The sequence below is a fragment of the Parasteatoda tepidariorum genome, chromosome 1 (assembly GCF_982258835.1).
Source record: "Parasteatoda tepidariorum strain Cologne lab strain chromosome 1, Ptep-v5.0, whole genome shotgun sequence".
In the NCBI taxonomy this organism is placed as follows: domain Eukaryota; kingdom Metazoa; phylum Arthropoda; class Arachnida; order Araneae; family Theridiidae; genus Parasteatoda; species Parasteatoda tepidariorum.
The window spans coordinates 117,107,723-117,229,618 of NC_141755.1; the positions used below are offsets into that span (position 1 = coordinate 117,107,723).

At 28.8% G+C, this 121,896-nt stretch overlaps 1 protein-coding gene and 1 long non-coding RNA gene across 14 annotated transcripts; both read left to right on the forward strand.

Moving 5' to 3' along the window:
* The first annotated feature begins 20,151 nt into the window (after nucleotides 1-20,151).
* On the forward strand, nucleotides 20,152-27,233 carry LOC147816767 (uncharacterized). The gene is made up of 2 exons (XR_015429060.1): nucleotides 20,152-20,375; nucleotides 25,466-27,233. It is a non-coding gene; the product is annotated as an uncharacterized LOC147816767 (long non-coding RNA).
* Nucleotides 27,234-58,132: 30,899 nt separating this feature from the next.
* LOC122272719 (dual specificity testis-specific protein kinase 2) lies at nucleotides 58,133-119,216 on the forward strand. Of its 13 annotated transcripts, XM_087151069.1 has the most exons (8): nucleotides 96,064-96,168; nucleotides 97,517-97,599; nucleotides 99,486-99,570; nucleotides 104,635-104,745; nucleotides 108,781-108,919; nucleotides 111,211-111,271; nucleotides 114,694-114,857; nucleotides 118,663-119,216. In XM_087151069.1, exons 1-4 carry the CDS (start codon nucleotides 96,160-96,162, stop codon nucleotides 104,677-104,679), a joined length of 222 nt encoding a protein of 73 aa, XP_087007195.1. In that variant the 5' UTR covers nucleotides 96,064-96,159; the 3' UTR covers nucleotides 104,680-104,745; nucleotides 108,781-108,919; nucleotides 111,211-111,271; nucleotides 114,694-114,857; nucleotides 118,663-119,216. The 13 variants fall into 13 exon arrangements, with proteins under 13 accessions (XP_087007174.1, XP_087007176.1, XP_087007173.1 ...); XM_087151050.1 differs by lacking the exons at nucleotides 96,064-96,168; nucleotides 99,486-99,570; nucleotides 111,211-111,271; nucleotides 114,694-114,857; nucleotides 118,663-119,216 and adding exons at nucleotides 58,578-58,915; nucleotides 72,395-72,605; nucleotides 82,930-83,038; nucleotides 95,814-95,963 and having other exon boundaries at nucleotides 108,781-108,808; XM_087151047.1 differs by lacking the exons at nucleotides 96,064-96,168; nucleotides 99,486-99,570; nucleotides 111,211-111,271; nucleotides 114,694-114,857; nucleotides 118,663-119,216 and adding exons at nucleotides 58,578-58,915; nucleotides 72,395-72,605; nucleotides 82,930-83,038; nucleotides 102,311-102,394 and having other exon boundaries at nucleotides 108,781-108,808.
* Nucleotides 119,217-121,896: the final 2,680 nt, after the last annotated feature.

The window sequence follows — 121,896 nt, forward strand, 5'->3', positions numbered from 1 at the left end:
AAATTCAACGATGCGCGTAGAAAAAAATTGCACCTTGAGAGGGTTACGATGTATTTGCATTGGGGAAAAGGTCGCTAATTCAATGATTGATGATCGTAGTATCTTTTTAAAAATTCGAGTTAACGACTTTGTTGCTGTTGTTGTTAATTTACGTCGCACTGGAGCTGCACAATGGGCTATTCGCGACGGTCTGGGAAACATCCCGGAGGATGATCCGAAGACATGCCATCACAATTTTGATCCTCTGCGGAGGGGATGGCACCCCCGCTTCGGTAGCCCGACGACCTGCGCGCGAAGTCGAGCACTTTACGGTAGCACAGTTTAACGAGGACCAATACCGCGCACCCTCGGTCCCTACGCAGACTGATCCAAGTGGTCACCCACCCGCACACTAACCGCAGCCAGTGATGCTTGACTTCGGTGATCTGCTAGGAACCGTGTCTTAGCGATCAGTCCACTGCGGGGCTAACGACTTTGATTTTAATCTTATTGTTTTGAAAACCCATCCTTCAAGATATGATTATGTTGTTGTTGTTAATTTACGTCGCACTAGAGCTGCACAATGGGCTATTATCGACGGTATGGGAAACATCCCTGAGGATGATCCGAAGACAAGAAATCACAATTTTGATTGTCTGCAGAGGGGATGGCACCCCTGCTTCGGTAGCCCAACGACCTGCGCGAGAAGTCGAGCACTTCACGGTAGAACAGTTTAACGAGGACCCATACCGCACACCCTCGGTCCCTACGCAGACGGATCCAAGTGGTCACCCACCAGCACACTGACCGCAGTCAGTGATGCTTGACTTCGGTGATCTGCTGGGAACCGTGTCTTAATGATCAGTCCACTGCGGTACAGATATGATTATGATGGGATTTATTCTTCTTTTGAAATAAAGAGAAATACTTGGAAAAAAAAAATTTTTTTTATGGTAGTGGGGGGGGGAAGTGTTTGTATGCTGGTTTTAATGAATTAAATTTCATTTTACCTTATCGCATAAAAACGAATTAAAAAAAACAGACTAAAATACGTTAATTTTTTGAGTTGAAAATATTTCTCATATGATTAAAAATAACTTTAAAAATTTTATTTATTAATATTCAAGGATTCTATTTTTTAATTTTTCCTTGAGTGAAATACGAAGAGGTCGAGCTAGATTTATAATTATTATTTTAAGTTTGTTATGAATTCGAAATCCGAGGATTTAAAACATCCAGAACATGCAGTTTGTTTGTAAAAAAGTTTTTATTATGAACTTTCAGAATCCTTTAAAAAAAATGACCATTAGAAATCTCAAATCGATATTTCAGCGATAGAGAGAAAAATAATTTTTTTTTTTTTTTTTTTTGTCAGAATCGAACCATTATAAGAATGAAGTTGGTAGAGAAAATATTAAAACCACTTTGAATACGGTTTAAACTTGGTGTTTTTAATAATTGCTTTATAACTCTCCATATTTCCTCTATCAGTGAACCAAGTTTTGATGTTTTCAGATCGAAACCCTCAGGCGGCGATTGATAGCGTTTTCTTTCTTTTTTCCTCTCTATTAAATTCACGACTCCCACTATGCAGACTTTTATGACTTATATTTTTTAAAAGGGTACTAAAAATATACATCGAGGCAGTTTTTACGGAACAACCTATATTTTGTAGCATTAAATTCACGATTTGTTTAGGTTAATGCGATAAAATAAAAAGATATGCTCGTTTATTTTTCTATCCAGCTAATTGACTATAACAATAAGTTGAATTATTTTATTTTATTTTTATATTATAACCGTCGTTGAACAGTCGACCCAATTTTTGGGTTTACGTTTACTAATGTTCAACTACGTAGCGTTGTAATTTTGAACCCAATCCAGAAGACAAGGAAACTCATGGATCAAATATTGGGAGAAATTTGCCTTTGTGAGGACTTTTTGATGGAACCAACCCGCATTTGCGTTACATGGAGAGGAAGACACCTCCCACGGTTAGCCTGACGGCTGGGGGATCCGTCTACCACTGAGGATATCTCATATCAGCACAGTGGTCAGTGCAAGCCGGATGCGGAATTCGTATCGACCAGCCATCGCCAGGATTGAACCCCGGTTCACCTCATTGGAAGGTGCCAAATAGATAGATTCGTTTTATTTAGAATTTTTACACTAAATAAAACGAATAGTTTGGGGGGGGGGATTTAGAATTTGCCCAAGAATGCGCCCAAGAGCTTGGAGGGAGGGGGGCCACTGCTCTAGGGGTACTGATCCAAGAGTTACCTTCTTCTGGATTGGTTCAAAAGTACAAGTCTACGGAGTTGAACATTAGTAGTCGTAAACACAAAACAAAAGTGGGTCGGCTGTTCAACGACGGTTATAACATATAAAAATCACTACCGTAACTTTAAAACTACTCAAACATACACATTGTTCTACTAACTGGTCATGCGTTTCTACTATTTATATCCTAAAGGCAAGGGGTATATACATACCTACTTATCGTAAGTGTGATTAGTTTCTTCAAAAAGTCCTGCACGAAGGCTAGATTTTCGCAATGCTTGTCCCAGGAATTTCCTTGTTTTCTGGGTTGGGTTCAAATTTTAAGGCTACAGAATTGAACATTGATATGCGTTAACTCAGAAATGTGTTACCCGTTCAACGGTGGTTATGAAAAAAAATAACATTCAATTAATCAATGTCTTTTCATCTGCTTTCTTTAAAAAAAATTTATAAGAAATTCTAATGACACATTATAAGATAAACTTTTCAACAAAATGATCATAATATCAGGAAAATTGTGAGACACTCAACTCGATTCTTACAAGTTATACCTAATCTTTATTTTTTGTTCAACGCGATAAAAAAGCTTTTTTCTTAATAATTTTTTTACAGTAGTTTATCTAATTCAACATTATATGATATTTATTATTTATATTCAAAATAAAAATACTATTTATATGCGGAAATACACCTTGGAAGGATAATATTTTAAAACAATACACTTATCATTGGAAAACCAATTACATTTAAATATAGAAAAAGAAAAACAATTATCATGTTATTTTTTGACTAGCTGATTGCTATTTATCACATGTTATTTGTTAAGAGAAAAAAACAAAACATGCATGTTAGTTAGCATTGTGTGCAAGCATTTTTAGTTAGGAAATGAGTTATTTTAATCACTTCGTTAAAACTTTATGTGTTGAAAAAGGCATTCACGCTACAATACATAAACAATATAACAATTTCAGAAACAAAAAGGCGTATTATAGATCGTATTTCACATTGTATTTTTAAAATTTAACTGCATGTTTCTAATGACATTTGTAAGCATAATAACAATATTGTTTACATGTGTACGTATTTTGATGAAAAATATATAAACAGTACAAAAACTAGTTATATAAATTATTTAATCTACTGATTTTAAAAGTTTTGATTTTAATCGAAATGTGCGTTTTGCAGAACTCCCTCCCTGCCCTTTGTAACAAACTGTTGCAGTTTTAAGAACTCCCACCCTCCCCTCCAGGCGTGATGTCATTATTTTATGTGCTATTATTAATTTAATACGTATCTTACACTAAAAATTCCCATTTAGTGAATTTGCAAGTTTGAAAGGAAACTATGAAAAAGATAATGGGTTAAATATGGGAATCATGCAAAAAAAGGAAAAAAAAAATTGAATTCCTCTCTGAAAAGGAGACCTTATCTCTTAAAAAGAAAAGATTGAAAAACACAAATGGATGACAAGGGAAAGGAAGTGGGGAGGGCGGAAGTAACTTTGAGCGGTTTTTAAATAATTAATATGTTGGCAAGTAATCAGAAAAATTTGCAGCCGTAATTTAAATCTTTAACTTAGTTTCTCATTTTATTCATTTTTTTTTCTATCCTCCTCAGTTTTTATTTCTTTATACTTTTCACACTTTTTAAGAAATATAACTCAACTAAACTCAAACACAAACCCGTATTTTCCTTGCATTAAATGTAACTTTTTTTTCGAAGGATTTCGATTCATTATTATCAAAACATGGAGGGTTGTTGCCCGTAGTCTATAAAATACGGGTTCCAAATGATAAAGCTGGTGAGCGATTGAAAGTTCGGTACCCTAATTGTTAATGTCACTTTGTGCGTATTTCACTGTTACTTAAAAACTTTTAAAGCAAATCGTAAAATTTATGCACACGATTATAAAATTCCTTTATCCGATGATAATTCAACATAAAAAATAATTTTTAATAATTATTTAAACTAATTCAATAATATCCTCCTTAGTTTCGCGTGTGAATTGTGTTTAATAGATGAAAGGACCTCGAGTGCAAAGGGTTAAATTTATTCGCTTTTCTTTTTAAAACGTTACTTTTAAAAATAGCCGTCATTCAGGTGATTTGCAACGTCCGCCCTTAACCGCTTCCCTGATTATCCCGAGTTAACTCGGGTACGTATATATTGCAAATATTTATTATCCCGAGAAAACTCGGGCATAGCAGAATTTGTCGGTGCGCTTTGTTTTCCAAAAGCAAAAAAAAAAAAAAAAAAAAAAAAAAAAAAAAAAAAAAAATCTGCTGCGATCAGAAGTTTGTTAGGAAGTTATGCTGTTAGATTGTGGGACAGCAAAAGTGTTTTGTGCAATTGTTTATACAATGGTTGATGACATTACATAGAAGAAAAAGGGTAAAACAAATGGGACATCACTTCACTGGCAGTTGTAAAGTATCAATTTGTGCTGTCACTTTTAAAAACTATTATACAAAGACTACTACTTAATTTTCTTCACTTTCCCGAGATAACTCGGGATAGTAAACAAATAGTGAATTAAATATTTTTTTACAAATAAAAAAAAATTAAATTTTAACTTAAAACTTGTTTATTATGTTTTGTTTCAGTTCCTTGTATTTATTAATGAAATAAAAAAAATATGTCGATTTTATGCATTTGTTTCAACAAATATTGGTAAGGGAGGCGGTTAATATATATATTTTTAGAATTCTTGTCAGAAATGAAGACAAAAAAAGTCCTAAATTAGTGTTAAACACAGTCAGAAATATAACGATAATTATTGAAGAAGCTGGGACTAAAATCTTCTTAGCGTGTATAACATAGCTTTCCAACTTATTTTGGGTCACCGTCCTCTTCACAAGTGAAAACCCTTTCAGCTCCCGCGTATAGAAAAATAAAAATATTTGAATATGAAGTTAAAAAGAATTTTAGTCCCATATTAAGTCGTTTAACATTTTTGTTTTGATACTCTTCTGAAACCTTTCTTTCAAATAATTGAAAATATATTTTATAGCTAATGCATTTAAACTATAAACGTTTTTTTTTTGTTACTAATTTTAGTAAAAATAACTCATATGCAGGTAGGTAGGTACTTTATTGACGTTGCATTAGAGCTACATAATGGGCTATTGGCGACGGTGTGGGAAACATACCTGAGGATGATCCGAAGACATACCATCGCAATTTCGATCCTCTGCAGAGGGGATGGCTCCCCTGCTTTGGTAGGCCGACGACCTGCGCACGAAGTCGAGCACTATATGGTAGAATAGTTTAACGCGGACCGATACGGCGCATCCTCGGTCCCTACGCAGGCTGATCAAAGTGGTTACCCACTCGCACACTGACAACCGCCAGTGATGCTTAACATCGGAGTTCCATCATGAGTAAATAATTTAAGTGTTTTTGCGTAAAAATAAATTCAGCGGAATAATTTTGAAATTTAAATTAAATACTTAATTAAATATATTTCTTATATTTTATTGAAAATTTTTTTCGACAAATTTTATCAGAGCTGCGGTAGATAAAGCGTTCACCTCTCAATGAGATGCCCTAGTTTGGAAACCCAGAGGTGCTGGTTGATTCGAATTCCGGTCCCGACTCACACCGAACACAGTTTCACTCGCAGGATATCCTCAGTGTTAGATGGATCAAGGGTTAGTGTACCTTAGCATACGGGCGAACGGTGAGATGTTTTCGTGGTTTTCCTCTCACTATAACGCAAATGCGAATTAGTTTCATCAAAAAGACCTCCGCGAAAGCTAGTTTGTCCCAATGCTTGATCTATGAGTTCTCTTGTCTTCCGGGCAGGGTTCAAAATTACAAGGCTACGTAGTTGAACATAGATAGTCGTAAACTCAGAATTGCGTCTACTGCTCAATGCCGGCAATATAATAAAAATGCTATTAGATAGACCTGCAATCCACCGCCTGATTTTTTTTTTGTTAGTACTACTATGAGCGAAATATTTTTAAAAATCTAATCACATATACTTTATGAGTTAACAAAAAATGTGAGGTAAAGTAGATTCGAGAACAACCCTTTGAATTATCACACAAAGAGAGAAAAAAACACATAAATTATACAAATAAACTATCTTACCAATACATTCAAGAATTATTTATAAAAGGTGTTAAAAACAAACAAATATTTGCATACTTCATAGTTTTCTAGTAACAAATTTCTAAATTTGAAAAATAGTATATTTAATTAAGTTTAAAAATAGATCGATCTTCAAAATTTTCCGAAAATCCATAACATCTCTTAATCAACCACAATCTTGTTAGGTCCCTGCAGAAGGGCTGCACCGCCTACTGCGATACTCCCCCCCCCTGTCGGGAAACTATGACACAGAAAAAAGGAGGAATTGAAAGGCCATTATAAAAAGAAACAATATAATTTTTTCAATGGTTTGGATGTTTTTCTTCTCACCTTCCAATATCCATTTAAAGAACTTTTCCGTTTTTCAGCTATTAATCCCTCTTTCCCTAAGAAAAATAATTATTTTTGTATATATAACACTTAATTCACGTTGAAATATCGAAAAATAAATTTTAAAAAATAAAATAAAGTAAATAGAAAAAAAATTACAAATTAATCCGTGACCAGGACCAAAGCCCTGACCACCGAGTCTACAAACTTCTTTACCCATGGCGCAAACAACCACACCACGACTCACACGATGCCTTCACGAATATATAGCTTAAAGAACTTCCTTCCAGTTAATTAACAAACTCTATTTTGGCCCTTTATGACTCCCCTAATTAGTGTATAAAAATTCCTTTCGGTACTATGTTTTGGTATATAAAACTCTATTTTCTGGCAGAGTTTGAAAATTATAAGTTAATATTAAAGAGAGTTACGGAGTGAGTGGTGTGCGTAGCTCTGGAGTCGAAATTTATCCGTTTTTCTGGTATTAATCGCTGTTTCCCAAAGAAAAATAATAACTTTTATATATATATAACACTTTATTCACGTTGAAATATCGAAAAATAAGTTTTATTAGAAATTTTTCCGTTTGTAGCTATTATTCTCTTTTTCCCCAAAAAAGAATAGTTATTTTTATATATAGAACACTTTATTCATGCTGAAATGTCGAAAAATAAGTTTCAGAAAAATAAAATAAAGTAAATAGAAAGAAAAATTAAAAATTACTCCGTGACTAGGACCGAACCCCTGACCACCGAGTCTACAAACTTCTTTACCCATGGAGCTAACAACCACACCACGACTCACACGTTGCTTCCCCGAATATATAGTTTAAAAAGTGCTTATTTTTACTTGAAAAATCTGGCTACGCGCTCGGGTAACACGGCGACTATTGCGAATAAAAATAAAAGTTTACAACGAGTATTTCCATGTTAGTAGTACAAAAAATAGTGGATTTTGTTCTAAATAAAATTATGGATACGCGTGTGCGAATTCCAGAGTCATTTAATCTTGCGGATCCTAATTTCAATATCCCAGGAACAGTCGCTATATTCTTTTCATCAGAATATTTTAATGACGTGATAAAACCGGCGAAAATATAAGCTAAAAGTGAAAAAAAAAAAACTATTACAAACTCAGTGTTAGTTTACATATATAGTGTCTCCAGATTCGATTCACTTAATTCTAGTTAATAGCGTTTTAATATGAGGGTCAGATGAATTAAATTTGAATTTGAGAAAATTTTGGAAGATCGATGAGATGGGAAATGAATTACCTAAAAGTAAGGAAAATTCTATGCGAAGAACATTATCAGGGTGGCCACCCACCTGGAAAACCTTGAAAACCTGGAATTATCAGGGAATTTTTTTTATACTGGAAAAAACCTGGAAAAATCAGGGAAATATGGATAAAAACCTGGAAAACCTGGAAATTTTAAAGAAAAGCTGGAAATTTTTTCTTATATATATTTTTTAATTTCACTAATTTAAATTATTTGCTAATTTTCTTAATTTAAATTGTTTCATCCATTATACCCACATTTTTTAGACGGAAATGTATCTCCAAGCAGTTAAAATATCATCAACTTACTTTGCTTTCATCAAAATTTGCTCCATTATAACCCTGTTAAACTAGAATACAACATAAAATTCTCCCATGGTTGCTAAGCAAATGTCTTTGATCTCTATGCAGACTATGGGACTGTGCAATTTAGGAAAGGCAAAGATTATGGTGGATGTGGAAGACGGGGTTAGGATTCGGTTTTTAAATTCTGTCCGTGTTCACACAATGATTCAAGTTTGTTCGCAATTGAGAGTGGTAATTTTTTTCTATTTTGAGAAAATGTTTTTGTATTTTTAACTTTATTAAATTGTCTAAAAATTAGTTGGTTATAATTTAATAATAATGGATTTTATATTGCACTCTTTTTCTGAAAGCTTTTGAACTCCCATTCAAAGAAATCTGTAAATTTTTTCTTCTCAGCAAACCAACCAATCACTCATTTCATTTTAACCTTTTATAGTATATTTTTATTTTGAAAAAAGTTTTTTTTCGAACTAACTATATATTAATATCAAGTTTTACGATTTTGTTGGTAAATATTAGTTTTTTGATACAAAATTCGAATTGTATAGTTATCACAATATCGAAAGTTCGTAAATGTTGCTTGCATTCCAGAGGTGATATTTCAAAGCTATTCCTCTTTTTACCTAAAAAAGCTGACAATGACTTAGGAATATATAGGAAACATATTAAATGATGTATATACATTAAATATAACTTTTTTATTCATATGTGTTTAGTCAGAAGAAGAAAAACGAAACTTAGTGTTTTAGTTCTGCTCTGTACAAGATTCCAGTTGTTCAAACAAAAACAATTAACTATGCTAAACTAAAAAACTGTGTGTTTAGATTGGAATTCTTTAAATGTTTTAATTTCAAGTAAGAAAAAATATCAAAAAAGTATAAATTTTAAGGAATTTTATCTATTTTTTTTTCTTCTATTGAGTATAGAACTAAAAATTAGACAATTTTACATTTCTGACATTTATTTTTTTATACTGAATGTCTTAAAATAAAAATTCTATTTCAAAATACCATTGTTTAAAAATTTGACTTGAGATATTGGTTTAAGGAAAATATGATCTGTGAATTTCATAAAAAGCACTGGTAAGATGAAATACAGTATAATGCAGTATACAGTACAGCTTTATATTGAAATGTAATTACAGTGATTCACGAAAGTGTTGATACACTTATGACTTTCAATAAAATAAGACTATCCATTAATTAAAATGAATGTTTCAGAATGTATATTTAATGATAAAAAAATATGTTCTAATCTTAACAAAACTGAAATATTTTAAAGGACAATATGAAATATTTTAAAAACGAAGGAAAAATTTATTTTTAAGGAATCAATCATCAAATAGTGACAAAAACTTTATCCCACAAAAGTCATTATACACTTTTAAAGAAAAAACTCAGTCTATTAGTAAATCTAATTTTTCGTTAAATTAACATTTAGTGGAGTTTCCTTTAGCATCTACAATAGCTTTTAAAGGTTGAAAATACGTGTAACTAGTTTTTTTTTTTTTTTTTGTCAGGTGAAATTCGTGTAGAATATTTTTTTCAAATTTTTACAGAAACTTTTACAACACTCAATTGCAAATGTATGAATTTTTCCACAAAATTTATAATTTTAATCTCTGATATGAAGTCCTTCTTTTAAGCATTTTATCACATATTGCACAGTTCAATTGAATAGAGTAAACTAATTTAACATATTCATTGCTGATTTACCTCTTATGAAGACAAATAATCAAATTTGGTCTATTTTATTACGACCGCAAGTCATTTTTAAAAGATAAAATAAAATATTACGGAGTTCGCAAACAAAAATTAAAATATAATCTTGCTATTGTAGGTTTGCTAATAAAGAAATAAAAGATTAAATGAAAAATAATTAAATAAAAAAAAGCAATTGACGATAATTTTAATTCTGAGATCCAAAACATTTAAATGTACAATGACTTTCGTGGGGTAACATTTTTGTTACTACTTGATTAAAAAATTAACTTTTGCTCTATTTTTAAAATATTCTGTGCAATTTTACTAGGAATAGATTATACATCTTATTATCAAATACCCATTGTGAAATATTCATTTTAATTTAATTTTTATTTACTATTTCAATATAAGTTATAAGTGAGTGAGCACTTTTGGGATCCACTGTAATTATTGATAAATAATCACCTGAAACGGTTTTCTTTTCCTTAATGAAAATATATTAAACAGTACTTATCCAAGGTTTTATTGGTTATTCTGATTTTGTCAATTTGTTGGTACACTTTGATCAAAAACTACTTAAAGTAACACATTAAATTCAATAAAAACAATTAAAATTATTCAATAAAAACAATATATTCTGCAAGCTAAACATATTTTCTCTACGTCTTAATTTTTTAAAAATTAATGTTGTACCAGAACATTGAAAAATAATAAAAAAATATCTTGTTAAAAAAAATTGTTTTTTCAAGATATGTTTAAAAAAAATGACATTTTGAATAAGATATTTTATAATACAGACGCTTTTCTTGTACACATCCTACACTTTATAAGAAAGAAGGAAAAAAACACAAACCTGGAAATTTTAAGATTTTTACCTGGAAAACCTGGAAAAATCAGGGAAATTTGAAATCTGTTTTGAGTGGCCACCCTGATTATGTTTATGCGAAGATTATAAGCTTATGCGAAGAACATTACGAGGGTTGCTATTTATATTTCTGGCCTTGGCAACAGTAAGTGTTGCTAGGCGACCGCAGACGATTTTAATCGAAAGTTTGATATTTTTAAACATAAATTCAGCAGACGACTTACCATTATAGCTTCATTTGTGTTGTTGGCAGTAAATTGAAAAGTTCTTCTCTTTCAAAAAATGGAATTGAATCGTGAACATTTTCGTGCCATTATTTTTCATAACTTTCGACGTGGATTGTCAAGACAAGAGTGCTTCGATGATCTTTATTCAGCGATAAAGCGCCTTCCTACAGCACTGTAAAAAATTGGTATAACGAATTTAATCGTGGTCGATGTTCGATCCGGGACGAATCCCGTGCAGGTCGTCCAAAATCCGCTGTTCTGCCAGAAAGGATCGATGCTGTGCGTGAACTGATAAAGCAAGATCGTCATGTGACATACCATGAGATAGAGGCGTCTTTGGACATTAGTATGACTAGCATCAATAAAATATTGCATGAACATTTGAGCGTACAAAAAATTTGTTCGCGTTGGATCCCGCATAATCTGACAAACGCTCAAAAAAAGGCTCGTGTCGATTGGTGCAAGGAAATGTTGGAAAAATACGTTCAAGGTACATCAAAGGCTGTGTATAACATCTACACAGGTGACGAATCATGGATCTATGCATATGAGCCGGAAACAAAACAGCAATCAACTGTATGGGTCTTCCAAGACGAGGCAAAACCAACAAAAGTTGTTCGAGGAAGAAGCACATCGAAACAAATGATTGCATGTTTCTTCTTCATTAACGGTCATGCGGCAACAGTGGCGTTAGAGCAACGCAGGACGTTCAATTCTGAATGGTACACGACCATTTGTTTGCCAGAAGTCATCAGAGAAATTCGAAAAAAGCAGAAGAACAGGCGAATCATTCTTCATCATGACAATGCGAGCTCTCACACATCGACTCAAACAAAGGCATTTCTGACGGAGCGAAATGTCGAACTGATGGGTCATCTGCCGTACAGCCCTGATTTGGCACCCAATGACTTCTTCTTACTCCCACACATCAAAAATAAATTACGTGGACAACGATTTTCGACCCCCGAAGAAGCATTTGATGCATTCAAAACGCATGTTTTGGAGTTACCTCAATCGGCCTGGAAAAAGTGCTTTGAAAATTGGTTCAAACGCATGCAAAAGTGTATTGATCATCATGGAGAATATTTTGAAAAACAATAAAACCAGTTTCGATCCTACATATTTGTTTTTTCATTATTAGGCCAGAAATATAAATAGCAACCATCGTACGTGTTAACGCGTAAGAGAGATAAGACGAAAAAATATATAGTTTCCATACCATTTCGGAAGCATTGGTCTGTTTTTGTGAGATTCGAGGTACATAGCTCTTAAGAGACTTGAATCGCTGTGGATTCGTTTGTCTCGTGACCAAAACTACCTAAAATTGCATTGAGACTTTTTGAATGAATATGAAGAATGAGGACATATGACTGAAGTAAGCCAGAGTAATGAACCCGAAGTTTCGTATTATATGCCCCATTATGACATTTATAAGGCTCAGAAGAGCACAACAAAACTACGAATAGTATTCAATGCATCGACCTTAACTACCTGATTCTCTCAGCCCCATTCGATACAATAGTGGAGTCATTCAGGATGATATTTTTCGTTGCTAGTGATATTTAGAAAGCACAGCTGTTCGTTCACGGGCAGACATTCGTCGTATGCACCGCCTTATTGACATTGAAGAGAATCACAGAAAATTAAAAAGAAATTTGTGGAAAGAGGAGATTGACAAACCCGTTAAGGTGTAGCAGCTAAACACCGTCACATACGGAACTGTTAGTGCCCCATATTTAGCAATGAGAACTATTAAACGAATTTCCATCCACGAGGGTAAAAATTTTCCATTGGCCGAATCAGTTTTGTGTAATGACCTATGCATGGATGACATATTGACTGGAGCTCCAACATTCGAGACTTAGCAACACCAACTTACAGAGATTCTTAAGACTGCTCAGATGTATTGCACAAGTGGTGTCTGACCACGGTTTGCCTGACAGCAAGGGAACTCAAACCTATGATACGTCTACCACTAAAGATATTTCACATCAGCATTGTTGTCGGTGCGAACCGGGTGCGGTATTCGTATCCACCAGCCATCTCTGGGATTCGCACCCAGTTCACCCTCATTGGAAGGCGAATACTCTATCCCTTGAGCTCCCAAAGCTCATTGCAGGTTATTTTATACTTTATAGCCGTCGTTGAACAGCCGACCCAAATTTGAGTTTACGGCTACCAATGTTCAACTCCTTAGCCTTGTAATTTAGAACTCAATCCAGAAGACAAGGGAACTCCTGAATACAGTAGTGGGAGAAATTTGCTTTCGAGGAGAACTTTTTGATAGAACTACCCCGCGTCTGCGTTACATGGGGAGGAAAACCACGAAAACGTCCCATGGTTAGCCTGACTCCAACCCATGATCCATCTACCACTGAGGATAAATTACGTAACATTACAGGTTATTAGGGAGAACACAATTACCATTTTAAAATCGGGAGGGGAAAAAACTATATAACTATAAAGAACCTTACTATATACATATTTTCATAGTAGTTTATTGACGTCACGCTTTAGATGAAATAAGCTTTCGAAAAGATTAAACGTGGTTTGATTTACAGATAAATTCATGAAAGTTAAAAAATTAACTGAATGTTTAACTTATGCATGTTTCTAATGTAGCGTACTTTTTTTGTTTATTGCATTTTAAAGTTTTTCTTATTTTTTTATATATATTTGGCAAAATGATTTTAATAGAAATTCAGCATTCTTTTTTTTCACCCATGAGTATTTTGACAGTTAAATTAAAATGACAATAGAATTATTTCCCTAAAAGACAAAATAAATTTTCGCTTTTTTCCCCCTTATGCAACAGATTGCCAAACTAAGTTTGGTTCATCCTTTGATTCTTCTCCTTAGTTTAACCTTCAGTTTAAAATTTAGTGATATTGAGTGAAATTTAAAACTGAGTTAAAATTGATATATTTTTAAGATTGCCACATTATAAATTTAATCTTTTGAGTGTACTTTGTAATTCTAAGCTCATAAATTTTAAATAGCATGTGTTGGAATTTTAAATCGGTCAACAAGTTTAACAAAATAGCGACTTTGTAAAGAAGAGTTTTTCAAATATATTTATAATTTCAAGATATAACTGTAACAAAATATGAATAATTCTGTTTTTTTTTCTTCTTAAAAACGCTGTCCATAAGAATTTCAAATACGCTTGACAAGTTAAGAAAGCTGCCATTTAAAAATCGTGGCTTTCTGTTCTGAATAACCTTCAATATTTGAAAAATTTAATCTGTGAATTAAAAGCTACAAAGTTTAAATAATTTCATTCTTAAATGAAGTTTCAGACTTTGTTAATGCAGTAAATAAATTAGATAGTGTGGGAAAAAAATGGCCTTTTCAATGAATTTTTTTCTTCCTATAATCCTAGAATAATCCTTTCCTGTAACTCAAATTTTTTTCCTCGATAATTCTAAAATGTGTGCTCAATTTTAGAATTTTTGTTAAATATGATGTAAAAAAATATGCATCTTGTGGGTCACAAATTGATATTTAGGTTAGGAGATGATTCATAAATGATGTCTCACACATTTTTTCCCAAGTATTTTTCATCCATCCTTTTATCACAAAATGTCACACTCACCCCAACCTCCTCTCGTCACTTACTACATAAAAACATATTTGTAGCTCTCAAAATATAAAGCATTATTTTATAGATTGTGTTTCCTATTTTATTTTTAAACAACTATGTGTAACAACAACGTTTGTGAGTGCAACAATAATATATATTATTTATAAACTTATTTTGATAAAAAATAAAGTGCTAAAATTTACTGCTTTCATCTTTTTTTTTATTTTTTAAAGCAAACTTTATTATGCTACCCTTCCTTTTTGTTAGAAACTGTCACAATTTCACGAACCCTCTTCCTCCCCTCCACGTGTGACATCATTTAGAGGCACCCCCCATAGTTAGAAACAAAACAATATCGAAATGTTAAATCAATGTTCAATCGCTACGTTTTCTCCAGGGTGCGTAGAGTGTTTTTAAAAAGTGCTTATTTTTTATTTACGTTATTTAAAAGCCCTTAAAGGTGCTTTTTTTATCCGGGGTTTGTAAAAAGTGCTTGATTTTCTATCTTTTAAAAGGATATTTTTTCTTTGCCGTCTCGATTGTTGTTCTAAATTACAAAAAATGCATGATTTTCATAATTTTCTCTGCAGAATTTATCAGAAACTAGTTACTTTATCACGCTTATGTAAAGTCTTATTTTATTAAGCTTATTTTTGTTTTATATGTTTTTAATGTGATTTCTCGTATTTTTACCATTTGTTGTTTTACCTGACCTTACTTTTTATATGTTTTTACCTGTATATTTGACACTTTTATTGTTGGTTAATTTTACTCATTTAGGTGTTTTAAGCGCTTTTAACTTTTTTTTGAGGATTCTCTTTCATTTTTATCTGTTTGATCTTTTCGAATTAGTGATTTTTTCCTATGAGAATCAATCATTTAGGTTTTGATTTTACTTTACTGTAATTTGTAGAGTTTAGTTCACGGGACAACGGGTGAAACCCTTATCCGAAAACTCCTTCGGGGGTGGGTCGGTTACTATTAGTCTTGTGTAGAGTCCTTGAAAATGATGTTTTTGAATTTTGTTGGTTTTATGTTTATAAATAAAGAATTTTAAAAGATATAAAGAAATAATTTTTATTACTCCACAGATCCTAATTATGATTTTTTTTTATGGAAAGTGAGTAAAAATATCTGTTGAGTGCGAGAAAAATACTTAAACGGTGCTTATTTTTTGCTGAAAAAACTGGCTACTCACCCCTCAATGGAAAATCGCAATATAATAATGTTAAATGGATATTGGAAGGTAAGATGAAAAACATCCAAACCAGTCAGATTGTTGAAAAAATTTTATTGATTCTTTTTATAATGGCCTTTCAATTCCTCTCTTTTTTTCTATATCATAGTTTCCCGACAGGGGGGGGGGGATTATCGCAGTAGGTGGTGAAGCCCTTCTGCAGGGACCTAATAAGATTGTGGGTGATTAAGAGATGTTATGGATTTTCGGAAAATTTGGAAGATCGATCTATTCTTTATCTTAAATATACTATTCAAATTTAGACTATATTTAATTATACTATTAAATATAATATTCAAATTTAGAAATTTGTTACTAGAAAACTATAAAGTATGCAAATATTTGTTTGTTTTTAACACTTTTTATAAAGAATTCTTGAATGTATTGGTAAGATAGTTTATTTGTATAATTTATGTGTTTTTTTCTTTCTTTGTATGATAATTCAAAGGGTAGTTCTCAAATATACTTTACCTCACATTTTTTGTTAACTCATAAAGTATATGTGATTAGATTTTTAAAAATATTTCACTCATAGTATTACTAATAAAAAAAAAATTAAGCGATGGATTGCAGGTCTACCTAATAACATTTTTATTATATTGCCGGCATTGAGCAGTAGACGCAATTCTGAGTTTACGACTATCTATGTTCAACTACGTAGCCTTGTAATTTTGAACCTAGCCCAGAAGACAAGAGAACTCATAGATCAAGCATTGGGACAAACTAGCTTTCGCGGAAGTTTTTTTGATGAAACTAATTGGCATTTACATTATAATGAGAGGAAAACCACGAAAACATCACGCCGTTAGCCCGAAGGCTGAGGTACACTAACCACTGATCCATCTACCACTGAGGATATCCTACGAGTGCACTGTGTTCGGTGCGAGTCGGGATCGGAATTCGAATCAACCAGCACCTCTGGGTTTCCAAACTAGGGCATCTTATTGAGAGGTGAACGCTGTACCTACCGCAGCTCTGATAAAATTTGTCGAAAAAAATTTTCAATAAAATATACGAAAAATATTTAATTAAGTATTTAATTTAAATTTCAAAATGATTCCGCTGAATTTATTTTTACGCAAAAACACTTAAATTATTTACTTATGATAGAACTCCGATGTTAAGCATTAATGGCTGCTGTCAGTGTGCGAGTGGGTAACCACTTTGATCAGCCTGCGTAGGGACCGAGAATGCGCCGTATCGCTCCGCGTTAAGTTATTCTACCATATAGTGCTCGACTTCGACAAGGGGGCCATCCCCTCTGCTGAGGATCAAAATTGCGATGGTATGTCTTCGGATCATCCTCAGGGATGTTTCCCAGACAGTCGCCAATAGCCCATAGAGTAGCTCTAATGCGACGTCAATAAAGTACCTACCTAGCTGCATAGTAGATATTTTTACAAAAATTAGGAGCAAAAAAAACGTTTATAGTTTAAATGCATTAGCTATGAAATATATTTTCAATTATTTGAAAGAAAGGTTTCAGAAGCGTATCAAAACAAAAATGTTAAACGACTTAATATGGGACTAAAATTCTTTTTAACTTCATATTCAAATATTTTTATTTTTCTATACGCGGGAGCTGAAAGGTTTTTCACTTGTGAAGAGGACGGTGACCCAAAATAAGTTGGGAAGCTATGTTATACACGCTAAGAAGATTTTAGTCCCAGCTTCTTCAATAATTATCGTTATATTTTTGACGGTGTTAAACATTAATTTAGGACTTTTTTTGTCTTCATTTCTGACAAGGATTCTAAATATATATATATTAACCGTCTCCCTTACCAATATTTGTTGAAACAAATGCATAAAATCGACATATTTTTTTATTTCATTTATAAATACAAGGAGCAGAAACAAAACATAATAAACAAGTTTTAAGTTAAAATATTATTATTTTTATTTTTTAAAAAAACTATTTAATTTACTATTAGTTTGCCATCCGGAGTTATCTCGGGAAAAGAAACGTTAATAAGAAATAAGAAACTTTAAGCACTTTTTAAAAACGCTACGCACCTTGTCTACGATTAGCTATTAACGAGGTATCATAAATGCAAAATAAAGACTGGTTTATTTTTTCTATTTTCAATTGTTATCGCTTTAAACACTCATGACTCATTATTCAAATTTCAGAACCAGAATCAATTCGAATTCGAGAGCTTTCTGCCATTGCGAATATTTATCTTTTATTAAACCTATTACAGTAGGTAAAATAACACTCTTAGTGTTTTGACTTAGATTTGTGGCGACGAAAGGGTGATGACACCATTAGCGTGGGGGGAGCAACGTTGGCCCATATAATATGGTGCCCCTGAAAGAGTGGCCAACAAATCTGCCCTTCAGGTGCCTGTATGACCTAGGTCATCGTCCAGGTGGGCAATGGGGAAAAAATGAATTGCTTTAAAATTTCAAATACGTACGCTGGCTTGTTTACTCATTAGAAAATACGGTTATTCGACATAAAAACATTATATACTGGTCCTTTTGTCGTAGTGGTCTTTCAGAGATTTCGGGGAACGAATCTGTTCATATCACTAAGCGGAATTTTTGTTTCTTGGCTACCCTGCTAGATTCTCTTGTAAAAACTTCATCAAGTTGAATGGTACTAGAGGAGTGATTTGATTTGATTACTTTATTCACATGAATAAAATGAAAATTCAATAAAAATCTTCACTTTATTCCAACTGACCCTTGTCAATCGAAGAACAGATGGCACAAATTTGATAAAGTTACATTCAGGGGGAGAATGGAATTCGAACCCGATTCCTCGGAGCTTCAAAATATTCGGCAGGAGGACCATGTATCTTGACTAAAATGATTAGAGAAAAGAAGCATAGACTTAAAGGGAAGGTAACTGAGTATCTAATGTGTAAAGAGAAGCTGAGAGTTTAATGTCTCGGACGGCAAAAGAGAAGGTTTCAGGTTCGTGTCTGAAGTCACTAAAGAACCTCAACGCTGTAACGGAGTGGAACAAACACCAACTGCATGAAGATAATAACTAAGATATAAGTCTGTTATACCACAGAAATCAAAATCATCACCTTATTCACACCATAAGCATTTAATGAATGGTTAACAGAAGTGAACTAACAACAGCAATATATTTTATTTATCAGGCTGATCAAAGTGGTCACCCACCCGCTAACTGACCACAGCCAGTAATACTTGACTTATTCTACTGGAAACCGTGTCTTTAAAATCAGCCCAATGCGGGACTCAAGCTTGAGAAGAACATCACAATGATGTATTCAGGATGGCAGTGGAATCCTTACCCGTTACTTCCAAGCTAGAGAGCGTTTGGTGGAATGGTGAGACCACTTGTCCTTGGAGGCCCTTTTTATCGTTCTGTAAAAATGTAATTACCCTACAACCTCTTATTTCCTCAGCAACTTTTGCTAGAATTTTTCCCAACCATGAAAAGTAAACTCAGCCCACTCAAGGAACAGAGGATATATTACATACGAGTATTTTATTCATTGGTACTTGCATGCTTGTGTGCTCAATTACACGCAAGTGCTCAATTACGTTACATGCATTCAATTATACAAGTACGGCTTTTAAATCTTTATCAAGTAGAAAGACAGACAGTACAATTTAAATAAGAACAATACGAATATACATTCGGGGTAGGGTGGGATTCAAATCCTCGACCACCACGCTACAGAACGTTTTGGCTTGTGGTTGTGGTTTATTTACGTCACACTAGAGCTGCACAATGGGCTATTGGCGAAGGTTTGGGATGCACCCCTGAGGATGATCCGAAGATATACCATCACAATTTTGATCCTCTGCAGAGGGGATGGCACACCCGATTCGGTAGCCCAACGACCTGCTCGCGAAGTCTACTTTACGGTAGAACAATTTAACGAGGACCAATACCGCACAACATCAGTTCCTTCGTAGACTGTTCCAAGTGGTCACCCACCGGCACACTAACAGCAGTCAGTGATGCTTGACTGCGGTGTTCTACTGGGAACCGTGCCTTAACCATCAGTCCACTGCGGGACCTCTTTCAAGCAGAAAGACAGATAGTACAATTCAAGTAAGGACAATATGAAGATACATCCAGGGTAGGGCGGGATTCGAACCCGTTACCTCCACGCTACAGAAAGTTTGGCCGGCGATAACGCTCGGCACAGGGTGGCCCCAAAAACGCGAATAGCATAGATCCACTTCATCATCAACTCAACTCAACTTTGACAGACAATAATTGCCAATCGTTATCGATATGAAGTGATATAAAATACGGAGCAAGACTGGTACCCAACGAGTTCTTTATATCTCTGCTTTGTCGTTCCTTTTTTTATGAGTTGGTAGATAGTGTAGTTAGTCAAGTTTTACATATCAAGATGGATATAGTATGTGATTTGAAGTCTCGTGTTCTGTTTTGGCTCAAAGAAATTCTAAAGATTTTAAATTAAGAAAAGTTCGCCAGCTATTTCGAAATTCTTGAAGATAGTTTATCGATGTCTCATCTGACGAGAACTTTAAGGTAAGTCTTTTTCTATTCTTTGCTACTTTTACATACTTAAAATTTTTCTTGATGATTGATGATATGATTGTAATTCTCCAAAATTCGGAATGAATAATATACCTCTAATAAAGAATAATTAATATACCTCTTTAATTAGCTTTCTCTACTGTGAAATTTAAAAAGTTTTTTTATGAGATATTGGCTTGCTGAAAGTATTTTTATAAAACTGACTTTCAATAATATTGCGATTGAATGTTAATGAAAAACAGTAAAACGAGAGTTTTATGCAAAAATAGTTTTAAAATTTTAAATTCTTTTTTTTTAAATATATTTTTTAACAGGATTTCATATATCTAATAGTCTACTCTTTAAAACTCTGTCCTTTTTTTCTTCTCCGATATTTATTTGATTTATAAAGTTTTGTGATTGTTTCAAACTTACAGAATTCCCACTCAATTCTAAAATCCTGTATATTGAAGATTAATATTTTAATAGAGATTAGTGTAAGACATTTTTTTTTAAATATTTGGGTTGCACAGACTATTAATTTTGATTAAACAAAATCAATATCTTCTATATTGGCGATTTAGCTATAGTTTGTCTAAATGAAGAAATTCCCTAGCCATTTGTCTGGATCCATGGCGGTAACTATGGTAACGAAGTTAGTGGGTTAAGTAAAAACTACTTCTAAAATACAAAACGATGTAAGTTTTAAAATATTTGAGATGAATAAAATTACGATTTAATTTTTAAAAATTACTTATATTAGTTCTTACGGTAGGGGGTAGTTCTTACCATAGACAAACTCTAGGTTTACAAGTCCGATTCATTTTTATTCGGTTTCGCAACACCATATATGTATCTAGGATCTTTCCTCTCCTATTCTGTTCTTTCCTTAGACCAGGGAAGTTAAATTTCGTTAGACCGTTAATTAGTTTGCATGTAGTTAAGCAAATGTTTCAACCTTTAGCCAGTGCGATTAAGGCAAATGAAATTTTTTTTTTCGAATTTAAAGTAAATCAATACTTAACTATTGTGAAATAATTTCTCCTTTGAAATGTGATTATTTTGTCTGCAAATTTTGCTCATATTTCTTGGGATGAATAATGGTAACTAACTGGCTTGCAGGGAAATTTTAATCGTAATGACTTTCTTCAAAACCTATGAAAATTAAAGGATGGGAAATTTCGTTTAATCGAAAATTTAGTTTCGAAACTTTCAGATTAAGAATTTCGTTTTATGGAGATTCTACTTTATTTTGATAAATCTACTATGGTATTGAAATCTGCAAATCGTTTGCTAATTTTATTTAGATTGGTTAAATAATTTCCTAATGAAACACAATTGTTATATAGAATTTACTGGTTGTGTATACTAAATATTTTGCACGAATTGTTGGCTTATTTTAATTTTATATATAATCTATTTGATTTTTACTATGTAAAGGAATGAACCAACTTCCTACAAGGAGGTTGGGAAGTTTGCTGCCTACTTTAAATTCCTTCGTAGGTAAACCATGACTAGCTGCTAGCATAAATTTATAATTGTGTAGGGCTCCATGGCAGATACGCAGCGACATTGTCGCAGAGCGTTGGAGTTCTTCTAGAAAGATTTTTTCTTTTGAAAAGTAAAAAACTTTACTTTTCATTTCTGCAAAAACTTTCACGTAATATTTGAATCTTGCATTTAAATCACTTTTTGGCGAGCTCAATTTACGCCATTTGTATCGTAAATCCATACAATGTTTAGATTTTATTTCAGCAGTTATTGATGTTGATTTTCAAGCGGATTTTAGATATTCCGATATATTTCAAACATTGGGGAACAATCGAATCGCTCATTTGAGCATTTACTTCTTGGGGGTTATTGCTATTGATTTCTCTAGTTTTTAAATCCGTTTTTTTATACGATATAATTAACCACTACCTAATCTCTAAACTAAACACGTATTTGAGGATTCTGATTCTCGTGATTTCGTTGTCTATCCCTTTTTGGCAATCGCTACTACGGATTTCACGATTTTCAATAATTATCTTTTGTGATAATTGCTTACAATATGCGAAGAAGGAAATAATTTCTGCGCCCCCAACAACATACGAGAATATCACCCAAAATTACAGAATAAAAATTATTACACGCTCAATTTAAAATTTATATATTGTAAACAAAGCACTTTTGTTATTTTAAATTAGTAACATATATGTTTGTTTAAAAGTATCTTGCAGTAAGATATTAGTGCTAGAAAGTTTTGTCACAGATAGCTCGAATAAAAGTTTGCCACAGGGTGGGTTCTTCGGTGATTTTTCTGTAACTAGTAATTTTCCTGACTTTTAAAGTAAACAGATTTTAAAAATTCGAAAACAGTTGAAATGTCATTCAGACTAGAAAAGAAGTGTGTCAAAACTGTAAAATGAACAAAAATTTTAAGTCTTTACTATCTCTAATTCCTTTCAGAATTGGAGATTTTAATTCAACCGCATGAATATTTAGCACCGAACTCGAGTATTGTCGCTTTAGTCTACATGGTGCGTATCGTATTTAAAAAGTGTTTAAAGGTGCTTATTTTCGATTTTCGTTATTTAAAACCCCTTAAACATGCTTTTTTCATTTTTTTTTTGTAAAAGTGCTCAATTTTTCCCTTTTCAAAAAGTAGTTTTTTTTCGTTACCATGTCTATTTTCGCCACATATTATGTAAAAGCATGCTTTTCACATTGTTCTATTCAACTTCTTCACTATTCACTTCGGCGTACCCTCGGTCCATAGCGTATGAAAGGGCCAATCATTTTATATGTTTGAAATACTTGCGAGTTCGTATGTGCGTCTACTGAGCTGGGTTCGGTGAGATTATTGCCTTCTCATGTGCAACTCTGCTGCATTTTGCAAGATATTCTCAATTTCAGTTTTCATTTTCCACCCTTTTGATATCGAACCGAAACATCTCTCTATCATTTTATAACGGCTAATATAATCAAGAAAAGAGTTCTTTGTCAGAAACTAGTTATTTTATCTTGATCATGTAACGTCTTTGAAAATTATTGCGTTTTGTTAATGTATGTAGTGCTTAAAATATTTTTGGGTGCTTAAAAAGTACTTAAAAGATGCTTATTTTTTGTTGAAAGATTTGGCTACGCCCCCTGGATTAATATTATCGATTTATTAGTCGTAAGTATAAAACGTTCATCAGCCAACTTAAATTATATTACGCAAAAGTATAAAAAATATGCCACTATATCTGCATCAAATTTTATATTTTTAATGACATTTCCTATTTTCTTGCAGGATCCAAATTTTCAATATTTTTATATATTTGCAGTTATATAACGAGTTATTAGTAAATAGTAACAATAAAAAAAATTACGTGTTGTACAAAGTCGCAACATTCTAAGAAGTTGTGTCATCATATACATTATTGTTTTTCTAATTGAAATTAAAAAGCAGTCAAAATGACTTCCTTAGGCATTCTAGTGTTAATGTATCTATTCTATTTTAGCACTTTATAATATATTTAATTATAAAACACTTCACACATTGAACTATTCCATAAATAAAAGTAAATATTTAAAGTATTAGATTAGGAAAAAAATAGGTTATTTTGACGAAATTTTAGATTCTTATTAACCTCGTATGAACGTTAAGTAATTGGATTTTCAAAACCCTTCAAATTTTTGATCTCCGACTTTTAGAAATGATAGTAATTTTTCCATACTGATAAATGAAAATGAAAGTACGTCCTTGGCCATATTATTAGATGTACAGTATGTTTACGTGGAATCTTATAGTGCAACTTTATTGTTTTTAAGCGACTGAAACCGGTTTGCACTTGTTTACGTTCGTGCATTAATTGGTTAACATTGTAATGCAATACGTTAAAAATAATTACAAACAGGAAGTATATAAAAATCTCTTCCATTCAAACTAATTACATGTGTGTTTAAATAAAAAAGTATTGCCTATAAACTTTTGATTTGACAATATTTTATACATTTTTAAACAGGGTATCTGCTGTATTTTAGATTTTCAAATTCATGATTTTTCATGACTTATTGAAGTTACTATTTTCTCAGACAAAAACCGTAATAAATTAAAAAAAGCATTATAATAACATTAATTGAAATGATAGGTATAACCAAAACTGTTATACTCTGCATCTTGATTAGATTTAAAATTTAAAAAGAAAAAGTTCAATTGTGAGTGACAAATTTTTTTCAATACCGAAATTCATGACTTTCCAGGTGAGCAGATTTTGTTTAAACTTTACATTAAATTTAATTTTAAAGCCCTGCTTACAAAATTTAGCCTTAAAAATTGTGTAAATCCTTCCATGAACTCTGATGGTAAGGAGCTTCTAACTCATGAACCGATAGAGGATATTTTACGTAAGCACTGTGTTGTCGGTGCGAGTGAAGAGCAGAATGCGAGTGAAGCAGTGGTGGCTCCCCCACCACTGCTTTTAATTGGTTTTAAAGCTCACCAAATTTTTGTCTCACTGAAAATGTTTGGACAAAGCATTGTAACACTAGTATTGCGTCCTATGTAACTTTCTTCATAACTAAAACTTATGTTTAATTTAGTTTCTTGGTTGGAGATGTTGAACTTCTGCTGATAAAATCTCCAACTGATCAGGATGCTAATAAATTTAGTCATTTGGCATAAAGCTCTAAAATAAGAACTTTCACGAATATCGGACTGTAATGTTCCCTCACGGTCTAAGGATAAATCTGTCAATTCCGTGGTTACTTAAAGTTTTGAGTAATTGGAATTTAGACAAGGCCATTAAGTTTTCATTCGAACTTCGTCTGCATTAGGATATATAGATTTCTGTGTTACTCCAGCGTTTTGAAAAGTAAGCACATAGCTCAGAGGTCCTACGAGCAGGAATTAAATGTTCGGATTAATATGATCACCGTTATAAGATTTATGAATTTTGTAAAATGCAGACTCTGGATATGCATTTAAAGGGCCTACCTACAAAGGGGTTGACTGAGATATTGCATAACTAATATTTATAAAACTTTACTCTACTCAATATCAAACACTGCCTCTGATTAGAGTGAAATTATGTTAATATAACCATAAGAATAAAGACATTTTGCATTTTTATCACTAGGCGTTGCATTGAGTACTTCATCCTCAGATTCCTTGAAGACCATATTTTCAATGATCTCCATGACTGACCTAGTTACCATGAGGCCTGTTGTCTGCCAAAAGCTCCATGACTGACTTAGTTACCATGAGGCCTGTTGTCTGCCAAGAGCTCCATGACTGACCTAGTTACCATGAGGCCTGTTGTCTGCCAAGAGCTCCATGACTGACCTAGTTACCATGAGGCCTGTTGGCTGCCAAGAGCTCCATGACTGACCTAGTTACCATGAGGCCTGTTGTCTGCCAAGAGCTCCATGACTGACCTAGTTACCATGAGGCCTGTTGTCTGCCAAGAGCTCCATGACTGACCTAGTTACCATGAGGCCTGTTGTCTGCCAAGATCTCCATGACTGACCTAGTTACCATGAGGCCTGTTGTCTGCCAAGAGCTCCATGACTGACCTAGTTACCATGAGGCCTGTTGTCTGCCAAGAGCTCCATGACTGACCTAGTTACCATGAGGCCTGTTGGCTGCCAAGATCTCCATGACTGACCTAGTTACCATGAGGCCTGTTGACTGCCAAGATCTCCATGACTGACCTAGTTACCATGAGGCCTGTTGTCTGCCAAGATCTCCATGACTGACCTAGTTACCATGAGGCCTGTTGTCTGCCAAGATCTCCATGACTGACCTAGTTACCACGAGGCCTGTTGTCTGCCAAGATCTCCATGACTGACCTAGTTACCACGAGGCCTGTAGTCTGCCAAGATCTCCATGACTGACCTAGTTACCACGAGGCCTGTTGTCTGCCAAGATCTCCATGACTGACCTAGTTACCACGAGGCCTGTTGTCTGCCAAGATCTCCATGACTGACCTAGTTACCACGAGGCCTGTTGTCTGCCAAGATCTCCATGACTGACCTAGTTACCACGAGGCCTGTTGTCTGCCAAGATCTCCATGACTGACCTAGTTACCATGAGGCTTGTTGTCTGCCAAGATCTCCATGACTGACCTAGTTACCATGAGGCCTGTTGTCTGCCAAGATCTCCATGACTGACCTAGTTACCATGAGGCCTGTTGTCTGCCTAGATCTCCATGACTGACCTAGTTACCACGAGGCCTGTTGTCTGCCAAGATCTCCATGACTGACCTAGTTACCATGAGGATCGTAGTTTGCTAAGATGACCTACTTCAGTTACCTAATCGACATAACAGAACAAGAGGTTTATTTTTATATTCTCCTTAAGTAATATGAAAATTCCATTTTCGGTATTTTGGTTATTGAAATTTAAATTTTTCTCTTATAAGAATTAAGTTCCATAAATATTTTTAATTAAATCTAAATCCATATTTATAATATAAATGCAATTTTTAGTTTACATCGTTTAAAAGATTATTTCAAATATTTTTATTAATCGTAAAGAATATTTAAGTCTTTTTACCTAAACATACCTTTTTCTATTTATCATATCTAAAAATTATTATTCATAAATTTTTTTGAGTCTTATTTACCCAATTAATATCTTAAATTAAATTTAAAATCTAAGTCTCTAAAAATTGGCTGCACCTTTAATCTATCAGCTATGTATTATATATACGTAGTGTTAATAGTCTTAACATTTATAATACAAGCTTATTGTTAGCTATTCCTCGCAATCAGCTGTGTGCATAATATTTGAGAAAAATGAAACCTTAGCGCAAAATAACTAATTTCGATTTATTTGTGCTTTTTTTCCCCTTCAAACTATTGTCCAGTACACCAACTAAAATCTAAGATTTGCATTATTCAAAAGAATTGTTTTAGTGTTTAAATTCAAATCATTAACTTCAGAGAATTATTTAAAAATTAATACTTCCGTTAGATTCTCAGACGAAACATATTTAGATGAATAAAACTTTGATTTTATTTTGGCATTAAAATTTTTTAAATATTCCTCTTCCATGTATTTCCTCCAAATAGGTTACTTTCACATTTTAGAATCCGTTTAAGTAAATGTGGGTTAATTTCAAAATCTACCATTTAAAATACACTTAATCTGTAATTTAAGCAAAGTTTGTGTGTAAAAACAGATCTGAGGAATTTATATCTAATAGACAAAATCTGATCTCAGATTTGTAAGCTTCTGTTAAAATAAACAATTTCTTAAACTTGTTTTAATCTTCAAAAAAAAATTCCAGCGTGCAGGTAAAAACCGGTATTTATTAAACGAGATACTTGGATGGCGGAAACATACAATATCGCAAATTTAGTGTCACCTTAATAAATCACACGGTATAAAATTGATAGTTATGAATTAATCTCTCCTCATCAGCACATATTAAATACCAGTTTACGTATTTAAGGCAACCCGTACTGTTCAAAATAGAAATCTTATCTTAATATTCCGGATATGTCTGTTTGTGTACCTGTTACTTAAATTATTTAAAACCCTTATTCATGCTAACGACTCACTGTAGCGTCTCACATATTTCAAATTTTATTTTTGTCCTAATCTTAGTTAGCTTTGATGGAAAACAATGCTGTATAGTTAGCACTTCACACATTAGGTCTTATTCTTATTTACGTAACTGCATTAAGGTAAATTTCCCCAAACAAATCTAAATTTATAATTTGTCGATCATTTATGTAGTATCTATCGCAATAACAATTCTACGTATTTAGTCTAAATTTTAAAAGCATTCATGTGCTTTGTATGAAGTTTGAGAACGAAACTATTAAAAGAATATTAAGGAAAAATCGTGTCTAATAATTAAGTTAGTGTTTTGTGTAAAAATAAAACTGGTAGTTTTTATCACGCTTTGTCGTAACAAACTTTTATCTGTAGTTAGTACTAATTATACACATTATTGCATGCATTGAAAATGTTAGATTAGTTAGAAGTTTGGTAAATAAAACATTTCAAAGTGTCAGTTGATTTTTCTTAAGATAAACGAAAATTATATTTCTTATAAAAAATATCTGATACATTCATAAATGGGCTTCTACAAAACTAGTCTTGTTTTTTAATCTTATTTCTCTGCCGAGTCTATTTGCATAACGAAAATCTTTAAATGAATATGCCTGAATTTGCTTCATCTTCCCTCTTAAATATTAATAGCAGTTTTGATACATATTCAGTGCTTAAAAGTATACGTTCAACGCTGAATAATATTTATTACGGATGATTCGGCTCGTTTAGTTATGCGAAACTGGCTGTGGGCATAGCACGTGATAAAAGGATATTTTAAAAGAATCTGACACTGTTTAGCCATAGTTTCAAAAAGTAAATTTGGAAAATTTTTGAATTTTCCCTTTTTTAAATGTAAACATACCTGGATGAGCAAATTTAAAGCAATTCATGTTTAATCAATTTCGTTATGCATTCATATTATTCATTCATCATGCTATTTCTGGCTAACTACTAACATGAGACTAACTATAACATATATTTTAACCATAAGCTAACATCAATTCATTGACTCGGCGGCTAAATAAGTTTAAATAATGGGACATAGCTACGCGGTAGAAGCTATTTTATTTAGAGTATACTTAAAATTTACATTTTAAAATTATATAAAATTTTTATAAATTATTAGATAGTAAAAATTTTTAAGGTTATGCAGTTTCGATCATTTTCAGTTATTTTTCCAAGTTTAGTGAAAATAACGTGGAAAAAACGTTTAGAAATACTTACTAAAATTCAGCTTTGTTCGAATTTTGAAATTTCTAATTAAGATAAAATAAAAATTTTGTAACAGGTGCATTAAAGATACGCACAAATTTTTAAAAACATGAGTCTATTTTAATAACTATAAAAGATAAAAATTAATTTCTGACTTTGTATAAACTGAAACAAATTCTTAACTTGGAAGAAATTTTGAAACTAGTGATTTTTACTAAGACTAGATGTCTTATTACTTAGACCAAAAATCTAAAATTAATAAAATACGAAACAAATTAAACTTTTCAGCTTTAATTTTGAAGATCTCTATTAAACAACATAGACAATAAATACCCTGAAACAATCTTATATCATAGTACATGCACCTTTTTTAAATGCGTAGTCTTGTAATTGTCCGTTTTGTACATTTCTGAATTGTGTTTTCTTATCTAGAGATTCCTGAACAATAAAATATAAAGGGAAGCTTTTAAAATTTTACCTATTTTTTCATTAAACATAAAAACGTGTTGAAAAGGCGTATGGTTGAAATTTTTCCCAGATTAACTCTTTTGCACAGTTAATTTTATCACAAACTGTTCTTATATTGCGTATCAAGCATAAGTCTCTGCCTACTGAGGTTCTATTAGTGATTTTACTGTTCGGCTACCGTTGTTGAACTAAACTATTTGTTTATGTAAATTAGATCAACTTTAATTCGGGATAGTCCATGACGAACATAATATGTTTTGAGAAATGACAACTCTGGTATTAATTCTCGTTATGACAGCCACTTCATATGCTGTTTTTGTCGCCAATGCTAATATAAAATAATTAATATGTTAATATAAAATCCAATGTTAATATAAAATCCAAAGTTTCCTTAAGGCTGTCCAGCTAACTATTGTGACTTAAATCCCGCTGTAATACGGGTAGACTTCAAAAACGTTCTTTCTTGTATATTAAATTAGTTTCATTGTAAATTGTTTTCGATTAAGTATGAATCGATTATTGGTTAACAACGTTTCACATATAGAGGCGTTCATCCACAGCATTAATCTCTTTTCGACCCAAGTTTTAAACATCCTGGAAAGTACTCAGCGAGCTTTGAAACTTGCATAGCTATTAAAAAGAAAAACGCATGACAGCTGCTAGGCATTACGATATGAGAAACTTTATTTAACTATACTGGATCCTTAACTAGACATAAGCTAATCTAAAACTAGAAAAGTGGGGTCTAGACTAATTAGTTTTCAAAGCATAAATGGTAAAGCTCAGTTAAATAAGTTTCGTACTCGTATTAATCATTACAGAATATTCCATAATCTGATAAATAATTGTTTTAATAATTTGATAATTTCGAAAATGGGTACATGAATTCAATCGCCCTTCAAGGTCTAAATTAAATTATAGAATTTAATTCAAAACGAAGATTAAATTTCAGTTAGATGACAAAATTGAAATGGGAATTTAATACTACATAGAAAGTCTTTAAATGGAATCAAAAATTTAAAAACATTTGAGTTGTGAATGTTTTAACTTAGCATTTATTACAACCAAATTGATTCGTCCTATTGAAATTCAAGATAATTTAACACAATTTTAAAATATTTTAAGGAAATTTAAATCTTTTAATTTGCAAATGTATCTAATAAAATAAAACAGGTATTTGTAATAGTTTACGTGTTTTGAAGAAAAATAAATAATTCAACGTATTAACGCATAAATTAAATGTTACCAATTTAAGATTTTCAAATCTGATTTTGGTGCTACGTAAAGTAAATGTATAGATTTCCACTCAAATGAGTGATTAAAGAGTTCTCGAACGCATACTTTTAAACTGAACTATTTCTTTTAATATACCGATCCTGTGTAAAAGTGCTACAAATATAGATTATTGTTCAGAGAAGGCAAAATTTCGGATAGAAAATTGAATCAACTATTTAAACAGAAGCCGAAACAATCCACGAGGTAAAGTATAAACATACTATCTTAATGTGTTCCGTTTTAAATCTAACAGTAAAATTTAGATTTTTTTCTTCCGATTCTCATAATATGTTGCGATTGCGTTTAATACTTAAGAATTAATGACATAGATAACAACAAGCTTGTAATGATTAAAACTTGTATGCAAAAGTATTTTAAAAGCAGATTTGCAAATTCCGAGAAATTTTTTTTTTAGTCTTCAAATTCATTGATTTGAGTTTTATCCAAAGCGGATCATTGTTAAAACGAGCGAGAAATCTTCTATGCAATTATAAATAAAATAAAATGTTATAGATAACTCTAAATCGGGAACATATAATACTAATTTTGGAATCTCTAACAGTTTTGAGCTGGCTTAAGTTAAATTGTCTATGAAGTAAATTGTGAGATACTACATCAAAATTGCAACTGTATGATTTTATAGTTGTCGAGAACCAAATTTAAACCTGATAGCACGTATAGATTAATAGACTTTGATTGAAAAACAGTCAGTACTACCGAATTTATAATCCATGATATAGCAGATCTACACAATTTGGGGATATCGATCTGCTGCATGAGTGTGCAAGTGTGAATCGGAAGTTTCGGAATGTTCTAGACTAGTGTGGATAATGACGTGGAGGTGGTAGTCGGCCGTTCTGCTTTCTCGTCATGTTTCACACTCGTCCAGCCGTTTCGGAACTTCTCGATTCACACATGTGCGCTTCTGTAGTGGATCAGTATCCTTGTGCTGTGTAGAAATCTTTAACGGCAGTCTTTCTTTAAGAACTTGAAACTAGTTATTCTTTTTTGATATGTACTCGTGCAGCTTTGACTCTTAACAGAATAAGTAGGATACAACAATGAATTTTCGAGCGAAAGAGTTCCTTGATATCTTCAGACTCTATACTGATTGTGTTTCAAAAAATCATACATTATCTATTTTCTGCTCAAAACACTAAGTAGTAGTAAATCTTTAGGATTTTAATATACACCAGCAGGGGAAAAAATCCGTTCTTAGAAAAAGATGTAGCTAATTTTTTAAATTACTTTTTTTAACTGCCCTCTTCTGAAAGTTATCAATTAACAGTTTAAATTTTTTACAGCCTTATAACTTGAATTGAAAGTAAAAGGTAGCGCCAATTTTATGTAAAATTGCAGGCTAAAATTTAATATAGAGAGAAACTCAATGCGCAAATCTGCCTTTCATATAAATTAGTTTGAAAAATTACATTTTCAAAATATAACTTAAATTTTTCGGAAATTAAGTTTCAGGTGCAAGAGACTTTTCAATTTTAAAATGAAATCTTAAAGATAATTTTTAAAAGTTTTTTTAGACACTATTTAAAGTGACAAAATTGAGAATTAAATTTTAATGCATTCAGGTTCATTATTTTTGTTCTGATACATATTTTTACAAGGAGAATTTTCAATAGATTATAAGTTTTCATGACTCTCGCATTGTATAATTAAATATCAAAGTTGCCGTTTGATAGCTTATTGTGTACTTTAAGAAATCCATGTTAATATTTCGTTACAAGTACAAGTTTAATGTGAAATGTTGGTAAAAAAAACTCCATTGTAAATGTTAGAGCTCCATGTAAAATAAGGAAGATATTGTTCAAAACTAATTTGTAAATTAGACGCATGTAATGCCTAGATGCAGTTTGAAATATTTGTAATTGTGAAATGTTTCAATAAAAATATTTGATCGACAAATTGGTTAGTTTTACTTTTGTTATACATAGGAATTTCTTTTTATTCAAGACTAAGTTGTTCAGTTTTAAATTACTATTTTACAGATTAATGATATTCAAATTTATCTTGATTTTACTTGAAATTTGCATTAGGGAAATATTACGCTGTTAGTTGAACTCTTCTCTAAATACTTTACGGATAGTTATCAAAGAACAGAATTTAGTTCTGTGTTGAGACACTAGACAAATATTTAGAAGCATTCTATGCCTGTCAACACTTTTTAAAGAACTTTTCTTAGTGAAAAATCAAATTCAAACAAGTAGACATCGACAGTAAAATTCTCTTAACTGACAAGAATAAGTGCTTTTATCTGATACACATTTGTTTTTCTTCATTACTCTCGAGAATTGAGACCCAGATTATGTTCTTTGACGCACAATTTTTATTAAACAAAAGGGGCTGACCCCCCTGTTCACTACCGCTCAAAAACCTCTATGATTTCATCGCAATAAATGCTGTTTATTGCCAGAAAACGGCTTTTCTTTAGTTAAAATTATTCACTTAACATATATGTACTAAAAGTAATTGTGTTTACGCTTGTGCCTCCACGTCCCCACGTCCAAATATTAGCTATTGGTATTATAAATATTTTGATTTAGAGTTGAACAAAAGTAATTTTTCTAAGTAATCTTTTTTTATAACGTTTATATTGTTCAAACAAATTTGAGTTCACGACCGTAATTTAATATTTTCGCTTATCAATCTGGCAGATATGTTAAATACCATTTTTGCTTGCATCACATTTTGCATGAAGCTGATCATTAAGTCTTATAACAATATATTAATGTTTGCACCAAATAATTATAAAACGCTTAATAAGATTAGAGACCTTTTTAAATAACTTTATTTTTAAATGTAGCCCAGAATTACGCTATTATAATAAAATAAAAAAGCAATTCTCTTAGTTTTAAACTCTTAAACTAAAAGTGTAATAATAGCAGTAGAGAAAAATACCTTTAAATTAGGGATACAGACATATTTATAGAAAAACAATACCATTTTTTTTTAATGCTGATAACAAGATGGAAATGAGTGAGGAAAAAGTGGATGCTACCACTTGATTTTTGCAGTCGATTAAGTGCGCTGACAACAGGGAAAAAAATGTCAGAAAATTGTGTTTTTATGTTATATCTATTTCGTACAATTTAATTGTATTGTAAGTTCAAAACGAACGAAAATATATTAAGCATTTTAATTTTTTATTTTAAAATACAGAATGACAGCATTTTTTGCTCCTGTAAAGGTAGAATTTTTAAACAGCTTCTCACTTCCATTATTTACAAATTTGCTATTATTTGCAGTTAATTAGAACTAAAACAGTTATTCGTCACTGAAATTTATGTAATTAATGAAATATAAAATTTTTGAAATATGACTGAAAATTTCTTATTAGGATTTTGTATTCTAGTATAAAGTACCGATAATCTAACAGATTTTTCAATAACTATTAAACTGTCTTTAGAATTAAAAGTATCAAGAAATATTTTTACTTGTAATTAGAGAGCTTGAAAAATATATATAAAAGGGAAACCGGTGTCCCATCTGCGTCAGAGGTTAAAGAATTTTTCTCGTTTTGTATTCGTAGTTTAACAAACTAAATTCCGTCATTATATCGAATTCTTTTTATTCATTGAAAGCTCTTTTGAACTTTGCTACCAAATTTAAAAAGTTTTTGTATTTAAAGGTTAGACTAATAAAGTTTCTTTTTTTTTTCAAAAAATATTTTTAAAACTTTCAAAATCAAAAACTTCAAAACTTTTTAGTAAAATTTTGTGACCAGTTTGAATAGAACAAAATTTACTGAATGAAATAAACTGCTCAAATAGTTTACTTATTTTATTCAAAATTCTTTTTTAAATACTGAGGGAAGAGACCTTTTCAAAACCATTATTAAATCTCATTTTTAATTTTTCATTATTACCCGAACTTAATAATCTAGTTATATAAGTTCTCATAAGCAATCTACTGATTAAGTGTACAAATTTCCGATAAATGAAGTGTTCTTAATTCTTTGACGCAGAATTTTTATTAAACATGTCGTACTTTTTCATTATTGTATAAAAGTCAAAACAATTGAAAATATTATAGTTAAAATTTTGATCATTTATGATTATTAAATAGAGAATGCCGCATCAGTTTTTTGTTTCTGCTGTAAAGGTAATTCATCCAACGCGGCTCATTTCTAAATTTATACTTAATTTAATTAGATCTAAGAAATGGTCACTAATCATTGAAGTTTCCTTAATTAACAAAATCAAATATTAAATTTTTGACTATAAAAAAAAGAAATTAAAACTACTTTTTGGATTATGTAATTCAGTACAGATTTCAGATTATTTAACAGATTTTTTAGTAAATATTAGACTGATTTCATGATTAAATATACAGAAATATATTTTTTCTTGCAATTAAGTGTCAAAAATATATAAAAGGGAAACTGGCTCATCTGCGTCAAAGATTAAGGAATTTTTCTCATTGTGTATTAGTAGGTTAACAAACTAAATTCCGTTATTTTATGAAATTCTTTTTATTCATTGAAAGCTCTTTTACACCTAGTTTCCAAATTTAAAATTTTTTTTGTATTTAAAAGATTAGACTAATGAAGTCACTTAAAATTCAATTTAAAATCCTTCAAAGAAATTTTGAGTAAAATTTTGTGACTAGTTTCAATAGAACAAAATTTAAAGAATTAAATTAACTGTTCTAATGGTTCCCTTAGTTGCTTCAGAATTTTCCAAATGCTGAGGCGGGAGGCTGAGAGCTTTTTAAAACCATTATTAAATATCAATCCTAATTTTCCGATATTACAGGCAATTTATAAAATCAATTTTTTGAAGTACGACTGAAAATCTTGTATTGAGATTTTATATTTTAGTATAAACTGCCGATTTTTTAGTAACTATTGAATTGTTTTTAAGAGTTCAAAATATATTTTTACTTGTAATTAGAGAGCTTGAAAATATATATGAGGAATACCAGTCGGTTAAAGAATTTTTCTCATTGTGTACTAGTAATGTTAACAAACTAAATTCCGTTATTTTATGTAATTCTTTTTATTCATTGTAAGCTCTTTATGCACCTGGTTACCAAATTTAAAAAGTTTTTGTATTTAAAAATTAGACTGATAAAGTTTCGTAAATTTTAGAGCATTTTTAAAACTTTTAAAATCACATTAAAAAAAAGATTAACATTTTGAGACAAGGTTCAATAAAACAAAATTTACTGAATGAAATAAACTGTTCAAATGATTCACTTAGCTTCTTCAGAATTCTAATTTTCCAAATGCTGAAGGGGTGGAAAAAGACCTTGTCAAAACCATTATTAAATCTTGATTTTCCATTATTACCCTAACGTAATATTCTAGCTATATAAATTCTCCATTATGTTAAGCAATCTCGATCAAGATAATTTTCTACTGACAAAAGTGTCTGTAGACTAACAATGAAGTTTTCTGAACTATTTTATATTCTCGAAATACAATTCTATTTAAACAGCATATAGTTTCCATTGCGCTTAAGATGTCATAGCTTTCAAAGTTTTTGGTTATTCTACAAACGCAGATCTTTATAAAAGTGCTAATTGTTTAATTGAAATTCTTATTTTCTTAATTAAAGCTACAAAAAACTGCAACAGAAAATCTTAGCAATTTATATTAAGGTCTTAGGGACCAGAGCTTTTAACAAAAAAAAAATGCGATTTTTTGCATAGAAATATGTAGCGCTGAAACTCTTTAAAAAATGTGAGTTTAATTCATATTAGGATTTAAAGAATACATTTCTGCTGGACTGTAAACGCCAGATAAAACACGAATACTTCAAGAATTTTTTTTTTAGAAGTAAACTGTTCAGACTCTTTAAATGTAATCATTGAATAGAAGAAGAATGTGAGAAAGTTTCCACATTTTTAATCGGCAATTTTTTATTACCTAAAATATACTCAGTTGGTAGTTAACATCTCACCGTTTTTTTTAATGTGGATATTTTTTCTGCCGGTTTCATTTGATGCTAGTTTTCATGGAAAACTAGGTTTAAGCACTCTTCATTAAACTCAGTTGGAAGGCCGGAAAGACTGGTGTCTGTGAGGTAAAAATTACCATTTTTAAATCACAAGTGACTCCTTTCTCACACTACTCATACACAGCACAAATGTTCCGAGCAGCTTTTGCTGCCTTAGAACCAAGGTGACAAGGGACTTTCAAAGAAGCAAAAATTTGTCAAAAAATCGATATTTTACATTTTATATTTTTGAAATTTAGGCATTTAACTGAACATTTAAAAAAAAAAAATTTCTGGAATAAGAGCAAAATTGATGAAGTTATGGCCATTTCAGTTTTGACCACGCCCCTTTTTTTAACCTTTTTTTGTCTGTAGGTAACTGTTAAAATTAGTTTAGTTTAAAATTAATTTAAAATTAGATGAATATTTTGTTAATTTTTTTAAAAAAATTTAAAGTATGTAATTATTAAACTAGTTCATTAGACAATATTTATAGGTATTTATATTAAAAACAAGAAATATTTGTCAGATGTAAAATTTGCAATGAAAAAGTACTAAAAGTCATTTTTCTCAAAATGTCTTTTTTGAGAAATTTACAATTTTCAAACTGTTCCAGCGTAATGAATTTTCATTCCATTGACCTGAGAATTTAATGCTATATATTTATGAATATTATTAACATTTTGTTGGAAAAGTTTTTTGAATTAAGTGAATAGTATATTTTTTATACATGATATTTTATAGAGGTATCATGATTTTTTCCTAAAAATGTAGGTTTTTTACTGTTTTTTTAATGTTATTTGTTTCTATAATAAAAAATAAAAAAAGTACTTCCAACAATTTTTTCAATATTATCTAATATGTAATATTTTAAAAGAATTTTGTCATTTTGACAAAATTTCAGACGCGAGGAGTAATTTAAAAAAACATAAAAAATTGAAAAATTTAAATTTTTTAATTTCTTAAATTTTGAAATATTTTTTTGAAATTTTGTATAAAAGTTGTTTTTAGCAATATAAATGTATCCTGAAAATTTCAAGCAAATCCCTTTATAATTTCAAAAAAAAAATTTGAAAGCCCCTTGTCGCCTTAATTAGAAGCAAAGAGAAAAGTGCTGAAAATTCTCAACTGGCCATTCCATTTTAATGATCTGAAAATTACCGTAAATTCATTCGAAAACAAATCAGTCTCTTTCGAATGATCTGAAAAATTATGCAACAAACATTTAATAAAATACGCAAAATTGGAACTTACCGACCCAATAATATTATTCACAAGTGGGTAGGTAGAATGGATAATTAAATTAAGCAATCACGCAACAGCCCGATGTGTCCAAGGGTCAAGGAGGTTAAGGGTGTATAATTTCATAACCAACAGCATAATTATGGGAATGTGGGCAAATGCCTCCTTTACATTTTAGACAAGCTGTTGCCTTTTGGTCTAAAGTTATATGAGGTTCAAGTCGCCACTAAGGATTAAACCTTCCCTCTGGATGTTATGTGGTTTAGTACCTTATTAAGATAACGTTTGACGCAGCCACAGGATATTCACCAGTAATAATACTCCCAATCTAAAATGCCAGCTTACCTCAACAAGAAAACATAGTATGTGGCATAGGGTCAAGCTTGATCGTACATTTTAAATGGCGATTTACCCTTAGATGATAACTAAGTATTTAAACTTTTGTTAGAATTTTGCATCATTTCATTACTATTAGAGTGTTCAGATTAAAATTATAATGACTAACTAGTTTAGTGTTTCAAGTAACTGCTAAATTTTTAAGTGTTTATTTCTAACAAGTGTGTTGTGCTTGCATCAATCTAGGTTACTAATTTGCGTTCATTCTCCCATTCGAGGTAAATTGGCATTTTTGGACAATTTTTCTAAAAGTAATTTTACAAAGTAAAGTTTAAATTTAATTTTTTTCATTATTAATTTGTTGGCCAGCAGTTGAATTATACTAGCCTCAGAGTTAATCAGAATAGGTAAAAGTGCAATAAAAAAATGTGCAAACTCAAAAACAATGCCAACTAGTCCCCGTAACCAGTAATAGTCAAACTTTACTAATAAATCATCCAGACAAAACATAATTATTTTTAAGGGAAGAGAGAGAAAAATATCAACTCAGATAATACCGAATTAAAATCTCTCACACGCTGCTGTCACAGGCATTCGCACAGAAACATTACTTTGGAGATGTTTTCAAAGCAAAACTATAATTGTTACAAGACCGTCAACAATATCACGCACAGCGTTTTCCTGACAATGCCTTCATTTCCAAACAAGGAAATGGATGGAGTAATGGTGATCCACCCCTTAACCTACTCCGAGTATACCCTGTTTTTTTTTTTCTAGTGAGGAGGGGGCTATGCTGTCAAGCACAGTTTTTGCTATCGGCGATCTTCCTTTAAAAACAAGGCTACAATACAAAAGCCGTAGTTGAATGTGGTCCAACTCCATTCATTGAGAAAAATGGTATTAATTTTCATGTTTATGCAAATCATTTCTATCTTATTTTTAAGCTAATTAAACCCCCTATTTATTTTTTCTTACTCAAATAGACGGCACTAAAAATTAGACATGATAAGAAAAACAATGCATTCATTAATCCTCAAGGTTCTAAATGTCATAACGAACAAGAGTACAGTTACTAAGTAAAGCAGTTAGATTTGAACTATGCATGAATACAGCTGAAACATGTGAAATAAGAACAAATAATGGTATATATTAACAGATAAGTTAAAGTTTCGGTTTTACAATGAAAAACATTATTCTGAGTCGAAACGCACAATGAAAGAAGGCAACACAGTGAAGCAGAAGAAAATGACAAACAAGTAATAATAATTCGAAACAAATAATAGAGCTCGAAATAGGGAAATAATTCTGAAAGAATGGGATACAAGTAAGATAATATATACAAAATCATTTGAACTTATGTATATTATACGTTTGATTGTATATAACGTTAAACAAACGACCCTTTTGGGAGACGGCTTTTAATACTAAACTCCGTAGCCCAACCCAGAAGATAAAAGATCTCCTGAATCAACCTTTTGGATCAACTAGCAGTCGTGGAAAATTTTTTGCTGGAACCAATTCACAATTGTGTTTCATGGAGAGGAAAAACATGAAAACCTACTAAGATAAACCTGGCAGGAAGGGGATTCAAACCCCTGATACGTCAACTGCTGAGAATATTTTACGTCAGCACTGTGGTCAGTTCGAGCTGGGAGCACAATTCAAATCGATCAGCCATGGCTTTGATTTGTACCTAGATCACTTCATTGAAAGGCAAGCATAATATGTCACGGTGGTTATTTTTATGTATATTGGGGAAACTAAACGTACCAACAAAATGAAATGAACGACACTTTGAAAATCAAGATGTTAAACGATCTTTTAAACATAGCTCACCGATCATATTACAGATTCATTTAGATTTCTTCAAATTTATTCAACACTGCTACTCAGTCAATCAGTAATTGTTGATAGAGGGTTAAGGCGAAAATCGTTCAGGCGTGAAAGATAACAAAGATCCAGAAGACAAGGGAACTCCTGGATCAAGTATTGGGATGAGTTTGGGTTAGTGGAGGACTTTTTGATGGAGCTAACCCGTAATTTTGTTACATGAAAAGGGAAACTAGGAAAACCTCCCACGGTTTGCCTAACGGCAAGGGGACTAAAACCCATAATATCTCTACCACTGGGGATATATTACGTTAGCACTGTGGTCGGTGCGAGCCGGGCCGGAACTCGTATCCACCAACCATCAGTGGGAATCGAATCATCATCTCATTGGGAGGCAAATGCTCTATCCCCTGAGCCACCACGGCTCAATCATAAATTTTTGAAGCACGTGTTTTTTTTTTTTTTTTTTGGAAGCATGTGGTTTCTAAAGCCAAAGAACGTAGACGGGAAAAAATTAGACAACAATCTTTCTGCCATTGGATAATCTGTGATCGCCGAAAGGCGATCCCAATTTTTAAAAAAAATATTGATTTGTAAAATTAACGAATTTTTTAAAATATTTTTATTCTTTATTTATATCATTAGCAGTTTCCGTCAGTCATTCATATTTTAACTTAAAAAGTTTAACTTATCCAAAAGTTGAACATTTTAATTTAACATTTTAAGGCATTCAGTCTAAATTTCCTTTACATAATGCAATACTTAAATACTTATTTTGAAAAATAAATTTTTATACATTTAAAAAATAAATATAGACAGTTAGAAAACAAAGATATACACCGGAAAATCACAACGCATTGCAGAAAATTTAAATAATTGCTTGAAAATTTATGCAGTATATTGTCGATATATTTTTAAATTTTCAAAATTACGCTGGATATTTGAAAGGGAAACGAGAACTGCAGTTTGACACGTTATACACAATTTAATATTTTATATTAAGTTATCTTTCCTCTTTGCTCGTAGGAAAAAACTAGTTTTTTTCTTCTTTTGCCTACCTTTATCCCTGCTGAGGTGATCCCAACTGGAAGTGTGAGGGAGGGGGGGGGGGAGACTGCAGCGGTCCAACATGTATTTTTATTATTACATTTATAGTGAATGTTTTTATCACATTAACCTTTTCGCTTAATTTTTATGTGTAACTTAAACTATCTACTATTTAATTAATGTATTTAAATGTAGGCTCTTGAACCATTAACATTGAGTGGAAATCCGATATGTATATGTATGCATATGTATATATGTATATATATATATATATATATATATATATATATATATATATATATATATATATATATATATATGTATATATGTATATATGTATATATGTATATATGTATATATGTATGTATATATGTATGTATATATATATGTATATATATAAGTATATATATATATGTATATATATGTGTATATATATATATGTATATATATGTGTAGTATATATATATATATATATGTATATATATACACATACACACACATCTATACATTGGTTTCCTTTTTAATAAATTGAGTGAGAAACTCCGTCACCTGTCGCTACGTCTTTTTTTATTCTAAATATAAAACACACACTTCTATTTCTCTAGCATCAATTAAAATTGAAAGCCTGGCAATGGGCCTTATTTACATCTGGCGTGTCTTTGATAATTGACGTACTTCATTAGGTATAATGACGATATTTCTGTCTATTTTCTTCCTTTCATTCGAAAATGATGAGCACCTTTTTCTGAGAACCACTGGCTGCTTTTTTCCAAACCTATTTAATTCTCCTGTTTCATTTTAAAAGCAGAAAAATACCAATTATAAATTGTTTTGGTGTTTTGAAGTATTTGTTAAAACAGCATCAATTGAATCATATGAATATATTTAAGAAATTTCTTAAGGTATTAGAAATACACTGCCCCTAGAATAATGGAATAGACATTTTCAGTTTCTGACATTTTTTTAAAAATTTCTCAAGAAATACTTAAAGGATTATTTTGCAACTTTAGAGATGTTTAAGTATCATACTTATGAGATTTTTATACTCATGAAATTTTTCATATTTTATAAAATTTAAAGCTTTTAGAGGTTTGAAAGATCTACAATAAATTACGAAAGAAAGCAAGTATTTTTGAACACCCTATGCCAGAAAATCCACCAATAAGTTTGTAGCTTGTATTGATTACTTTAGTTGTTATTTTTAATATGTGCATAAAGTTTTGTAAAACTAGAGTAAATATTTATGAAGATATGAACATTTTTATAAAAAGATAATTCTTTTGTTTCACGTTTTTTCGTTATAAGTTTATACATATTCAATGGAATTGAACAAAAGTTTTGGAGCAATTTAACATTAATTACAAAATTGTCTATTTAAAGTTTTGAAAAAAGTCGTTAAAAATTGCGCAATTTATGAGTATTTAAGTTAGTTATTTTATACTGCGTATACGTGGAAAATTTTTTAAAAAGTGTTTTCATCATTTTGTTCTGAATCGTATCTGACAACTAATAAAAAAATTGATTTGAATATCTCAATAGTTTAAAAAGTTTCAAGCAATTTTCTAAGTAATTTTTGGACTTCTTAAACGAAATCTCAAAACGATCAGTGGTTTTTCACATATGTTATTCTTTATCATTAAGATGAAATTTAATAACAAATAATAATACCTTACAATAATCGTCCGGAAACTAAACTTTGATCTATGGGTATACAGAAAGAAAAACATGCAAACGAAGACCTACTTTTATCTGGGGAAGATCAACACAGATCATTTTTAATAAATCTTGTTTAATAGTACGACATGAAATTTGTGTATAACCCCTTATCGTTCTGAGCTTTTTCTTAATAAGTACAAAATCTACTTTAATTACAAATAAATAAATTGTTAAAAAATATATTTTTTATAATTTAAAAGCGAAGCTTTTGAAATTTTTTTTTTTATGTTATCGTTACTAATATATACTTTCTTTTTTTTAAAAAGTAGGTTCCGAACTTTCGTTATTACCCTCAGAAGATGCCGGAAGTGTTGCTCATTTAGCATTACCCAGTGGGCACCTGTGAAACTAAGTCACGAAACATTACCCATGTCACAAATACCAGTTTATAGGGTGAACTACATTCACACACCACACAACAGAAAACAAACACATAGAGAGAAACATCCATGACATGAGCTGGATTTGAACCCACAACCTCATTATTAATATTACTCATAACATTAATAAACACTTTTTTATTTTAGATCTGACAAAAATAATTAAGTGCGTAACAAAACAAATGGAAATAAATAAATGGAACAATTTTAAGTAAATAAATACAAAAAAAAAGTAATTAAAACATAAAAATACATATAAATATATATATATATATATATTATTCTGAATTTACTTGAAAACTAAAATTTTTAAAATTTTCCATTTTATTTAATCATTTTTTAGTATTTTACGTTAGTAAAAATTTTTTTCGCTATGCTGTTTCAAATAAATTTGTACTGATGTATTTTTTTATCTTTTTTGTCAAAAGAAACCATTTAAATGTTTTCTTCTTTTTGTGTACTCATTTCCGATGTGATGACAAGGGGAAAGGCCATGGATAATTCGCGGTCAGAGATGATCCCAAAGGGTGCTGCTGGACTGTAACTATAAGAGGCAGGATTTTATTTTCGTCATCTGCATCAGAGAGATGTTCATCCCGAGGATTATGTCGCATCTTTTATTCCACACTTTGGTGAGTCATTTTTGTTTTTGTTTTTTTAATGTGTCACTTTTTTAAGTGTCCTTTGTACCCGTTTGGGGGTACAAAATGGCTCATTTTTACAGTTAGTCGAAGGCTGCAATTGTTCTTTATCGAAAGCATTTACTATTAAATAAATAATTTTGCATATTTCAGGAAATTATGTATTTCTGAATTAATCATCATAAATAAAAAGCAAATCATACATGCAGAAAATAAATACTTCAAAATGTAGTAAATAAAAAAAAATATTCTTTATCAAAAATAAATATACTTTGCTTAATTAAATAAAATCCATTAGTTTTTTTAAAAACTTTTTTTTGATTGTTTGCCAAGTCTTGTATCAGTTTATTTATTTTAGAATTTTTAAATGAAATGAAGATTTTTTTATATAATAATAATGTTACTTTGGAGTATGGCACGATTTTTTATTTGTTATCATATGGTAGAATTTTTAAATAAGAAGGCTGAAAAATTATGCAATGCTCGTAATATTCACAATTTTAATAAAAATGTACAATTATGCGTGTTATAAATAAGTGTTTATAAAAAAATTATGTAAATAAAAGATTACTAGAGAAGGATAATAAATATTTTAAAGAAATAATTTGAAATATCACTAGTAAAATATATATATTTTTTGTAAAGTAAATAACCACTAAAATGAAAATTTTTTTTTTCATCTAAAGTGCTTTGTACTTTATTTCTTTTTAGAGTTTAAAAATGAGCTAATGTATTCTTTCTATCCGTTTTCTTCCCTTTTCTAAACTTTGTTTTGTAAAAAAGAACGAAATTTTTATTCGTTTCTATGTGATCGTATGGACAATGTTTCGAGACGAAAGCTTATGGGGTTATAAAACAAGTTTTTTTTTTAATGGTATCTGATGAAAATAAAGATACTTTGTGTAGTATACAAGTACATTTTTTCACAGGAATACCTAATTTAGATCATACGCGTGTTAATACTGAATGTCTATTTCATTATTATTTATTTTTCTTTTATGTAAAACTTTTATTCTTTATAAAACAGGCATAAATATGATTGCTTTATAAGTAAAAAATATAGATAGTTTATAAGTGTGAAGTATATAAAGGTAATTTATAATAAAGACAAATAAGAATACGGAGAAAAAAATTCAAGTAAAATAACCGTAGTGTAAGATAGACATTTCTGATAATAATAATAAGAAACATAATTCCGGTTAATAATATCAAAATAAACGGTACTCAAACCATTCATTTGGTAATATTTTTCAGATCATATTCTCATTTCTGGAAATACTGGATTTCAAAATTATAGTTCCTATTACCACGTATTTAATAAAAGAAATACAAAACTTAAAAGTAAATTTAACCAAATAAATGGTTTTTATGTCTTGCTGTAAGGTATCATGAAAACCAAGATTTTCCACTTTTACGATATTTTAACGCATGTTATAAAACAATAGTTTGTTGTCAACTTTACCAAAATTATTACCAAACCACTTCGGTAAAACGTACCTTGATTTTTTTTTTTGGTATAGATGAACCAGAAACGCTGTAAATTTTACAATATTTTGATAGTTTTTACTGTATTTTGTTTAGCAGTGTCTAAAGTACATAAATAAAAATAGCTTATAAGCATAAAAATAAAGATAGTACATACATAAAGATAATTTATAAATATGAAATACGTAAATAAAGTTACTTTACGAGTATAGAAATAGTTTATAAGTTAAGAAATGAAGATGGCTATCAATAAAGGAAAACGAATATTAAATTTTCTTTTTAAAAAAAAAAGTTGTAAAAAACTAAACAAACAAGGAATTTCTAAATAACATACAAGGGAAAATTCAAAGCGTCGAATTCACTTAATAATAGAAGCTTTAATAAATATTTGAGATAATTATATGTTCTTTTTCATTTTATTCTTTACGAGGGAGTTCCGGTCTCTGCTCTCTTTTCTCACTAATCCCAGCAATTATTGCGTAATTCTTTTAGTTTAATAGCGAAAAACATTGTTGCATCAAAATTAAAAATTATTTTATTAAAAGTGTCAAAATTCTTTTATTGCATTAACAGAGATTTGGTTCCACTTATTTAGTTCCCGATTCTGATTAAAATTTTATTAATCATTTTGATCACTTGACATTACAACTTCGGTCTCAAATTTTTTTTTTTGAAAACTTTAATGTATCATTCCGTTTTGAATAGTTTCACGCATTTCACGAATAATCCCTGACGTATCTTCACATCAGGAGATATTTGGGCACATGTTGTCGCTGAAGTGTAGAAATCAGTTTTTCTACGGATTGTCTACCTTTCATACATGTTAATGAACTTTATTTAAATGTCAGGGTTTCGCTAAAGAAGTTTGATCGTTTAGGGCTCCATATCTGAAAGAAATGGGAACAGCTGACCTAGACCTCCTAGATAATCTGCACATTGCTTACTAAGCAGTGCCCGACTTAGCCTAATTGGGGCCCGGGGCAAAAACTTCTTTGAGGGTCCCCTTCTGCTTCACTACTTCAATAATGAAAAACCGAACTTTATGGAGGTATTTAAATTCTCACCTCATTATACATATATAGCAAGAAAATTGACTAAAATTTTAAAAAAGCTATTAAGTCCCCCCTTCCAATGGTCAAACGAAATATCGTTCTGTTCATTTTATTGATTTTCTGACAATTCAATGTTCATCATGCCGAATGCAGTTTTCTGATTGTTAACTTTGTCATCTAGCTTCGAAAAATTCATATCCTTGCTGACATTAGGGCGGAATTCAGCTAAATGTTGGCAATGACGATGGCTCAATTAAGCCAATCAGAAGCATGTATTTTGGTAAACATATCGCATTTTGTGACACATAAAAATGCAGTCTTCTGATTGGCCAAATTTGTCCATCGTAAGTGCGAAATTTACCTAAATTCCGCACTAGAAAGCCATGGTTTTACAAAAAATAGATTTTTGTGTTCATACGATAGATTCATGAAGAAGCTAACATAAAGCTGACAGATTTTACACTGTACTGATATTTTGTTTAAAAAAAAGTTCATTAAAGAAGGAAACCTAAAATAAACTTTCTATTCGATGTGGGGTCCGGGGCAACTGCCCCGTATGCCTGAGTCAGGTTCTGCTACTATGCCCTCGTTAAAGGTAATCCTTGCTGGAACAACAACAGCGTTTCTGCATGCTTAAATTAATATAACATTATTTATTTATTTTTCGTTATTTAAAAAAAATCAAATTACTAAAATCAAATCATGAAAATTTAGTCTAAGTCGGAGTCTAGTTAAAATTAGAATTGGGCTCTGTTAAATTCGCACATTTGAAATAACAGCTCTATCGCCCTCTTAAGACTAATGTATAGGTTGTGTGGATAGCAAGTGTAAATGAGTTTAGTCACAATGTAGAAAAAGTGAGGAGATAAATGGGGTTTAATGCTTAGTTCCGAAAAGCAAGGATTAATTAGATTACAGTTAGCGAGGGTTTTAATGATGAAGTATGAAACATAGTTTGAAACTCAGATTACTTCAGAAAGAAATTAAATCTCAGATACTTTTCATTAGAAGTGTCTCGTAATCGACGTCATTAATAAAATTTCAAGAACATTTGTTAAAATTGAACTAAAGCCAAAAATTATACACAATAGGGTAGCTAATTAATATTTGAGCAAGAAGAAACAAAAACATTATTCAGAAAATAACTGCTTGACGACATTCCAAAACACAGATGCATTGCTTCATAATTAAAGATAGAAAACAGCACTCAGAACTCACTAGAAGTGAATAAGGAAAATCAGACAGCTTAAAAAAACACTATAAGGTCAACAAAATAAAATAAAGGTAAAAAATTTAACTGGTAAAACCGTGGTGTCCAAGAGAATGCATTCTTCATGCACTATGCATGAGGAGAAACTCATTATATGATTCCTTAGTTGAATTTCGCACCACTCCTCCATAGTGCTTGGAAATGCATCCTATTTCGATTTGTATTTCTCTGCTGCCTTTATTTTTCTAGTTCTGCTCTTCACTTTTTCGATTCTAGTCAAACTCTTTGTTATCAGTTGATACTATACAGCTTTATTGTTTCATTGCGACTGAAACCAGTTTGCACTTGTTTACGTTCATGTATCAAATGTTTGAATTAGATGATTCGATGATTGGATACAATAGATGATGTATTACATAAATATAGAATATTTATTATGTCAGGTATTTTAGTAATATATTATTACACTAAATTAGTAGACGCACTGTAGTGCTTTAATTCTTCGCATGTTCTGCTCGAGTTTTATATTTAAACATACATTTAATGGGTTTTTATTAAGGAGATCTCTTAATATTTCCTATTTGTGTGTGTTTTTAACGCACTGGATGTTAACCGATGTTTAACCAATGTTAACCAATTGATACACGAACGTACACAAGAGCAAATTGGTTTCAGTCACGTAAAAACAATAAAGCTGTATAGAGTATCACCTGATAATTAAAATTTTACATAGAATCTTATGGTGAGTCTAATAATTAAGTCAGGGACTAATCCCCTTTTACAAATGAAATTTTTCGGCAATAAAATAGGTTTCAATGCTTTTTATCTTAGTGTTTGAGGGCGCATGTGACAAAAAAAAATTGAGCTTGTTTTAGATAGAAAAGTGCAATTAAGAAAAATCATTCTTGTTCTTGCTCAGAATAAAATTTCATTTTCACTTCTGGTAAATAATGAAACATTATGCCTCAAACTTTTAATAAAATACGCAAGGTTAAAAATTTGAAAAAAATATATGGGAACTTACCGACCCAATATTATTATCCACAGTTGGGATGGGTAGAATGGATAATTAAGTTAAGCATTCATGCAGCAGCCCGATGTCTCTTGATTATTGTAGTTGAAAAGTGAGGATGCCACGAAATCCAAACCAAGACCTATTTTGCCAATAGGTCTTGCTATTATGTTGCTTCTTGATAAATGTCGCGTTTAATTGAATGGTTCCATTTTTGTATTACCTCTTCGGGGAATTTGTAATTTAAAACACATTAGGCCCATTTTTATAATTACTTTTTTTGCATTTCGGTACTGTACATGTATAAATTCAATATTATTTAAACAATAATATAAAGAAGAGCATAACCGACGAAGAAACGAAGCTGTTTTTTAATAACAAATATTTAAAATTGGCGGTTAATGAGTTAAGAACTACTGTTTGTGACGTCGCTCTAAAAGACCTTGGAGATCTCAACGGCCATATTTCTCGGTGGCTATGGCTCAGAACAACACCTCCTAGAAAAGAGAAGGCCTCAGCACAGGTTACCGTAAATATCCTTTAGTAGTCCAAACGTAATGACATATTTTGTATTTCTAACCACTGCACAGCTTAGTATCCCGAACGTAATGACATCTTTCTAATTTTTCATCTACTGCGCAGTTAACTTCGTCACATCGGACTACTAAATTGATCCGTGATGAGGAGGTGTTGCTCAGAGCCGGAGTTTTTTTTCTTCTTTTGAGCTTAAATTTTATTTTATTTTATAACCGTCGTTGAACAACCAACCCAATTTTATGGGTTTACGACTACTAATATTCAACTCCGTAGCCTTGTTATTTTTAACCCAATCCAGAAGACAAGGGAACTCCTGTATTGTATTGGGAGAAATTTGCTTTCGTGATGGACTTTTTGATGGAGCTTACCCGCGTTTGCGTTACATGGAGGGGAATATCACGAGAACCTCCCACGGTTAGCCTGGCTGCAAGGGAACTCTAACCCATGATCCGTCAACCATTGAGGATATTTCACATCAGCACAGTGGTCGGTGCAAGCCGGAAGCGAAATTCGTATCGACTGGGATTCAAATCCGGTTCGCCTGTTTGGAAGGCAAACGCTCTATCAGCTGAGCCATCGCGGCTCTTTAAGCTTAAATTCGTGAAATCTCCAAAACATAAACGCATTTTCTTATGATGTACTATAAAGTACATGAGTCGTGGTGGCTCAGGGGATAAAGCATTCGCTTTCCAATCAGGTGAATCGAGTTCGAATCCCAACGATGACTAGTAGATAGGAATTTCGCACCTGACTCGCACCGACTATAGTGCTGACGTAAAATATCCTCATTGGTTGATGCATCATTGGTCCCCTTGTAGTCAGGCTAACCGTGGGAAGGTTTTTTCTCCATGTTACGCCAATGCTGGTTAGTTGCATCAAAAAATCCTCAACAAAGGCAAATTTCTCCAAATACGTGATACAGGACAGAGAGCCAGTCATCTTTGAGAATATAATAAGATGCTCTTCATATTTTTTGTAATTTTTTAATTCAACCCAAAAAATAAAAGTAACTTAAAATTTAAGTATGGGTGTAAGACAATATTTATGAAAGTTATAAAAATTATTTATTTTGACCGAGATTAAATTTAAATTATGAAATTTTGCGTTGTACGCAACGGAAAATCACGAAAATGTTGAAGATTAATAAAAGCCTCAAACTGAAATGCCATGGGAATTCTCCATTTTTTTTCCAGTAAATAAAATATTTAGAACATTGTTCTAAAATTAAGGAAAAATTATAATTGGTATATATATATATATAAAAAGATTGCCTTGAACCCCCCCCCCCTACCTCCGTGCCTGTTGCAAACTAATATTATCTAGAGTACGCCGTAATATTATTTTGCATTAGTTTTGATGCTATATATTATTAGATTTTGTATTTTCTGATATTTTCTTACGTTGATTTTCATTTTCGGAGTAAGTCACAGGAAGATTTGGATATTATTAGAACAATTCGGTGATATAATTTTACTTAATTTTCTTTATTGCTGTGAAGCAGTAAAACATAGAACAATAATTTTATAATGTCATTCCATGCATTATTTGCATAGCAATACAGAAATACTAAATAAAATTATTTTAGCGAACTCTGCTACCATCCATTTTCTCCCTCTTACTCCAAAGTATTATGTTCAGCTCATTTCCTTCTTTTTTCTTTTTTTGAATATTTCAAATTTTTCCAAAAAATAATACTACATCACAACTCTTATTGATATTTGTTTCCATTTCTTCACACAGTGGGTTTTTTGACAAATTTGATACCATTAATAATTTTCAAGTCTTTAATTTTAAAATGTACTCTTAGTATTTTTTTAAGAAATGAGCTTATTTTATCAATCTCAATTGAATCTGTTAGTTTGTAAAACATATTTCATGAAATGTGTAACTTAAGCCATTTGTAATTTCAGAATTATTATTCATTATTTATATTCTGAAATTGTAAATTTAAAAAAAAACACACTACATGATTGCAAAGTTAAATTTACATTTTTTGAATTGAGTTGAAAATTTAGCTTAATTTTTTTCCCTTTAAAATGTAACACAAGTCAGACATTCCCAAAAATATTAAAATAAAATTATACCTTGAAATTTTTAATTGTTATATTTTGTAGAAATTGAGACAATAAAGAAAGTTTAAAAATATTCGAATTAGAATTACTTGCTTGCATAATTTTGTTCACTTTTTTCGCTGAAATTAAATGTAAAAATTCTTACGTAACTTTATCCTTATAGAAAATAAAATTTTATATACAAAACACTTGAAACAAAACCCAAAGGCATCTGTAGAAATATTTTCAGGGAGTGAAACAAAATATAATAATTTAATAATATTTGTATAATTGAATAAAACATTTCGAGTTTAGTTTGTTTGTTTAATCCATGGATTTCATTTAAAATAGTGCAACGTTTCACTAAAATGCTCAGTTCACTAAAATACTATATTTCAAAAACTCGAGCTGCTAGGCAAAAACTAATGCTATATTTGAATTCAGAGCATCAAATTGATATGAAATAACATCAAAAATGGCACACAAACCACTGTTGACCAGTGTAATATATGAACTCAATATAGATACTGTGGTAGTAAGTGTTTTTTGGTCTTTCAAAACTGATGTGGATACTTTTTGATTTCCCGGGCTCGAGTGAAAAGTCACCACTAAGTGTAGTCCTCTGCCAATTTTTTATAGTTATATTTATATATAAGCACATAAAAATTAAATAAATGAAATTTAAATAAATAAAAACAAATTAAAAAGAATTAAAATTTAAGAAATAGTTACTTGACTTTTTCGAATTTCCTTGCGCCTGGCTAATCGAAAAGTACCCGGATAAGTACCATTTTTTTTTAGATTTAGAGACCTTTATTTTCTACTTGTACTAAAATCAGCAATGCAGTAAACGCAATGAAAATTTCAAATATCACTATTCCTCTCTTATAAGCAGTCGCCAAAGTAAAGTAACATTTACATTAAAATTTTATAACCCATTTCTTCATAAATAACGTTATCTTCACTAAACTATGTGTGTTGAATATTGGCTCTTAAAAAGAAGTTAAGTTATTTAGAATTTTTTGTTGCAAGAAATGAGAGCAGTAAGTATTGAATTACAGAAAGACTGAGTGCCACACCTAAAATTTGGCGATCACTAGTGCAAAGAAACTACGTGTTGCTTTTTTTAAAAAAAAATAAATTGGCCTGCGTTTATCTACTACTTGTACTAAAGAATCAATTTTTACATTCATTTTCTATTTATAATCAGCACTCGCCAAATTTGAAGCTTAAACAATTCCCTTGAGCTGTGATGGCTCAGGAGATAGTGCATTCGCCTTCCAATGAGGTGAACCGGGTTCGAATCCCGGCAATGCCTGGTCAATACGAATTCCCCATCCAGCTTGCACCGACCACAGCGCTGACATGAAATATCTTCAGTGGTAGACAGTTCATGGGTTAGAGTCCCCTTGCCGTCAGGATAACCGTGGGAGGTTCTCGTGGTCCTCCTCTCCACGTAACGCAAATGCGGGTTGGTTCCATCAAAAAGTCCTCCACGAAAGCAAATTTCTTCTTCTACTTGATCCAGGAGTTCCCTTGTCTTCTGGATTGGGTTCAAAATCGAAACTACGTCGTTGAACATTAGTATTCGTAAACCCAAAAATTGGGTCAGCTGTTCAACGACGGTTATAAAAAATAATAAATAAATAAATGAATAAAAAATAATTCCCTTACTTATCGATTGCTTTTTTTTAAATCAGAATCTTCACTGATCTAAATTTCGAAAAAAGTTATTTGAACAAATGCAATAAAGCCCAGAATTTTATTTTATGGGGTTTAAATAATAACATGAGCTTTAAAAAAGCCCACCAACAATAATGAACGATAATACTGCCTACGAAAAACTTTTAAAAGAAAATTAATAATAATATAAAAAGTTTAAAAAAAAAAAAAACAGAAAGGGACCAACTCGAAAGCTATCCCTTAACCACTTTTTTTAAATTGCAAGTTTAAAATCTATTTGGCACCTTGGCGAATCTAGTTGGCGTCACAGATCAAGATACGAAAATCTCCCCTATAGAATTATGTAAAACCGATATTTTTATTTTATTAAAAGATAAAATGCTTAAATCCCATGTGTGCATTACGTTAATAAAATCAAACATAATACTTATAAATATCATATAATGATAGTAATTAAATCTCATATGTTAAATTACCTTCAGTAAAAAATCGAAAGTAGGCGTTGCCTTAAAAAGCAGCTTGAATCAAGAGTGCTTGTTTGTGCAAAATAAAACTTCACTACACTCCTCGCAATTATCATTCTATTGTACCAAAAATTCGTATATGAGAATTATGGAGATGAGATAGACCCAGCATAAGCCCCACGTGGGTTCGGAGTCTCTTACGAAAAAAAAAAGTACATTTTCTTGAGTGGGCTCGGACTCATGATAATATTTTCATAAACTTTCATACTACTTGTAAACAAACATTTCGTTCAATTCTTGAATATAAAAAAAGTAAAATTTATAAGATATAAAAAAGTTACTGAGTTCTCGTTACTTCTGTTCGGTGCATTAGGTTAGTCAGGTTAACGCTTAATGTCAATTTAGAAATAATTTTTATTTAGCTCAAGATTTTAATTTTCTTTTTTTTAAATTTTCGTTCGAGTCATCTTGGAGACAGTCGTCTCTCGTCTTTGGGATTTGCCAAAAACAAAACAAGATGCAATTTTATTTTTTCAGGAGGGAAATATTTTACCGAAAAAACGAAAATGTACCAATTCCCACAACATAAAACTTTATCTTGGTAAACGTACGTTTTGGAAATGTTATTTCATTTGGAATCTTATTCATCAGAGTTCATATGGCGATATGATTGTTTTGAATCTATGCTAAACTCGATATTGGCTCATTTTCCACCGAAATCCGATTGACTATTTTGATTTTAAATAAAGTGTTTTATTTTATGAATTGTCGCAAAAATCTTAAGTGTAGATTGGCGGCACTTAAAAACCGCCAAATCTGTAGCGGCGGTGGCGTTAATACGTAAGTACCGAATTTTTATTCCATACTTTCTGAATCATATTACTTCAAACATTGGAATATACAAGAAGTATACATAAACACATAATGTTACACCATTTAATTTTTCAAAAAAAGTATTTTGAGAACAATTTTTATCAAAAAATTATGAACTAAAAAACGGAAAATAAAGAATTCTTAGGATAAAAAAAAACGATTTTAAGAATTCTTTACATTGAAATAAAAACTTTCATATTGTTTCTTTTTTTATTATTCTTATAGTTCTTAATCAGACGTAAAATCCATTCTGCAAAGAACCATCATCAAATGAAAAAAAAATATTTACAAGCAAATTTTTTATTGTAAAAATCATTGCACTTACCTGATTTATAATTCCCGGAGAATTTCAAAATGATAAGTTCCTTGTTTGAAAACTTTATTCTCAAATAATAGATACATAGTTTATCATTTCATTACTTTTAGATAACATACTACACAGCAAAATTTTATAATTGATATGAATTTGAATATGTAGCTAAAAACAGAATAGCTGAATTCTAGTTAAACTTATTCTTTCAAAACTAAAAAATACTTACCAAGAAAACGATTGAAATTAATTAAGAATCAGCACAAATGGCACTATTTCAAGTAATTTGGATAATTTTTTATTGTTGTTTTCCGAATTATATGGATACAGAAATATATACTATTCTATAACGAAGAAGAATATGCTATAACTATTACAATTCTGTATGTTCTGAATTCATATTTATTCACTGGAATGACGAAAGCAATGTTGACTTCACTTTAATTCGTAATGAATTGAAGACAGAAGAAATGCATTTTACCTTAATACACACATCTGTAACAGTATCCGAAATCGGAAGTCATCAGCTGCAAGTTTGTTGATAATAGAAATTAAAAATTATTGAGGAATTTTTCTTCAAATGTTTGGCGTGTTCTGTTCCTGAAAGATTTACTAATATTCTGGAGATTTTTTCAAGTTCTTCGGCCTTTTCCTTAGGGAAATTTTGTTTCTTATTTGCTGCTAAAAAATGACGTCTGATTCAGTCAATGATTTTGATGGAACTAAATGAAAACGTGATAAATTAATGTCTGATATTTACAGGCTCCCGCTAGACGGCGTACTCGAGCGTTGTGATCGCGAATAGTAGTTTTGTGATAGTTATTTGATTCGAAGTCCTTTGAGTTTTATTTGAGGTCAGTTTATTTTGTATTTTTTGACAAGAGAGAGTATTCTCACCAAATGTGATTTCTTCCAAAATTCAAAGTTTTGTTTATGCAGGTTTTTCCATTGCAATTCACTTATTTCAATTTTTAGACTTAATTATAGCCAAAATTTTAATCTTTTTAAAGATATATCAGCTTTAAAAATTTTATCTTAAGATTTTATACTATAGCACATTTTTAATAGGTTTAGCGAATTACATGTCATTTATTTGAATTCAAATTTATTTTATATTATATAAAAATATTCTGAATTCTTTGTCAAAAAAGTATATGCAAACTAACTAAACTAAATGAAATTTGTTTAGACTAAATGAATGCATTGTCTAGACTAATTGAAATTTTTTTCCCGATGATGTTCGAAGATAAAGAAGAATAATGTTTGACGAAAGTTAGTTTTGGCCGTTTCCTTTTAATCGATAAAAGTAGAGCCGAAATTGTTTGTTGGGTTTACAAATTTCTGCAGTGGTAAGATAGAAATTTTTAAATTGTTAGATAAATGTTTTTGAGATCTTTAATAACAAAATTTTGTTAGTAACTTGAAAATTTGTCGTAATAGCGAATTTTTTGCTGCATGCAGTATTTGTTGTATCTAACTTTCCCTGTACTTAACACTTTACTTACCAAATTATTACAAAAATTATCAAAGTGTGAGTAACTTTTTTGTCCAATTAAATATTGTTTATTTTACATCTTAGACAAAAAAAAATTAAATGTTATTTTCTGATTTACATTGCATTATAAAATTTTAATTTAAGTCAAACATTTAATTCCGAAAAATCTTCCGAATTTTTGCTGATTTCAGGGACTGACTAAACATTGTCAAATTTTTTTCTCTAATGACGATGGAAAAACTTTTTTTCTCTTGTTCATTTCATTGTTGGTGACGCGCCGTCCTCTTTGTCACTGGCAAGCAAATAAAACTGGGTAAAACCATCAATTGTCAAAAACTTCTCAACTCTGCCTGATTATGATATTTTCTTTAAAGTGCTTGAAAATATTTTTTGAGTGCTTGAAAAGTGCTTAAAAGGTGCTTTTTTTTGCTAAAGAATTTGGCTACGCATCCTGCAAAAAACAAAAAATGTAATAAAACTGGAATAAATCTTTAAGTTTAGCCAGAAATCAAGTAACAGGGGGAAAACAATCTTTAATTGTTCTTTCTCTATTCAGCTCTTTATTCAAATTAAGTGATGTTTTTAAAAAGGAGTCATCTCTGTTTACTTTTTAAAAATATAAAGAAGTCTTAGATGAAAAATCATCTACTGGAGGGTTTCTGCTACAGAGGGATATAACTGTAGAAATTTTTCCTTAAACGTAATGGCATAGTTAAATTTAATTATGTTAAACACGTCATGAAGAAGAAAAATTAATATCGCTATGAATGATTGAGTAAAAATTAATTTTAACCTGTGAAAGAAGCATAAAGAAATTAAACTGGAAGATGATAAGTTTAATTAGGAATAATAAAAGATTGATTTAGCATATAGCTTTTAAGTTTGACTCATTTATTGAAGTAATATAGTCTATCAAATGTCACTAAAAAAAAAAACAATTTTAAATTACTTTTTACTTTACAAGTAAAAATTGCACTAAAACATAAACAGAGGGACATTTTTTGAGCAGCAGTGACTGTTAGTTTTCTTCCTCAACCTGGTTTGCATAGTCTCTGCTCATTGGTTTGGCAAACTGCAGCACTCATTGACTTCTGGAAAAATAGACAGCTTCTCTTCTTTGGCGCTGTGGTTAACATTTATTTGCTAGTGTGGGGAAGATTTTTCTTTAGTCTATTTACGAATTAAAAAGAATCAAAATAATTAGTGCTAATTAATAAATGTAAATCATCATGGAATAAAAATAGTTGGATGCCTAATAACCACATTATCTAACACAACATGTGTTAGACATTGTTATTAAAAACTAAAATGTTAACAATATTAGTTCGTTTGTAATGCAATTTTTTTCTTTCTTCATTTTCCTGAGTTTTATGCATTTTGTTTCTTTTTCAAAGTTTTTAATGTAAATGCAATTATTTGGTTGTAGTTTTTGTCATTATATATGCGCATACATAAGTGAATGCTGATCCTTAAAAAAATACAAATATTAGGTATACATAAAACATTTGTGTAAGTGGGTGTTTTATTGAAATTTAGTATAAAATATGGCAAAATTGAGAAACAAAATGGAGCAATGAAGACATTTATTTACATGGCACATAATTTTAAGAAGAAAAGAAATATTCAAGAATTCGTTTGATTTATAAGTTTATAGCATGGTGACCGGGTAGAGATATTCCATATATATTGAAGAATAATAATATTTATAACTTTAACATAGAATTACTTTTATAAAATTTTTTGAAATGAAAAAAAAAAAATTGAACAACCTTACTTAATAATTGTATTTTTTGTTCTCAATGTCCCTAATCTCATGTGAAGCAAAACGATATTTTCGAATTTTATTATTACCATACCTGCCAAGTGTTTAAGGGAGACTCCGGTATTTTACGACTATAACCTTTTAGCCCACATATTCTAAAATTTCTCTGTATTTTTTGAAGAAAGTTATTTAAAAAACCCAATAAAATATCCGCTGGTGGCAAAAATACTTCTCTTATTCCTCAACAGATAGTGCTATTGCTAGCACATGTTATTGCTAAGTTGAGTGCTAACAGTTTAAGTACTCCGTGCTGTCAGGCTAATTGTGGGACGTTTTCATGGTTTTCCTCTCCATGCAATGCAAATGTGGGTTAGTTCCTTCAAAAAATCCTCCACGAAGGCAAATTTCGCCTAGTATTTGATTGATCCAGGAGTTCCCTTGTCTTCTGGATTGGGTTCAATTTGACAAGGCGACAGAGTTGAACATTAGTAGCCGTAAACTCAAGCAATTGGGTTGGCTGTTTAACAACGGTTATAAAATAATTTATAAATGATGGTTTAAAAAATCTTCTTTAAATTAAGATTTATATACATATTATTTTGCTAAATGTAAGTGCTTATATTATTTTCAATTTCGAATTTTTCTTTTTAACTTACATAATTATGCATGATGTATCAAAACTTTACTCGTACCCTAATAAATGTCGCTAGTGAAATCTCTGTTATTTTATTTCTTCAATGTTGGCAGGCATGTATTTACATTTATGTGATTGATCATTGTTTTGAAAGTATATGCATTTATTCTGCAGCTACTGTCAGTTCCTTGGCTAAGTTTGGTGCTCACTGTGAAGAGTTTCTGCCAAATATTTTAGTTCTACTGCAGAGAAGCCTCCTGGATTGTGATGATGAAGTGAGAGACAGAGCAACCTACTATTTAAATATCCTAAATCAGAAAGAAGTAAAAAGGACTTTACTCCCAATTCATCTTGAATGGTACATCTCTTTTCTTTATTGAATTTATAAATAAAGCTTTGAAATTTATATTCACAATAGTTTAATGGAAGTAGTTATGAAGTGATGTTTTAAAAAAGCTTAATTTTTCAGTCAAAAATCAACTATGCCAGAGATGGTTTCCAAATAGAAAATATGTACAGTATTCTAATTATCAAGGGTTGCCACTCCACAGGGGAAATATAAGAAATTTTAAAATCACATGAAATAACAGAGAATTTTGATTTTTCTTTTTCTTTACAATTTTAAAAAATACAAGGAAATTAGTTTCTTTTCGTCTTTGAAAAATATTGACCAGTCAATGCATAATCTATGCCATAGGTTGTTATTCCAACTATACTAATCTATTTCATTTACTATAACATTATTTAACTATGTTCAGCTGTTTCCCTTTTTTTCTCTCTAAGTCTTTGCAGCAATTAAAACTAGCATAGTTAGACAAATATAGCTCACGCAAGAGCACAGTAATTGTGTTTCCTTTTAATATATTGTGAATAATGCATGGTGCGTAGCGTTTTTAAAAAATGCCTAAAGGTGCTTATTTGCGATGTTCGTTTTTAAAAAGCAATTAAAACTACTTTTTTCATGAGGCAATTTTAAAAAGTGCTTAATTTTCCCTTTTCGAAGAAATTTTTTTTTTCTTTACCATGTTGCTTTTCGCTGCGTATTATGCAAAGCGTGATTTTCACATTGTTCTAGTCAACGTTTTCACAATTCATTCAACCACAATTCATTTCGGCATGCTGTTTGTCCGTAGCGTATGATAGCACCCATCATCGTGACATATTTGGTGAAATACTTGGGGGTCTGCATGCGCGTCTACTGAGCTGGATTAGTTGAGATGCTTGCACTCTCATGTGCAACTCTGCTGCATTTTCTTGAGATATTCTTGATTTCAGGCTTCATTTTCCACCCTCTGATGAACTGAAAAATCTCTCAATCTTTTTATGGTGGCTAATATAATCAAGAAAAGAGTTTTTGTCAGAAACTAGTTATTTAATCATGATTATGTATGGTCCTCGAAAATTATTTTGCTAATGTGTTTAGTACTTAAAAATATTTTTGAGGTGCTTAAAAAGCACTTTAAAGATGCTAATTTTTTGTTGGGAGATTTGTTTACGCACCCTGCAATATGTACAGTAAAGTTTTTTTCCCAGATTTGAGTGGAAACCCTGGTAAAGTTTTGAAATTTATATTTGCAATAGTTTATAGGAAGATGATTTGAATATACAGGACTATATTTTGAAAAAGCTTATTTTTTTTGTTTAAAAATGGTTTCCTACTTACGCCATATTGTTTTAAGCTGATGTTACTAAATGCTGCTTGTCCTTTTTCACTAACACATGAAGTACACATCTGTTCAATTTCTATTAAAATGAAATTACTCTTAAATGCAAAAGTATGGTTGAAAGTATTAGATATGGTAAAAGTTAACTGTCGGATCTGCTTTGGGGTTAAAAAAAAGTTACATTTTCTTTGTTCTGAGAGGATCTGTAAGACTGTTATTTGTTTAACCCAAAATATGAGGAGAAAGTTCAGAAATTTTAATTTATAATTTTTTTTAAGTCATAATTCTTCATCTGAACAATTGGTTTTGTATAAATTTTCTACTTCAATATTTGCTAGCTCATTATTATTTTGATTTATTTCCTTGTTAATACTCATCGTCCCATTGAGGGTTGCTCTCTTGGGCCCCCAGTTTGTGAACCACTGCCTTAATTCTGCAGTTGTGCGATTGCTGTCATTATTACAAAGAAAATGAAGTTCGGTTTACACTTGTCTGCTATAACCTCTACCACTCCGTGGCGTCCGGGAGAGCAGAGGAAGAATATCTTTCGCTCCTCCTGAAATTTAAACATTCGTTAAAATAATGTCAAGAAAAATTGGTAATTTTAGAAAATAAGTACTTTTTTTTTCAATTTCAAAGCTATTTTATAAAAAGATATACGTATATATTTTGCTTTTAAATTTAATTAAAGGGCCAATAATGTGATTCGCATCTTCTGAAATTAGATATTCACAAAAATAAAATAAAGTTAAATTAGAAAAAAAGCTTTTTGTTCTAACTTTGAAGCGATTTCTTAAGTACAAAAGTTTATTTTCTTCTAAAACTAAAGTAAGGAAACCGATAACGTGTTAAATTCAGACGTTCATAAAAATGATGTCAAATTAAATTAATAATTAAAAAAAAATTGAAATAATTTTTAAAATTGAAAACTTTATTTTACACTGAATTTAAATTGAGAGGGTAATAAATTAATAGCAACACAAACATGACTTCAACTTTTTAACATAAATCGTACCATTAATAATTCCCATTTTTAATAATGTTTCTCCACAGTTAATAAGGAAACGTAAAATGGATTTTGAAAGTAAGCAGATGCTTTCATTAAATCATTTAATACTTATATAATTGTGTACTTCTGTACTGTTAGAATTGTTTGTATAATAATTGTTTTTATTATGCTCATATATCAAAGTCATTTGACAGACGAGAACATTAGTTATAGTACATTAGTTCGTGATTTTACTTATTATTGATTGCGTATCGAATTTATTATTAGTTTATATTCATAAATTTAATTTTTAAAAATTCAAAAGCAAGATTGTACTTTTAAACAACTTGGTTTTTGTTCAAATATATAATCTTTATTTTTGTAAAAAAAAATCCCATTCAACTTAATAAAGAAATTCACATTTGATTTAATAAAAATAACTGTAAATACTGTTTCTTTGCGAATAGTTTAAAATATGTCATCATTTAAAGTAATGGTAATTTTATACAAATTATGCAAGTACTTTGAGTATAAAAAGGAGAATCAATTTTATGGCTTAATATAGTATTATTAAGTAATATAGTATAATATAGTATTCTTAATAGAGTATTATTAAGAGGAGCAGCTCAAAACTGAAATCGAAAAATTTTGAATGTTAAACATACCTTTAAATGATACATGAGTGATTACTTTCTAAAAATATGTACAAAACTGTACAATGTACAAGAAAGAAAGCTTATGTAAGGAGCATAAATATTTCTTGATTGTGGACAATTCTTTTTATTGAAATATTGAACCTTGATTTATTGAACCTTGAATTTAAATGTGACAAAACTTTATAATAAGGCAAAAGTGAAAACTTATTTTTTTTGACACAGAATTAATATCGCCAATGATTTAATATAGTTAAAACATAATTCTTGTAACAGATTTTATATTACAAGGCAACATTGAAAGTCTACAAATCTTTTTGCATTTTATGATTAAAGAAAAATGGCAGAGATTTAAGTTACCTTTTTTTAATAAAATAATTTTAAATATACTCTTTATTCATTTTCTGCAATAAATGAGTACACTATGTGTTTCAAACATTTTCACATGTCTTGAAGGTACAAAAAATTTTTTTACATGTACAAAATTACCTCAAAAATTAAAAACCATTGTAAGTAATTTCAATTTAAAATGACAGCCTTTCCATGTTCAAAAAGTACTAGTACATAAAAACAGGGATTGCAAGCCAAAAATAAAATATTGCAATATTTTCAGCAAATATATTACATCAAATCTGTTATTTTTACTAAATTATATACCTAAATAAAATAAAATTATCCAAAACTAATGAATACCAAAATGAGAATCACAAAGTTTCATTCAGATTATAATTTATACATTACAGCAATATTATTTATTTTTTATAATAAGCTATATTTTTTATTACTGCAAATATTTCACATTTTTACAATTGCAAAGTTAATTAGCAAATAAAAATTTACTACATATGATTTATTCGTTCCCTGTAACATTCTCACTCAATGTAGCTTTTTATCTGACCAACTTACAAGAAAAATTTGTTCAAATTTTTTGATTTTAAGTAATTTCTAGTTTGAATGATATCAGGGCCGGATTTAAGCTTGGTGGGGCCCTAAGCTACTGAAAATGATGGGGCCCTTATAAGTTCAATTCCATTTCTATACACCTAAAGTAAACTGTCACTATTTTTTATTGTTGAGTATTAAGATTATATTATTAAAAAATTTGATAATATTACTTTATTGTTAAATATATATTTATTGTGATGAGACTGCTATGTAGAACTTTTCTTTTATTGCACATATTTTTTGAACGAGGATAAAAACTTACAAAAGAAACACATTTTAAGCACAGAGTAAAAATTTGGCGTGCTGGGCCACTATATATTTAACAGAGTTTTTTTTTAGATTCATTTTGAATATATTTTATTTGCAATTTTTAATAATTTTTTCGCGAATTTTTTTCTTAATTGTTTTTTCTTTATGTTACAAAATCTATAAGACTTAGAAGTATGAAATATTGATTGTGCGTAAAAAATATGCAAAGGGTTAGAAAGAAAACAAGAAAAGACAATTTGATTATTAGTTTTATTTTTTTTATAACCGCCGTTAAACAACAGACTCAATTTTGAGTTTACAGCCTATCAACCAGGCTATCCCGGTCAAATTTATTAGTTCATTTTATTACAGTCATTGCACAGCCGACCCGATTTCAAGTTTACTACTACTAATATTCAACTCCGTAGCTTTGTCATTTTGAACCTGTCAGACTATGAATTTCAATGAACAAGGTTCGAGTAATAGTCATAGATCACGAGTTCGAAAAACCTCTGAAAGAGGGAGTTCGAACATTTAAAAATAGTTTAAAGACAGAATTTGCATAGTATTAATTTTGAGTGTGTAAGTACTCTCATTATGCAACTGTTATTTTGTATATATGTAACAAATCAAGATTGGATTTGGTGTTTTGTTTCTTTTGATTTTCATGACTGTATGTATTGAATTCGTTACCTCATGTTATGGAGAGGATTGTTTCTCCTTTATGACGTTTAAGTTAAGTTATGATTTTTCTTGCTTAATAAAATTTATGATTAGTTAAAAGATGACTTTTTCATTATGCTTACTGGGCATTTTCCACAACGCACTAAACTCTGCCAGCAGAACCCAATCCAGAAGACAAGGGAACTGATAGATTAGTACCCAGAGGTATTCATTTGTTACGAGAACTTGGAGGACTTTGTGACCCCGACAAATTTAACATGCACCAGTCACCATTTTATACATGGGTATTCTTCTACCGGCTGGATTCAAACTCCCATTCTCACGAACACAAGTCCAATGCCCTATCAACCAGGCTATCCCGGCCAAATTTATTAGTTCATTTTATTACAGTCATTGCAAAGCCGACCCGATTTCAAGTTTACAACTACTAATATTCAACTCCGTAGCCTTGTCATTTTGAACCCAATCCAGAAGACAAGGGAACTGATAGATTAGTACCCAGAGGTATTCATTTGTTATGAGAACTTGAAGGACTTTGTGTGACAGATTTAACATGCACCAGTCACCATTTTATACATGGGTATTCTTCTACCGGCTGGATTCAAACTCCCATTCTCACGAACACAAGTCCAATGCCCTATCAACCAGGCTATCCCGGCCAAATTTATTAGTTCATTTTATAACAGTCATTGCACAGCCGACCCGATTTCGAGTTTACGACTACTAATATTCAACTCCGTAGCCTTGTCATTTTGAACCAAATCCAGAAGACAAGGGAACTGATAGATTAGTACCCAGAGGTATTCATTTGTTACGTGAACTTGGAGGACTTTGTGACCCCGACTAATTTAACATGCACCAGTCACCATTTTATACATGGGTATTCTTCTACCGGCTGGATTCAAACTCCCATTCTCACGAACACAAGTCCAATGCCCTATCAACCAGGCTATCCCGGCCAAATTTATTAGTTCATTTTATTACAGTCATTGCACAGCCGACCCGATTTCAAGTTTACTACTACTAATATTCAACTCCGTAGCCTTGTCATTTTGAACACAATCCAGAAGACAAGGGAACTGATAAATTAGTACCCAGAGGTATTCAGTTGTTACGAGAACTTGGAGGACTTTGTGTGACAGATTTAACATGCACCAGTCACCATTTTATACATGGGTATTCTTCTACCGGCTGGATTCAAACTCCCATTCTCACGAACGCAAGTCCAATGCCCTATCAACCAGGCTATCCCGGCCAAATTTATTAGTTCATTTTATAACAGTCATTGCACAGCCGACCCAATTTCGAGTTTACGACTACTAATATTCAACTCCGAAGCCTTGTCATTTTGAACCCAATCCAGAAGACACGAGAACTGATAGGTTAGTACCCAGAGGTATTTATTTGTTATGAGAACTTGGAAGACTTTGTGACCCCGACAGATTTCACATGCACCAGTCACGATTTTATACATGGGTATTCTTCTGCCGGCTGGATTCAAACTCCCATTCTCACGAACACAAGTCCAATGCCCTATCAACTAATGCCTCAGGTAAGGGCCGTTATATTAATACTGTTTGTAAAAATAGAAAGAACATTTCGTAAGCTGATATTATTTAATTGATGTTTATATTGAAAATATTTCTTCATTATTTTTGCTTTCTTTTTAATTATTTTAAGTACATTTGTTAAAATTTAGTGCGAGAAAAAAAATTGTCATTTAAATTTTTGGCTTATATTTTTAAGGATTTATTAAAGGATCTATTAAATATCAGAGAGAATAAATGTCATACGGGCTTAAAGTATCAGCTCAGCTCTTGATGGTGTATAGTGGTTAGGATGTGAAAGAGCAACTGTCCCGGGCATCCAGCCAAAACGAGCATTCAACATATCAATGGAACACACTAAAGCTTTATATCAATTAGTAATTAGTTTTAGATAATTACAATTGTAGAATAATTATCTTATTATAGAATGGAATGCTTTAAAAGACAAATATCTGTTAATGTTTAACATTTAATCAATGAAGAAACGGAACCAATATTGAAATCTAACGAATTTATTATTTTTAATTACTGATAAAGTTTGTGACAGAAAAAAAAATTAAAGTCTGGTAGATTTCAGAATTTTTTAAACACCTTCTAGTTATACTATTCAATCAAATAGGTTTCGATGTCTTTCATCCCGGTCTCATTAGTGATTCAGCATATTTCCATGTCATTTTTGTTTCGTTCTTACTTAGAATTAATTTGTTTGCGACAGTTAATTTGTATACCTCTTTTACTACATTTTCGAGGAGTTTAAAAATATGATATTGAGGTATTTAACTGAAACGAAATCTGCTTTTTTTATATGCCTCTTTTATTACGTCATCATCACACCCACACGCAACTCTCTACTCTAAATAATGCTATATAGAATGAGGTAGCAAAATAAACGTGTATAGTTATTTCAATTCTTATTCAAAAGTATTAGTTAATTTTTTTTTTGGGTCCCGCAGTGGATTGATCGTTCAGACACGGTTCCCAGCAGATCACCGAAGTCAAGCATCACTGGTTGCGGTCAGTGTGTGGGTGGGTGACCACTTGGATCAGTCTGCGTTGGAACCGAGGGTGTGCGGTATTGGTCCTCGTTAAACTGTTCTACCCTAAAGTGCTCGACTTCGCGTGCAGGCCGTCGGGCTACCGAAGCGGGGGTGCCATCCCCTCTGCAGAGGATCAAAATTGTGATGGCATGTCTTCGGCTCATCCTCAGGGATGTTTCCCAGACCGTCGCCAATAGCCCATTGTGCAGCTCTAGTGCGACGTAAATAAACTACAACAACAACAATTTTTTTTTTTTTTTTTTTTTTTTTTTTATCTGACAATTTCTGTCCCTTTTTAGATATTTTAAAGTGCTATTTAAAACTGTTGCATATCACATGAAAAAATTAAATATATCATTTGTGCAATTTTAAAGTAAAATAAAAGGGAATTCTGATCCTTAGAAACAGATATTAAATAATCTGATGATCGAATGATGGGGCAAAAAAAAAAACTTTTTTACCTTTTAAACTAAAAAATTATTTATTTATAAATAATTTATTAATGCTCAAATTATTTATTAATTCTATAATTTATTAATACAAAAATTGCCAAAAGTTATGGATGTGCTAGAACTAAAACCTCGGCAATCGTACGAGAAATTGCATCTAAAAAACACTGAATGTGACAGAGCCCTTTTACCGTTTCTGTGGACTGTATTAATTACAGTGATCCAAACTGCATCCCATTGTTATAAATTATTTCAATTTACACCCAATGGATTCTTCCAAGGCTAAAGTTGACTGTGTGTTACTATCACTGCCAGTTTTAGTAGGGGATTCAACTAGTGTGAATTATTGGTAATCTAGTTTTAACTAGCCTGAAATCACTTCACATATCACTTGACAATGCTCCTCAAATGGTGGGGCAGAAGTCAGGTGTTTCTACATAAAGCATATAGGAATGTAGCCTTGCTGTTGTTACTTGCTGCAGAAAGAGGACCTTGCCTTTTAAGATTGGTGAATACTCATTGATCCTCAACTTTTCTGCGGGCAAGAAAAAAGTTCTAAAAGAAAAGAGCCACTCAGAGAATTTCAAAAGCTTCATGATACGGAGATAAAGAAAATCCTCAAGCATGTTTCCACAAGATGGTTATCTGTAGATAACCATCTATTACATGTGCCTTGCTTCTGTAATAGAACAATGGCAATCATTGATGACTTTTTTTTTTAAAGAGGATTGCTCAATGAAAAGCAGTTCCTCATCTTTGTATAAGATTCCAAAAAAGTGATAATGTTAAAAATAATGATTCTTCAAGCTGCATCTCTTCTGAATATGGTTCTAAGAAAAGAAAGGAGGCATTTGGAAAAGTTACATCATCAATTTTTATTCAAGAGGAGAGACTTATTCATTTCTTTTGTAATGATTTAAACAAGACCTTTTGTTTATTTCTATCTAATGTTGTTTCTTTGTTTGATAATGTTAATACATTTTCATGTTCCTAGAGTGATTTTTCTCCCATAATTTGAGATTCTAAGTAGGTAAATTGTTGCAAGTCTGATATTGTACGTTTTTATGTCTGATTTCGTATGTTAAAAAATAATCTGCACTAAGTAATTAACATATTTGGTGTCACCCCTTTAAACCATTAAGATTCAGTTTTATTGCCTGATGGTATGATCACCAAATTAAAAATAATGTATGGTGTATTATTTTTTGTGCTTTGTACTTACCAAGTTTTAATTATGTAAAATACATGAATTAAGTTCGATGAGAAAATTAACTATGTCTTATTATTCGTGGAATTACACAATTAGTAATTGATATTATTTATTTTTTAGGTAATATTACTACAACAAAGAAAAGTTCAGTTTAAATAACTTCTTTTCTGCAAGAAATCTTATTAGTAATTCTAAATATTGAACTTTTTATGACCAGTTAAAAATTTATAGTAATTTCACTTTGCTTAACATAAATAATGTGATAATAAAAGTTTTTCAGTGATTAATTTTTTCAATATTTAAAATATTATTTGGACGCTAATTTTTTCTTTTATTTATTATTAATTTGTATGTATATTTATTTGTGAGTGTTGTTTAATGGCTATTTTAATAAATTTATTAGTTCTATGTTATTTGTAAAATAATTTTCTTACTTGATATTTTTATGCAAAATCAAGCTAGAAATGAGTTATTATTTTTGCTTTTATCGGAATTTTAAGTTCAGATAATATTCCGCAAGAGATTCTAAATAGTAATGAACTACCATGGACATATTCTAGGGAAATTTATCTATAGTGGTTTACATTAGCTGAAATTCTGTCTATATTTAGGGTTTAAAGTTCATGCCCTTTCAGAAAAAATCTAATGCAGTGAAGCCTCTTGGGAAGGACCATTCTCTGTTTTACACAGTTAAATGGTCCTTGTGGCAGAATTTTTTCGAGCTGTCTGCGACAAAACTGTCACTTGGCACTAAAATCTTTTTGCAAGATAATAACAATTTAAAATAACAAAAGCACTGTGTTATATACTAATATCTTTTTGCAAGGTACTTTTAATAATAACAAACATATATGTTACTAATTTAAAATGTTTGTTATTATTAAAAGTACCTTGCAAAAAGATATTAGTATATAACACAGTGCTTTTGTTATTTTAAATTAGAAACATATATAACAAAAGCACTGTGTTTACAAATATATAATTTTTATTTATTGAATATGTAAAAAATTTTTATTCTAATATTATTGGTGTTATTCTCGCATTTTGGTGGGGGGACACTAAATAACGATTTTTGTAAATAATAATCATAATAAAAAATATAATTAAAATTCATGAAATCCGTAGAAGTAATCGCCAAAAAAACATCGCTTATGAAATCACACGAATTAGATGCCTAAAAAAGGAGATTACAGGAGAGCTCAAATGTGTGTTTCGTTTTGAGATTAGGTTGTTGTAAATAATATCATATAAAAAATATCGGATTTAAAAACTATGGAGAAATCAATAGCAATAACTGACAAGAAAATCAATAGAATCATTGCCTTAAATGTTAATATCCAAAGGCATGATACGAATTTTCCATATTATTAGAAATATATCAGGATATTTAAAAACCATGTGAAAATAAATATCAATAATTGCCGAAAATACAATCGAAATATTACATGGATTTATTTACGCTACAATTGTTGTAAATTGATTTGAAATGATTATCTTAATGCATGATTTAAAACTTTAAGTATAAATTTTTGTAGAGAAGAAAACTTTTTACATTTCAGAAGAAAAATCTTTCTGCTAGAATTCTGTAACATTCTGCGACAAGATCGACGTGTCTCTGCAATTCTGCCGCCGGGAAAGTGTTCATTGGTCATTTTGAAGGGCTACCTCCATTGACTTCAAAATGTTAACAGGATTTTCCACCTTTTAATTTTAGCCATATTCATTTTCTTGATGTGGAAATGACACTGGTTTTGGCATCATAATCAATGAATAACATTTAGCGTTTATAAAAATAATCCCTACTGATATTATTATGAATAAAAACAAATTTACCTGTTATGATGATAGAGCTATTTAAATAAAAGAATAATTATATTTTTTTTTAAAGTTTGCCTTTAATTTTATCAGATACAAATTAGTTAGCATTAAAAGATGAGAAGAGGTTTGATTTTTTTGAGATGCTTAGTTTTTTCTAAAGAGACTGAATCATGTTTTACATTCAAAGTTTCATCATTTATTATAAAATTATTTTAAGTGTCAAGCATTACCTTACTGAAAGTTTGAGTAATATTTGACACTTTTAGTCAATAAATAGATACTAACACAAATACTTCACTTTACTATTATAGTTAATTTTAACAGTCTCAAATATATAGTGTAGAACTTGTGCCAATATCTTCAAAAAGTTGAAAAAGGTTTTTATTATGCTCTTCAGAAAATCTGTGATGTTACTTTTTTAGTTACAACTTTTATATTCATTTTAAGTATAATATCTATATGATCACAGAGAAATACAAAATAATCTCAGTTGCAAATTAATTCTTTTCTTTTTTGGATAAGCTTTTTTGCATTGTGGGTTTATTCTTTTGAAACTTTTCTATGGTATTTGTATAATAGCAATAAATATTTTAAAATAGTTATTTAAATATATAGTGCCTATGTTGCCTGAACTGTAACTAGGAAAAAAAATTGTAAGACTAATTCTGTTTTTCTTATAACACTTTACGTAAAAAGTTATTTTCCATCTAAAGAATATAGTTTATGATGAATGCAATACAAAGAAGAAAGTTCACCTAATATCATCATATATATATATATATATATATATATATATATATATATATATATATATTTTATGTTTATCACAAATATTTTAGTAACAATGAATTATCTTAAATGAAAAGTATATTTTTCTTTAACTATTCACATCATTTATTACAAAGAGTAATATCTTTATGATGATAAAAATTTTTGTCTCCTGGTTTTACATTTTTGAGATTAACTAAAAAGAAATAAATTACTAATTTGTTTTTTTACTGTTCATTGGTTTTATCCCTTTATAGCTTGGTGAAATTTTTTTGTTTCAAGGCCATCACCAAGGATCTTTTCTAGTAAATGCTTCGCTGACTGTCAACATATATTAGTGCCAGAAAAAAAGCAGTTATTAGAGAATCTTCTTTGAAAGAAAGCTTTTTCTTTAGTAAATGAACTCAGTTCTTAACTGTGTTTTCTTTGCACATGATTTTGCATCTAAAATTCCTCCACCCTTTGATTTGTCATTTATATGCTTTTTCTTGTTTCAGCATTCACTTGTTATTATCCTGATGAAGTTGGTCTAATTTTAGGTATTCAAAACATATCTTCCTATCTAGCTTTTTATTTTCTAATAACAAACAATTATTGCTCTTCATAGCTTAGATTTATTATTTTCATAGTTAGATAAAAATTTACTGTTTTGGGTAAAAACAAAAGTTTTTTTGAAATTTTAAAAAGTCATTTTTAAAGATAAATTTTTTATGTTAATAAGATGAATATTCACACTAAATATTTTGATGTATATTGTCAATAAATACAATAAACTTTTCTCCCATGTATAAGAAATTATATATTTTAACTGTTATGTAATTTTAAGCAACTCTATCTTTAATTTGCGATTAAAATATCTTTCATTTAACAAATTCTTTAGTTAGATATGCGTAAAAGTTGTGTACGAATTAAATTAATGCAGATGGTAATGATTTAAAACGAACAAGATTCTTAAAATTTATTGCTTTCAATTCTGTTAAATAGTCCTCTGATTATTTAGTAATTGAAAATTTTCTTTAATCTTTTTTTTTCCCCTTGAAAATATTAAGTGCTTTTTCATGGGAGCAGACTTTTGCAAGAATATATTTCAATTTCTTATAGGTTTTGCTTACAATATGACAAATTAATAATTTATCAGTCTAGTTTAAATTTTATAGGAAAGATTTCTTTAGATATATTTCAGGGGTCTGTCCTGGCCAAATTTACTACCGTTTAGCGGTACATTCACAAATTTAATTTTACGCAAAATGGTAGTTTCACAATATACTTTTTCTTAAAATTTTATTTTTGTATCCCTTAAGAAACCAGAAATCTATATTTTTACCATGTTCTTGTGTTGACTTTTTAATATAATTTTTTATTTTTCACAAATTATGTCAAAATTTTCACAAAATAGGTACCTTTTAGAAAAACCCAGACAGACCCCTGTATTTATAATTTTTTTCGATATTTAAGAAAATACCAAGCTATCTTTTAGAGAAAAAAATAGCTTAGTTTATGATTGTATTAAATATTTTTACGATTTGTTTTTTTATAAATATTGATGTATTTATTTTATTAGAAAGATTTTGAAAAGCTTGTATTTAATTTTATCCTTAGTGCCAATTTTATTTTCAATTCCTTAGTGATATTCTAATTTTTGGAGAAATATGTGCTCATACGTTATGTAGTTCAGATAGCATTTGAGTTGCGAAATGATAACTTTTTAAAAATCTATTCTTTATTAAATTCAAAAAAGATTTTTTTTTCATTATTATTTATTAAAAAAATGCAGTGTTTTTATTGTTTTACTCTTCTTTAATATTTCCTGTTTTTTCATGTGTAGGTGCTGCCATAGTTCTTCTGTACAAGCTCTTAGGTATACTTGTTTACCTTCACTAGCTGCTGCTCCTGTTTCAAATCCATACTTGTTGAGTGGAATGTTGCGAATTTCTGATTTATCACCATCATTTGTTATCAGAGTATTCCCTTCAAACTTAAAGAATTCTAGTTCTACGTGTGTGTTAGGTGCAGCATCAATGAATCAATGGAGAGAGGTTCGTTTTATATGAGATATTAATTTTTCACTTATATTTTATTTCATTTCAGCTATAACATTTTTGAAATTATTTCTACCATATATTCATTATTTTTTCAAATTTGCTTCTTTCAAAGTTTAAGTTTTTTTTAAACTGACCTAAGGAATAAATTGTAATAGATTTCAACTAGCTTACCATTTTTATTTAAAAAAAAAAAATAAATGAATAAAAAACTTGACGAAGTTAATTCTATTGTTCAAATTTTTCTCCCCAAAATTATAAATGCATACCTGCCAATATTAGAGAAATAAAATTACAGAGATTTTACTGGCAACATTTCTTAGGCCACTTATAAAGTTTGATACATTGTGCATTATCATGTAAGTCAAAAAAAGAAATTCAAAATTGGAAATAATATAAGCGCTTACATTTAGCAAAGTAAAAAATATGTATATAAATCTTAACCTCAGGATTTTTTTAAACCATTATTTATATTTACTTAAAACTATTAACACTGAACAAGCTGCGGTACTAGCAATAGTGTTATCTGTTGAGGATTAAGAGAAGTATTTTTTTCATCAGCGGATATTTCATCGTCAATTTTTTTAAAAAAAATTTCTTCAACAAATACAGAGAAATTTCAGAATATACAGGTAAACAGGAGGGAGTTGTAAAATATAGGAGTCTTCATTAAAAAAATGACTTGGCAAGCATGTAAATGTTTAATAGAGATGTAACCTTTAAGATATTTTGAGTTGCTTCTTGTTTGTTATAGAAAATATGTGTCGATTGATTTAATTTTAGTTTTCAGGTCCTAAATTTTTTTAAATGTGTGTAAATATTTTGAAATTCAGATTACCAAATTTTGATATGCAAGAAAATATGTTTTCTTCTCTAATAGTCAAAAACTATTTTAATTTTTTTTCCCTTTAAATTGTGTTTTGTGAAAAATAAGATAAAATTTTTGATAAAGTTTATTTTTAAAATTTGATCATTATCCTGGCTGTTAAGAGGGGAGGGGAAATTCAGTTGTTTAGAGCGGAGACTTAAGAATATTGAGTGTTAAATATAAAGTTTAAAAAAATTTTGTCTATAATCTGACTTTAATTTAAATTTGAAAAAAAGTCAACAGAAAACTGAGGGATAAAATAAAAAAATTAAAATACTTTTGAAGCAGCATGATGGACTTTTTAAGATCGAAAATTGTTTTTTTAACCAAACAAAGAGTAATAAAAGGTTAACTTTGTATCACATATCTACACATATATTTAATATATACTTTTTATTGTTTTTTCTAAACTTTATTATATTCTATATAGCAAGAAACAAATGCTTTTAAAATTATAAATTACGTTTCATGAAATATACTAATTGCTATCTAATGAAGTATAAAATTACACAACCATGTTACCCACTTACTGCAAGGAATAGCACGGAAGGAATTATATATTTTATTAATCATAATATAATTTAAAAAGTGCTTCACTAAATTAATCTGGTAATAATAATAGTATGCTGTAAAATTAAGAAATCTGTAAAAAGCAAAAATTTATCTGTTTAAGTGGGACAAATAAATTAAGGTTTTACATCAATTGATTATAATTTGAATAGCACTGGAAAACAATTATTTATTTTTGCTTTCCAATGAATAAGATTTTTTAACAATATAATTTTTACGATGCTGATTTCAAATCTGCAAGCAATTTCTTACTCCAAGCTACAGTTTTTTCATGTAATATTTTTAAGTGTATTTTTTGTCAAAATGTAGAAGTTTAAAAAATGTTACCTATAATAGAGGATCGCATAAGTGTTATGACAATTTTCTAGGGGAATAAAGACACATCATCTGTATTAAATTTGCTTAGCGACTTATGCCTGGATTTTTTTGACATACTCTGCGGTTCACTATTATGAACTGCTCTTTACTGTGCTTCTGAACAGGTCATGATAGCCACATATGACAATATTTCCATGCATGTTTGCAAGTTTCATTCAGATAATAAGTCCAACTCCCCTAGAAGTTTGTCGCAACATTTATGTGAACCTTTGTTATACATGACATTTTAAAAACTTGTACATTTCAACAAAAATATACTGAAAATATTATTTCAAAAAGAATCTGTAGATTGAAGAACAAAACTAATTTCTGGTTTGAAATTTCCACCCCTGTAGGCAAGATCAAGTTTTTGTATAAGCGTAAAAAAGAATTTGTTCCCCAATGTAATCTTTATTTAATATTGTTAAAATTTATAAACAAGTCTGTCTTAAACTATGTTTATTTCTATAATGTATTGTTTCTAGATCATTAAATGCACAATATTTTTGAATTAAAAGCATTTGAACTTTGAATATTTTGCCTTCTGCAAAAAATATAGATTGTAGCAGGTTCATAAAAAAAAGGTTTTGATGAAAATTTAAAATATTAAGTGAAAAAACAATTTTTTTTAATGAAAATTAATTGATTTAGAAAAATTTTATTTTTATTAACTCTTTACATAACCATTAAAAGCAAAATTATTATAATCATTTTAAATATTTAATATCGTTTAATGATTCGAATTGATGTTTTTTAATTGAAGTAATTTAACTTACAGTTTAAATTGAAAATTTTAATAATTTGATTTAAATCATCTGTTCCATTTGCAAAGCTTTATTATTTTACATCATAGGCCAAACTGGATTAAAACCTTCAGGTAGTAAGTCTTTATGTATAGATTCTTCAAGAGACAAAGTTGTGAATACTGAGTGAAACTATCAAAATCTTAGGGTGGAACCTGAGATTTAAGAGATGAAAGAAATTAAACATAAAATATTGAATTGAACTGGTTGAGTAGCCGGCTTTGGATTTTTACTGTACTATATTTATTTTTTAAATGTTAGCAATTATTTTTTGCATTATTTCCATTTTTTTTTATTTATACTTATTATACATATATTTTAATGGACAGTAATTCTTAAATATGTCAGTGTATTGTCAATAACACAATACAATAAAAATTAACTACATAAAAGAAATAAACCTTTTATGACAGAGTTTACAGGATGTGGATGAAGGCAGATTTGCTTTTTATTATCTCTGCTATTTATACATTCTCTCTTGTTGCGTAATCTATTTATATATCTGTTATTATGTCAACTTTTTGAACAAATAAATTACACATCCATTCTTTTTTTAGGGATTCTTTGTTTTTGGTTCGGCAATCGACCTAATCTGATTTAAATTTTAATCTCACAGACAAAGTCGTAATTTATAAGTTGAATTTTCAGAATCAATGTTAACTTCTTATTGTGACAGAACAGAAAAACATTCCTTTTCCTAAAAGCATTCATCTTCATTCTAAAAAAAACTTTTTGAACAAATCTACATAAAACTGTGTTTTAAAAAATTGTGTCTTATTTGAAATCATGTAAATCAAAAAAGGAGAAAAGTTGATGATGTTCCTTAATAATTTACTGGATTTCTAATTTAGCATTTTTTACAGTTTTTGAAATTGCTAATTTGTGATTTAGATTTCATTACCATTAGGTGTATCCTATTATTCTATTATTCTTACATGTTTCTGGAGTGTTGTCAGTTAAATTCTGGAGTGTTGTTAAGGAACTGTCTATTTCTCCCCTTAGAGTATCTATATGTTAGGTTTTACTTTTCATCCATTTTTGTTTCTCTATTTTTGTTTTTGATATTTTATGACAAATTGCTTTATAATTTCATATGAAACGTTAAGAACAAAACGGTTTTTGTCAGCTGCTATGTTTATTTGATATATTTTTTAGCTAACTAAATTTCGATTCCTGAGAGGGGCAGTATCATTTGCAAGTTTTGCCTGATGTTGAATCACCCCTGGTTTCGTTAAAAATCATTTAATTTTATAAAGAGATAAAAGTGAAAGATTCTTTATATATTATAAGCGTACAATTAATTTAATATTATAAGCGTACAATCAATATAAATAAGCGTACAATTACTAAAAGCAGACAATTATGTTATAAAGCAGATTGCAGCATTTTCTTTTTACAAGTGATACATTTCAGATTCTCCTACAGTTTTAGTTTTTTTTCTTTATTCATCATGAAATTCATTCTCAATAAATTAATACCTATTCATAAATTTTAAGGTGAAAGTTTTTTTTAAAAAAATTCAGTTGATTCTATTAAATCCTACCTTGTATGGGATTGTAATATTTTTGTTATATAGTTCTTTTTTTTTAACTATCATTTCCATTCGGTAAATTTTAAGCATTGTTTTTATTTAATTTAATTAATAAATAATTTTCCTTACATTTTATCATTTTATTTTTTACTTTTAATTAGGTATAAAATATATTGCATTTTTTAATGACTAATTTTGTTTTATATTAGTTAATTTGGTGATTTTAGTCTTTTATAATAAATCTTCAGTTTATTATATTAAATCTTTAGTTTATTATAAATTGGTTTTATTTAGTTTAATATAATTTAGCTTAACTTCAATTAAATGATCTTTAATTGACTTATATTTGTGTAAGTTTTATCATATTAAATGAGTTTTTTGTTTTTTTTATTAATTTCACAATTTTGCCATCATAATTTATATTTTTCTATCTATTTATCACTCTTATTAATGATATTTTTTTAATAGAAAATCTTTTCTCATGTTGCAATTTTATAGTAATTTTTTCCTTCTCTTCTGTGGATTACATTTAATTAAATATGGATTTTTCACGCATTTTTTTTAAATTTTTTTTCGGGATAATGCAATATTTAGAGTTAAAAATGTTTTATTTATTTATTTTTTTAATTAAGTAATGCTCAATTAAGTTTCCTTATATTATTGGTTCTTATCTTTCCCATAGTTAATATTTTAATCGATGCTATGTATTGCGGTTTATTTGCTTATTGTGTTTTTGGAAAATGCTCTTACATTGATTAAATAAGATTTAACATTGATAATATACAGATTATGTACATTTTTTTAGTATTTCTTTTGCAAAAACTTTGTACTTATAATTTTTTTTTACTGTTGCATAGTAAATTCCTTTAGTCTTGTGTTTTCTTTTCAGTCATATTTATATTTCTGATACGTCATTATTCTTAATCATAATTGATGTAATTTAAATATTTAGATATGTCAAGATATTTAGATTTTTTCCTCTTAAATTTAGAAAGATACATAGCGAATTCAAATATGCCAAGTGACGCAAAGTCAAAATGCTCTCTTATAAAAATTAGGGAACATCTTGCTAAAAAATCCTGATAAACTCTGAAGTCGCTTGCAAAAAAGGGAACTATTATTTCATGCAGCTTGATCAAAAATAGAACATGTTTTTCTTGGTTCAAACTATGTTTTTTTTTTTGAACTGTGGAACAATGTCTTAAGCCTGTAATTGAAATTACGGGAACCAGTCCAAGATATTTCATAGCATTTAACTATTCCAATAAATATTAATTAATTTTTTCAATGAACAATTCAAAAATATCTGCCTTAAATATGCTTAAAAAAAAAAAAAAAAAAAAAAAAAAAAAAGCAAAAGACGAGCTGGATAATTTGAGTATGCTTTTGAAAATGTTATTTTACAACTTCATTTAGCAGACAAATAAATGCAACATTTAAATTTTATTTTAGTAATATAAGTTAAAGAATGATTTCCCCCTCCCCCTTGCTTTTCTGTAATGTAAAATGCTATATTTTTAAGTATTATTTAATTAGCATCATTATCAGCTGTATAAAATTTATATTTATTAGTATTTAATTAAATTTTATGAAACATTTCTTTTTTTTTTATCCATTGAATCAGTACAAGTTTTAATATATTTTAAATTGCAATATATCATGTATATTTTTTATGTTTATAATAATTTTAAAAAATATTTTATAAAAATGAATTTATGAAAAGGTACAAAAATGACATGGAAGTAGTAAAAATAAGTCTTAATAATAATTGTTTAATATTATAGTTAGATAATAAATAAAGTAGAAACTATTTCCATTAATTTTAACATGATAAAGTTTAATACATGATTAAATACATGATAAAGTTTAATAATATTAAAGACTGTAGTTCTGAGATTTCTGAATTCCTGACTAAAAAAATGTTTTATCGTTATTTTTAGCTTTTTGTCTTGTTATTTGTACTAAGAACATCCCATGTTCTATGAATACTAATACAGTTTCTAAAGTAATCAGTTTGAATGATAGAAGGATTTGTATTTTCAATTTAATATTTTTTGTTGTATTTCAGTTCATGCAGAAAATTGCTTTTGAAAACAAATGTGCATATTTACTATGATTTCGTTTCAAAGTTACTGCAACCCCACTTCAAAATGATTTATTAAAGAAATCATGGCCTTAGTTGCAAATTTTAAATAAATATTGGTATGAAAGAATATTAAATAATTGATACTTATTATTTTTTAATGCCATAGTACCAATAAAACTTTTTAATTATTGATCTTTTATGACATGTTTATTAAAAAAATTCAACTGGAAAAATTTTTAAAACTTTTTATTTAGAATAACGAAACTCTGTATATAATAAAAGTATTTTTCTTTGTGGTTAAAATTGACCCTTATTGTACTTAAGTTGAGAAAACTATACTTTTTTTTTTTATCTTGTTCGCTTTTTTAAAAAAAGTAAACTAATATATGTATATTGTTTCAAAACATGTCCTGGTTTCTTTTTTTTCCTACTGCGACTTGCAATTTGCTTATTAACATAATGCAGCATTAAATAAAATGAAAATTTGGTAAATTAAATCTCGGTTTGGCAAAATTCATGATTAAAAAACCAAAAAAGATTTGTTACATTTGAATCAGACTTTTTCACTGACGAAAGCATCTAATAAATTGTTTTAAAGATATTTAACATTATTTAAAATAGTTAACATTTCTGGTGTTAACGATGGGTTTCAAAGTACGATGTAAAACGATGGGTTTCAAAGATGGGTAAAACTGTTATTTTTTAAGTATTATAAAACTAATCATTGAAAAAATAAAATCATAGTTATATATTTCAAGCTCAATTTGATAATGAATGTTAAAGATTAGGATACTATTTGTCAGTCAGAAAGATTAAATTAAAAGTCTTAAAAAGATTAAATTAGTTAATAGTAGAAAACATTGTTGAAAACAACTATTTTAAGTCTCTTTTGGGTTAAACAAGTCTTGATATATGTATGCTGTTTATACAAATTGCATTTAAATAAGCTTTGGCATAAAATAATGAAAGAGACTCAAAATTAAATTGCAAGTTAATTAAAAGTACTTGTAACAGAGGGCACAAATAAAATCCAACTTTTTAGACATGCACTGTTTTTTACGCTAATGAAAATTAATTGATTTAGAAGCATTTCCCTTTTATTAATCCTTCACTCAATCATCAAAAGCAAAATTATTATAATCATTTTATATATTTTATTTAATTTAATAATGCCAATTGATGTCTTTTAATCGCATGAATAATGACACATTTCGCATTGTTCTATTCGACGTTTTCACAATTAATTCATCTGCTATCTATTTTGGCGTATTGTTAGTCTGTAGCGTATGAAAACGGTTGCTTATTTTTTGTTGAATAATTTGGCTACACACCCTGTAATATTTTTGGGGGTAGAAATTCTTATTTATGTCAGTTAATAACACAATACAATTATCCACATAAAAGTAATTAGCTTTCTTTAACAGAGTTGTGGGATAAATGCAGATTGTTTGTCAAGGAATCAAAACTGTCTAAAATCCAAGATAATAATAAAAAAACAAAGTTCTTTGTAAACTTTAATTCTGTCACATATTCATGTATCTTAAATGTATTAAAATTTATGTACTGTTAATTAAATTCTAAAGCTTAGGTGGTGTTGTTTCGTTTAGCTTATAAATATGAATTGCCTTCATATGTTTATAAACAGTTTTATAATGAATACACAGGGTTTGTCTAAAAAGTATTGTCAGTATATCAATAAAAAGTTATTTCTTGTTTTGATAAGCTCAACATGTTGAAAGTTTGAGTATAGGCTTCTTCTATGTTACTATTAAACTTTCAATAAGATTTCCAATCTCGAAAATTGCCATGTTCAGTTTTTTAGCATATGAAAAAAAATATGGTTTTGAACCTTGGTGCAATCATTTTTTACTTTATTGGCATTACAAGAGATAGTACTAACATATCTTATGCTATTTAAACTGTAAACCCTAATTTGGTTCTTGATCATTTTGACTGCTGGCTAATATGACTGCTATGAATTTTGACTGCTGGCCTTGGTTTTATAATGAATACACAGGGTTTGTCTAAAAAGTATTGTCAGTATATCAATAAAAAGTTATTTCTTGTTTTGATAAGCTCATCATATTGAAGGTTTGAGTATAGGCTTCTTCTATGTTACTATTAAACTTTCAATAAGATTTCCAATCTCGAAAATTTCCATGTTCAGTTTTTTTAGCATATGAAAAAAAATATGGTTTTGAACCTTGGTGCAATCATTTTTTACTTTATTGGCATTACAAGAGATAGTACTAACATATCTTATGCTATTTAAACTGTAAACCCTAATTTGGTTCTTGATCATTTTGACTGCTGGCTAATATGACTGCTATGAATTTTGACTGCTGGCCTTGGTTTTATAATGAATACACAGGGTTTGTCTAAAAAGTATTGTCAGTATATCAATAAAAAGTTATTTCTTGTTTTGATAAGCTCAACATATTGAAGGTTTGAGTATAGGCTTCTTCTATGTTACTATTAAACTTTCAATAAGATTTCCAATCTCGAAAATTTCCATGTTCAGTTTTTTTAGCATATCAAAAAAAATATGGTTTTGAACCTTGGTGCAATCATTTTTTACTTTATTGGCATTACAAGAGATAGTACTAACATATCTTATGCTATTTAAACTGTAAACCCTAATTTGGTTCTTGATCATTTTGACTGCTGACTAATTTAATCTCGATACTTAATTATGCTTGAATGATTTTTCAAGAATTATCTCTCTCTTATCTACAAGAAAAATCACTCTTTTTTTTTATGCAGTCAAAGCCCGCTATAGTGAACTTTCAAGGGACCTAAATTTCGATTCACTATATCCGTTACACAGGCAATTTAACTAATGGCTCCCAAACTCCTCCGTTTTATTACACATTATTCAAATAAATGACTGAAAAATATTGTATGGAAGCAAAAAATGTGTTATTTTTTATTATTCTTCTTCTTACGTACGAAAAAAAAATTAGTAATCTTTAGCTGATGAGCAATCCTCAACATCAGATATGGAAACACTTCCCGACTCTCAGATCCTGAATTTCTGTTATTCCGCTTTATAAACCTGTCTAACCTGCCATTCGATCACATAAAAGTAGTCTCACAAAATGGCACAGCAAATTCGTCAATATATGTTCAGATACTGGAAGATTATGGCCTCTTCGAATGCTGAACCACTTCAGTAATGCTTCTTCAACATCCATGTGATCTGCTTTTCTCAACTTTTTTCTGTCACCTAAATTTTTTTCATGAGCAGAAATTGTCAATTGCCTTTTTTTTTCTTCATATATTATAAACTGTAGATTTGGATAGTTTATATTCTCTACAAATATCAGCTTGATTACATCCATTTTCAATTTTTTTGATTATGCCCATTTTATCATCAATGGAGAACGCTTTACGTTTACTGCTCGCCATAGTTAAATTTGAGACACTTGTCTGCAGGCCTTTTTTTAACTGAACTGAGGGCAAAAAGGAGATGAAATAAGAGCCTTATCTACATAGATCAGTGTCCAACCCTTTGACCAATAATGAATAATTACTCATTCCCTCTGACAGAAAATGCATATTGATACCACTGACACCTTACAGGTGCATCATCTGCCTGAGTTAGAAATATCTGCCTGGTTTATTTAGGGATGGGAAAGTGAGATAAAAGAAGCAAACAACAAAATGCTTATCGCTACATTCCCCTCTATAGATGGTCTTAAAAATAGTTATATGTATTTATTTTGTAGAAATTTCAAAATTATTGCAAAAAAAAAAAATGAAGAAAAAAATCAGTCGAAGACCGAAAAAAGCTCATTATATCCAACTTCCTCACTTTTTTGGTTCACTATATCCACAAAAAATAAGATTATACGTGTATAGCAAGGCACAGGACCGAATATTTCGTTCACTATATCCGGGAGTTCACTATAAACCATGTTCACTATAGCGGGGTTTGACTGTATATATAAAAAATATGTCAGATTTTCTTTATCTTTAAGAAAGGGTTAAAAGTACTTGATACTAAAAATACCTATTTATTCTTTTGATTTCTGAAACTAATACTTGTTTTTAAGTAATTTAATTTTAATTAAAATAAATTAATCAGAAATATTTCCGTTTTTCAGTGTGATGAAGATGTAGGATGTAAAACAAAAGGATTTCAGAATGATTCAACTAAAATTCCACCACCTTTTCATAGCCATAAGATTGTTTCTGAGTCTTTTTTTCTAAAAGGTAAATTTGCATTTCTATTCTATAAATGATCTTTTTTAAGTTTTTAATTCTGTGATAAATTTTTTCTCCTAATATTGCAGAATTAGAACATGTTTTGTATTCAACATAATTAATGTGAAATACACATTACCTGCTGCAAATATATTTAGTAATCTGAATATTTATTAGATTAGAAGTGCTGTTAAGAATACTATTTGTTTTTGTGTTTTAAATATTTTTTTAAAAAAATTTCATATTTTATGTATAATTTTTTTTAAAACTTGCCTTAACTGATGCTAATTAATTTTACTTTATATTAAAGATTAATTCACTACTTTATTTTATCTAACTGTAAAGTTTGTTTAATACATTCAATAATTAAGTTAGAGTGAAGTTATTTTTTTTAATATGTGTTTTTACTGTGTTGATTAGAAGTTAATAAATATAACTTTTACCTGTAAAAAAAAACTTTCAATGTATCTTTTAATTATTTCATAATATACTTCAGTTCAAATAATAGTTTTTCTTTAATGAAAGAAAAAAAAATCCAATATTTTTCTTCTTAAAAATATTTTTATTTTATTGTTTAAATCTGTATCTCTTAAAATTTTGTTTTTATTCTGTTCATAAAGTTAGTTGTGTTATGATAAAAAAATTTTAAATTCCATTCACAGTATTTTTATTAATTTTTCATTGTAATAATAATATTTCTAAACATGCTCACATCTTTCTCATTGTATTTTAAATTTTAAAAAATCTAAATTAAAATCAGCAGTCCCCCAAAAGTGTGATTAACTACACAATTCATATCCCAGATAAGTATGAGTCTCTGGAACTTAAGGCATTTTAGTAATCTTTCTTTTTTTAATTTTTCTTTCTTTTAATTTTTGCAATAAACAGCAAAACTGGTTTGATTACAAAAGGAATCTGAAAGGAGTTGAAATGTGATTATTTGAAAGAACCCTGCAAATTTCAACCTCTACTTAAACCTGTTATGGTGTTTATTACTCGCACCTTCCTTTGTGTAGTTTCTCAGATTTGATAGTAAAAAATTATTATATGTTCAATAAAAAAAAAAATTATGCATATTTTTTTCTTATTTTTTCTTTTTGTAAATGCAGCGCTTTTGTTATTTTAAATTAGTAAGATATATGTTTGTTGATTATTAAAAGTATCTTGCAGAAAGACATTAGTGGTGGAGAGTTTTGTCACAGGGAAAATGATCTTATCTTGCATATTTTTATTGATGTATGTGTTTTATCTATTATAGATACATTCAGCTATTGCATAACATACATTACTTTTTATATGAGTATACTTTAAGTATTTTCACAAATATGTACATTTCTTACATATATGAATTTGTGTACAGTCCGCAAAAAAAAAACGAATCACCCTGAATAACTTTTGTTCTAATGATCGGATTTTCACGAACTAAGTGTCAATCCTAATGGTTCCTGGGGGTGACCTCAAATATGCTAATTAATTAGTTCTAACTATTAATTAAGTTACGAAATCAGACACAAAAACGTACTTTCTCTGAATAAACATATATTTTTTTTTACATATTTGGAATCTAGACACTTGAATTAGGGGGGGTAGACAAAATTTTAAAAAAATTGGGTGGTAAATTGGGCAGCAATAAAGGTTTATATATTTGGCGATAGTCCAGAAAACCGCCAAAAAAGTCGCCTGTGCAAATTAATATTTTATGATAACCCATTGACTAATTCAAAAGAGGAATGCTTCATTTTACTAGGTTGCTAGGCAACCACGGTCTGACTGTAAAAAAAATTGAAATAATGTTTGTGAATGCTGGGAGAGGTTTAATTAATTGTTAACAGTAAATATCTCGAAGTTTCTAGGCAATAGACAATTTTTAAGCTAATTTCTGTCCAAAAAGCAAAAAAAAAAAAAAAATTATTTAAATCCCCTTTGAAAAGAAAATTTGTATCGATTTATAAATTATTTATGATTTTCTAAGTTTTTAGAATTTAAATACATGAACTTTTTATCTCATATTATATAGATTATGCTGTTTTTGCTATATTTATTCGAGGATTTCATACTAAAATTAAATTAACATAACTTATTATAGCTATATAAAAAATTTTAGGGATAATCATTTTTATAGCTTTAATCGAGTCTTATAGGCAAGAAAGTTTTAAAAAAAGAAAAAAATTATTTAGTAATTCTAATGCAAATTCACAAGGTTTTATATAATTTACGAGATTTCTTTTTTCTATAACTCAAGGAATTGCTGAATGTTTAGTGCCATTATGAAAACATTGAAATATGTTATGTTTAAGAATAAGATATTGAAATAATATGTTGCACATTGTATGATTCATCGTTTAAAAAATCGCTTCATTCTGCTAGATATTTAGGTTACATGGTTTTCTTTGGATAAAAATGATTAGCAAATAGCATCCTCATGTTTCGTTACATTGTGAAACTTACGTTCGCAAATTGACCATAAAATGTCGCACAGCATATTCTTCAATTAAGATACGCTACATTTACCACCAAATACGGCTACTATGATTAATTTGTTTTCTTATATATATCTGATACTTTCTTTTTAAACAGAGCTCGTAAGATCTTTAAGATACTGAGATGGGGGCACGAAAACTTAAAAGATAAAATATTTAATTTCATTAACTCAAAATATCTGGTCTCAAAATTTTAACTTTTAAGTTAAATATAACTTTTACAATATGGATTCTCTTACGTTTTTAAAGACCACATAAATCCTGTTAAAATATTAAAATGCATATGTTTACTTTAACGAGTGTAAAATCCGTATCAAAATAATGATCAAGACCCAAATGTAAAACAGTATAATTGACGATAAAAACTCAACTGGCTTCAAAACATATGAAGAGGGAAACAAAAGTCAACATGTTTCGAGCGTTCAAATATAATCGCCCATTCTCAAGACTTGTCAGGCTTGAATAACTTGTGACTTTTATTATTGGACGCTCAAAACATGTCTATTTTTATTATCATCCATTATTTTTTTAAATCATTGACGTTATTATATTTTCGATTCAGTTTCTTGGGATTATCCATTTAGTTACACAACATATTAAATTATTTCACTCTATATTAAAATAAGTTTTACATAAGTTATAGGCACAGGTTCTTAGATTGAAAAAATAATAATTCACTACTTTGTAAAAAAAATCAATGCAGTAATTTTTTTTTTTTTTGCTACAAGCCTTAACATTTTAATTTAAGGACATCAAAAAATTCCGTTTACAATTGAAATTTATATTATTTATTATCTTCATAAATATAGTGATTAGTTATTACATCATACCTTAGACACCTTACTAAACTATGTTTACTGACTAAATATAATAATAAGAGCTTGAATGGAAAATTTCTTTGCAGGCTTTTGTGCCAATAATTAGCTAAATTTTTATCTTATTGCGGTCTTTAATGTCCTGACGGGAACTGGTAGGAAAAATCCATTTAAAGACAATTATCTAGGTGAAAAATGGGTGAAGTTTTTTTAAGGTGACATCCACCGATAACTCAGTGCAATGCGAAGATAATTTCAAAAGGCAAAACTTCCCTTTGAGAATAATATTCGAAATACTGGTTTTTAGAACTTAAGAAGAATCTTTAAGAGGGAAGTAGCCCTGGCATCCTTTTAGAAAGTGATTGCATTTGCAATGCGGACGAAGCAAGAGTTGAATACTGCCCTTAAACGGGAAAAATTTTTGTCCCTAAAAATTATAAGGATTTATATTCCAAAGTACCCAGGAAAGAAAAAGTACCTGCCTTGGTAGTTTTTCCTTACTGAAGAATTCTTCGAGATATTACAGAATCAGTCCCTGCTACATATTTCATTGGAAAAAGCGATTCATGAAATGAAACGATGATCGCAGCAACATTTTACAAATATATTGCAAATGTTTCTACCCATGGCTAATTAAAAATGCTATCAAATTCCCTATTTTGCTTGTTCTGGATAGGTATAAATCTCATATCAATTTGAAACTGAGCAAGTTTTGTTCATCAAAACAAATTTTCTGGTTTACTTTTCTACCTAATTCATTGAAATCTCCCGTTAGATCTTGAAAACAAAAGAATCGTAAAGCAATATGTCGAGAAAATTTTACATCCATTTTTAAATAAGATTTTGAGGCATCAACTGATGAAGTTAAAATGCTTTTATGAAATGTGATATTATTCCATTCGATGTAGAAAACGTTGAACAAATGCATGCAAAACAAACACCAAGAGTTAATGAGCAAGACAGCTTATCAACAAAACACATGCTTTGAGAGTAACGATGCACTATTTCTTCAGAAGCTTGAGATGGAAATCTCAGAAGTTATGTTGCAAATTTTTAAAGGAACACTGACAGAAAAGTTTAATCTCCCAAATATCCAATAGCCTGTGCTTTTCTCAATATTGAAGAATTTATTTCAAAAAGAACATTTGGTTAATCAAATTTTGGCACTGAAGCTGATACAACTAACATTGATAATGAAAGTATCTTGAAAACTGATTTTGTGATAAGTCTTCTTGAGGCATTGTTAGTTGCAAAAACAATCGGTTCCATAAGTAAATGGTAAGTACTGCTGATGACTCACTAGATATAAGTCAATGAGAGATGGATTTTACTCAAACTTCGAAACTCCTTTTTCTCATTTATTATCCTGTGAGGAATTCTAGAAATGGTACTGGAAAATCAAAAGAAATTTCGAAGATACATTTACATTGACCAAACATTTGGAAAAAAGAGGAAGGTTAAATCAAAAGAAAAAGAAATAAATTACTTTTTTGCATTAATTTCAGAAAAAGAACGAAAATTTAAAGAGATTGAAAGAGCTGAAAAAAAGTTAAAGCAGAAAGTATGACGAAGAGAAAAAAAATACTTAAGATGAAAAAGAAGTTCAAAAAATATGGGGAAAAGAGTAAACAAAAAACTGATCTAATTATAATAATAATAGTAAAAGCATCATCGGATTACACAATAATAAACATTCACAATTTAGAATTGACTATTAAACTGTGTGGAAAAAAATTAAATTTTTTTTTTAAATTATGTGTTCAAACATATTTTACTTTCCATTCCATGACTGAAAAAAAAGTAACATTTTCCACGTTAACTGTGGTTATATGTTGCAATTCCAAGAAAAAGCTTGTTTTTAGACATTTGTGTGGCCTTTTATGGATTCCTAACGAGCATCAAACTTTCTCAAAATTAAGTGTTCATTCACTTGAAAATTTAGTGATTATTCACTGGTAAGATCTGTTCCTTCACTTGGTTATCTTACTACTTATTATTTAAACCACCAAAAGCTTAAAACAATATTATGTAAGTTATCTAATTTTTTTTACATAATTTACATTCAATAACAAATTTAGAAATTTTTATAATTTTTTTTTAAAGGCAAGCTAAGCTTAAGTGTTCCTTCATTGGTTAGTTTACCCTATAAGATATTGAGAAATTTGTGATGTTGTGAGAGATGCTGAAAAATTTTGACTACGTATTTTTATTAATATTTATGAAATATATAATCAAGAAATTGATAAATATATTACTTCAAATCTATGCGTACGTATGTATATTATTGAAATTGTATCAGTTATTGAAAAACAAAATCAAAAAAAAAATCACATTAAATTAGCACGATCTGGTGTATAATCAATCATATTCTATCAGAAGCACGCTTTTATAAAACTAGACATTCGTTTAATAAAGTGTTTTTGATTCAAATTTCTTTACTAAATAGAAAAATAAAATATTAAACGACTAAAAAAGAAATATCCTATTTTATAGTTTGAAAGAAATAAAAATAAAAAGATTAGCAAACGATTATTAGCGAAAAAAATATGAATGAAATTTTACGCTACGCGCGCGAAGTCAAGTTCCTCGCAAGTTTATCACATTTTAATATTAATCGCCCCATTTAATTATTTCTTTACTGTCGCCAAGTTATTTTTTTAAAAATAATTAGTTTTAATTTTTCTCAGCTTCTAATAAATAAAAACAGTTGAAACTTTAGATTTTTCTATTGAAAAATATGTAGATTAATATTGTATAAAAAATTCATACCTTATAATTCAAAATTTTTTCATCCTCAATTTAATTAAATAATAAAAAATAATTAATAAATATTAAAAGTTATTTTTTTCATGAAATTATCTTTGGGTAATCGAGTTTTATGAGTGGGTGCAATTTTCTTCGAATTTCTTTAACAGTTTTAAAAATATGACTAAAAACGTAAAAAGTGAAATTAACATTAAGGGGTACGAACTTTGGATCGCTCTCCTGACCAAACTATGGGGACCATATTTCCCAGATTGCGGCTACCCCCTATATTTTGAAGGTCAGGAATCCAAATATGTAAAAAAAAATATATGTTTATTCAGAGAAAGTACGTTTTTGTGTCTGATTTCGTAACTTAATTAATAGTTAGGACTAATTAATTAGCATATTTGAGGTCACCCCCAGAAACCATTAAGATTGACACATTGTTCGTGAAAGTCCAATCATAAGAACGAAAGTTATTCAGGGTGATTCGTTTTTTTTTTTTTTTTTTTTTGCGGACTGTACAGTCAGCAAAAAAAAAAAGATATCACCCTGAATAACTTTTGTTCTAATGATCGGATTTTCACGATCTAAGTGTCAATCTTAATGGTTCCCGGGGGTGACCTCAAATATGCTAATTAATTAGTGCTAACTATTAATTAAGTTACGAAATCAGACACAAAAACGTACTTTCTCTGAATAAACATGTATTTTTTTTTACATATTTGGAATCCTGACCCTTAAAATAGGGGGGGTAGACAAAATTTCGAAAAAAATGGGTTGTAAATTAGGTCGCAATAGGGATTTATATATCTGGCGATGGTTTAAAAATATGCCAAATTACCTCGCCATAGAAGGGGAAATAATTTATAACAACCATAAAGAAACTGAATGAATGACAAGATGGGAAAAGATAGTGCTTCTCGTTGCTAAGCAACCAAAAGAATTTTTCACGTTGCTTTCTAGGCTTTTTTTTTTTTTTTAAATCTCCTTTAAAAAGGAAATTTAAATAAATTAATAAATTATTTTTGATTCTCCAAGATTATAGAATCTTTGAATTTTTATCTGACATTATTTATTTTTGTAAAGCTGTTTTAATGTAATTTGTATGACAGTTTTGAATTAAAACCAAATTTTCATAAGTTATCATAAATTTATGAAGAGTTGTAGGGTTAAATGCTTTTGCCCCGCAATTCGAGTTTCTTAGGAAAGGAAAAAAAAGTGATCAAGCAAAGGTGGACCTGAAAAAAGATAGCTATTCTGATGCATAATCGCAAAATTTTATAGAAATCACGGTATTTAGTTTCGATAAAATTGTAAAACTTAATAAATGTTATAAGGCATTTTAAAAGCATTTTGATATATATATATATATATATATATATATATATATATATATATATATATATATATATATATATATATATATATATATATATATATATATATATATATATATATATATATATATATATATCATAATAAATAAAAACAAAAAAAACACGAAGAAAATTACGAAAAATAATAAGTTTTATTTATTGCGCATAAGCTGCAAGTAAATAGAACTCATAAAATAAGTAAATAAGTTCAAAATGTAGAAAAAACTTGGGAAAAATTACGGAACAATAAAAAAGGGGGGAAGAAAAATAATAATTAAAAATAAAACAGCAAGAAACCGGAAAAAAAATTCTAAAAATATCCGGAAAATAAAAGATATAATCTTTTCATCAGCTTACACGATTATATCAGCAAAAAAATAGTACTTTCTATTATTGTATCAATATAGCCAAAGTAAAATATATCAATGCAATAGTTTGAGAAGCACTCAAAAAAATTTTACAAAAAAATTACAAACATAATGGAACACAATAAGTAAAAATATCAAGCGAAATCAGAAAATTAAGTATAAAGAAGAAACAGAATAAAACATGAAACGAAATCTATAAAGCGAGCTGCGAATTCAAATGAACTTATTACATGAACGTGAAATTTTTAAAGAATTATTTAAAATATTTTCGAAAAAGATTGCCACATTACAAAATATGAAACCAAAAGCGGAAATTGAGCTAAAAGCTTAAATAGAGGGGTTTTGTATTAAAGTGCGTTCTTACTGCAGTGTTTTGGTTATACCTATTTTATATAATGTGATTATAATGCTTTTTGAATTTATTATTCTGTTTTTATCGGAGAAAATAGTAACTTCGTTAAATCATGAAAATTCTTGGAATTAGACATGAAAAGTTATGAATTTGAAAATCTAAAATGTAACAGAAAGGAAAATAAAATATTTCATTTGAAATCTATTTTTTTATTCAACATTATTTCATTTTATGCTTTACAGAATATTAAAACGGTGCGGAGATCAAGGAGGTATGTAAATAGGAAAATATATTAAAATCCATATCTTAAGTTCAGAACCTTTTTTCATGGCACTTGTTAACCAAAATGCTGTAATGATATTGTCAGCATTTCAATTAAAAGAACTAATTCGTTCTGTTTAAAACTATCTCTATCACACAACTTTTTTTTTCCGAATGTCGCATACCTCCCTTAACTATATCCGTACTTCTTCAACTACGATTAAAATAAAACTTTATTTTAAGGAGCAAGTCAAGAATTTGTACTTCTTAATATTTGCAAATGATATTAAGTAAACTTAGTTTGCAGTAAAAAGAGTTGATGTTATTTACACACACCTTTCGTTAGTTCTTTAAAAAACATGATTAAAAGAAAATTAGGTTTATAATACCCTTAATTAAACAAGAGTAACAATTGTTACAGTTTTTACAATAATTTTTCAACTCTGACACTCTTTTCATGAGATAACTTCTTTTGCCAACGATTTTGTCCCTTTTTTTTTGTTAGTTGAAACCAGCTTACGCATTCTTGTAATTTTTACATTTTATCTTTGAAATTTCAATCTCGAAAGACATGCATGAAGTGACGCCTAGTCCAAAGAATCTAAGTTAAATAGTTGTAAGGCCGATTATTACGAAAACAATTAACTACTCTGGTTCAATGAAACAATTACAGTAAAACTTGGGTAAGTTGACCACTTCATGTGCATTGTTTTAGTGGCCAATGTAGACAAGTGGTCAACTTATAGAAGGGGTGGGACATTGTTTACTTTTTCGTTTCCTACATGTTGCTATACATTAAAATTTTTTTTTTTACTTGACTTAAAAATTTGATTTAGCAAATGGCCAAATGAATATCTCAAGAAATGTGTTTAAACCTAAACGAACTTCAATTTGTTACACAGAAATAATTTTAATATTTAACTAACTTTTAAAAAAAAATTATTTTGTTAGTTATGCATGTGAAGTGTTTAATAAAAATAATTTCTTAAAATATCAGAACACGAAAACATTGAAAACTTTAACAAAACAAAATTATTTTAACACTTTAAAATTTATTCTGTTATTACTACGCATACAAGCCTATTTGCTCACTATTGCAACTGGAAGAGCAACTTTTCAACTAACACACCTGTTTTCAATGAATGAATGAAAGAAATGGTCAAAAGCTGACTCCCTACAGTTTCCCCAGATGGTCAACTCACAAAAAGATTGAGATTAGCTTTTTACACTATTTCACCAAACAAGTGAAATATTAACATACATTGCGAAATGACAGAAAATTTCCTGAATTTTTTTTTTCTGGTCAATTTATGAGGGTTTTAGAATAGAATTTCATAATACTCCTAGATAAAATTAACTTATTTCAGTGGTCAACATACAAGATAGACAGGTGGTCAAGTTACAAAGGTTTTGCTTCTTTATTATGTAGGAAAATTTCCGTTCTTGATAATTGAGGTCAACTTATTCAGGTGTAAAACTTACAAGTGTGGTCAACTTGGCAGGTTTCACTGTATAAATAAATCATTAATATTCTTGTTTTTTTATTACGAAATATTAGGAGAAATTTGTATACATAATTTCTTCAAAACGTGTGTTAAAACTATGATTATAAGTTATTTAAGAAGAAAAAAGTCAAATGGAGTAAAAGAACAATTTTTGAGATGATGATTCTAAAAATAGCATATTTTTCAAATCTTTTTGCAATTTTTTATTTTACTAGTTGTTTAACAAAACAAGGCATATCGAACATTTTCCTGATATAGCAATATTTTTTTGAACTGTGCAAAAGTTGAGAAATTATACAAACAACTTTTAAAGAAAATATTTTCAACTTTTTAAGACAAAAGGGTAACTTAAAAGGGTTAGCGCACAAGATTAACTTTGAATGTTGAATTAAAATTGCATGCCCATAGTTTTTTGTTCATTTAAAAAACAAAACAATCTGTTAAATTTTTCCCCTGTGCGCACATACGCATTTACTTTTCATTACTCGAATAAATAAGAAGTAATAAAAAAAATAAAATTAATAATTTATCTTCATTTTTCGTAAACAATAGTATTTTTAGTAAATAGTCAGCTGTTCTGCTTCGAATGATATTGAGTGTGATCAGTAGAATATTTTTAATTTCTTAACAAGATTTAATTCTCAGATAGCTGCCAATAATTTTAAGTTTTCTTTCAATAAGAACTTAGCAATAATTTAAAAAGTAATTTTATTTTAAAGAAAAACATAAATTAAAGTACTTAAACAATTGATTAGTATATTATTGGAAAAAAATATACATAATAGAATTTTAAAAAAAATTGCATTAAAATTCAATAAAAAAGTTAGAAAAATAATTCTGCGAAACACGCATAGACAGGTAATTTACAAATTTATTTTAAGATTAAGGCGATATATAAGATGTAAAGAAGTTTTAAAAAACTCTACTCTAAACTCAGCTGCACGACAGCCCATGGAGGGCCAAGGCCTACTATGCCCATCTCAGTTTTCTGAACCTAGGGCTCTGGGGTGCAGGAGCAGATGTTCCGGTCAGGTGGTCAGCCGAACGCGGAACCCCCAGTGTTTAGTTCCCAATCATGCTTGGTACTTATTTATCGACCCACTGAAGGGATGAAAGGCTGAGTCAGCCTTGCCCGGCCCGAGGAACGACAGGGCGAAGCGCTACCGCTCAGCCACCGGGGGAAGTTTTAAGATGATTAAAAATGTTGACTACGCATTCGTATTAATAATTATAAAATATATATTCAAGAAATTGATAAATATATTATTCCAAATCTATGCATACGTGTGTATATTATTGAAATTGTATCAGTTATTGAAAAAGAAAATCAAAAATTAAAAAATAATCACATTAAGTAAGCACAATCTGGTGCATAATCATATTCTTTCAGAAGCACGCCTTTATAAAACTAGACATTCGTTGAATAAAGTGTTTTTTATTCAAAATGTTTTATTCATAATTTCTTTACTAAATTACAAATACATTATTAAATGACTAAAAAGAAACATCGTATTTTATAGTTTGAAAGAAATAAAAATAGAAAGATTAGCAAACGATTATTAGCGAAAAAAATATGAATGAAATTTTACACTACGCGCGCGAAGTCAAGTTCCTCGCAAGTTTATCACATTTTAATATTAATCGCCCCATTTAATCATTTTTTTATTGTCGCCAAATTATTTTTTTAAAAATAATTAATTTTAATTTTTTTCAGCTTCTAATAAATAAAAACAGTTGAAACTTCAAATTTTTCTATTGAAAAATATGTAGATTATTATGGTATAAAAAAATTCATACCTTATAATTCAAAATTTTTTCATCCTCAATTTAATTAAATAATAAAAAATAATTAATAATTATTAAAAATTATTTTTTTCATGAAATTATCTTTGGGTAAATGAGTTTTATGAGTGGGTGCAATTTTTTTTGAATTGCTTCATTAGTTTTGAAAGTATGACTGAAAACGCAAAAAGCGAAATTAACATTAAGGGGTACGAACTTTGGATCGCTCTCCTGACCAAACTATGGGGACCACATTTCCCAGATTGCGGCTACCCCCTATATTTTGAAGGTTAGAAATCCAAATATGTAAAAAAAAATACATGTTTATTCAGAGAAAGTACGTTTTTGTGTCAGATTTCGTAACTTAATTAATAGTTAGCACTAATTAATTAGCATATTTGAGGTCACCCCCGGGAACCATTAAGATTGGCACTTAGATCGTGAAAATCCAATCATTATAACAAAAGTTATTCAGGGTGATATCTTTTTTTTTTTGCTGACTGTACAACAGTCATATTAAAAAATTTTTAATGTTGTTTTGGCAAAATCTTAGATTTGAGATGATTTTTTGTAATCAAAATTTTGACAAAATAAATCAGGGAAAAAGTTGATACATATTAAATGTGTTTTAAAGTGAAGCTTAAGAAATGTTGATAAAAAGTTTTTTTCTTATTTTATGGATTTTCCTTTTCTTGGATTTTCTTTTTTTTTATGGATTTCTTATGTTGAAATATGTTTTTTTTTTTTCGATTTGCAATTTATTATGAAAATATGATATTTAATAAAGCAATTTTTTGTAAGAATTTTGATAATGTTGTAACTGTTGACTTTTGTGTTCTTATTAGCACTAAATTAGTTTTTGATTGTTTTATATATATATATATATATAAAACAAGTTTTAGCCATTAATGTACTAAAAAAAATTTACAATATGAATCATCAGAAGTTTTGGTTACGAAATCAATTATGTATATATATATATATATATATATATATATATATATATATATATATATATATATATATATATATATATATATATATCATTGATTTCGTAACCAAAACTTCTGATGATTCATATTGTAAATTTTTTCTAGTACATTAATGGCTAAAACTTGGAACAGCTTTTACAGAACAAGCATATTGAGTTGTCATGGGAGACAAGAATTAAACTATCATTAGGTATAGCTCATGGCATATGTTACTTGCATTCAAGTGTTGTTTTTCATAGAGATCTTACTTCAAAGGTATGAAACATCTGTTATGATTTAACCTCATCTTTCTTTTCATTCTGTGTTTATTGTTGAGTTGCTGGCATCAGATTTGTTTGATTAGTATTTTTATTCTTTTTACTTGTATTTTAGTGTGTTCACTGGTAAGAAATTATCAGCTATTAAAGCTATTTTTACATCTCATAATATAGTGATAATTATGGAGAACTAAATGTGTATTGTAAGGATAAGAACTGAAATTTATTATTTTATTTTAGAGGTTTATCTTTTTTTCAATAATTTTACCTACTGGTTATAAGAGCATGTTGGCTGTAAAATTATTAAATCATAACCAGTTATTTTTTAACTGTTATAAATTTAAGCAAAATAAAAATTTTAAATTTATCCTAAATAGTTTTTTAGTTTAAATTTGAGCCATGCTTTGGGGCACTATGTTTTTCTTTCCCCCCCTTTTTTCGCTCCTTTAGTTTTTTTTTTAAGTAATTAGACCTAAAATGCTTGAACAATATTTTTTTAGTAGATTTTAATTTTTAATACTTGTAAATCTTAATTGAACTACTATGACATTTAACTCTTTGACACACAATTTTTATTAAACATATTTTTTATTCTTTGGTATTAATTTAGGTCAAAATGAGTGAAAAATATTATATTTAGCGCTTTAATAATTCATGATTATGATATGCAGCTGTATCTTTTCTTGTGTTAAAGATTAAACCTTTCAAACACTGCTCACTTCCGAACAATAATTTTTCAAGTTTGCACTTAATTGCAATTATTTATACTTAAGAGGAAGTTATTTATCATTGAAATTTCTTTAATTTACGAAATCAATTATTGATCAATTTTCATATGATTAAAAAGAAATTCAAACTACTTTTTTTGGATTTTATATTTTAGTGTAAATATAATTGTGATAATCTTCTAACAATTTGTTTTCGTAACTATTACTGATTTTCATAGTTGAAAAATAACAAAATATATGTATTTGTAATTAGAATATATATATCAAAGGGACACTGGCGTCCCTCCGGCATCAAAGAGTCTAAGATGAATTGAGCTTAAACTGTGCGCGGCACAAGTTCAGCTTAGTTAAAAGGTTTTAGGTTAAGGCTAAATTTCTCTTTCACTAAAGCTCTCTTTTTCTGAAAGTTAAAGAATTATACAGAAATCCTCTTTGTTCTTCTCTTAATAAGTATGGAAAAAGGTAATGACATATAAACATTTAAAAAGAATTCAATCTTTTCGTATGATCCCAAAATCTATAGTCTTTAATATAGCTCTTTATGTTTCTCTCATTGCAAATTATGGCTTTAATTTGACATATCGTTCAGCATGCAACTGTAATTCTTTCAAATTAAAGTTTTTTTACTTCAAACATTTGAAATCTTTTATCTTCATAAGTTACTATAATTTTCTAATTTTACTGTGCATTTTTAATATATGAGACATAAAAATTTGTTATTATTTTAATTTTAATATGCATTTTATTTGTAAAGAAAATTTGAAAGTTTTGACTTATATTATATTTGTATTTGATTTGTAAATAGTGATACTTTGTTCTACAGAATGTCCTCATCAAAATGAATGAAGATGAGATGACTGCAGTTGTTGGTGATTTTGGCTTAGCAGAGAAAATACCAGATTCAAGGTAAACACTAACTGCCCACGAGCCTGTATATATTTGAATGTTTATAGAACATTATTTTAATATATTTTCTGTATTAATCTGTTAACTGGGTGCAAAACAAAATAGCCAAACTTCATTAGGACTTCAGCAATAGATTATTCTTTTGAAAAAATTGAATTCTTGTGTCCACCTTTTATACAATTGCTAGTCCATCTTAATTTAAACAGCTTTCCAAAACTTTGAAAAGACTAACTGTTTAAAGTTAATTTTTAATTAGCTTAAGATAAATCTGATTAGTTGTAGCTGTCCTTCTTAATGCTAAAAAACTTGTAACCATTTTGATAAGGTACCCAGCTAATGGATAAATACCTATTTTTCAATTCAAAACTACCGTTTGAATTTCTGGTTTCCTATATATGATGTTAGCACTTTTTGATTAGTAGATTCCACTGATGAAAGTACCAACAGATGGCGATAATTTTAGTTTTTTTTATTGTTACAGTAAAGCACATTTTATCTGTATCACATTTATCTGTAATTTATTTGCAGTCCCAGTTTATTCTTAATATATGCTATGTTAAAATAATTTGTTTATATGACTGAAAAACATAAAATATTGATTGTATGTTTTTTTTTCTGTACTTTGTTTTTTTTTCTATGTAATCTCTGAATATTTGCCATGGATTTCAGAAACTCTCAAGGCTTCCTCAACTCTAAAATACAATTTTTCCCCCTTCAATTTTTTTTCTTCTTAATTGCCTATGTGTATGGAAAGAATTGTATATTTTTGTGTGCTCAAATTATTAAGTCATCACCAGCATTGGCATGACAGCCCTTTGTGAGCCTGGGCCCTCCTCAGAAGCTTTTCCCATTCTGCCCTTCTCCCAGTAATTGATTTCCAGTTCTTCATTTTAAGGTTTTAGGATGGCAAAATCCTCATCCACACATTCTTTCTATCTCTTTTTGGGCAATAATAAAAAAGTAATGATATGATTAATTTAAACTTATTTATATTTTTTTTCAACATCGATAACATTAAATGTCATCTTAACAATGGCTATTGCATTGTCAAAAGTGTTCTTATGGAATATTAAATTTAAATTGTTTGATTTTCTGTTATACATCAATTTACTTCGGTCCCCTGAAAAAAATGCTTTGTTGTATTATTAAAATTTAAAAATATGAAGGAAGGATAGTCATTTTAGAAGTCCTCTTTTATCCTGTAGTGTTCTTGGTGATCATGAATGCTATATTTATCCTAGTGGTAGTAAACTAAAGCAGAAATTTTAAAAGAAATAGAATTTTTGTTAAATGTTAATGAGCTTTTGTGTATCAGACTTTTCATACATCAATTTAAATCAATTGCATGTAGTGGTGAACAATTTTATTTTAAATTTAGTTAGTTAAAATATTAATACTTTACATTTGCTACCATTAAATATTTTCTGTAACTATGAAAATTCTGTAATTGTTAAAGGGTTTGCACATTTGTGACACAAACTTCTATGTTGCGCAATAACTGTTGCAGCAAAGGAAAAAAGATCTGATTTTTCACTTTTTTTAAATCAGAATTTTTTTGTAGAATTTGTTTAATTACAATCAAAATTAGCATGTCTCAAAAATATATAACAGTTTTAAAAGCATTTTAATAATTCAATATAAGCTTAATGTGTATATATATATTTTTAATAAAAGTGCAAATATCTTTTTAACAAAGTCTGAATTATACATGCTAGTACTTCAACTTCTTTTGTCGTCCTTATTTTGAGACTTTTTCTGCTGAATTATAAATTTAAATGGTTTTTATAATTAAGCCTAATCGTTTTTTCTAAAATATTATGATGTTATTTGTTCATTTAGATATTAGGACGTTATTAAGGTATTAAGACATTATTTGTTTGTTTTAGGGATCGTAGTCAACGTTTACTAATTGTTGGTTCACCTTATTGGATGACACCTGAGTGTTTAAAGGGAAAGTGGTATAATAAAAAGGTAAATATTTTTTAATCAAGTTAGCTCTACTTTATAATTTTCAGTGTTCCAATGACACTTTTTGTCATATTTATTTACACTCCTTCAAAAACTTCATGAGTATTCTTGTATTAACAATACAAAGACGACTGGGATGATTTTAACCCCTGTCTATTTTATTGCTCTGTAATTAAAAAAAGTTACTGATAATATTTAGTATTTCGAACTTTTCATAATTTGATTAAATTTAAGTGCTTATTTGATCATTCATATGTTAGCCTTATAGTAACATACTTATAGAACCTTATACCTAAAATGATTGGAGGAGACAGTTATCTTGGTAGGTATCCCATTAATCCAGGTAGTTAGGGTATGAAGTACCCTTTAGTATGTATGAGGTGTCTCAGTTTCAGTAAAGAAAGAGTATTTCAAAATATCAATAAGGAAAACTTGATTATCTAAACAATTAGTGTATAAGTATAAAGTGCTCAGTGCCCCTTTTTTGTAGATCAAATTGAATAAAATATAGTTTTTGATATATTTCTTATTAAATTGATTATGATTATATTTCAGGTGTCTAATTGATTTAACATACAATCTGGGAATGTCTTTACTTCCAAATGAGTTACTAATATTTAGCTAGGGAACAAATTTTACAAATTAATGTCAGTTCATATTTGTAACTCTTTATTGCTATAAACATTAAAAGCTGTCATACACTAACATGTAGTATGCTTTTCTAATACAAAATGAATATTAGTGGTCTATTCTATTTAAAGGGCTAACTATGTTACTCTGATGATCATTGTAAAAACCTGTTTACTGTATATCATATTATATTACAGCATTGTTATAAGTAGAAGATATTCAAACAGATTTCATGTGTGTCTATTTTGTTTATATATTATGTCAGAATTTTTTCAGATCAACGTAAGTAACAATTTTAAAAAATAGTGTATTTGTTCTTGAGCTATGATTAATTATGACTTTTTATGATGCTTAGTTTTTAAATTGTTGTAATCCTTATCAGTTACTGAATCATATGTTCAAGTGTCAAAGAAAAGTTAAAATATTCAAATGGAGAGCTAATAATGTGTAATTTTATACAGTTTTTTTTTCCATTTCAAAAACTGTGGCATGAGCATAATCGATTAAAGGATTTAAGACAGTATAGTGCAAAGTCTCACTTTTTCTAAAGATATTTTTCTATGTAACTGTTCTTTAGTATTGTTTCCAGAATTTCTGAAATTTCTTTTAAATAATAGCACAATTTACTTAAATATCGTGTTGTCTGTCTATTCAGAAATCACTCTAGTTGCATTCTTCCAAAAACTCTAATTTGGCTTACTATATTCTCCCAAGCTCTTCAGCTTTACAATGTGAAAAAATAAAATTTATAGATGAGCCTATTTCCAAAGTTCTATTTTAAGTGCTTCCCTGTGCCTTCACTTACCTGTTTAAAAAGAAAAAAAGGAAGAAGAAAAAAAAGGTTAAGACAGCAAAGTGTTTTGTTGGCACGGGTTCGAGTTCTGCTGGGAGCTCCATCTTGGTAATAAATTGAACAACTTTATTGTTTATTCTGCAAGGTGCATGTTAAACCTGTCATGAATAAAAGGTAATTATGTGGTATGGTAGTTAATAAAGAAGTTTTCCAGATATTTAGGGTTCACACCAGCGATGAAAATTTAATGGCCCAAAAGAACCACCTAGGTATTCATTAAGTTTTTAAAAAAAATTTTAATGATGGACAAACTTGAGAAAAAAGTCAATCTGTACAATTTACACATAAAAAATTATTGCCATCTATAACACCCCAAAACTAATTAGATTCATTAGCCCATAATGATTGAAGGTAAGTATTTATTAAAATTAAGTATAAGGAAGCTGAAAATAGATTCAACTTAGCCGTTAAAATGATGAGATCAAATAAGTAAATGAAGAAAATAGAAAAAGTTAGACCTAACAGAATACTAGATTAAAAATTATAACGTTTTGAATAACTAAATTATAAAATTTTAAAGTCAATTCTAAAAAAGCAAAAAATTTTATTTTATTTATTAATAATTCATGAATAAAAATGTCAAAGTCTGTACTTGCTAAAGGTTCAAGGTCAGTACATGAATGCAAAGCACAGCACAACATGTAAAATAACATGTTTTCATCATTTAAATTTTTAAAAATTTGTACCAGATATGTTCTCTTATTCCATTTGAACACCACACATTTTAAATTCCATATTACACATTGAACAATAAAATTTGTGCAGCAAAGTTTTATTTAAATGCATGGAAATGAATGCAAAATTCTATTTTTCGTTACTATTCTGAAAATTCCTAACATATTTCTAGGTGACAGATGTGTCGCCAATGCGTGTGTGTGATTTAAGCGACATTTATAGCCTTTGAAAGATAGATGGCCTGGTGGTTTGCCTGTGAATAGCAGTAAAGTTTAGTGTGTAAATAAATAAATTGTTGTCCATATTATTATTATGATAATAAACTGACATTACTATTACTGTTTCGCTTTTAAATAAAAATTAAGCTTCTTTTGAAAAATGGTAACAAAATTTTCTAATTACATAATTTCGTTAAATATTCTAAGAAAATTTTGTTTCATTAGTAGTTGTTAAGAAAAAAGATGTAATTTTATTTTTAAATTTTCCATTTCAAATTTGTCTCTTACATAAAAGATAACAGTGAACCATCTTTTTTGTTTTATAAATGAAAGTATAAATTAGATTTTAAAAGATATTTTATTTTAGGCTGATGTTTTTTCTTTTGGTATCATCATGTGTTAAATTATTGATAGAATCGAAACTGATCCTGATATTTTGTCTAGAACAGAGGTATTTTTTACCTTCTTAAATAGTCTACTTTTATTATATAAATTTACTATTTTTCATGTTTGCACATAAAGCAAAAGAAATTAAAAGCAAGAACCAAGAGCTTTAATTGTATTTAATTTTTGGCCTAATTTTTAAAATAGCCAATCATGTTATTCAGCCATGAGACTGGATATTCTGCTCTTTTTTTAATTTTATAAAATATTTTATTTTTAGTTTATGTAACTCTAAGTAAGTTGAAAAAATAACCCTACTGCTGAAATTTCAACTTTCAAAATGTGTCAAAACTATTCAAATAAAATTTTAATTTCGTAGATCGATTAAAGTCAGATCGATAGATTAAAGTCATATTTCATAGATGGATAGATTAAAGTCAGGTGCAAGCAGTTTAGATTTTAAAAATTTTCTTATTTGTCAATTAATTCCTTTCTTAGTTTTTTGTAAGTTGTAAGTGTTTGTCAATTTAGTTTCAGTTTTTATGCTCAGCTTTGTTTTTTTATTAATATTCATTGTGTCTGTATGCAATACTTAAATGTTATTCAATTTAAACTTATAAGATTCCAAAGATAATTCAGTTTTTCCAAGATAATTCAAACATTTTACCGATGATACACTTTCTGAAGGTCTATTAATGATATGATGTATGAATTATGTTTCAAAAACTGCTGTAAATTATTATGTAGCCTTATATTTGATGCTTTTTTCTCCCATTAAGCAGTATTTAAAAAATATTTTAATTTGTTATTGATTGTTTCTTAAGCCTTGCATTTACTGCTGAAAAGTATTTGTGTAGAAGTTCTTTTTTCTTTGTTACATTTGTCATTCATGAAATAGTCATGTTTTAAAGCTAGCTGAAAAATTACTTATGAGATAATATTTGTTATATAATCCTATTACTTATTACCACAATTCTTGTGACAATTTATATAATATTTTGTTGGATTAATGCAAAACGGGCATGAAAATAGGAAAAACTTTTATTCTTCTGCCATGAGTTAATAGACAAAGCGAGAAGAGGGTAACCTCTTTAATTTTTTCCATTATATGCCTATAAACCAGTAGTCTGATGTAGCACGCTATAAGTAGTTGTACAAAACTAAAATTAGTCGTTACTTTTTCTTTGTGCTGCTTTTTGAATGAAGCAGTGTAGTGAGCCAGAATTGTGGCGACATTGTTGCAGAACGTTGCTGAGTTCTTGCAGAAGTATTTTTCCTTTGGGGAATAAAAAGTTTTGCTTTTCTTTTCTGCCGAAATTTTCAAGCGATTTTATCTTTTCTTCAGAATTATATTCAAAAGATGCCTTTCTCGCATTTCGGAGTGGGGGAAAAAATACTTGTGATTTTTCTATTCTAATTGGAGAATAATGAAAGATAAAGAATGATGAAGTAAAAATTTTGATTTTCTTTTCTGTGGAAATGTTCATTCCAATATTTCATGCAGTTATTACTATTGATTTCCACATAGTTTTTAAAATCCGTCCCAACAACTAAATCTCAAAATGAAAACACGCGTTTAGTAACCCCTTTTTGAAGAGTCTGATTCGCATTATTTCGTCGTCTATCTTTTTTATCGGCAGTTACTGCTACAGATTTTATTTTTTTAATGCGATTATGAATTATAAAGTGCGAAAAAGGAAATATTAGTGTGTTATCTTTCTACAAAGGGCTGGAATATCGCTTATAATATTAGAATGAGAAAAATCACATATTCAATTAAAAAAATTATTTTATTTGCTCCAATTTTCATATCTATATTTAATTAATTTAACTTTTTTGAAGTTACAGTTATTTTTTTTTTTGAAGTCTGTACATTTGTTATTGTTAAATATCTTGTATATTTGTTGTTGTTAAATATCTATATGATATTGTTAAATATCATATTAGTATTAAAGAGGTATGTCTCAGAAAGCCTGAAAAAAATTCTGCCACAGCGGATAGTACTAACATAACTTATGTTATTTAAACTGTGTACCCTAATTTGGTTCATTTTGACCACTGGCTGATTTAATCTTGATACTTAATTATGCTTGGTTTCACTTGAATGATTTTACAAGAATTATCTCTCTTTTTTTTTCAAGTATAACAATGTGTCAGATTTTCATTATCTTTAAGAAGAAGAAACATATCAGAAGTGCTTGATACTAAAACTACCTATTTATTCTTTAATATCTGAAACTAATGCTTGTTTTTAAATAACTTAATTTTAATTAACATAAATAATTCAGAAATATTTTCAATTTTCAGTATGATGAAGATGTAGGATGCAAAACGAATTGTTTTTTAGAATGATTCAACTAAAATTCCACCACCTTTTCATAGCCATAAGATTATTTCTGAGTGTTTTCTTTCTAAAAGGTAAATTTTCATTCCTAATCTAAGCATAGAAAACCTGTGCTCAGAACTCTCTCTTATACCGATTATTTACTATGCATTTTTATTTACATTTTTATCATTCAATTTGCAACATAGATTTAAACAACAGTAATTATAAGAACTAGTTGGATTCTTGATAAATATGAGAACTAAATTATTTTCTTTTCTAAGTTTTTAATTCTGTGATAAATTTTTTCTTCTAATATTACAGAATTAGAACTTGTTTTGTATACTACATAATTAATGTGAAATATACATTACCTGCTGTAAATATTTTTAGTAATTCATATAAATATTTATAAAATCAGATCAATTAACTAGAAATGCTGTTAAGCATATTATTTGTTTTAGTGTTTTAAATATTTTTTTTTTTTAATTTTAAAATTTTTTTTAACTGGTCTTAACTGATGCTAATTCATTTTACTTTATATTAAAGATTAATTCAATACTTTATTTTATCTAACTGTAAAATTTATTTAATGCATTCAATAAATTATTTATTAAGATACAGTGAAGTTAATAAGTATAACTTTTATCCGTTAAAAAAACTTTCAATGTATCTTTATTAATTATTTCTTGATATAATTCAGCTCAAATAATAGTTTTTTTTTAAGGAAAGAAAATAATCCAATATTTTTCTTCTAAAAAATATTTTTTTTATTGTTTATATCTGTATGTCTTAAAAGTTTGTTTTTATTCTGTTCATAAAGTTAGTTGTGTTATGATAAAATAAAATTTAAAATTCTTTTCACAGTATTTTTATTAATTTTTCATTGTAATAATATTTTTAAACATGGTCATATTTTTTTCATTGTATTTCAAATTTTAAAAATATCTATATTTCAAATCATCAGTTCCCAAAAAGTGAGATTTGACTGCAACTATACAATTCATGTCCCAGATGATTTTGGGTCTCAGAACCTTTAGTAATCTTTCTTTTTTCAATTTTTGTAATAAACAGCAAAACTGGTTTGATTACAGGAGGAATCTGAAAGGAGTTGAAAGATGATTGTTTAAAGGAAACCTGCAAATTTCAGCCTCAAATTAGACCTGTTATGGTGTTTATTACTCGCACCTTCCTTTGTGTAGTTTCTCAGATTTGATAGCATTTTTTACTCATTTAAATATCAATTTGCAACCCCGGTGTGTGTTGTATACATGTTTTAATTTCACTTTTGATGAGGTTTCTAAAAGTACATGTCAATGAGGCCTTATGAAGCACTGAATGAGCATGTAAAATATTTTTTTAAATACCTCTATAATACTTGAAAAATTCATTCAACTAATTTTGGAAAATTAGTTGAATTTATTTTTATTTATAGAATTATATATCAAAATAAATCAAAGACTTAATCTTTTAAAATGATGTGGAAAAGTATTAATGACAATAAGAAAAATATTTGGTAAATGAAATGATTTTGCAAATTATGTTTGCTACTGATAAAGTTTTCTCAAATTCACGAAAGGAATGACAATGCTCAGCCTGTCCAGGTGATGACAATGCTCAGCTAATTTTACATCAACATAAGATTTAAGAACATGAATATTGAAAATATATTTTTGAAGTATAACTGTATGTTTAAAATTGTTTTGAATAATAATTTTGCCTTAATATTTAACTATACATAAGTGTATATTTAATATTTTGTTCCTTCTTCTTCTTCTACTTTCAAATCCCCATTTCTAGCCTAGCTAGACAAGGTCCATGAGATTGTTCACCTTCAAAAAGTTTAAAACAAGTAAGGGTCTTTCGATAAGGTCTTGTTTTAAAAGACCGAGGCAGTCCAGTAGATGTTCGGGGGATGCCTGGGCCAAAGAGCACTTGGTGCAGAGGGCAAAGCACTTTTCTCCTCCAGAGTATATATTCCGGTTTTCATTTTTAAGTGTTATTTTCATCATCCCCTGATTTCAGCATCAATCTTCAATTGGTCAAGTATTCCATAAACTTCCAACCTACACCGAAATTTCCATCTCAACATAAATGGGACCAGAAATATAACATCTCCATAGCGACTATGTGATCGTTGGTATCCACCAATGAAAACCGACATTCTCTTGATTTCGGTCATTCACTGTATCATAGTTTTGCTTTTCTTCTTGCTTTTGTCCCTCTCTTTTTGTAAATATTCTGCCTACTTACGGGATTTTCTTTAATATTTTATGATTATTCATTTCTATTTATTCTTCTGCACAAGAAAATGTATTTAACAAGAGCCCAGGAACATGTCACACCCCCAATACTTAACTATTATTAAAATATAAAATAATTTTTTTGTGTCAGTAATTCACTGTATCTTAATAAGCTATTTTTGAATAGAAAATTTCATAACTTGGTCATGCTTAATTTAACTTTTTCTGTTAAGGTGTAAATGTAACTTTTTGTTGCGGGTGTAACTATAAGAGTAAAATGAAATAAATTTACCTTTTGTAATGAAGATTAATAAACACTTTTCTGAAAGCAAACACTCAATAATTAAGATTATTTATATAAATTCAGAGTTTTGCTGAATAATTTCCTCAGTTGTACAAGACCATGAAACATAAAGATTTTTGACACATTCTTTTTCACACATACATAGTGTCTCCTTATAAATTGAAATAAACAAGTTGATGACAAAAATTTCATTAAAATATGGAATAGTATGCACTTTACAGTTAATATGCTATATTTCAACCATATTTAAAGAAATTTAAATTTACATACTTATATCCTCTATCTTGTGGATAGAGCAACTTATGATATTTTTTAATGTTATATTTTTTTGTATATAAAGATTTAAAGCATATTAACTGTACAAATATAAAGATACTATACATATATAAAGATTAAAGTACTATATATGTCTATCTTACCATCTCAAGTGTTTTCTGATAATTATTTTGTTTCAGAAATATGCTCATCATCTGAAGGTAGAATCGAATGAAGATAGTTTTTAAAAATGATTCATAATTATGATTCTTTTTTTTACTGACCTTTTTATTTATTTTAATTTAAAATTTACTTTTTGTATTTAAAAACTTGTTTTATTTTCTTTTTTTGAACAAAAGATTATTTTTTAATTTTCATCATTAGAAGTTATTTTGTTTCCCTGTGCAATTGCTTGACAAATAGCATTAAAAACAGTTCAAAACCCAAATAATTTTTATTTTATCTTACAGCATATAAAGATATGTGTCATTTACAAATCTGGTAAATACTTCATATTCTCCATGTAAACTTAACTGAACCAGCTGTTGTTATAAATCTTAAAATAAAATAAAAATTATTATAGTTGTTTTCCAATAATATTATTAAATTTTTCTAATGTATAATATCAACACATTAGCAGTTTTTACTTAAATGAACTTTTATTTAAACATAGAAAAGAGAGATTTTTAAATTGTAAAAATTTGCAATTGTTTAACTATATAACATTTAAAATTTTTGTCAATCCGCTACCTACTTTCTGTTAATTTTTTTTTAATACATATATTTTTTAATCTTTTAATGAGATACTCTCGGCTAAATTACTTTTCTTCAAATGATATTATTATTATTTGTCATAACCAATAAATAGTTGCTTACTTTTTACTGATTTAAAGTAACATATTTTTTTATATTTCAATTTTTATATATTTCAGTTTATTTTTGATACCTTTTAAATCTTTAATATTCTTTTATAACTTACTTATATGTTTAGGTATATTTTGCATGACAAAACTTTTTTTTCTATTTTTGTATTAAATAAACTGACGATTGATTATATTGCTATCCATATCAACATTAGTCAATATACTTGAACACTTTTGTCCAAAAATAGCCCCGCTAGTCATAGTTTTTCGCAGTATATTATTTAGGGAACATTTTTCCTGTAAAGAAAAACTATCATATCCTATTGACTTGATTGAAATGATCATTTAAGTGATAATGATAATTACAAGAAATTAAACACTTACAAAAAAATAGAAATACCAATTTTTTAATCAAACATTTATTATTTTAAATGCCTATAATTTTTTTATTCTCTATTTTTTCAGTTCATAATTCGAGGACCCATATTGACAAAACTTATTTAAAAAAACGCTAGTGAAACAGATTTTGGAAGATTCAAAAAGTCCATCTAGTCCCCAACTTCTTTTGAAACCAAGTATGGAAAATATGTGTTCCTTTCAAATGGTAAATATATATCGTGATAAATTTTATTATTATCCTTTTTTTAAGCTACTTGTATGAGTACTTGCAATGCCTAAAGGTTTTTTTTAATCTATTTTACTCTCTCTTAAACTCTTTTCTTCTTTATTACTCAATATGAAAGATGTATATTGAGGAGAAATGTCAATAAAAATTGACTCAGAAGCAAAATACTATCCCTGTATAGATTATATAAACTGCGAATAAAGAATTGTAAGTTATTAATTTGTAACATAAGACCAAAAGAGTATATTGCTTAACTGTCAACTCTATTGGATTTAACATAGTACTAACATAACTTACGTTAATTTAAACTATGTACCCTAATTTGGTTCTTGATCATTTTTACTACTGGCTAAATTAATCTAGATGGTAATATAATAAATATTAGGCTGTTCCAAAATTGTTTCTCTCTTTCTTCTTGCACAGAATAATGAAATGAATTTTAAGATAATCTTATCATTTGTGTGTATGTGAACTTCAGACAGCAGATAGAAATACTGTTGTTATTCACTATGTATAACAAAATAACATTAAATCAAATGAATAAGGATATAAAAAAAATACTTATTTAACCATATAGCCTAGTGAGTAATGACAGATTTACTTATCTGAAAGTAAACAAATAATTTTTTAAATATATAAAAGTTTACTTCTTGCCTGTTACTCTTGATTAAACTGCCAGACTCTACACAAAATAAAAATTAAAAGTAAGAGCGTACAATAATTTTTGATTGACCAACCATAAAAACTTAAAAATACAATGTTGATGTTAATACGAGGCTGTTATTCTAAGAGGGAAGCTTGTTTTTAAATTCCTTTTGAAAGTAAGATGAAGGTATTACTAATAAATAGTTTTTTTTTTCACGCAGCAGCAGGTCTAAGAGATATTAAAATAAAAAAATAGAAAGTATTTAATGTGAATATGTTATGACAGACTTAATTACAAAATAGTTGTACCAAATTTATATCTTTTAAAGTTGTAATAGTAACTATATATAATAGTATAATATAATAATATATAATATATATATAAAATATATAATAGTATCATATAATAGTATAATAGTAAAGTATAAAATTAAATGTTATATTATGTAAAGTTATAATATATAAAGTTATAATATATTTAAAGATTAATAATATCTTATATCTTTGAAATCCCTTTTTTAAAATTATGAGTAAACAGAATAAGTGTTCATGTTCATTTAATGTGAAATCATAACTGTAAAGTATTGCAATTTTTTCTATTTTGATTACTATAAAAATTCCTAAAATTCCCTATGTGTAAAATATTTAGTTCATTATGCAACAATTATCATGAAGTTTGTATCATTTTGTAAAATCTACTGGATTTTTTTCTATCCATGTTGGAATCTATGTTTTAGTGTTGACTTTTAAATTTGTGTCCCATTCATTTTGTCCAGAAACAGCCTTTCACTAAAAGAAAGTGGGAAAAACTTTCATAAAAAAAAAATGAAAAAGTGGATGAAATGAATAAAGAAAATAACTATTTTCAATTTATTTATTTTAGTTTTCAGCAGAATTTTAAAATACATGAATCATTTAGATTTAGTTGCATACTAAACAACATTCAATTACAAAAATAAGAATGGTATTTAATTTGTAATTGTGAATAACTTTTGTTATTTGCAGTAGTATGCAATCTTTAGTATGTGATTTCTTAATTGCAAAGCATTAAAAAAATTGAATATGATATTTTAGCAGTTTATGGCATAAACTGTTGAAATATCATAATAACTGCCTTTTTAAAAGATATAAAAATTTATATTTCATTTCTAACTTTTAAGTAAAATATTAAAACTCTACAATCATTTTAATTTATTTAGAAATGCATTAAATTTTTTTTATTCCTAAGTGTTGATTTTTTATTATATTGATGTATTAAACAGCTTGGAAATTAATACTATTATTTAAACTTCATTGCAATTAAAAACTGTTTTTTCCACTTCGGTTGTAAGAAGCATAATTTATTTCTTACTGAATCTAGAAACTTGAAACAACAACATTTCTTCTTTATTTATATGTTAATTTTAAATTACTTTAATCTCTATTAAGTTATATTTATTTAAAACTAGCATGAAATTTAAATTCTTCCATGATTCATTATATTTTGGTAAAAAAAATTACATTCAAAAAATAAATGTTTAATTTTTTTTTCTTTTAGGTCTGGTAAAAAATACATTTCTTTTACATACTTTTCTTTTACATACATACATACATTTCTTTTACATAATACATACATTTTCTTTTAGGTTAGGTCTTATAAAAAATACAAGATGTCTTGCCATGACAAACAACAAAATCTTATTGCAGGTAACATTTAAATTGTTTTCTAATTGCACATTTTATCTGTATAGGTTCTATTTTTTGGTTGTTTTATCATAGCAGTTGTTAATTAATGTATTTATTTCTTAATGCTTCATACTACAAACATGTAAAAGTTATATTAAAAACTTCATGCGAGTTTTATGGAGCAGCTAAGGTTTTATTTTGCAATGAGGGATAGCAAAATTCAATCTCAGAAACAAACTTTTCAAATTAAGTTTGATGTTTGAATTAATCCTAGAATGATCTTTTTTTATATAGAGGCTTTTCAATTATTGTGCTATGAGAGTTGAATTTTAGTCTATCAAAAACAAATGCTTCATAGTGGCTATATTCTGTTTTGTAACATTTTTGTCTAAAGTACAAATACCACAAAACGGAATTGTTTATATTTAATTTCATTAATAACACTTGAGAGAAATTTTCTTATTTTCCATTGCATGAAATTTTTGAAGGATTCTTCGATACTTTTGTATCGAATACAGCTTTTCTATAGACAACCTTTTTAGTCTATTTTTTGTCGAAATGTGCAAATTTAAAAATGTTGTTTAAAACATGAGATACGTTATACATGGTGTGTAGCGTTTTTAAAAAGTCCTTAAATGTGCTTACTTTCGATTTTTGTTTTTTAAAAGTGCTTTTTTCAATGGATGTTTTTAAAAAGTGCTTAATTTTCCCTTTTCGAAAATGAGATTTTTTTTTATTTACCATCTCGATTTCCGCCACGTATGCAAAAGCGTGGTTTCCACATTGATCTATTCAATGCTTTCACAATTCAATCTAACATAATGCATTTCGGCGTACCCTCAGTCCGTAGCGTATGAAGGCGACAATCATTTCACATGTTTGCTGAAATACTTGCGGGTCAGCATTTGCGTATACTGAGCTGGGTTCTGGGAGAGATTCGACTTGGGGAGATTTTTGCACTCTTATGTACAACTCTGCTGCAATTGGCAAAAGATTCCCGAGTGCATGCTTCATTTTCCATCCTCTGAAATCGAACCGAAAAATCTCTCCATCTTTTTATGGTGGTTTATATAATCAAGAAAAGAGTTGTTGTTGTTTTTTGTCAGAAACTTAGTTATTTTATCATGATCATGTAAAGTCTCTTTAAACTATTTTGCATTTTGTTAATGTATATAGTGCTTAATATTCTTTTAGTGCTTAAAAAGTACTTAAAATGTGCTTATTTTTTGTTGAAAGATTTGTCTATGCACCCTGTTATATATTTCATGCAACAGAAAAAAAAATTCTTATTTTCTGTTGCATGAAACTTTTGAATGATTCTTTCATACTTTTGTATTGCTATATCAGGGTGGCTACCCACCTGGAATTATCAGGGAATTTTTTTTATACTGGTGAAAACCTGAAAAAATCAGGGAAATTTGGGTAAAAGCCTAGAAAAATCAGGGAATTTTAAAGAAAAGCAGGAATTTTTTTTTCAATTTAAATTACTTTTACCATTGGTTATACCCCCTTTTTTTAGATGGACATTTATTGCCAAACTGTTGGAATATCATCAACTTAGCAATACTTTACTTGTATCAAAATTTGCTCTATTATAACCCTGTTAAACTAGAATACCACATGTAACTCCCATGGCTGCTAAATGAGTGAATAAACCTTTGACCTCTTTGGAGAATATAGGACTGTACAGTTTAGAATGGGCAATGATTGTAGGGAAAGAGGTTAGGATATTTGCTTCTGATAATAAAAGTAGAATTTTTTACCCTTCTAGTCTGTGGTCTGAATCCATTTGATGTTCTAGTTTGTTCCTATGCTTTTGGGGATATTTCTTTTTTGACAAAATGTTTTAGTATTTTTAACCTAATAAAATTCTCCGGAAATTACTTGGTTATAACTTAATAACAAAATATTTTATATAGCACTAGCTTTTTTACTCTCATTCAATGAAATCAGTGGATTATTTCTCGGCAAAGCCAATCAATTGCACGTTTTCTTGCAATCACTAACAGCAATGTTTGACAATAAATCGTTTCAATTGTTGCATAAATTCTAATTTTCTCAATTTCATTTTAGCCTCTTATTACATATTTTAATTATAAAAAGGTTCTTTTAAGTACCAGCTACAGTAGAGAACCATTTATCTGGGAAATGAGAAAATGGGGAAGAATTTTGCTTGGTTTTCCTGCTATTTTGAAGTACAGTAGAGAACCATTTTTCCGGTATCCAGTAAACCGGGAAACCAGGAGGAATTTTTCTTGGTTTTCCTGCTATTTTGTAGTATAACGATTATTAAAAATAGCAGAAATTTGACTCATCCTTGAAGTTAGTACAGGGAAAGGGGGGAATTTTTCTCCTTGTTTGCCCAGAGAAACTTCAATTCTTCCCCTGACCTTGAAGATCATTAGATCGAGATGGGACAGGGAAGGGACAAATTTTTTATTTTCTCCTGTGTGTCAGTTGTTTTTCTGATAAGCGACCGTCAATCAAACAAGTGGCATGCTGTTTTGGTTTTTTCTTTAGTTTATGAGGGAGTGGGGAATATGCATTGCACATGCAAAATATGTTAACGATAAATATGTTAAGGAACTTGAAACTTCTGGTTAAGAGTATTGACATGTGAGATTTATTTTAAATTCACTTTAGTTACTCAGTTATCCTTTATTTATTGTGATGAATTGTTTTATTATTTCAGATAATGCATTATTGATTACGAACAAAACGTTTTATAATCACCAGTTATATTCATCTATTTGACATCGATTAGCAAAACAATGTTGTTCTTTTTTTAATAAATTTTGATTTTTTAGAAATGATGTATCATTAGCAAGTTTGTTTCTTAATGTGGAATCACATCTGCTTTCGTTAAAAATAGTCTTTTTATAAAAAATAAAATAAAAGAAGATTGTTCATTAATTTAAGCATATAATTATTTGTTAATAAAAGCAGACGATTATTTTATGAAGTAGATAGCAGTTTTCTTTTTTTTAATTTTGATTCTGGTTTCCTGATTCTACTACGTTTGGGTTTTTTTCAAGATAAATTTCGTACTCAATAAATTAATTATTTTTATTCATAAATTTTATCATTAAGTTTTTTTTTTGTTTTTTTAATTCCGTTGATCCTATAATATCCTGCCTTGTTCTAGGTTTTAATATTTATGTTAGTGCCTTTTTTAAATGTTGTTTCCGTTCAATAATTTTCAAGTGTTGTTTTTTATTTAAGTTTTCTTTTCATCGTTTCCTCCCCATATAATTAAGTATGAAATATATTGCTTCTTTTAATTATTGGTTTTGTTTTATATTAGTTCATTTGGGGAATTTAATTATTATCAAAAAATAAATATGTGAATTTTGTATTTTTTAAACTTGTTTTTCTTGTCTGAGCTTGCAAATGTTTTTATCCTTTTAAATGTTGTTTTTCTACCATTTTTTTTTTTAATTTAGGAGATCTTTTCATTTTTTTCTTGTTTCACTTTTTTCTTGTAATTTGGGTTTGATAAAACATTGATTAACAGCACTTTTGGCTGATCCAGAAAACCAAGAAATTCAGACATCGGGGATAATGATGGTACCGAGCATCCCGGTTAATTAGTTCTCTACTGCATATGGTAAATATTTGATTTTTGATTCAAAATACGAAATGTGTAGTAATTAAAATGTTGAACGTTTGTAAATGTTGTTTGCAATCTAGAGATATTTCTGAAACTATTTCTCCTTTTACCTTAAAAAGCTGGCAATGACTAAGAAATGTATAAGAAATAATTTAAACGATGTATTAACATAAAATCTCAAAGAATTTTATTCATGTGCAGGCCAATAAATGAGCCAAACATTTAAGGCTCAAATATGAAAAGTGTTAATCGAAGGAAAGAGTTCTGTCGCATGATATTGCTTAATACAGCAACAGACATGTGATCTATATTTTTTTCCTTTACTTTTTTGTTGCTTAAATTATCTGAAATTAATATAATTCTAATTAGTTATATGACATATCCATAAGAAATTACTGTAATTGAATAAAATAATCAAGATTTATTTAAAAAAAAACTCATATTTATGTAATTTTCATGTTCAATGAGAATATATATTTTTATTAACTATAGAAAAATTGTTAGCCAAAACACTATTTCTTTCGCTGAATTTACAATTTATCGCATTCGGCAAATATTTTGCTTGGGCTCTACGTGTGTATTTCTTGGAAAGAGGGAGAATGATACTTTGTTAGGAACAGGTTTCTAGTTGTAAAAACAATAAACTAATTTAAACTAAAAAACTATGTGGTTAGATCAGAATTCTCTAAATATTTTTATTTCAAATAAGAAAGCGAAATGAATAAGATTTAAAGAATTTTATCTTTTTTTATAGAGTGTGCAAGAAGAAATTTGACAATTCTGGATTTGCAACATTCATTTTTGTATTCTGACTATCTCTTATAATAATGCTAATTCCAAACAAACTACATTATCTATACATTGATTTAACTTTAGATACTGATTTAATTAAAATATGATCAATGAATTTTATAAAGAGCACTGTTTAGATAAAATAAAGTACAAAATAGCTTTTTATTGAAATATAAATATAGTATCTCTCAAAAAAGTTCATACACTAATGACTTTCAATGAAATAGGGCTCTGTCTATCAATTAAAATGAATATTTCAGAATGGATATATATATATATATATATATATATATATATATATATATATATATATATATATATATATATATATATATATATATCAATAAAAAATATACTCTATTCTTGGCAAAACTGCGTGGAATATTTTAAAAACAAAGCAAAAGTTAATTTTTAAGAAAGTCGTCATACACTTTAAAAAAAAACTCTGCCTATTTGTAAATATTCTAATTTTTTGTATAATTAGAATATTTACCAATTAAATTTACCAGTAGCAATTTTAATATAAAACACAGTTACAATAACCAAATTTTTGGCTCATAATTGTAAATTATATTTTAAAATATTTAAATGAACAGGTTTATTCATTATGCCATCAATAAATGACTAATTACCTTATCCTTATGATCTGCACCAACATGCAAAGACACCACCACCATTCTTAACTGTTCCAACTGTTTTGGATAAAGTTCCTCTCTGCTTTATAATGCACATCAAAACCCAATGTATTAAGTTTGTTTCCATTCCGATTAAACATTATTACTACGTTAGGAATCTATTTATCATTGAATTTGCAAAGTATAGCCTCATCGAAAATGAAATTTAAGTAGAATATTTTTTTTCAATTTTGCAGAAATTTTTACAACTTTCAAATCTGAATTTATGAATTTTTTCGCAAATTTTATAATTTTAATCTCAGGTCACGCTGATATGAAGTACCTCTTTCAAGCATTTTACCTCATATTGCACAATGGAATGGGACAAAATAGACTAATTTAGCAATATTCATTACTGATTTACCTCTTATGATGACAAATAATCATCTTTCAAAGGTTGTCAGTTATATAATTATGACTACGAGCCACTTATAAATGGTAAAAGAAAATATTATGGAGTTAGCCAGCAAAAATTAAAATATAATTTTTCTAACAAAAGTTTGATACTAAATTGCAAATAAATAAATAAATGAAAATTAAATGAAAATAATTAAATAAAACAAATTAAAGTGATAGACAATAATTTTAATTCTGAAATCCTAAAGCATTTAAGTGTACAATGTAAAATTTTTGTTACTTTTTTTTATTGAGTTCTTAAAAATAAACTTTTGCTTTGTTTTTAAAATATTCCATGAAGTTTTGCTAAGAATAGATTATACATCTCTTTATTAAATACCCATTCTGAAATATTCATTTTAATTAGTGAAAAGAGCCATATTTCAATAAAAGTCATAAGTGTGCGAACACTTTTGGAAGCCACTGTAAAAATAAAAAAATTTTTGAGGTATAATTGCTTAGAATCCTTTTCTTTTGCTTAATGAAAGTATATTAAACAATACTTATTAAATTTTTTTTGTCACTCTTTATTTCACATTTGGTACATTTTGTGAAAAAACTACTTAATGTATCATATTAAAACATTTTTTATTCAATAAAAACAATGTATTCTACTAGTTAAAGATATTTTCTCCACATCTGTCTTAATTTTTTAGAAATTTATCCAAACATTAAGAAATAAAAAACAATATCTTACTTAGTTCAAATTATAGGAAACAATATCTTACTTACGAATTGATTTAGTACGATTATTTTTTCTCGGTGATATATTAAAAATATAACATTTTAAATAAAATATTTCATAGTATGGATATTTTTCTTGTACCTATCCTACACTTTATGAGAAAAAAACATGACAACCTGGAAATTTTAATATGTTTAAACGAAAAAACTTGAAAAAATTCAGGGAAATTTAAAACTGGACAGTGACCACCCTGCTCAGTGTTGGTTGATGTAAATATAATTGTATTTAATGTAAATTTTTGTCATGTAAAGGTTTGTTTAATTTCAATTTAATCCATTCTACAGTATTTTCCTGATTTTAAACTGGGTCTCATTATTATTATTATTGTTGTTTATTTAACCTTATTTTTCATCTTCTCTAATTATAATTTTCTATTTACAATACCCGTTTGCTTTTTACATTTATATAACTATTCTGCTTTAGATATTTTAATAATATTTATGTCATTTCCCTGAAAATGCTCATACGTCATGAATTTTGCAGAAAATTTCCTAAATTGTAAAGGCATATTTTACAATAAAAAAATTTCGAAGGATAAAAATATTTTTTTAAGATTTATTGCAGTTTTATATTATTATTAGTTTTAAATCTAAAAGATTTTAATAAAATTTACTGGGGTTTATTAGTTTTTTATTTACTTTATCAAGTATTTTTCCAAAAAATCTATTCTCAGCTCTTAAGCTTTTTAACTTATTGTAAATGTTTTGGGAATGTATTATTTAATATTTGGCTTTGGTTTTACAGACCACTGTAGTGTTGCTAAAGCTTACTAGTAATGCAGCCTGTTCTCTCTTTTTTATAATATCTAATCTTTTCTTCTTACAGTCTCTAATTTTAGATTGATTTTTTTTTCTTTCTATTTTTATATTTCATGTCTTTGATGTTTGCATTTTTAAGTCCAGGGGGAAATTTATAATTTTAAGTGAAAAAATTGAAAGTTGTATGGATTAAGAAAGGTATTTATTAGTAAAAAGACTATTATCATGAAAAATAAACAAATGACTTTGAACTGACAGAGAGTAAATATAAACTATTAAAATCTTTTTTAAAAAAATTTATTTAATTGAAAAGTAAGCGTACAAAGATTTATCTGCAGATAATTGTGTGTTAATTTTTTTGTCATTTTTACAATAGTGTGTTTTTTATAATTCTTATTTTATATATTTTTATATATAATTCTTATTTTTATATATAGGGGTGCAGCGTAGATCTACCTCCTACTGGTGCACCCTGGTAACGCTTTGTGGCTAAATGATCTATAACTTTGGCTAGTACAGACATCAAAGAAAGCTGTCCCTCTCACTAATGCCAAGCGCCTAACCAAGAAAAAGATGATGGCTCTCACTTTAAACCAATACACAGAGAAAAATTCTGGTAAGATCTGATGGAATAATCTCAAAAATCTTCCTACGTGGCCAAAACGCAGGGCAGTTGGTGAGTTTCGACTGACTACCGGACGCGACTGCCTCCTCTAACATCTCCATCAAATTCATGTTGCTCAAGAGCCTTTCTGTACGCTTTGTGACCTTCAAGCAGAGATGGATGCAAACCACGTTCGTCTTTGCCCAGCACTGGGGGATATCCCTTTGTGTGACTGTTACTGGCGCGCAAGAGACTTATTGGGGTCATGGACTTTTCTTGCCACGTCTGTTTTGTGTTTGTTTATTTTGTTGTTCCTCCATTGTGGTGAGTGGTCTTTTGTAACCTTGGCCATTGGAAATAAAATAAAAAAATTATATATTGCTTGTATATTAAGATTATAAATTGTATTTTTTTCATGTTAATTGTGCGTCTAACATAGGGAAAGTATTGTAAATAGAGAATAATTTTTTATACATTTTTAGATGGTTATACAAATGTTTCAGGAAAGTGGGCTGCAACATAAAAAGCTTTAATCTTTTTATGTTATTTTACTATCTAAATCTTTTTCTTAATTTATTATTCAAAACTAAACATTTTCTCACACTTAATTATTCACTCATAATTTTATTCACACATATAAATTTTATTCTTTTCATGTTCATTGTGCTTCTAACATAGGGAAAATATTGTAAATATAGAATAATTTTTTATAAATTTGCCTGGAACTTTAATATATATATACATGCATATATTATTGCCATTCATAAATTTCATGTTTGAAGTACTTATTGATTTTAATTTTATAGCTTGTGGTCTTTGAAGGTGAAGAATAAATTCTATGTGGTTTTTTGATTATTTGCCTGGAATTTTTATATTTAATATTTTTTGCTTTTCTTAAATTTTTGCTTCAATTATTTATTGATTTTAATTTACAGCTGGTATTATCTACAGATGAAGAAATTGTAATATGATCTATTGATCTGAAGTTCTCTTTGCTTTCATGATTTCTTTCTAGCATTTGCCTGGAACTTTTATATTTCACATTTTTCTACCTATTATAAATTCCATGGTTAAGGTGTTAGTTGATTTCAATTGATAGCTTGTGGCCTTGAGATAAAAATGAAATTGCAATATAGTCTTTGAACCTGCAGTTTTCCTAGCTTCTTGTAAAAAAAATTCTGGCATCTGCAAGGAATTATTACATTTTTTTTCTTAAATTATATTGCCTTGTGCTAGAATTTGCAAACTGTACTTATATTTTTCTGACTTTCATTAATGATGACATTTCCATAATTCAGTTATTCCTTAATCTTAATTTAATTAAAATGATCTTAAAAATTCAAAAAATCATAATATGATTAACCTGCTGTTTTCCTTGCTACTGAAAGTTTTCTTTTGAGCCTGTAGTTGTTGAGTTGCTATTTTGAAACTAATGTATTTCAGTTTGTAATACAAGATTATCATAATGCATTTGGATTTGCAGCTATCTTAATTTACTGGTACATGTGTGGTTCACTCTAAGTATCTATTCTTTGTTTTTATTTGTGCTATAATCCATGAGATATTTTTCTAAGAACTTAATCTAGCGTTCTTGATCTCTTTTTTCAAATTTGGCCTTCAGACTTGGTTTTAATATTTTCTTGGTTTTATTCTTAGTTTTCTTTTCCTGGAATATCTTCTCTAATTTTTGCGTAGAAACATTTCTTCATTTAGTACTTTTACTATACTATACCTAAAAGTACTGAGTAGTACTTTTTTTGTTATTTCATTTTATTTATTATTTTTTGCTCACACAGCTATGACTTTTTCAGTTTATAAAAATATATACCTTTTAAGTTCATAAATGTATATATACTAATGCATATGTATATATTTTTCCATCTTTCAGCTTTCTCTTGGGCTTAGTCAATGCGCATAATCACATTTTTATTTCCGATTAGTTTAAATGTTTCATGTGGTATCATTCCTTGGGATAAGTGTATGAAGTATCATTTAGCCATATATGCATATGGCTAAATAACTAACTCCATTGAATTGATATTAGTAAACTGTGAAACTCCTTGGAATTGGTGATATTTAGTCATTAGTTAATGAAAAGGAAGCCAGAATGTGAAATGTGAGCCAGAATATTGAAAACTTTGAAGGGTATACTTTTTATTTTCTGTTGATTTGAAGAAGAAAAACAACATTGTAAAAACTTACAAATGTTAGATTTCTGACTTAATGTTTTCTTGCTGTTGGATTATTATCATGAACTATTTTCTTTTGGATAAGTTATAATTTTACAGCTTTGCTTTTCTTATTAATCATTCATTTAAGTAACTATATTTAAATTTCCGTTCACAATTTTTTTTTTATAATACAGTTTATCTTGAAATTCAATTTCATAATATGTGAGTTGCTAAAAAGGAAGTTTTTTTCCAGATTATTTTTAATGTTCTAAGCATGAAAGTACTCTTCTCCAAAGAATTATCATTCCTAAATGATTTATTATATGCTAAATATTCGTTTCCATTAGAAAAGGTAACATCGAAAACTTTACATAAGCCAAATTAGTGCTTAGAAATAAAGTTTCTTGTAATATAAAGTTTCTTTACAATAGGAATCCAATTATTAAATTATTCTCTCCTTGCAAACTTGTAATTTTGCAACTGAACTTGCACTTTTTTTCTTGCTCTTTAAATATTTCTTCTTGCAATTGTATTTCTACATATAATGATTTTTTAGCAAGGATTTTTATTATTAGTTATTATTACTATTAACTCTGATGGTTATTTATTTTTAAGTTCGTAAATATATCTTACAGCTTGCTCTTTGACTTAGTTAAAACACAAATTTAATTATTTTAAATTACTATAAATGTTTTGGGTCTTAGAGCACTTTTTCCTTATAATAAGTGTGTGAAGTATCATCCTTTGAGTCATCAAAAAAGATATGGCTAAATAACTGACTCCATTGAAGTTGATGTTAGTAAAACTATGCAACTCTTTGGAGTCAGTGATATTTGGCAAAGAGTTAATGAACCAGAAGCAAGAGGGTTCTTATGATGAAAATTGATTTAATTGAC

Coding starts and splice junctions, on each gene's coding strand:
- LOC122272719 (XM_087151047.1), top strand. CDS start 58,590: ATGATGTATCAAAACTTTACTCGTACCCTAATAAATGTCGCTAGTGAA. Junction 72,606..82,929: donor CAATGAATCAATGGAGAGAG/GTTCGTTTTATA, acceptor TCCGTTTTTCAG/TGTGATGAAGATGTAGGATG. Junction 83,039..97,516: donor TGAGTCTTTTTTTCTAAAAG/GTAAATTTGCAT, acceptor TTTGTTCTACAG/AATGTCCTCATCAAAATGAA.